The sequence below is a fragment of the Hyperolius riggenbachi genome, chromosome 11 (genome assembly GCF_040937935.1).
Source record: "Hyperolius riggenbachi isolate aHypRig1 chromosome 11, aHypRig1.pri, whole genome shotgun sequence".
Classification (NCBI taxonomy): Eukaryota; Metazoa; Chordata; class Amphibia; order Anura; family Hyperoliidae; genus Hyperolius; species Hyperolius riggenbachi.
The window spans coordinates 87731919-87853814 of NC_090656.1; the positions used below are offsets into that span (position 1 = coordinate 87731919).

The 121896-nt window shown below is 45.2% G+C and overlaps 1 protein-coding gene and 1 long non-coding RNA gene across 3 annotated transcripts; one reads left to right on the plus strand and one right to left on the minus strand.

The window, feature by feature from the left end:
- Positions 1-36048: 36048 nt before the first annotated feature.
- LOC137537737 (fatty acid desaturase 2-like) lies at positions 36049-116896 on the minus strand. The gene is made up of 13 exons (XM_068259675.1): positions 116793-116896; positions 116411-116675; positions 94915-95025; positions 87765-87962; positions 83880-83981; positions 75917-76042; positions 73990-74050; positions 72166-72242; positions 59800-59897; positions 54350-54446; positions 50480-50559; positions 47537-47662; positions 36049-44203 (listed from the first exon to the last, which is right to left on the minus strand). The coding sequence occupies exons 2-13, from the start codon at positions 116618-116620 to the stop codon at positions 44152-44154; spliced, it is 1338 nt and encodes a 445-aa protein (XP_068115776.1). The 5' UTR covers positions 116621-116675; positions 116793-116896; the 3' UTR covers positions 36049-44151.
- Positions 49991-101725, plus strand: LOC137537739 (uncharacterized). Of its 2 annotated transcripts, none has more exons than XR_011024667.1 (3): positions 49991-50077; positions 75845-76070; positions 101192-101725. It is a non-coding gene; the product is annotated as an uncharacterized lncRNA (long non-coding RNA). The 2 variants fall into 2 exon arrangements; XR_011024666.1 differs by lacking the exon at positions 101192-101725 and adding an exon at positions 94612-94919.
- Positions 116897-121896: the final 5000 nt, after the last annotated feature.

Below are 121896 nucleotides of genomic sequence, written 5' to 3' on the forward strand. Positions count from 1 at the left end.
GTAGGCGGGCGATTGGGTGCCCGCAAGGGGCAGATTAGGGTCTGATCTGATAGGTAACAGTGACAGGTGGTGATAGGGAGTGATTGATGGGTGATTGATGGGTAATTAGTGGGTGTTTAGAGGAGAGAATAGATGGAAACACTGCGCTTGGGTGGTGATCTGATGTCGGATCTGCGGGCGATCTATTGGTGTGGGTGGGTGATCAGATTGCCCGCAAGGGGCAGGTTAGGGGCTGATTGTTGGGTGGCAGTGACAGGGGGTGATTGATGGGTGATAGGTGATTGGCAGGTGATTGACAGGTGATCAGTGGGTTATTACAGGGAAGGACAGATGTAATTAATGCACTGGCGAATTGATAAGGGGGGGGGTCTGAGGGCAATCTGAGCGTGTGGGCGGGTGATTGGGTGCCCGCAAGGGGCAGATTAGGGTCTGATCTGATAGGTAACAGTGACAGGTGGTGATAGGGGGTGATTGATGGGTAATTAGTGGGTGTTTAGAGAAGATAACAGATGTAAACGATACATTTGGGAGGTAATCTGACGGCGGGTTTGCGGGCGATCTAATGGTGTGGGTGGGTGATCAGATTGCCCGCAAGGGGCAGGTTAGGGGCTGATTGATGGGTGGCAGTGACAGGGGGTGATAGGGGGTGATTGATGGGTGATAGGTGATTGGCAGGTGATTGACAGGTGATCAGTGGGTTATTACAGGGAAGAACAGATGTAATTAATGCACTGGTGAATTGATAAGGGGGGGGTCAGACGGCAATCTGAGCGTGTGGGCGGGTGATTGGGTGCCCGCAAGGGGCAGATTAGGGTCTGATCTGATAGGTAAAAGTGACAAGTGGTGATAGGGGGTGATTGATGGGTGATTGATGGGTAATTAGTGGGTGTTTAGAGGAGAGAATAGATGTAAACAATGGATTTGGGAGGTGATCTGATGTCGGATCTGTGGGCGATCTATTGGTGTGGGGGGGTGATCAGATTGCCCGCAAGGGGCAGGTTAGGGGCTGATTGATGGGTGGCAGTGACAGGGGGTGATTGACGGGTGATTGACGGGTGATTGACGGGTGATTGACAGGTGATTGACAGGTGATTGACAGGTGATCAGGAGGATAGATGCATACAGTAAACAGGGGGGGGTGGTCTGGAGGGGGGGTCTGGGGAGAATCTGAGGGGTGGGGGGTGATCAGGAGGGGGCAGGGAGCAGGGGGGGGGATAAAAAAAAAAAATAGCGTTGACAGATAGTGACAGGGAGTGATTGATGGGTGATTAGGGGGGTGATTGGGTGCAAACAGGGGTCTGGGGGGTGGGCAGGGGGGGGGGGTCTGATGGGTGCTGTGGGCGATCTGGGGCAGGGGGGGGAGAAATCAGTGTGCTTGGGTGCAGACTAGGGTGGCTGCAGCCTGCCCTGGTGGTCCCTCGGACACTGGGACCACCAGGGCAGGAGGCAGCCTGTATAATACACTCTGTAAACATTACAAAGTGTATTATACACTTTGTATGCGGCGATCGCGGGGTTAACATCCCGCCGGCGCTTCCGTATAGCCGGCGGGATGTTGCGGCGAGCGAGCGGTGACAGGCGCCGGCGGAGGATCGCGTCACGGATGACGCGATCGCTCCGCCCATGCCCTTAAATGGACCGCCGCCTCTGTGGGTGAGCCGGTCCTTAAGGGCTCCACTTCCCGGCCGCCGCTGTGCGTTAGGCGGTCGGGAAGTGGTTAAAAATGTCAGATAAAAAACAATAGTATGCTTCCAATAAATAACATGCGGGTATGCAAAAAGGTGGGGAGGCGCGCGGCTCTATATTCCGTGCGTTAGCCCTAAGATATCCACCCAGACTCTCACCCCAACCGCACCCACCACTGATAGTATGAAGATCCGTGCGTCAAACAGTCACCACGTCCGGTGACGCCACACGTAGCACCGCTCCATAGCTCCGCCGGTGTCACCGGATGTCACACATAGCCCAGCAATTTAGCAAGTCGACACAGACGCAGCCTGGCCACGCGCTCCCCTGTAGCGCTCCCTTTGCCAAACCGCGTATGCACAGTTCCCCCCAACTGGCTGAATCACTGGGCTGCCTAGCAGAGGATTCAGGTGGACTGATGTGCCTGAAGGGGGCTGGGGAAGCCTGAGGCATGTATATATTTTCTAGATAGTCTGGGAGGAGGGGAACTGCCACTTCCTCCCCACCCATAATAGGCATTCCTCGGAGTCGAATATTATGGCAGTGTAGTGCGGGGACCACAGGGGGTATGTCACTGCACCGCACATAAAACATTAAAAGCATGTAAACCAACACTCAATTCAGAAGTACTTTAAGATAGGAAGTGGAAAAGCCTGAGATTTTGCCATGCTACATGTTTATACAGTATGTCTCCATATTTAGTTATCTTGGGACATATCTACCAAACGTGGTCAAAAGACCCAACTTCTTTTTTACTTCTCTACCAAGCCTCTTGACAAGAGGGAAAGATAGTATGAAGATTTTCTGGTGTTTTGTACCAACTTGTGAGAATTTTAGTACCCATTTCTTGAAATATTCACTGAGCATTTGTGTGTTAAAACAAAATCATTCTCCCTATCAATGGGCTAGTCCATAATGGTTTGGGATGATTCCGTATACCACTTTTAGTAAGTGCTTATAGGGAACCTTAACTGAGAGGGATATGGAAGTTTCCTTTTAAACAATACCAGTTGCTTGGCAGTCCTGCTGATCTCTTTAGATGCAGTAGTGACTGAATCACACACCTGAAACAAGCATGCAGCTAATCCAGTCTGACTTCAGTCAGAGCACCTGATCTGCATGCTTATTGAGGGGCTGTGGCTAAAAGTATTAGAGACACAGGATCAGCAGGAGAGTCAGGTAACTGGTATTATTTCAAAAAGAAAAATCCATATCCTCCTCAGTTTAGTTTCCCTTTATATAGATGATATGCCACACTATGCTTATGGGGCTGTACACACTCTGCCCCTGCCAAGAATCCAGCTTGTGTACAGCAGCCGACCTCCCCGGGCCAACAATCTGCCAGGTGGATCAATTCAGCTGAGCTTCCTGCACACTGCAAAACCAATTTGCGATTCCGATTCTGATTTTCCCTGAATGCAGAAAAGACAAAGCATGCAGTAATGACTAAAAATCGGAAATCGGAATCGCATTTAAAAAAAAGATAAAAAATCGGAATCGCATGCAGTGTGCAGGGGGCCTAACAGCTAGCTTTGTTCTCACTGCTCACCCTGCCCACCACGTGACGTCACATCTGCGCTGCTCCATCGGCCCTCCTCCCCCGCATTGCAACAGAACACATAGTTGGCCTGCAGGCCAGCTAAGCATCTGTACAGTCTTGGTCCAGTGATGACGACCGAGGGATTCTGGTCAACATCCATCTAGTTCTAGTGTCTACAGGCCTTAAAGTGTACCTAAGACTAGGAGGCATAAAAGTTTTATACATACCTGGGGCTTCCTCCAGCCCCCTCCGCGCAGATCGCTCCCTCGTCGCGGTCTAAAGCCTCCTAGATTCTCCTGTAGCAGCCCCATTTTCCGAGGCCAGTCGGCGCAGGCACACTGCTGCCAAGCGCGCTCCCCCGTCTTGCTCCTGCGGCTGGGAGCATTCTACACCTGCGGCGACGGGAGCAGGGGCAGGCATGCGCGGCCAGGCCAGGCCATGCATATGCAGTACGCCTGACTGCCGGCGATGAACGGAGCTGCTACAGGAGAATCTAGGAGGTTTTCCTAGACCGCGGCGAGGGAGCGATCTGAGCGGAGGGGGCTGGAGGAACCCCCAAGTATGTATAAAACTTTTATGCCCCCTTGTCTCAGGTTCACTTTAATGCTCAGTTTTGCCTCCATCGCTCATCCGTAGTGGTCTCTTACGCCCCCAGCAAACAAGGAAATACTCAATATATTTTTGGTATTATTTCTTTACCTCTCAGTACTTTTTCAGTTCTTAGGGGCTGAAAAGTAATTTTGTAGGAAGGATGGAAAATTATCTTGGAGAAACGTCAGGTGAATGAGTGCTCATGCCTCTCTCCCAGCCATATACACCAGCAAAACATTAAAGTGGACCCAAATTAAAAATACAAGATTTCAGAAATGAAATCTGTTTTCTAAATTATAATAATAAATAGCAGCCTTTTTTCCCAGAACGTCCTCCTGACAGCACCCCTCCTATGAGACTTGTCTCCCTCCCAAACTTTGGACAGGAAGCTAGAAGATACAAATTTGCATAACAGGCAGGCAGGAGTAGTATATAAAGATGTTACTCACAAAAGGTATTCAGTTGTTTTTACTGTCCCGGACGGGACGCTTTGAGAGGTCTCCAGGTGCTACTACGTCAGGCGGCGAGTGCAGCGTGCAGCGCGGGCATAGTAAGGCTGAGCAGGGGACTCAGCTGGTCCAGCGCACAGCGTGGAGGAGGCTTCTCCTAGAGATGCGGAAGCTTTATGGCGGCAGGAGCGCGAAACCGGAAGTTCCGGGTGGAAGTGACGTCATGCGCATGCGTCCCGCATGACGAGTCAGCTGACGGCATAGCGGCAGGGGCCGCGGCGGTGTTAAGATTGACTTCAGCTGCAGGTAATTAACAGGGGTATATATATGTGAATGTTAGCCACGATCACCATTGCTGTCGGTGATCATGGAGGACGCTGTAGGCCCTTCTCCTCTGACTTCTGCGGAGTCTGGCGCTATCCCCTCTCTGCCTAAAGCCCCAAAAGGTGATAAAGACAAAGACAAGGCTGTGTCTCAGCAAGGTCAAGGGGGACAATCTTCTGGTAGAACTGAGAAACGCTGTGTTATGTGCAACTCTCGCTTCTATTCTTCCTCTACGAAGAAACTGTGCCAGTCTTGTAGAGAGAAAGTGGTAAAGGAGGAATCCCCAGTGGTATTTAAGGACTTGATGGGATGGATGCGGTCTGAGCAGGTCAGCGATATTACAAGACGAATGGTCTCTGAATCCAGAAGTATTTGTTCAGATCAGTCAGGCATGGGGCACCCCTGCAGTAGACTTATTCGCAAGGAGACAAAATTCAAAGTGTCTAAAGTTTTGCTCCCTGTATCCAAAGGACAATCCGTGGGAAATAGACGCTTTCTCGATAGAGTGGCGGTTGAACCTGATGTATGCATTTCCCCCAATACCTCTGATATCAAGGGTTCTGAACAAGATTATGCAGGACAGAGCACAAGTAATTCTCATAGTACCTTTCTGGCCGAAAAGACCGTGGTTTGCTCTGTTACAGAATTTAGCGATGTGTCAACCAATAATGTTACCAGTCAGAACAGATTTGTTGTCGCAGGGCCCAGTTCTTCACCCGGACTTCAAGCGTCTTCACCTTTCAGCATGGAGATTGAGTGGGGAATCCTGAAATCAAAGGGGTTTTCGGATAAACTTTCTGAGACGTTAATACAATCCCGCAAGAAGGTGACGAGGCAGATTTATCAGAAGACATGGAAAATTTACTGTGAATGGTGTACAAGGAAAGAGAAGGATTCTAGACTTTCCGCCTCAGCTCTGGAATTTCTTCAGGATGGATTTCAGATGGGGTTAAGTTCCAGCACTCTTAAAGTTCAGACAGCAGCTTTGAGTGTATATTTAGAGAGAAGATTAGCTCAGGAGGAGTTTTTTCTTCGTTTTTTTCAGGGAATTAAACGTCTCAGGCCTGTGGTGATATCTAAGGTGCCCCCTTGGGACTTGAATGTGGTGTTACAGAGTCTTTGTGAACATCCCTTTGAGCCTCTGGATCAGATTCCAGATAAATTTCTGACGTTGAAAACGGCCTTTCTTCTGGCAATCACCACAGCCAGGAGAGTCAGCGAACTTCAGGCCTTATCCATTAAGCCACCTTATTGTACCATCTCGGAGGATAGGATTACTCTACGTCCAGACTTTGCATTCCTTCCTAAAGTGACTTCAAAGTTTCATCGATCTCAGGAGATCTTTCTGCCATCATTCTGTGATAAACCAACTAATGAAAAGGAGAGGAAGCTTCATTGTTTGGATGTTAGAAGGTGTATCCTTCATTATCTTGAAAGGACTGCATCTTGGAGAAGATCAGATGCCTTGTTGGTGCTGTTTGCGGGGAAATTCAAGGGGAGGCAAGCCTCTAAGACATCAATTGCAAGATGGATCAGACAAACTATCACCGCGGCTTATCAGACTCAAGGGAGGCCTTTACCGACCTCAATTAAAGCTCACTCCACAAGAAGTGTATCAACATCTTGGGCAGAGAGGGCAGGCGCCTCGATAGAGCAGATTTGCAGAGCGGCCACCTGGTCCAGCCAAAATACGTTTGTCAAACATTATAGACTAAACTTATTAGCCAATACTGATCTAGCATTCGGAAGAAAGGTGTTGCAGGCAGTAGTCCCTCCCTAACTAATGTTCTTGTTTATCGTCTCATAGGAGGGGTGCTGTCAGGAGGACGTTCTGGGAAAGCCAAGCTTACCTCGGGTAATGTCTTTTCCAGTAGTCCGAGTGACAGCACCCCTCCGGCCCACCCTAATAAAGGGCATAATTAAATTAATCGTTTCAGCAGCATTTGGTGTCCGTGTCTTTTTTTATAACTGAATACCTTTTGTGAGTAACATCTTTATATACTACTCCTGCCTGCCTGTTATGCAAATTTGTATCTTCTAGCTTCCTGTCCAAAGTTTGGGAGGGAGACAAGTCTCATAGGAGGGGTGCTGTCACTCGGACTACTGGAAAAGACATTACCCGAGGTAAGCTTGGCTTTATAGCTGCATGATGACAAATATAAAATATTTTACATTTATTGGAGGAACTGTGACGTATGCGCAGTCACCCACCAATTCCTGTTCCCTTTATCATGCCATTCAGCCTCAGACCCTGAGGGAATCTGAAGGCAATAACCTTTTGGGATTGGTTGGTGAGTCCAAACACAGTCCAATTTCGATTGTTTATACAATCGATACAATCTGGGCTCTCATATAGAGGCCAGGTCACTGCCACCAATCCGCAATAAAGGGTTCGGATGCGCTAAGTCTAACTCTAACTAAATCCTGTAGGAAAAAGGGTTAATACACAACCTTTCTAGAGATAGAAAAAGAACAATATTAATATCAACACTGTTATGGTAACGTGTCTCTCTCTAAGGAGAGGTGAATCCTTGTTGCAGAGATTTTTCAGAACAGCACTTAGACATTTTTTAATCGTTTATTTAAAGAAATAATGCAGAACTAAATATAGCAAATGAAACAAATCGATACAGAGATAATAAAGATTAAATGGGAAAATAGCTATTGATAATCTGAGCAGTTTGTCAAGTTACCGTATGTCCTTTTGCAGTAATAAGTCCAACAGACGATATGAAGTCCAATTCTGGAAAGTTCTGTGGAATGGATATAAGTCCTTTGATAACATAGCCAATCCGTGATGCTATGGATGGCTGCAGCAGGACTCTCTCCCAGCCTGAGTGTCCAGTCATTTTTAACCCTTTCTCTGCCAGAGGGTGTGGATCCCCTCCAGCATTGAATAGAGCGCATATGCAAGCGGCTGGCAGCAGCAGATACATGCCTTCCGTGCGCTCCAGCGCTGATGGTTCTCTCTCTAGTGTCTGACGCGACTTCCTATTATACAGGAAGTCGCGTCAGAAGCTAGAGAGAGGAGCATCTGTGGAGCGCACGGAAGGTATGTATCTGCCGCCGCTGCCTGCCGCCTGCATATAATGTTTATTCAAAGCTGGAGGGGAGCGCAGAGGTGAGGGAGGGGGGGGGGGGGCGTCCCTCCTCCCCACCAAGCTCTCCCCTCATGTTGTGAGCCCTCCAGCACCCCAAAAACTGAGCAGACCCGGGGGGAGGGGCGGCCTAACCTGGGGGGTGCCACCTGTCACTCACTACCTAACCTGGGAGTCCCTGTCACTCACTACCTAACTGTGGGTCCCTGTCACTCACTACCTAACCTGGGGGTCCCTGTCACTCACTACCTAACTGGGGGTCCCTGTCACTCACTACCTAACCTGGGGGTCCCTGTCACTCACTACCTAACTGGGGGTCCTTGTCACTCCCAACCTAAATTGGGGGGTGCCTGTCACTACCTAACTGGGGGGCGCCTGCCACTCACTACCTAACCTGGGGGTCCCTGTCACTCACTACCTAACCTGGGGGTCCCTGTCACTCACTACCTAACTGGGGGTCCCTGTCACTCACTACCTAACCTGGGGGGCACCTGTCACTCCACTACCTAACCTGGCGGGCGCCTGTCACTCACTACCTAACTGGCAGTCCCTGTCACTCACTACCTAACCTGGCGGGCGCCTGCCACTCACTACCTAACTGGGGGTCCCTGTCACTTACAACCTAACCTGGGGGGTGCCTGTCACTCACTACCTAACTGGGGGTCCCTGTCGCTCACTACCTAACCTGGGGGTCCCTGTCACTCACTACCTAACCTGGGGGTCCCTGTCACTCACTACCTAACCTGGGGGTCCCTGTCACTCACAACCTAACCTGGGGAGCGCCTGTCACTCACTATCTAACTGGGGGTCCCTGTCACTCACAACCTAACCTGGGGGGGACGCCTGTCACTCACTACCTAACCTGGGGGTCCCTGTCACTCACAACCTAACCTGGGGGGTGCCTGTCACTCACTACCTAACCTGGCGGGCACCTGTCACTCACTACCTAACTGGGGGTCCCTGTCACATACAACCTAACCTGGGGGGTGCCTGTCACACACTACCTAACTGGGGGTCCCTGTCACTCACTACCTAACTGGGGGTCCCTGTCACTCACTACCTAACCTGGGGGTCCCTGTCACTCACAACCTAACCTGGGGGCTCCTGTCACTCACTATCTAACTGGCGGTCCCTGTCACTCACAACCTAACCTGGGGGGGATGCCTGTCACTCACTACCTAACCTGGGGGTCCCTGTCACTCACTACCTAACCTGGGGGTCCCTGTCACTCACTACCTAACCTGGGGGTCCCTGTCACTCACTACCTAACCTGGGGGTCCCTGTCACTCACTACCTAACCTGGGGGTCCTTGTCACTCACTACCTAATCTGGGGGTCCCTGTCACTACCTAACCTGGGGGTCCCTGTGTGACGTATGCGCAGTCACCCAACGATTCCTGTTCCCTTTGCTGAAGTTTACCATAAAGCCTCAGACCCTGAGGGAATCCTGAAGACAGTCAGAACTGCAGGCAAAGTAAACTTTTGGATTGGTTGGTGAGTCCACACACAGTCCAATTTTTATTGTATATACAATCGATACAATCTGTGCTCTCATATAGAGTCCAGGTCGCTGCCACCAATTCGCAATAAAAGCGTGCGAATGCGCTAATTCTAACTCTAGCTAAATCCTGTAGGAAAAAGGGTTAATTAGACAACCTTTCTAGAGATAGCAAAACTAACAATATTTAATAGCAAAACAGTTATGGTAACATGTCTCTCTGAAGATGTGAATTCTTTTGGCGGAGATTTGTTTCAGAACAGCACTTAGACGAACGATTTTTAAATCGTTTATTTAAAGAAATAATGCAAAACAAAATATAGCAATAGAAACAAATTGATACAGAAATAATAAGTGTTCAATATGAAAATAGCTGATTACAGTCTGAGCAGTTTGTCAAGTTACCGTGTCCTTGGCAGTAAGTCCCACAGAGATATGTACTCCAATTCTGGAAAGTTCTGTGGAATAGGTATTACTCCTTTTATCATCCAGCCCAAATCCGTGATGGTACAGGATGGCGGGGCTCTCTCTCCTTCCAGGCTCAGTGTCAGTCGGTTTTAACTCTTTCTCTGCCAGAGGGGGTGGATGGTAACAAGAAAGGTTTCCACCCTTAACAATCTGACCTCAGGCTGCTGAGATCCGCCCCTATTGTCTGAGGGACAGAATTGGCAGTTTCTCCAAGTATGCCATAACTCAGCGGATATCTGACATAAATATATAAACCCCAACATTTTACATTGCGTCAGCATGCGCTGAACCAATCGATATCAAACTCGCTGGGGGTGCCACCTTCCTTGCCTATGTAATTATTACCCCAGGCTGTGAGATGACTAGGAGATCGATTAACGTCTCAGGAGGTGGGCTGCGCTGGTCGCATGGCGCACTGTAAGTTGTGGACCGCTGGGCCCAAACGGTTACGCAATATCCATCGAATTATGGACTAATATGAAGTGAGATATCAAAAGCTCATTAAGCCAGGGGCATGTCTCTGGGTATTTTCCGGACAGGCAGGAATGTGAATGGGTCCTAATGAGTTTACGACCCAGATCTGTTCCTCTCCTTATCTCTAAAACTAGGATAGGAGACTTCCTGGAGAATCTTTATTGCCCCCCTTTTAGATAACCTTTTTCCTGTGTGAATGGTCTGGTTTTAGGGTGAATGGCTTCTCTCAGTAAGGACAACACAAACATTCACATCCCCAATTGCAGGGGTTGTGAGATGGAAAAACACTGAGTTTCTAAAAGCCAGGCATATGGATTAAAGGGGTACTCCAGAACCAATTTTGTGAGCATTTACCTGCGCTTGCCGCAATGGCGTTCGCGGGATCATGACACCCTGTCACTACCTAACTTGGGGGGCGCCTGCCACTCACTACCTAACCTGGGGGTCCCTGTCACTCACTACCTAAACTGGGGGCTCCTGTCACTGCATACACTGGGGGGTCCCAGTCACTACCTGAACTGGGGGTTCCTGTCACTACCTGAACTGGGGGGCACCTGTCACTACTTACACTGGGGGCCCCTGTCACTGCCTGACTGAACTGGGGGGCTCCTGTCACTGCCTGAACTGGGGGGCTCCTGTCACTGCCTGAACTGGGGGGCTCCTGTCACTGCCTGAAATGGGGGTCTCCTGTCACTACCTGAACTGGGGGGTCTCCTGTCACTACCTGAACTGGGGCGCTCCTGTCGCTACCTAAACTGGAGGACTCCTGGCGCTACCTTAACTAGGGGACACCGGTCACTACCTAAACTATCCAGGTCAGCCAGCCCAGCATCTCCACCAGCCAACCAGCCCAGAATCACTGTCAAAAGGCAGCAGCATCACCGTCAGTCAGGCCAGCATTTACTTCAACCAGCCAAGCACAGTCCAGCATCACTGCCAGCCAGCCCGGCTACAGCATCACCGCCAACCCGGCCACAGCATCGGCCACAGCATCACGCCAGCCAACCCGGCCACAGCATCACTGCCAGGCCTTTCAGCCCACACATCATCCCCAATCCAGCCAAAAACAGTATTGCCAAGCACAGCAGCCAGTACAGGAGAATTCAGAAGCCAGGTGAGAGGTGTCTACCATATTAAGGGGGCATTATGCCTATTTATGTGAAATGCTGTCTATTTATGTGTTTATGTGCCTCATGACTGCTGAATTTGTCTTGTTTGGGGCCTCATGATTGCTGAATTTGTCTTGTTGGGGGCCTCATAATTGCTGAATTTGTCATGTTGGGGGCCTCATGATTGCTGAATTTGTCTTGATAGGGGCCTCATGATTGCTGAATTTATCTTGTTGGGGGCCCCATGATTGCTGAATTTGTCATGTTGGGGGCCTCATGATTGCTGAATTTGTCTTGATAGGGGCCTCATGATTGCTGAATTTGTCTTATTGGGGGTCACATGATTGCTAACTGCGAGACTATGGGAAAAGCTGGATCATCATCATATGAGACAGTAGCATTAAACCTACTTTTTTAGCTTTTTAAAACAGAAAATAAAACTGGGAGGTTCTAAAAAAAATATATATATATTTTTCAGGAATAGGATGGATGAGATTGTTTATCCTCACAGTTTATTTTCAACTTGGATTTTCCATAATGTTCATGTATGAGTTAAAGGACTTACGAGGCCAAAATCCTTAATAAAGTGAAGTACCTGGAAGATGTTTAAATGCACGGAGGACGCAATCCGCGCCCTCCGTGTAGTTCCGCCGGGTCCCCTTCCTGAAAGCGCTCCCCTCATGCCGATCGCGACCCCACAGGCCGGGTCGGGCTCTCATGGCCGCCGAAGCTGGCCACTCGGGGCAATGCGGACTGCGCAGCTATAGGGCCAACCCCTCCGATCCACGCTACAGTGCGTGGTTCGGAGGGGTTGGACCCTAGAGCTGCACAGCCGCACTTGGGGCAATGCGGACTGCTCAGCTGCGGCCAGCTCCGGCGGCCATATTAGGAGCGGCATGAGAGCCTGACCCGGCCTGTGGGGTCGCGATCGGCACGGGGGGCGCTTTCAGGAAGGGGACACGGTGGAACTGCACGGAGGGCGCGGACGGCGTCCTCCGTGCATTTAAACATCTTCCAGGTACTTCACTTTTTTTAAGGATTTTGGCCTTGTAAGTCCTTTAAAACGTTTGTACAGTATTTAGTTTAAATTGCTGTTGCCACAAGGGGGCCCAGTGATTTCTAGTTAAGCCCCTGACTACTACCTAAACTGGGGACACCTATAGACCTATAGACCTGGCTACTTATACTGTACTTAGAGGGGTGTGGGAATGTTGGGGTAGAGGGTCCTGGAGGAATGTTTGGGTGGGAGGTCCGAGGTCCGTGGGGTTGGAAGGTCGTGAGGGGGTGAAATTTTTTTGCTATGGGGCTCAGTCATTTCTAGCTACGCCCCTGGTGTGGATGGTAACAAGAGAGGTTTCCCCACCCTTAGCAATCTGACCTCAGGCTGCTGAAGTCCGCCCCTATTGTCTGAGGGACCAAATTGGCCTTTTCTCCAATTATGCCATAACTCAGCGGATATCTGACATATCATTTAAAAACCAACATTTTACATTCCGTCATCATGCGCCGAACCAATTGATATCAAACACCTTTCCTGACTAGGGAGAAGATATCTCAGGCTGTGAGGCATCTATGTGATCGATTGGCTCTGGTTTGGGGCTCTCAGGAAACCTAAACACTCACTCACATCCCCCAGTGCAGGGGTGGTGAGATGGAAGAGCACTGAGTTTCTAAAAGCCAGGCTAATGAATTAAAGGGGCTCTCCAGATCATATTTTGTGCGCATTTTTGTATTATTGCGCAGATGGTGTGGTTCTGCTGGTAAACACGACCATCACAGGAATCCGGCAAACTGGTGGAGTAAGTGGTGTCCGGCAAAGGAGGAATTGCTAATGGCTGCCACCTGTATAACCCTAGTTATGAAAAGAGAAGGGTGAAAAGCATACACTGAAATGCTCATAGGCTTGAGGGAGTGTTTATTTATCTTTGTATGTTTCAGAGTGGTGCAACTAAATATTTTGAATTAAAAAAATGTTTAGTTTGGGTCTGCTTTAAGTGAATGTAGCAGTGGTGGAACCCTAACACTGGTGTGGAATCAAGTGCTTATGGACATGACTTGGTTGGCTGCTTTGTGCAGAGATCCAGAGGTTTGAGGTTTGGAGTTGGCCCGGACCTAAGAGTGTTTCGTTGAACTTTGGAGGCGTTGCCTGCTGTAGCATTGTGTGACACAGGTCAATGTCATCATGACACAAAAGCCCTTCTGGCACTGCTACCTGCTACATGAACACAACCAGCTTCATCTACTAGCAAACCTTCTGGGTTGTGCACTAGGAAAGTGTAATGGAAAAAAATTAGAGTGGGAGAAACAAGAGAGAGAGAGATAGAGAGAGAGATAGACAAGTAGAAGAAGAGAGAAAGGTGTGGTGGAAGATAGAAGAGAGGGAGGAATCAGCACAGAGGATAATCAGTGAGAAAGGAGAGGGGTGAGATGTAGCAGTGAGACAGAGGAGTAAGATGGTGGAGCAAGGATGATGGCTGGAAAACAAAAGAGAAGAAAAGACACTAGACAGTAAATACAGTGGCAAGATATAGACGGAAAAGAGAAGGGCAAGATAGATGAGAAAGAGAGAGTAAAGATCGGGAGAGGGGGCAACGTCAGTGATATAGAGAGGATTGGGGGATGGGGGGAACACACTGTTAAGATAAATAATCAAGAGACAAAGGCCCATATGCAATTCACTTTTTCACCTGCGTTTTCTTCTGGGTGATATTTTTAAACTTGTCTGTAAAATACCGTTTAAAGGGAACCAGAGACGCCAGACATAGAAAAATAAAAAAAGATTTCATACATACCTGGGGCTTCTTCCAGCCCCATAAGCCTGTATCGCTCCCACACCGCCATCCTCCACTTCGGGTCCCGTCACTTCCGGCGGACGCGGCCAATTGTCCGCATGATCAGGGGATCCCTCCATATCCTTACGCATGCAGCTGCGCAGTATGCAGTCGCACGTGTAAGGGTATGCTGGGAGCCCCTGTGATGCGGACAATTGGCCGCGTGCTGACGCCAACTGGCCGACTGGCTGAAACTACGGGACCCGGAACCGGCTGATACAGGAAGCGGAGGACGGCGGCGTGGGAGCGATCCGTGCGTATGGGGCTGGAGGAAGCCCCAGGTATGTATAAAATCTTTCTTCTGGCGTCTCTGGTTCCCTTTAAACTACCAGCAAGCAAACAAATACTCAAAATAACTTTGATAGTACTTTTTACCTATTGTTTTGATACTTTTTCCATTGCAGCCTGCTAAAAAGTTATTTTATATTGAAAATGAAAAATTATCTCCTGGGAGAAAACTAAGGTGAAACACTGAATTGCATATGGGCCAAAGAGAGAGGCACGAGATAGGAACATATGCTTTTTTACACAGTGGCTCGGAATGCACGTGCTAACTGCCGAGTGAACATGCGCAAGCCGTCCTGCACGCACTTTGTAAAAGTGTGATTTCCTGAACAGCAGTTTAACTGCCAAAATAGTAAGATGCCAGCCAGCCTCCCTACTCACTTGCACACTATTTTGTCAGTTAGACTTTGTAACTGCTGTTCAGAAAATGCTGTTGAAAACAAAGAAAACCCTGAGAATCCCCCATGAGGAGATGGACTGTCCCAAAACCTGTCGGTTCTGTCAGATTTTAACTGCCTACTTTTTCGCGATAGTGGTCCTTTAAGGAACATATCAACTGTCGCACAAAAGGGCGGTCTATGCTTTGAAATGTGCATGCATTCTAGTCTAGGCTAGACGAAAAAATGCAATAGCCAGATCCAGCATCATCATCTCTCAAGGATATATAAGGTTAGTGATGAGAGATGCAAAGGCAGGCAAGAAACTTACATCAGTGGCAGGACATTTCTTGAAAGTGCATAGGGGCTCAGTTAGGAGCCTGGAAATATGTGATTGGGAAAGGTTCAAACCAGACCCTAGGGGAGGTAATATGGAGAAAGTACAACTGTAGAGAGTCAAAAATAATATTTCAGCTACAACCTATGTCGCCAAATGGTTTAAATGAGGATCTGAATCTTACTGGTTTTCTGGATTAATTGGTAATATGGTGTTGTCCTTTTTTCTTACAGTTAAGATACCTTCATGTGTAGATCAAAATAATCATTTACAGATGACATATGCATTGTTATACAGTCTCTATTAGACATACTTGGACATTATGTATGTCAGACCCTATTTTAAACATCATCTTGCACTCTGTAATGTAACCATTGAACTGACTTTGGATTTCTTGCTCTTTACTTTTTGCATTATGAATAAGGACTTTTTGCTCTTCTCTTGGACTGGAATGGAACAGGATGACTTTCCTGGATTCAAGTAGATTGAGAGATTGCATAATGGACAGTTGGATCATGAAGCAGTAGGTGCAGCATATAAATGGTATTAAATAGAATTACAAGCATGTATCCCTTTATTTGAAACACTATGCTCATTTACTAGCTGTGATCGGTAGCAACAGTTCCCTTACTTCCTGGTTGTGGTTAATGCGGTGGAATGTATAACCACTTATAACAATATGGCTCTGTGATTGGCCTTCAGCACAATGGGCATGAAGCAGGACGCAGATGCCGGCGACACACTGTCCGATCCATTTATAGTCGCAGGATGCCATCTCTTGAGAAAGTGGATGTAGAACCCCATGATATTTGTGGCGCACTCCTCGGGACCTCCGTCAGGCATTTGGAGACAGGACTTGGCACTCCATTTCCAACGTACCCGATGTAGTATCACTACCGTCTGCACACTATTGCACTTCTGTGCAGTACGACAGTATGCTACTTCATTTGAGATGCACTTTAGGAAATTAGGGGTTTAAAGGGGAACTGAAGCGAGGGATATGGAGGCTGCCATGTTTATTTCCTTTTAAGCAATACCAGTTGCCTGGCAGCCCTGCTGATCCTCTGCCTCTAATACTATTAGCCATAGCCCCTGAACAAGCATGCAGCAGATCAGGTGTTTCAGACTTTAAAGTCAGATCTGACAAGACTAGCTGCATGCTTGTTTCTGGTGTTATTCGGATACTACTGCAGAGAAATAGACCAGCAGGGCTGCCAGGCAACTGGTATTGATTAAAAGGAAATAAATATGGCAGCCTCCGTATACCTCTTACTTCAGTTCCCCTTTAAGTGGCAATAATCCACATGATGTATGCTTTTTTTGCCCCATTTGACATTGTAGATAGAATTTTTTTTGTACAGGTTGTTGCATTGTTGCATGGAGCACTTTGTTGATATATAGGTTTTTCCTTCCTACTGTATGAACTTGGGTTTAGCAATCGAAATGGTTCTTACAGAACTGTGTGTGAAGTTGATTATATATATATATGATTGCCAAAGAGAAGATTATTATTAGAGTTTTAAAGGAAACCTGAAATGATAAAAAAAAAAAAGTTTCACTTACCTGGGGCTTCTGCCAGCCCCCTGCAGCCGCCCTGTGCCCGCACCCGCCGTCTTAGAACGAGCCTCCGGTCCCCCGGTGTGGCTTAGTTTCTTTACTGCCGACTTACAGGTCGATGGTCACACGCTTTCTCGTTCCTCTTTCGCACTCCCATCGCTGGGAGTGTCCTGTGCAGACGCAGTAGAGATTTTCTCATATATTGTACATATTGTACTAGTCTATTAGGCCTGTTTAAAAAACAGATGCTAGATTGACAGACATTGCACGTGATCGCCTGCGCCTGTCTGCGCCTGTCTGCGCCTACGTACGCCAACGCTAGCACACGTACACGCGCTGCTCATGTGCACCTACACACTCATATCCGCCCGTGTGCACATGTCCACTTGCGGCTCCGCGCCTGCGCACTCGACACCTGACATGGATGCAGCCCATGGATACAGATCCTAGGGCTTTTATTAGGATATATATGTATAAAACAACATTTGAGGTGGCATGTGATGTAACACATGCAAAGAAGCAACTGACCAATGAGATGTGCACCGTCAATGACAAACACAGTGCGTGTCAATCTAGCAACGCACTGCATGCGCTGCCTTGTAACCACTGAATCCCTTGCATCACATCACCACTGATGTAGTGTGAACAGATCAATTACTTTGAATCCCAATATGTTACAGTGTGCAAGACAGTGTCAGCTACAACCTAACATGACATATTAGCTTGAATGTCCCCTAATCCAAAAGTTCAAGTTGCATTACCAATGTTTTCCCACAAGATGTCACTGATGCTTTATATTAAGCGCAATAGCACAGCATCTTTCTGTGAGTCCCTGGCCAATCATTTTATAGAAGATATAAAATAAACCAGTGCTTTTTTTGGTTTTATTACAATTAAATGTGTATTTGAAATTTGTATAGCTTTTACTTGGAATTGAAAGTTTGCTAAAGCCAAATTCTAGGTACAAGTGTTTTCCTGGTCCTGTGTATCCAGCCAGTTGCAGTTTACACATATCACTTTTTAACCTTTTAGCAGCCAAATAAAGTGAAACTTTATTTGGCTGCAGGGTCACATTTTTCCTGCTGCTGGGGAAGTGTGCCATCCCCAGTCTGACAGGGTATGCAGAGCGGCGCAGGGAGCTTATATAGTTACCTGTTCCGGTCGCTGGACTGGCTTCTTCTCTTCCTCCACACGTGGCAATACACTCCCGACATCCTCTTCTAACTTCTAATAACGTGATTGTTTTAGAGAGAACTATAGTCTTTCAAAAAATACTATAGCACAATCTTTGCAGTACAAAAATGTAGACAAAATTTTATTGGCACAATACAAAATTCAAAAATATTAGTTTAAAAACGTTTTCATTAATGTAAGTAGTCTTCATGAGCAACAACAGAGGAAACTTTCATGAAACCAATAAATATCATGGTCTGGCTTGACGTGATGAGAAATGAACATTTAGGTTAGGCAACGACACACGTTCGATTCTGGCTTTTTTTTAAAGCCCTTCATCAGGCCACCATATATGCAAAGATTGTTCTAATAGGCCCAGTCTGTAGCAAAAGCCAGTACTAAACTAAAAAGGGAGGCATCGGCACCTACCAGACGCACATATCACTATCCCTTTGGCCAGAACACGACAGCCAGTGGCGTAACAATAGGGGGTGCAGAGGTTGCGACCGCACTGGGGCATTTGGGCCAGAGGGGCCCTACCTCAACCACAGTATTAGCTCTCTATTGGTCCTGTGTTGGTGGTAGATGCTTTAAATAGTTGTAATCATTAACAAACTGTTTTCCATACGGTTCTTGCACCTCTGACACTGTGGTTGTCCTTGGCAGGTTTTGGTGCCACGCATTAATTGTTATGTATAGAGTGCTTGGGGGGGCCCAATGTAAAACTTGCACCAGGGCCCATAGCTCCTTAGCTACGCCACTAACGACAGCCACGTGCAGACCCTTGAAGCCCTCCCTTTTGGCATCTCCTCTTCAGTGACTGCAGGCAATCTGTAATGCAGTAGAAGGATAGACTTGACATGATGCGGGAGAGACTTATGGGCAGTGTGTTTCTTACTCTGGATTGCTGAGTGACATGCCAAGGACAGTGCTATCATTTCCCACAATGCACTGCCATGGGCCTGGGGGCCAGGTCAGTACAGAGGAAGTGTGAATTCAGAAATCAGTTACCATAGGGATCTTGAGAGGCAGGTAAAACAGCCGTTACTACTCCTGTGTGGTGACACAGCTTGTTGATGTCTTCTGAACAGACACATTTCACAGGTATAATTCCGGGCATACACGGCTGCGATTATGCACCGGATAGAGCCGCTGGCTCGATGCCGGCGCATCCCCGCTCGTCCGCGCATGCGGTGCAAGAAGGGGATGGAACACAGTGTGTTAATGATCACTGCTATTCTAATCATCTATAGAAGTCAATATTATCAGCATAGGATCAATAAACAGCTAATACTGTGGTTGAGGGTGGGTCCTTCGGGGCCCCTCTAGCACAAGGGCCCCGATGCGGTTGCTACCTCTGCACCCCCTATTGCTACGCCCCTGGCAGGAAAGCTGGCAAAGGCCAGGACACATTGATTTATACTGCAGATATCCTCCTTGTATGTCTTTCTCTTTTGTATCAATATTATATTCAAAAATACCCCTACTGTATGGCTGTGCTTGGAGTCATTTACCTCCTTTTTGCTGGTCATGTGACCAGAATTTAAAATAGGATTTTTCACTGCAGGAATGGTTTGTATAGTGCTGTAACAGAACTGTGCCTGGAGTTGGGATTTGAAGGCAACTATTGTTCACTCCTGCGTCCTTCAAGGCTTCTAGGCAGTGGCATAGGCTACACAGGTAATCTATTCACTCCATGTAAAGCAGGTACTTTGAGGGCTCGTTTCCACTAGTGCGGTGCGTAATCGCCTGCATTCCACTGCGGACGAAAACGCATGCGGGTGCGATTCTGCATGCGTTTTTGCCGAGATTTCGCATGCGATTCCGCATAGGTAAGGTATATGCGAATTTAACCATGTCACTGCCTGTGTAAATTAACATTAATACCTATGCGAAATCGCATGCGATTTCGCGGCAAAAAACGCATGGTCACCCCGCATGCGATTTCCCTATTAGATACATTAGCGGCGATTCGCGCACATTCCTTCTGCACGCGAAATCTGAAGGCTCTGCCGTGCAGATTTCTGCCGCACCAAAAAACGCTCCCGCAGCCGCACAAGTGGAAACGGCCCCATCCACTTACATTGCCTATGCGAATCCGCGTGCAGTGCCCGCATGCGGATTCACTATAGTGGAAACGAGCCCTGACAGTCAGGCAACTCAACAGAGCACGTCTGAAGATATCACCAGCACACCACAGTTTATAGCACACCTTTTATTGTGCCAGTCTCCACAATATTCCAACAATTGTTTTGGGGGCCATGTAGGGTCCCCCTTTATCAAGGCTTGTGGTTACCCCATGCCCTGCTGGGCTGGTGATAGCTTCAGACGTACTTTGAGTGTGGTACTGACTATACCACTTCACCAAGCACCCCTTGACTTAATGTCAGATGGTGTGCCTGCTTCATCCTGGAATACAACTCAACAGAGCAGGCTGTGGGTGCATAGGGAAGTTGTTTACAGTATAGAACAGTTTATCTGTACAACATAATGTAGGTAAATGCAGAAAAATATGGACAGTGGTGGTTTGGTTTCCATGCAGTCGTGGATGGACAATTCCCTTTGACACAGCGATGGAGAGAGATTAGGCTGATAAACGGCACTTTGCAGATTGGACTTTAATACACATCACACCACATTCTGGCCATGAAGCTGTCCTCATCTCGCTGCTGCTTGACAACTGAGGACAAAGTTCCAGGATATCACTGACTTTAACTTGTCCCTAACTCTGCAGGGCAGAGTGTTCCTCACTGTGAACACAACCTGATATGCAGCATTACGTGTGGGATCATAGCTGCTGTTAGTTTATAACACTTGTGCACACAAGACAAGATTTTATCAAAGGTTTTATAGGCTGTATCCTGGGGAAGTGGAATTCTGCATATGGGAGAATGGGAAAAGCAGCAGCACGTAGGCTGCACATGGACAAGGGGATGGGGATGTGCTGCATACAGAGCCGGGACAAGGTCCTCCAGCACCCAAGGCTGAGACACCAAAGTGCGCCCCTCCATCCCTGCCACCCGAGCCATCAAACACTGATTGCTATTAGACTAAGAGGTGCCACAGGGCCCACAACCTCCCCAACACCTTAATATCTAGTTATCTGGCTTGCAGTCACTGTCATGTATCCCCTTTTCTTATTTCTTTCTGCTTCAAACACAATTAGGAATGAGAGCTGAATGAATTCTGCGCCCCCTCCTACACTGCGCCCTGAGGCTGGAGCCTCTCCAGCCTATGCCTCGGCCCGGCCCTGGCTGCATATGATAGGCTGCACATGAAAGTAGGGGATATCCTGCTGCATATAGGGACTGCACAGGAAAGAAAGGATTCGGCACATGATAAAAAAGATCCTGCATATGGGTGGTTGGTGGTGCAAGTGTGTGTGTGTTTAAGGGGGGAGGGGTGCACATTTATTATGGAGATATTGTACATGAAAGGGAGGATGCTACTTATGGAGAGCTGTATCACCAATGGTTCATGCTCCATAATTTAAGAAAACTGATATTAGTCATATACTGCATCTTTAGCTAACAGAACAGTTACTGTTGCTCTTTCATTCAGTAATTATGTGCTGCTTGGAATGATTTTCCCTTTTCATAGAAGCATGAGAGTTATCAGCTGGCACAAGTTGAATTCCTCGTTATCTACTCTGATATTGATTGCCACTACGTTCTGCTGGCATCCCAGAAGAATTAAGGTGAATAACCAGTAAAAGGTGGCTTTTACACCTGATATTAAACTGCCAGGGAGCATTTGGAAAGGCCGTTTTGTAGGAACATACTGTGCAAGAGACATTCTCAATCAATTGACAGACCGTTCTACTTAACTATGTTTTTTTTTTTTTTTTTTTTTTTGTAAATTAATTATTGTTATTTTTAGGCCAGTTTTACATTTTTTGTATTGCGGTGGGGATGCCATACCCCTGCCGCATCCCTCTGCCACCGGAAAGTGCGCCGACAGGATCATATGCATAGCGCTGCTCCCCGCTCAGTGATGTACTCCCTGCTGGGATGGAAGTACGTCACTGGGATTCCCTGGAATTCTCGTCAGTCCACGCATGCATATTGCACCACGCTCCATTGTTTACATAATGCGCGTCGCTCATAAGCTACCATTACCCAAGCAACGTGTGGTAAGCAAATCATCTTTTATTGTGTAATGTCCATCTGTAGGTATGCTTCTCTTTTCCCCTGCAGCCTTACTAGATACACAGAGCAGCATCCTTGATATCAACGGACTGCCAGATTGTTCTTTTATCTCTGAATGTAGACGATAAGGCCTTCTGTGTGCAAGCCATAAAGATAGAAAGCTGTGCAGTATGGCTCTTGCAGATTGAACTGGAGAATACATTGTCATGCAAGATGTCAGATTCCAAAATGCTGAATGGGGAAGAAGTGGATTAGGGATTTTATAGAGATTACATTTCTGAGTCAAGGTGGCCACACATGTTACAATTTTTCAGTTCGATTTTACCCCAGTTCGATTAAAATGATCTATAGTATTTTTTTCCGATTAAAATTGATAGGAAAGGTTGGAAAAATCAGATACATTTTTCATAATTGCAATACAAACTGTAATTCGGAATTCCGTAAGCGAAATTTTGGCTTTTGTAATTTTGCATTTGGGTGTAAATTCATGTTTAATGCTAAATTTCGTAATTTCATGTTTTGTATAGAAACAAAGTTATTTTAGTTTTGAAAATGGACGTAATTTTGTTTCTAATAGTAATTATGCACATTTATGTAATGACTAAACTCCGGAAAGTCACTCATTGATTGCAATTACTGATAATGCAAAAGTCCCTGCACATGCGGTCACTTTAAATGTATCAGGAGGCTCTATCTACAGCCACTTCTAAGACTCTTTGTCAAGGTGCACTTAGTGGTCATGCATGCTGAGACACTTAGTTTTGGGCCTTGCAATATCTGATAATGCAAAGGTACCTGCAAGTGCTGTCACTTTAAATGTATAAGGAGGCTCTGGACTGGAACACAATCTGGAAAATAGATACATTTCCGAAATTCTGATTTGTTTATATTACGTAAACGATCATAATTATGAAAAACGATCGTAATTACAAAATTCCCCATAAACACGAAATTTCACGTAATTTTGGGAAATTCAGGAAATTTCGATTACGGCCATAATTGTAATTCCATGAATTATGCAAAATTTCGCGAAATCGTAATTTGGTCATTACGCTTATCACTAGTGGTGCATTGTGGGTAACCACAAATGTTCACTTATTGCTGAATTATTGCAAGTTTCCTTCTGTTTTAAACAGGCAAATTACACCAAGCATTGCTTATTAGTAGGAGGGCTTTTCAGTCTCCTTTAGGCCCCTATACATTCCTAGCGGTTTGGGTCACCTTGAGCTGCTTGGTTACTCTGTCATTCAAGAATATAGAAACCGTATTTGTTAAAGGGACACATCAGATAAAACCAGGGGCGTCGCTAGCCCTATGTTGGGGTGGCACGTGCACCCAATCTGTCCTGGGGTGCCACGGATCTCAGCGGCTCCCTCCCTCCAGCCGCCACCGCCGCCGCATCACTCAGACCTCAGGATCAGGCGGCGAGCCGGCGACCAATCGTGCGGGCGCTAGGACCCAGCGCCCGCACTGATATGCGGAAGTGACATCACTTCCGCATATCGAGCGGGTGCGTCCGGCGCCCGCTGGTACTGGTCGGGTCGCCGCTGATCCTGAGGTCTGCTGCGAGGTAAGGGGGGGGAGCGGCGGCGGCTAGAGGGGGGCCTCCCTGTCACTCACTCACTCCCTAAAGGGGCTCCCTGGCACTCACTCACTCCCTAAAGGGGCTCCCTGGCACTCACTCACTACCTAAAGGGCCTCCCTGTCACTCACTCACTTCCTAAAGGGGCTCCCTGGCACTGACTCACTCCCTAAAGGGGCTCCCTGGCACTCACTCACTCCCTAAAGGGGCTCCCTGGCACTCACTCCCTAAAGGGGCTCCCTGGCACTCACTCACTCCCTAAAGGGGCTCCCTGGCACTCACTCACTGCCTAAAGGGGCTCCCTGGCACTAACTCACTCCCTAAAGGGGCTCCCTGGCACTCACTCACTACCTAAAGGGCCTCCCTGTCACTCACTCCCTAAAGGGGCTCCCTGGCACTCACTCACTGCCTAAAGGGGCTCCCTGGCACTCACTCACTGCCTAAAGGGGCTCCCTGGCACTCACTCACTGCCTAAAGGGGCTCCCTGGCACTCACTCACTGCCTAAAGGGGCTCCCTGGCACTCACTCACTGCCTAAAGGGGCTCCCTGGCACTCACTCACTCCCTAAAGGGGCTCCCTGGCACTCACTCACTCCCTAAAGGGGCTCCCTGTCACTCACTCACTCCCTAAAGGGGCTCCCTGTCACTCACTCACTGCCTAAAGGGGCTCCCTGTCACTCACTCACTCCCTAAAGGGGCTCCCTGTCACTCACTCACTCCCTAAAGGGGCTCCCTGTCACTCACTCACTCCCTAAAGGAGCTCCCTGTCACTCACTCACTCCCTAAAGGGGCTCCCTGGCACTCACTCACTGCCTAAAGGGGCTCCCTGGCACTCACTCACACCCTAAAGGGGCTCCCTGGCACTCACTCACTACCTAAAGGGGCTCCCTGGCACTCACTCACTCACTCCCTAAAGGGGCTCCCTGGCACTCACTACCTAAAGGGGCTCCCTGGCACTCACTACCTAAAGGGGCTCCCTGTCTCTCACTACCTAACTGGAGGCGCCTGTCACTCACTAGCTAACCTGGGGGTCCCTGTCACTCACTACCTTGGGGGCTACCATATTAAGGGGGCATTCTGCCTATTTATGTGAAATGCTGTCTATTTATGTGCCTCATGACTGCAGAATTTGTCTTGTTGGGAGCCTTATGATTTGTTGGGGGCCTCAAGATTGCTGAATTTGTCTTGTTGGGGGCCTCATGATTTGTTGGGGGCCTCATGATGCCTGAATTTGTCTTGTTGGGGGCCTCATGATTTGTTGGGGGCCTCATGATTGCTGAATTTGTCTTGTTGGGGTCACATGATTGCTAACTGCGAGACTATGGGAAAAGCTGAATTCTTATCATATGAGACAATAGCATTAAACTTACTTTTTTTTAACTTTTTAAAACAGAAAATAAAACTGGGAGGTTCTAAAAAATTGAATACATTTTTCAGGAGTAGGATGGATGAAATTGTTTATCTTCACAGTTGATTTTCAACTTGGATTTTCCATAATGTTCATGTATGAGTTAAAACGTTTGTACAGTATTTAGTTTAAATTGCTGTTGCCACTTTGCGATAGATAAGTGACTTTTGGGTTGCAGTTTGGGCACTCGACCTCCAAAAGGTTCGCCACCACTGTCATAATCTAATGTCCCACCATTGCTAGGTTCATGTAAATTTGTCTCCACCCGTTACCACACCTATATTCTGGTCCATGGCCCACCCATTTTTCGGTGCGGCGCGATAAGCACGCCGCACAACGTGATCCTCCTATTTTTGGCACGCAAGCTGCAGTGTGCTGAATTCTGCTGCCTACAGTATGTACAGTATACGCTGTTCTCTAGTGCCTGCACTGTGTGCTGATTTACCTCCAGTGTGTGCAGTGTAAGGTATTACTCTGTGCCTTTACTGATTGTAAACCAGCTATATTGTATGCTGATCTCTGCTACTTTCAGTATGTACAGTATTAGCTGTAAAGCCTGGTACACACATACAATTTTGATTAGCCAATTTTAGCTCTGTTCATAAAATTCATTGTCTGTTGGCCCACTTACTGCACGGGGGGTGGTAAAATTGGGGGTCAGTGATTGACCAATGAAAATTGTATGTGCATATACATCTTTGATCTATGCCTATACTGATTGTAAATTATCTAAATAAAGGACAGGGGGCTCCATCCAATATTTCGATGGGCAGGCCCGTTATCTGTAGCTTACACCGCTGCTAAGTTCATGTACATTTGGCCCCACCCATGGCCACGCCCACTCACCTCATGGCCACGCCCATTTTTTGCCGTGGCGCGCGCCATATACCTCCCCGCCTGGTGCCCACAGGTGCCCCCGATCTCCAAGGACCCTAGAAACGCCCCTGGATAAAACATTTTTGTTCACTGTAATAAATGTAATGTTGTTGATTAAAATAAATGAGGAACAGATTTGGTAATGTAAGGTTAATTTTCTAAGGCTGTTTGTGTTGTGTGCCTTTATGCATAGCAGTGATAGCACAGAGCACCCAATACACATTTATAAATGAAAAATTATTTATTATTACATCTAATTTATATCTTTTACTAGCTGTTGACCCGGTGTTGCCCGGGTATGTATTTGGCTGGTGTTGGATTCACCCACTTTTTCTAACCCTAACACACAAACACTCAATGACCAAGTTTGTGAGCTTTGGGGTCTTTGGCATCAATAATTGGTATATTCCCATAGAAATTAAACATATCAGATAGGCTGTTTATGACTCCACCCCTTTAATGGATTTGGACCCCAGTCACCCAATGACCAACTGTAGCAGGTTTGAAACATCTGCCATTACCAGTGTAAAAATGGCAGCAATTTATATATTCCACTTGAAAATCAACAGTTGAATGTTGATTGGCTATTATAGGCCCCACCCACTTCCCTGAATATTTATCAGTCACCCAGTGACCATTTAGGCAGAGTTTGATAACCCTGCCATTAACACTGTAAGAATGACTGCAGTTTATATTTTCCCAGTGAAATTTGTTTTTGGCTCTGCCCACTTTTTGTAACCTTGACACACAGTATCTCAATGACCAAGTTTGTGAGCTTTGCGGTCCTTGACATCAATAATTTGTATTTTCCCAGTGAAATGAAACAAATGTGATTGGCTGTTTTTGGCTCCACCTCCTTTTCTGAATTTGAATCCCAGTCACCCAATGACCAGCTGTAACAGGTTTTAGGCTTGTGCCATTATCAGTGCAAGAATGGCAGCAATTTTAATATTCCCCTTGAAAATTAACAGGTGAATTTTAAATGGATTTTTAGGCTCCACCCACTTTTCTGAATAATCCCAGTCACCCAGTAACCAACTGTGCAAAGTTTGAGAACCCTGCCATTAACGGTGTAAGAATGGCTGCAGTTTACATTTTCCCAGGGAATCTGTTTTTGACTCCACCCACTTTTTGTAACCTTGACACACAGTCACTCAATGACCAAGTTTTGAGCTTTCGGGTTCCTGGCATCAAAATTGTGTGAATGGAAACAGCTTATCCAGCAAAGAAATCTGATTTGCTATTTGTGGCTCCACCCCTTTAGTGAATTTGAACCCCAGTCACTTAAAGACCAAATAGCCTCTGCCATTAACTGTGTAAGAATGGCAGCAGTTTCAGTATTCCCCTTGAAAATCAATAAGTTAATTTTGATTGGCTGTTGTAAGCTCCACCTACTTTTCTGAATAGTAATCCCAGTCACCCAGTGACCAACTGTGTCAAATTTGAGAACCCTGCCATTAACAGTGTAAAAATGGCTGCAGTTTATATTTACCATGTAAAAAGTTGTTGTTGGCTCCATCCACTATTTCTAACCTTGACATACAGTCACTCAATGACCAAGTTTATGAGCTCTGGGGTCCTTGGAATCAATTAATTGCATTTTCCCATTGAGATTAAACAAATCTGATTTGCTGCTTGTGGCCTGCCCTCTTTTCAGAATTTAAACCCCAGTATCCCAGTGACTGTTAGTTATGCACGCCTGATCATGATTTATAGGTGACAAATGCGCTGATCAGATTGCTTTAACATGCAGCCATATGCACAGATAATAGGGGGGATATGGAGGAACTATGGGGAGATAGGAGAACCCTGGATAATGAATGAGATATACTACATGATGGACAGGTAGGACACACCCTGCTGGGCGACGCCCAGGGGAGAGAGGAAATGCTCAGTATATAAGACTGTGAGTTAAGGGCGGCATTCAGCTCTGATAGGGGCTATATATGCTGACAGTTATGTGGGGCAGGGGCACTGTATATGTTTGATGCACAGCACTGTATATATGTATTCACTCCGGACGAAGGCGTTTAGCCGAAACATGTCGAGTTATTTGTAATTTTGTACACTGTTTGCATGGTGTGATCCCCTACTGTCCATTATACCTGTGTTTGGTGCAAGAGGGTGTGATCAGCAGGTCCTATTTGTGCATGTACTAGCTGTGCATAGGTGCTGGAGAGGAGAGCCTTTTCCTCTCCATGACACATGCACATAGATGTACAATCTTTATCTACCTGAAAGTGATCCATCCCAGTGATATGATACATATGTGACACATTAGTGTCAAACACCAACGCAGCTGTTTATGTTTTATAAATGCTGTACCTTTGATATACCTGATTTTAATAGAACTAATAAAAGTTATGTTTTAGTGCGCTAGGGGCCTAACCCTGTTCAGGGAACACGTATCCTTGACATTCAGTCACTCAATGCTCAAGTTTAGGAGCTTTGGGGTCCTTGGTATCAATCATTTGTATATTCCCATTAAAATTAAACAAATCTGATTGGCTGTTTGTGGCTCCGCCCCTTTCTGAATTTGAACCCCAGTCACCCAATGACTAACTGTAGCAGGTTTGAGGCATCTGCTATTAACAGTGTAAGAATGGCAGCAATTTCCATATTCCCCTTGAAAATCAACAGGTGAATTTTGATTGGCTGTTGTAGGCTCCACCCATTTTCCTGAATATTAATCCCAGTCAGCCGGTGGCCAACTGTGCAAAGTTTGAGAAGCCTGCCATTAACAGTGTAAGAATGGCTGCAGTTTATATTTTCCAGTGAAATTTCATTTTGGCTCCACCCACTTTTTGTAACCTTGACACACAGTCACTCAATGACCAAGTTTGTGAGCTTTCAGGTTCCTGGCTTTAAAAATGTGTGAAATGAAGCCGTTTATCCACCAAGAAAATCTCACTGGCTGTTTGTAGCCCCGCCCCTTTAGTGAATTTGAACCCCAGTCACCCAATGACTGACTGTAGCAAGTATGAAGCCTCTGCCATCAACAGTGTAAGAATGGCAGCAGTTTAAATATTCCCCTACATAATCAGTAGGTGAATTTTGATTGGCTGTTGTAGGCTCCACCCACTTTCCTGAATATTAATCCTAGTCACCAAGTGACCAAGTGTGCCAAGTTTGAGAACCCTGCAATTAACAGTGTAAGAATGGCTGCAGTTCACATTTTCCCATTTAAAATGAATACATTTGATTGGCTGTTTTATGCTCCGCCCACTTTTCCTGGATTTGTAACCTCGGTCACCAAGTGACCACCTGTGCCAAGTGTGGTGACTCTGGCTTGATTACTGTGAGAATGGCAGCCTTTTCCATTTTTTCCATTGACTTGCATGGGTGAAATCTGATTTGCTGTTTGTAGCTCCGCCCAGGTGTGCAGCAGGGACGCAAGACCCCCAGAACATATCATCCCATGTAGTAAGAGATCTGTATACCAAGTTTTGTTCAAATCGGTCAAGCCGTTTGAGTGATCGCGGCACATACATACACACACACACATACATCCGATTTTATATATATATAGATGTGTTGATTTGTAGTACTTGGTTGAATGTTTTACTATAATTATTTGTAAAGTTCTGGTTCTTCCTTGGCCTGCTCTGGTTTAGTAGGATATGAATGGGTTAAACAAAGAGGGAGGATCTGTAGAATGTATAAGGGTGAGCAAACGTTCATCCCCAAAGCCCCTGACGAGTACTGTCATATGAAACACATAGGTAAGGGATACAAGCGGAGGAAGGCGGAGCATGAAAGGTGGGTAGCTGAGCGCTGATCCAGAGTGGTGCATGGTGGAGAGCATGGACTAAAACTCTATGCCTTATATTAAGCCACATATTTGTAATTGTTTAAACATTTAGAAGTCTTTTAAATAAAGAGTGTCACACTATGGAAAGCAATATTTTGTTTTAAGGTGAAATCCTCTTGATGAGTGACATATAAGTAGCCCGAGAGGAGGGTGGATCTAATTAAAGCATTCATAGACCCCTGTAACAAGGCTGTAAACCCCCACTGTGAAGACGTTTTGGGTATATGTTTTGAAAGATAAGTAAGGAGCTAGTGAGGCAGGAGGTGGGCAAGAACCCCTCAATGTGCAATTACACTTCTTCAGTTTTGGACCTGTGGGGAAGTAGCGGTTACCTCTTGTGTGTGGACACAAGTGAATTTGGAATATAATATATATGGTGGATTCACTGCTATTAAAACGGAAATTAACTTATCTGTATGCTTTTGGGATATGGAAGGAAATCAGTGTCCAGAAACCCACAAATGCACTGCAAGAACATACAAACTCCATGCAGACAGTAGGATTTGAGCCAGGAACCCAGCGCTGCAAGGTGAGAGTGATAACCACTATTATTTTATGAATAAACTGTCTATATAATAACCTTTTCATCCCAACAAGTCAGTTTCATCTTATGCTTGTTATCTATAAATAGCAAGAACAGTCTGGCGTCTCCCTCATGCAGCTATAACGTAATGCAACAGTAGCCATATTTAGCATCCTTATCATCCCTGGGCTTCTTCCTGTTTCCATGGTTACGGCTGTTGATGAGACAGCGGCTCTGTGTGCTCCCACAGATAGCTCTGACAAGTGAGTGGGTTGATCATGCTTTCTGTACTCTTTACAGAATTCTCAAGGGGCCTAGGTCTCTACTGACTTGGAGGATGTTTTGCAGTAACAATGAAAGATGATGTTATAAAAAGGAAATGTATGCTTTGTGTTTTATTATTTAGTATTATTATTAGCTTCTGCTGTACTGGATACAAAATAAACTGTGTTGAAAAATTAACCTTTGATAAAGGACGTTAAAGTACTTCCACTTCCCCAAAGAAAAAAACAGTCCTTATGAAATAATTCTCTTTGGAATGATTACTCCAGGTGTTATATATGCAAAACAAAGATCAGAGAGGGGTCCTTTCATCCATCCCGTGGAATGAATTTATGAATGATATAAATGCAGCATAGCAGTTGAAGTAATGCAGTGAGTTGCACTTACTGCTTTGTGCAGACTTACGAGCCAATGAGACTGATTCAAAGAGATATAAACTTTTAAACAGAAACTCTGACCAAGAATTGAACTTTATCCCAATCAGTAGCTGATACCCCCTTTTACATGAAAAATCTATTCCTTTTCGTAAACAGACCATCAGGGGCGCCGTATGACTGATATTGCGGTGAAACCCCTCCCACAAGAAATTCTGAGGACAGTGGTACTCTTGGCAGTTTCCTGTCTGTGAACTTTGTTGCATTGTGGGAAATAGCTGTTTACAGCTGTTTCCAACTACAAAAAAAGCATGCAGCAGCTACATCACCTGCCAACAGTAAAAATGTCACCATGTAATAAATGTCAGAATGTAAATCAGGGATTTAAAAGATTTTACAATGTGCAAACACCAACTAAATCATTTATTCATAATTATTGTAAAAATGAAGCACTTATTTATTACATTATTTTCACTGGAGTTCCTCTTTAAGTATCTTTTACTCCAAGTCTAGTTCTGTTGCCATGGTTTCCAGTAAGTTATAGCAGCTGTCAGCTGAAGTTGAAAGATATTATATAGTGACACTCAGTTACCAAATTACTTGTTTGGTGATGATATATAGTATAGATGTTTGTGTGCGAGTAATGTTCACACATGCCCAATAGAATGCAGTGCTTGTGCTCCTAGGCATGTACAGATCTTACTCGCACATGCCCAGTCTGGATACGCTCGTTTGTGGCCGGGCGCTTAGCCAGAAGATGTAGGTGGACCCACGGATTCACATTTGCATTCTGAGCAGGGCCGGGCCGAGGCATAGGCTGGAGAGGCTCCAGCCTCAGGGCGCAGTGTAGGAGGAGGCGCACAATTCATTCAGCTGTCATTCCTAATTGTGTTTGAAGCAGAAAGAAATAAGAAAAGGGGATACATAGCAGTGACTGCAAGCCAGATAACTAGAGATTAAGGTGTTGGGGAGGTTGTGGGCCCTGTGGTGCCTCTTAGTCTAATAGCAATCAGGGTGTGATGGCTGAGGTGGGAGGGATGGAGGGGCGCACTTTGGTGTCTCAGCCTTGGGTGCTGGAGGACCTTGTCCCGCCTCTGATTCTGAGTTTACAGCTCTGCTCTGGGACCAGTATTTGAGTATGTCCAACTTGATACCTTTGACCACAATGTGTTTCACTACCTCATTTTTCCTGTGTGTGTACATTAATGTGATGATACTAACAGCAGAAAAATATACTGTGCTCCAATGGAATTCACTCTCTAAACCAAAAAGGGGATTGCAGCAAAATTAGCAGGTCACTCCACCTCATATATACCAGTATTTTCAATAAATTCACTGCACTTTCAATACCCTATAAGATCAAAATAAAATCGCACATAGTGCAAAGTATTGTCTAAAAACACTATAACTTGCACCCCGTGCTAGCACTCCTGGGGGTAGTGCCTCCACCAAATGAGGGAAACTGTATCACTCTCCCTTCGTGAATGCACTTACCAGAAGCGCATCTTGAATGTCAGCATATCACAATCATCCGGTAGTCAGCCAAGGAGGACCCGATTGTAAAAGTAACATCCGTCTTTATGCAATACTAATGCAGGCTAACAGCAGGTACCTACGCTCTGCACCATGGATATAATGGAGCAGCACGCCACCACACTGTCCTTCCTGCTCGTAGTCTCGTGATGTCAGCGCGCATTCCCTCGACTCCGCCCGGGCACCAAAATCTTTAGCTAATTACTAATCTCCATCAGCCCCTCCCTCATACCCAATAATGATGTGCACCTAACCTTACCAATTTCTCTTTCAAATGCACAACACTCTACAAACTAACTATGTAACTTACCACAACTTTTCCTCATTAAAAAGACATTTTTTTTCCTGTCTTTTTTGTTGCAATGGAAAACTGACAGTGGAGTCTGTCTGCAATGGATCTGTTGCGGTATGCGGGAAGCCAACTTGGGACCTGCACAGATGGGTTTTGCATAGAAGCCTACGGAGGAAACATAGATGGAAACACATCTGCTCCAGACTCCACCCAGACAACGCAGTATCGCACTGCACTGTTTCTGCAGGCTGTTGGTGGGAACCGATCCTGAGTCCTGTAAGCAGTTTTATCAGTCATGTCAGACTGACCATGCTTGAAAGATTAATGAAACAGTAAGCCCCTAGTTATTCTATTCCCCGCAGTAGGAAGTCCATTGGTGAGCTATAAGTTGCTGTGCTGATCTTTGAAGATGATTGCTCAATAAAAATATTATACAGTTTTGGCATTAATGCTATATATTATTACTTAAAGAGAAACTCCGAACAAGAATTGAACTTTATACCAATCAGTAGCTGATACCCCCCCCTTTACATGATAAATCTATTCCTTTTCACAAACAGACCATCAGGGGGCGCTGTATGACTGATATAGTGATGAAACTTCTCCCAAAAGAAACTCTGAGGTCCGTGGTACTCCTGGCACTTTCCTGTCTGTGAACCTTGTTCCATTGTGAGAAATAGCTGTTTATAGCTGTTTCCAACTGGCAAAAAAGCATGCAGCAGCTACATCACCTGCCAACAGTAAAAATGTCACCATGTAATAAATGTCAGAATGTAAATCAGGGATTTAAAAGATTTTACAACGGGCAAACACTGACTAAATCATTTATACATAATTATTGTAAAAATAAAGCACTTTTTTATTACATTATTTTCACTGGAGTTCCTCTTTAAAGGAACCCTAAAGCAAAAAAAAAGAAAAAGCCAATTTAACTTACCTGGGCCTTCCACCGGCCCCCTGCAGCCGTCCTGTGCCTACGCCGGGACAAACCAATCAAATCTCATCCTGCGCATGCACAAGATGCTACCAGCAAAGGGAGCGGGATCCAGGATCCACAGCCAGGGCCGTGCAGGCACAGTGGCCATCGACTGGCTCAGTTGCCAGAAACTAAAGTAGGTCGCTGCGGGGGACCAGAGGATCGATTTGTCCCGGCGCAGGCACAGGGCGGCTGTGGTAAGTGAACAGGTAAGGCCCCAGGTAAGTGAAACAGGCCTTTTTTTTTTTTTGCTTTAGGTTTCCTTTAACATTGTTTAACTGGGAGGCCCTCTGAGTGGCGTGGCGTACTACATCTGTTATAACTAACCGCTGTCACATAATATATGTACCAGTATGTCCTCTATACTTATGTGCTTCAGAGAGGTTTATTATGTTTTCTTAACACTTTTGGACTATGTCTATTTTTATAATTGAGTAGCTTTAATGCTAAAAATTTGGGATCTGTGGATCATGTTTTCGATCCTGCACTAAGATTATGAGGGATGTTCTCATTATTTAGATTTTGATTGAAAGCTCGCAAGGGCAGGGCTCTCTCACCCTTTTGTGTCTTGAAATGTGCTATATAGTTTAATCTTCATGTTATATTAGTCACTGTTATTACTATATCTACTAATTCTGTATTATGTACCAATGTTGGTATTTTGTGTATGCCATTGTCTGTATTGTTACGTACCCCATGTTTGTTTCTTTAGCATTATACACACCTTCAATTTTAATTGGTCAATGATTGGCCAAATGTACTACCTCCATGTAGTATGAAAGCTAGCAGAGTTTGAATACTATGAACAGTTAATCTCTCATACTACATGCAGGTGGTAAAATTGGTCAGTGATTAGACAAATCTCTACAGCACCACAGAATGGGCTCTATTCAAAAAGCATTCCCGCATGCGGTAATGCTCAAAACAGCTGACTTTACCGAGCACTTAGCAAAATGTCAATTCATAAAAGCTGTTACCGCATGAAAAGCTGACATTCCTGAGCAGAGCGGGAAATTACCGCCTTGTGCGGTGATTATCTCAACACATGTCACTAAATATCAATTCAAAAAGATTAGAGCAGGCGGTATTGGGACGGAGAATACCGTCTGTTTAGAAAAGGTGATAAGAGAGCAATACCAGTAAAGTTAATGGGGACAGATCTCCCAGGCAGCAGAAGTGAGAGCAGTACGAAAAAGACTTTCCAGAATACCCCAGGCTGTGTTTTTTAACCTCTTGGGTACCTGTTTTCAGATATATTTCACATCAGAAAGCCTGCATGTAACATTTCTTGAAGTTCTTCTAAGCTGTGACAATTAAGATTGTTTAGAACAGGGGTCTCAAACTCGCGGCCCGCGGGTCATTTGCGGCCCTCGATACAATATTTTGTGGCCCGTGCTGGCAAATGCTTCCTTATAGTTCGCTTCAGTGCTCCCAAGTAATCCGCCGCATCCCCGCCGCTAAATGAGGAATGCAGAGCCCCCAAATCGCCCGGGGGACAATCCGCCGGCATTTCCTGGAAGGGGCAGAACTTTCAGCTTCAGCTCTGCCCCTCCTGACGTCAATCGCCACACGGATCGCCGCCTCCCCCCGCCCCTCTCTGTGAAGGAAGAGTGAGAGGGGCGGGCAGAGGCGGCGATGCGCCACGATTGACATCAGGAGGGGCAGAGCTGAAGCTGAAAGCTCTGCCCCTTCCAGGAATTGCCGGTGGATTGCCCCTTGGGCGATTTGGGGGCTCTGCAGCCCTCGTTTTGCGGCGGGGACACGGCGGATTACTTGTAATGGGAGCACTGAAGCGAACTATAAGGTAAAATAGGCAAAATAGTTTGCTTCGGTGTGAATTTGATTTTGAAACAAAAATCAATGCATGGGACGGTGGTGGTGGGGTACGATGGGGGGGGGGGGGGGGGTGCGGTAGCTGATGATTCCCTTATGCGGCCCAGCCTCATCCTGACTTTGCCTCCTGCGGCCCCCAGGTAAAATTAGTTTGAGACCCCTGATGTAGAAAGACTAATAGACAGATTCAGTGCAGATTCAGGGCAAGGAGAGGCAGTTTACAAAAAATGCACATCTAAAGGGAAGTTGGGGCTGCCTCTTTTATTGTAAAGCTGTCTCTGCACAGAGAAAATGTATCAACTCAGGCAGCTTCTCATGTTACACCAGCCTAGTTCGGGAAATCCCAGAACTTCTATTGCAACTGTAAACATGTTTATGAATTAGCATACAGAAGTCTAAAATACCGAATGCGGTATTTTCCCTCCAAGATTTTTTTTTACCCCAAAGCCTTTTATGAATAGAGCCCAATAAGTTGGTGCTTTATAAACCAATAATGATAATAATCGAAGGACTGTTGAATTATGCCAATCATAGTTTACACCTCTCACAACCATCTGCTGTCTGTAGCCAGAATCAGACATTAGAACAGACATAAGAAAAGACACAGACACCATATGAATTTGTCTGAAAATGTTTATATTTTAAGTCAGAAATGACCATCTCTATTTCTTACACTCAAGAGTCAACAAATATATCCATTTACTAGAGAACAGTCATCTCTAGAACTAAGATTGCTCTAAATTTTCCTGGGAATTAACAAACAGAATAATTTACATTCGTTTTTCTCACTACTATTGAGAAAACATCCAGAGATCATAAAGTCAATAAGACTTATACCTATAAAAATGTTAAGAGAAAAGAAATATATTACTGAACTCTGGGCTAAAGTGAGTCATGGTTATTCCTCCCCTGCCCATTTCTCCTCAGTATTTCAATAAAAATATGCCTCAATGCCTTTGAGATCTTGAACTTTCAGTCATAGGATCAATCTGGTGCTGCTTACACACCTGTGACCCAGCGCTTTGCAGCAGCACCAGCCAGTGTGGGCAAAGCCTCACCTCTTCTGCCTTGGCAGGATGTAAAGTACCACAATAATACATAAGCAGTAACATAGCCCCTCCTCCAGAGATAGGAACATGTTCACTGTAACTGTTATTTCCCTGTTAAAATAAAAGGTACTTGTTTGTTTTTGTTTTGTTTTTTTACCATAAATGAACAGAGTTAAGAGGAATAACATTGTCTCATTTTAAAAGAATCAGTTGTTCAGCTGTAAAAAACAAACAACAAAAAAAAACACACACAAAAAAAAAATCACTCCAGATCTAGTTACAAAATGTCAGTATAAATGCATTTTTCCTAGCTAAAACGAGAAATGTTTGTGTTTGGACCACTTTATTAGTTTTATTTGATGTTTTACTTAGCACTCTGCCTAGGACAGCACATAGGCGATTTCTAGAATGCCCCCTAATGCAATGACTTTCATTTCTAGTACAGTGATATTCCACAAGGGGCTTGATTCACAAAGCGGTGCTAACCTACTTAGCACGTCTAAAGTCTTTAGACGCGCTAACCAGGGTGCTAAGTAGGTTAGCACCGGATTTCTCAATCAGATCGCGCGCTAACTTTGCGCGCGCAAAGTTTTACGCGCGCAAAATTTTACGCGCGCTAAGTCCCATAGGCTTTAATGGGCACTTCGTGCGGAGCGCCCTGCGCAGTACGCGTGTAAAGTTTTACGCGCATAAAGTTTTGCGCGTGTAAAGTTTTATGCGCGAAATGCTTGTTTAGACGTGCTAAGGGGGTTTTCACAGGCGTGCTAACAGTTAGCACCGCTTTGTGAATCAAGCCCAAGATGTTATTGACTTTCATTTCTAGTACAGTGATATTCCACAAGATGTTACAGTGATCACTAAGCTGCTTCTAGCATTTGAATAATCACCAATGTACATGGTGACAAATATGTGATTGTGATTGCTAGACTATTGCCTGTCGCAGCATGGATTCCGTTGCCTCAGTCTGATGCAGGAATCTATAGCAAGCAATCAGAAATTGTGTTATCCCAAATGCTAAAAAATCCATCCAGAGATTTCTGCTATAAATAAACACTCTCATCTGCAGACAGACTGAAGCACGGTTTTAGTAATCAGTTTTATTTCCAGCATTCCATGTTATGATTATGTACATACAGTATTACCAGAGCAGGATCGTCCACAAGGCCACCTAGGCAAGTGCCTTAGGGGCCTAGTGGTTGCCAAGGGGCACGAATTCCAGCCTCTCTGGCCCATCTCTCACCTCAGCTTACTAAAAGGATCATAAAGGGCAGCCACAGTTACTTCCTTGCCTTGGGCCCCTTTTTCTATTAATCCTTCTCTGAGTATAACTCATTTCCTGCTCCTAATAATTATTGACACTTTAACACCTACCGTATATTCCGGCGTATAAGACGACTAGGCGTATAAGACGACCCCCCAACGTTTCCAGTTAAAATATAGAGTTTGGGATATACTCGCCGTATAAGACGACCCCTCTTCCAACGCACACCAATAAAAAAAAAATCATATACTGGTGCTATGTATGAACAGATACTGGTGCTGTACTGTATGTGGTTCCCAGTATATAACAGTATATAGGCGATTGACTGGTTGGATTGGTCAGCTCTCCTTGTCTACCTGTTTATCAGAGCGGTATGGAAGAATAGATTGCGCTGTGCCTATAAAACACGCTTCTTTCACCCTTCTGGCCCACCCTTGTATCCTATTTACCTCCTTCTCTGCCTCTCAGATCTCACGCGTGTGCCTACACCGCTTCACTACAGTTCTCAGCAGTGAGATCTGAGAGGCGGTAACAGGATAGGGTGTATCACCCGGCATCAATGACACCTGGTGTATAAGACGACCCCCAACTTTTCTGAAGATTTTCAAGGGTTAAAAAGTAGTCTTATACGCAGGAATATACAGTATGTATTATGCTTGTGCATTCACACATGATTCAGTAGACACAAAGGCTAGGGATGGTCAATAAGGTGCAAATAATTTTGAGTTGATGCAGGATTATGCAAATTTTGAATGCAAATTTAAGCAGCTTGAAAATGGACCAATCAAATTTTACCTCAGCAGGATTTGATTGGTTCATTTTCAATCTGTATAAATGCTGCATCAACTCGAAATTATTTGCATGTCATTGACCACCCCTTTCACAGACCCAACCTCTGTTTACTGAGCACAGAAGAAAGCTTGGTACAATGAGCTGAGGAGTGCACTTATTTATGCGAATCCAACTGCTGTTCATTTTTACTGTAGATTTCTTTCCATTTTAAAAAAAAGTATTCAAGGACAGAAATAGGTCCGGATTATGTTGATAGTATTGCATATTTTGCCTGTGTTAAATATTTATCCTTGAATCTTGCTTTTTTTGCTCCCTCTCATTTAGTGACCATTAACTCATGTAACTAGGCACAAATAAAAATACAGGTTACTTTGGTGCCCAGTTTCAAAGCCGGGTGCGTCATAGTCATTCAGGGATCGGACGATCGCCAGATCTTGAATTACACCTCCCTCCGAGTTGCTACAACTCAGAGGCGGAATAGTATTTAGCACTGCCGGGGATTTGAGCAGCAGCAGCCGTCATTTGGCTCACCCTGCGCCCACCCCACTGACGACACCATGATATGTGCATACAAATAAGTCTTCCCAAACAGAAGTGATGTCAGGGTGCTAGGTGGGGAGTTGGGAAATGTCCCAAACACTTTTATACCAATAGAGTTTTGTACCATGATAGCCGCTGGTAAAAACAGGAATATGCTGTTCCTCTTATTGCCTAACATAGAAGTTTATTACAGTACGTTTTCGAGGCAGGCCCAAGTCTCTTCATCAGGCATGGTATAATCCCAAAACTGAATGTATCATGTTTAATACACAAAATACTCAGATAGCTGATGGTGACCCAGAACCATTAGGAAAGTATAAAGGGCAAAAGAGACCAAAAAGCCCTCTTACTAAAAACAATGCTGAATATAAATTTGCCTTCTTAAAACAGGAGGTATTTGGGATAATTCAGCTTTAATTGGGCAATGGTGGTTTCCCATGATGCATCATTCCCGAATATGCAAATCATGTCTTTATTCCCCTGAAAGCCAGGCAGACATCCAGAACTGCTGGTGTATAGTGAGCCTAGAGAGCCATATCAGTCCATGCCATGCACTGACGAGGACCAGAAAGTCCGAAAGACTGATACATGTGAGATTTATAAGCTATAGGCTCACTATACATCAGCAAATACCTTCTGATTTAACAAGACCACTATATATATATATATATATATATGTATGTATGTATGTATGTATGTATGTATGTATGTATATAATTAAAACTTGTCCATAGGTATCCATATGTAATGCAAGTGTGCATTAAGCCTATCACATCTTATGTCTCTCTGTTAAGGATTTCTAAGCAGAGAGGAGTTCATAAAGCTTTCTATGGGAATACGTAGTGCTCAGGTACTCACAAGTGAGCCATAGCTAGAAACACACCACTGGGAGCTCACACTGAGAGCAATCCTTGCCGTGTGTTAAAGTGATAGGGAGTAATCAGGTGCAATAAGCTACTTAATTAGTCTATATTTTGATGTTATTTCATGGCCACACTGGACCAATATGCTGTACAATATTATTTCAGTGCCTTGTTTCTGCTGACAAACTTGAATTGTCCAGCTGCACTCAATTAGAATTTCAATGAGCTGATATGAATGTACAATGTAGTATCTAAGAGCAGATAGTGAAGGCAAGCTCATCCAGACTGGGCATGCATGGTGTAGGCGAGCTCATCCAGACTAGGCATGCACGATGTAGGCGAGCTCATCCAGACTGGGCACACATGGTGTAGGCGAGCTCATCCATACTGGGCATGCATGGTGTAGGCGAGCTCATCCAGACTGGGCATGCATGGTGTAGGCGAGCTCATCCAGACTGGGCATGCACAATGTAGGCGAGCTCATCCAGACTGGGCACACATGGTGTAGGCGAGCTCATCCATACTGGGCATGCACGCAGTAGGCGAGCTTATCCATACTGGGCATGCGCACAGAACAAACACTCATTATTTTAGGCATGCATGGACCTCAACAGCGGGGAACACTATGGAAGAATCTAAATATGTAAAGAGTGTCCCTACACGCTATCGGTCAGCTGCAGGACCATCCAGAAGCTTTTCCATATTGAGGTTCTTTTTTTACACTTCAGGTGTACTTTAACACTAGCACAGCATTGTTTTGTTACTACTTTAGGCATTAAATGACTTATACCACCTGAGTGTTATGTTTTCTAATGGGTGCAGTTAGCTAGCATCAGTGTTTAGTGCTCAGGGAATGCTGCAGGAGTGAGTATGAGGAAGAGCTGCCTTAGAGAAATGCATATTGTGTGCACTGCACAGGAAACGAGTGCACAGGTAGCCGACATATGATTGATCTATACATCTCAATAAGCACACAGCAACACCATCAGGAAGCACCCAAAAGACTTGAAGGGCTCAGGAGCCATTGGTTATGCGCCATTGGATTAAATTGTAGATAAGTGTTGTGATGTGTCTGGCAGTGACAAAACTGGATTTTTTTTTAGCTGAGAGTCTTTATCTTATTTTTAAAAATAAAAAAACAATAATAAAGAGAAAAGGAAAACAAAAAATAAAGTCACAAATCCTATCTAACAGCACCATATGATGAAAGGCAAATACCCCTATAGGAGAGGCAGCAAACAAGGGCCCATTGTATAGATAGAGAACTTTCTGCTGTGTGTACCTAACAGCGGAACTTACATTCATGAGAGGCATTCTCTGTTCACCAGGACCCCAGAGGGTCACCCATGGCCATTGGCCACACACATTAAGATGTGATTGTACAACCAAATGACATATCTGATAAAATGATCACATTTACACAGATTGTAAACACAAGAATGGGAGAGCTGGCAAACTTTAATTGGACTGTAATAAATCTACAAGAAATTATAATCTTTTTTAACTAATATCTTGTGATCATTTTATAAAATATTCACATAGAACAATTACACCTATCTATCCATGTATGGCCAGCAAAGGACATGCCAGATGACTCACATGTGACAAAGGGGTCATGTGACATGTGACAAAGGGGTCATGATTGTCACAGCCCAAAGCAGATCAATAAGAGAATTACCCACAGACCACATGATCAGATTGACAGTATGAAGTTTACCCAAAAGGGTCAGTATTGACATTTCAGTTAAAGTGAACTAATGATACCCATGGTTCCATTACTTTGTGAGACAATGACCTGGAACATTTACAGTATACAGACAGCTATAGTCTAGGCAAAAGAAATGTACCAGGAAAACTCTACCTTTTGCAATGTCTGCTTTATAAGTAACATTAAAATACAATAATGTAGAACAATGCGTAAAATAAAAGCACCAACAAGGGTAAAATACTCTCAAACAAGTTTAAAAAGGCAGGTAGTGTTGAACTTACCTCCCAAAAGAAAACACAAATGGTTTATTTGCAATAGAGACTAAGCACAGTGACTTCCTTTTTCCTGGAAGAAGAGGGTTTAACCTCCGAAACGTGTTGCTATTTTTGCTGGTGCCTCTGTTTTACCCATTGTTCTGCATTATTTTCTGCCCATCCCTAAAGGAGTGCTAAACCCTCCCCCTTCCAGAGACTACAGGGAGTGACTTCTTAAGCCATTTTTTTTAACATGCAAATTTTATTTTGTACTATTTTTCAGTTATTGGGCCTGATGCACTAACTTTCGGTAAATAACCATACTAATAAAGTACTAACGCCAGAGGAGCAATTAGCGCAACTCGAATTACCTGCGCACAGCAAATTTAACGAAAGTTAGAGCATCAGGCCTAGTGTTTCTTCACGCAGACAGTGACGTTGTTAAGTGAATAATTTGGCTAGTTCTCATGTTGGCCATACATGCGGCACAATGATTCCATCGTCTTTGAGCAATCTTACCAAAACGGAGGGACAATTAAATAGAATGTATTGAACAGGACATCACACTACACAGATAATGGTAAAACTGCCCAATGCACGTGGAAAGAGCATGATTCATACCTGCTCAATCCTATAGCAACATCAGCAGCAGCTGTCAAGCCTAAGCATCCCATCATTCATCATTATTCATATCCACTTGTGGTCCCTCACATCTGTTTAACACCTACTTCAGCCAACTCCTAAACTGCCATTTAATCTATCACTTACTGTATTGTCCTCATTCAATAAACTTTTCTCCGGAGCTTTCTGTCAGAGAAGTTTTTACCCTACTTATCTACAAAATACAGCAGCTAGCCAGTGAAAAAGTACTAATAAATAAATAATTATGAGTGGGTCAGCTCTAAACCTCTACCAACTGGTTTCGTACTATTTCCTTATGGGGGATTCTCAAAGTTTCAATTATTCTGTTCAAAGCACTTGTAAGGACCTACACAATGGTGCACTATGCACATTATTAGAGACTGCTTTCTCCCAAGAAAGGTCCTCAGCCTAAGATTAATGATATGTACTGTAAGGGACAGCTACACAGGAAAAAGGTAATTTACAGTGTAATTTATTATTGGAAAGATGTACCTCTTATATGTTTGAGTACATTAACAATTTTTTGGGGGCGTAGTGGCCCTTTAATCGACCAGAGACCAGCACAGACTTGTATCGATTCACCTTGTGGTCGATTTGGCAGTGGGGGGCTATGCACAGCTGCATAACGACTGGAAGCATACTTGCTGTACATAGTGGTCCTTTAAATTAACCCAGAACTACTTGAAGTGGACCTGAACTCTTGCACAGGACAGAAGGAAAACACAGAAATTGCACCCTGTATTTATTGAAAGAGTTTAGCCTCCCTAATCCCCCCTCATCTGTGACTAGTCATCACTGTAATTTGATCTCTCAACTCTGTCAGCTGACTGCCGAGACAGACCAGCTAATTTATAAACATATTGTGTTAACAATATGTCTGCTTCCATGAAAGCAGGAAGTAGACACACTGCAGATTTATTGCAGGATTTGTATCAGCTGTAACAAAGAAATGTTTCTTTCTTATTATACTGTTGTTTATCTTTTAGAGCAGAGAGGAAGTTCTGAGTTCAGGTCCACTTTAATGTCCGTACCGCTTTGCTTGCTCAGATTTGAAAAGGTATTTTATTGATAAGGTGCAAAAACATCTCCTGTGAGAAAAGTTTGTATTCCCAAAATGTAATCGTTTTGTCTCATCCCCATTACCCTTTCCTTTTACTCCATGTCTAATTGCTTTTCTTCACCTCTCTTTCTTTTAACGGCTCATACCATAAACCCCAACAGCCTCTTTGCACTGGATTCTGTCACTGAAAAAACCCATCACAATTTTACAGTAGTCATTTATTTACAATCGCTGTGATGCATAAAACAAGGAGGTGTCACAATGCCTTGTTTCTGCCGTCTCTTCGGGTGGCTGAGTCCTTTTCTGTTAAGGCTGAAATGTATTACAAAATATCACTGAATTCCATCAGTGCCAGGAAGACTTGCAGGACCCGATACTGCAAAGTGCTGAAGGTCTTCCAGGCACTGCAGGCATGATAAGACGCAGAGAAAGTTCCCTGACCTTACACTTGAGGCAGTTTATTACAATCCTACAGATAACAAGGATAGATGTGAATTGTGCTATTATAAGTTCAGATTTTCTCCCATGCAGGGTCCATCCAGACCTGGGTCATTTGTGGAGGTAGGCATCTAACCAGAGGTCGCCTGACTTTCTTAAGGATCTGGTGAGAGACAAGAAGAGGTGTCATATAAAAGTCACAGAACAATCAAAGGCATGCTATAAAGTCATAATTCATCATTGCATTGGACTTATAATAGTTTACAACTCATGATATAATAGTTTACAACTCATGAAGCTCTAGTTCAGGCTCCTGTTGGCAATCCTTTCATTCCATTTTCTTGATCATCAAGTCCCCCCCCCCCACAGTACTTACTTATTTTCCGGGGTGTTGGGGAAGGACTTGAGTCATTGAGAGAATGCTGCTGCGGGGGAATCCGTCTGGGTCTCAACCTCAGCGCACTAGAGCGAGGAGGCGATCCGGCATCAACAAGGGGTGGGTTCTGTGCCAGCCCCGTGTGCTGTTGCTCTGCTCCATTGCATGCGTGCCAGCATATATCAAAATTACGCAGCGTAGCATGGTACTAAAGGAAATTACACAGTCAGACTTACTCCAACACTTTGATCCACATAGGCTGACGCCATGCTGGGCTAGATCCGCCAACAGTGCCCATAACGACCATTACGTGGCGTAGGTCCGACACTTTCATCTAAAGAGTAAAGGGGGCAACAGCGCCCCTAGTGGCAGCCATGTTTTCCTTTTGAATTGAACCTATACTGAAACAGTACAGACTGTCCAATAACTCTGTAACCATGGCAACAATACTCTGTATATGTAATAAACAATGGAGAAGCAGCTGTGGGGAAGAGCGCTACCAACGCAGCTGCCTCCAGCTCTCTGCCCAGCAAGGTATCCGTGCCTCGGGCGTCTAGCAAGCCGAGGACGGGTCTGTCAGCCGCACATAGGGTTGCATTGTCGCGTGCGCGCGCGCACAGACAGGACCTTTATGCGGGGAGGAGGCGCGTCAGCTGACCGGCCGGTCGGCTGGCGTCAGAGGAGACGCTCGCCGCTCCTCATTGGCTGATAGGAGGGGGCGTGCCAAAGGGGTCTCCTCTGCTTCATAAGCTTAGCTAAATCATTTGCAACTTGTCTGCTGTTGCGAATACTTTGTGTTAGCGCTCAGACCTTAGATAGTTCCGGTGTGCTTTGATCCAGGAGGAAACCGGGGATTTCACACAAGATAGGAATTATTTGATAGCGATTAAGTTACTTCTTTACTGTATTATTTGTGTATGTCTCTGGCTCGTTCTGACTACTCTTCCGCTCAGTGATTCTGTACCTTTGCCCATCTGATCTTGCTGCCGACTCTGCCTGTTTATATCTTCCTGTCTCTGTCTGCTGATTTTGTACTGCATCTGTCTGTCTGTCTGTCTGTTGCCAACTCGATTAGTCTGACCACTCTACTCTCACCAGAGGGCCCTTGACTCTGGTGAGGGGCGCTGTACTGTTAGTACCCACCAGCTCCTCTGGTGAGGTTTAGTTAAATCTATCAGTACTACTGTTGCACCAATCACCATACTTGCTATTAGCTATCTGTTCAGCTGTCTGGTATATCTGTATTATTGGTGATTCTGCAGATCACCATATAATCAGATGTATATCTGTATTATAGGTGATACTGCAGATCACCTGATAATCAGAACTCTGTTCCTGCTGACACATATCGTTACAGTATGGAGTACAGACTGTTGAAATAACTCCCGCCTTGCTACACAAGAAATACATTACACACAGCAGATGCCATTATTATTTATCTATGTAAATCTTTGGATTGGCAATACATACGGCACACCTGCCAGTATGTTTCTTTAAATTTAGCACACAGAAATAATATTTTCTATTAATGCTGAAAATACATAGAATTGAACTGAGTAAATTACAGTGTTTTTCCAAATAACAGTAGAATTTCCTTTTAAAGGAGTTATCAGGGAAAAAAACAACAAATGAACTTGCGGCTTTCTCCAGCCCCTTGCAGCCGACTGTCCCACGCTGTCACCTCCGCCCCCCGCCGCTGTCCCGATCTCGCTGCACGGTGCAGACGCCGTCCACGGGGCCGGCCTTACTGCGCCTGTGCAAATAGCCGCTGTCAATCATGGCCACGTGGTCCGTGCCTGCGCAGTTCACCGCGGACCACGTGGCTAGGTGAGTAAAGCTCATTTGTTGTTTTTTTTCCCTGATAACTCCTTTAAAGTAGTCTGAAACTCTGACATAAAATTCAATAAAAATGTGTTTTCCTACTTTTTACTACCCATACAGTTACCATATTTGCTTTTGTGCACAAGTAATATTGTCCATTTATAAATTACAAGTTCCCAAAGTACAGTTTATCTGCTCTTAAAGCTGCCATTTCATTTTATTCAGGCTGCTTTTTATTATATATTAAAATCTTCCAAAGAGCTCTTCTGAACTGTGTGCATGCTTGAAGCAGAGAGAGCTTGTTTACAGTTGTAATGCACAATGTGGAATGTAAACAAAAGATAATGGTATCTCCTCTCTGGATGAGGATCATAAGCTGAAGGGGCTTTCCACTGCAAGACAAGGTGCTGTGTTTAACTAAATGCTCTTCTGCTACACATTTTTTTGTGCTAGTAGGTGTAAGGGCCTGTACACACTGAAAAACGCAAGCAAAATCGCAAGCGCATGCGTTTTTAAAGTGCATGTAGTTTTAAAAACGCATGCACTTTTGCCTGCGTTTTTTGTGCGTTTGCGTTTTTCTTGTAATTGCTGATTGGCTAAAGAATCCTTTGTTTTTTTTCTAGTTTACATTTCAACAGGAATCAGGAGATTGCAGAGTCTTCTGGGATATTGACTTCTGAAAAACGCAGGCAAAAACGCAAGCGCATGCGTTTTTAATGCGTTCTCATGCGCTGCACTTAAAAAAGCGCAGCAGGCACTGCGATTGCGTTTTTCTAAAAACGCATCGCACCAGTGTGTACAAGTCATCACGATTTTCATTATTTTTCAAAAGACCTTGCGATTTTAAAAACGCATGCGTTTTTAAAAACGCAGCGCAAGCGCAGCAGTGTGTACAGGCCCTAAGGGCCCTTTTCCACTATGAAATGCGATCGCGATTCCGATCGCGATCGTGTTTCAATTTCCACCATGCGATTGCGATTGAGCTACTATACTCATTATAGTACAGCTCAATCGCATACAAAACGCGGCAGGACGACGATTGCGCTTTGACCAAAATCGCAATCGGATCGCACTAATGGAAATTGCTGCTGCAGTTTCCATTAGTTTAATGTACCTTGCGATTTGCGATCAGAATCAAATTGCAAATCGCAGGCTAGTGGAAAAAGGCCCTAAGGCTGTAAGGAATCTTTTAGAGCCAAGAAGAAATGCTGAGTTTAAGACCAAGCTTGAAGAAACATGCTGGATTGGTGGCAATGACTGAGAAGTGAATGGACTATGAAACAGAAGAAAGATTCTGACCCAACAACATCCACGAAGGCTTTGAACAGAGGTTTCTCCTCATAGGTCACGTCGTACTTATTACACAGGGAGCGCACAAGAGGGGCGATCTTGTAATAGTTGTGGCGAGGCATTGTGGGAAATAGACTGCAAAACAGAAAGAGAAAACACAATATAAATCACTATTTCAAAGAACATTATTTTACATACAACACTAAACGGAAAAGGCATAATTTGTCATCATGGTATTAAAGCTATCTTCAAAATCATGCATTAAAAAAATGACGTTAGGCATTAGTGATGAAGAGTGTAAAAGAGTATTTAAACCAAGACTCACCGTTTCCAAGATTAAGGCTTCTTGCACACCAAGACGTTGTGTTAGGTGCCACGTTAAGGTCGCATAACGTGCACCTAACACAACGTATGGTGCTGCAAAAGCCGACGGTAGAGTGAGCCGCGTTCGGCGGCTCGATTCCTATAATGTCTCCCAAAGTGGCGCTGATTGGCCAGCGGGACCACGTGATGCGGAGCGAGACACTCCGCATCACGTGGTCCCGCCGGCCAATCAGCTGCCGCCAGTGCAGTGAATATTAAGTAGCCATGTGCGCGGCTACTGTAGCTGGCTCTCCCCGCCTCCTCTCCGCCCCCCACTGCGCATGTGCAAACAGTCTAACGCGGCTATAGCCGCTCCAACGCCGTAGCATGCTGCACTTTGCACCGAACGTGCAGCATTACATGTAACGCAACGTGGGCTGTGTGAACAGCCCACTTGTGTTACATTGCTGTGCGTTGGGGGAGCGTTACAGGCGCACTAACGTGCGCCTGTAACGTCTTGGTGTGTAAGCAGCCTAAAGGAACATATATAAAAATATCATCTAACAGTTTATTTAGCATAGTGTTCACATGTTACCTACAATATATATGAACAGAATAACAAGGAGCACCAACTAATGATCAACCAATACAAACTAGCCATGGGCTCCATTCACAATGCATTACCACATTCGGTAATACAGAAAACAGCTGATTTTATAGAACAGTTAGTAATGCGTCAAAAGTAAAATTACCGACTAGTGAGGTAAATTACCAATTTGCGCAGTAAATACCTAAATTATTGTCAATTTACAAAGTTTAGGGCATTGGGCAAAACAAGAAAGAAGTTTGGTATATAAGCACTTCAGTTTCTGAGGTTTTACCCCGTGGTTCCTGGCATTTCAGCTGTCGCTATTGATACAGCAATAATTTTTATAACACTTATGCCATTATATATATATATATATATATATATATATATATATATATATATATATATTATTGTTTTTGAATTAACAGCAGCCATCAGCAGATCTTAAAGTGGTCCGAAACGATTTATTATTAATATTATTTAGTATTTATATAGCGCCGACATCTTCCGCAGCGCTGTATAGAGTATATATAGTCTTGTCACTAACTGTCCCTCAAAGAAGCTCACAATCTAGTCCCTACCATAGTCATAGGTCTGTGTATTGTATGTATTGTAGTCTAGGGACAATTTCAGGGGGGAAGCCAATTAACTTATCTGTATGTTTTGGGGACGTGGGAGGAAACCAGAGTGCCCGGGGGAAACCCACGCAGACACGGGGAGAATATACAAACTCCTTGCAGATGTTGACCTGGGTGGGATTCGAACTGGGGATCCGGCGATGCAAGGCGAGAGCGCTAACCACTATGTCACCGATGACAAAACATTCAATAAAAAATTACAAGTTTCCAAAGTGTAGTTTATCTTGCCCTGAAAGCTGCCATTGCATTTTATTCCAGCTGCTTTTGATTATATATTAAAATCTTCTAGTGAGCTGTTCTGAGCTGTGTGTGTGCCTGAAGCACAGAGAGCTTCTCAAAGAGTGTTTTCAGTTATTTACACATAAATTTAACAACATTGGAATGTAAACAAAGATACTGTTATCTCCAGTCTGGATGTGGATTTCAAGCTGAATAGCCTTACATGGCAGGATGAGGTGCTGTTTAACTGTTTCAATGATGTTCTACTACAATTTTTTTTCTGGGATAGTAGCTTTAAAGCTGTAAGTATGTTTTAGAGCAAAGTAGAAATGCTGACTTTCAGACCAGTTTAAGGCCAAGTATAGGTGATTCAAGGAGTTAATTGGCTTAGGAGAGGTTAACATTTCAATGCAGAAAAAAATATATATTTTAATGTAACACTGTCACTTTAATAAACTTAAAATGAAAACCTTCTTAAACTTTTTTTTTCTACAACTTTACTGATTGCTTCACTTGTAAAATGTGTGCATAAGCATGTAGGAACACATGCAGGTGCATAAACGCACGGAGGCAGCAATTAGTGCAGGGTGTGAGTCTCATGCCCAGGGACCTGCAGGAGTACTAAACTAGACGAGAAACATCCAAAAACCACAAGTGGTTAAGACCAGCCAGCAGCCGTTGGTAACTGGCAAACAGGTATGTGGTAAAACTGACAGGCAAAGGAGACAGCCAATAGTAGCAGCCACCCTATCCTAATACTCACTCTATTGGAGACGATACACTGCCGGGCAGGACATCAAAGTAAGCAGCCTGATAAGCATGCTTTTCTCTCTCTTATCCTCGACTCATGTGTGCTCCCCACTGTTCTTTCCAGCCCCCACCACATGCGTGCTCCACACACCCTTTTCAATCCCCTCCTAATATATATATCAGCATCCAGCACTCTGGGACCGCACCACACTGTTACTTAACAAATAGTTTGGCAATTATCGATAGATTATTGCATGTGGGAAAAAAGATATGGTATTTCACCAACGGAAAACTGACTGCTGACCAGCCCTTTGTGAATGGAGGCCCATATCAGTCCTACTAGTGTCCTATAACATTTCTCTAATGTCAGTGAGTGCTGGATGCTTATTGTTTAGATCCTTGTGCATTGCTATATTCAGGGACTGGAGATGCGTATAACATATTTATACTCACTGATGTTCAATTTGAAAGTTGAGATGCCCACTGAACCAGTCATTGAAGAAGGATGGCTCTATATTGCATGTTGCTGCCAGCTGTAGAGAGAGAGACACAATTAAAAGGAAGTTGTTTAATTTTTTATATTCTGAGCCAAAAATATATTATTTTAAATTTTCTTTATTTATAAAACAAATGAAAATAATATGTCATGTTTACCATCTGTAACTAGATGGAGTTAAGTTCCAAAACACAGAAATAACTTTGAATACACTTCTTACAAGGTTGTCATGACTTTAGCTCCAAGGTAACCTGAAGCGAGAGGTTCATGGAGGCTGCCATATTTATTTCCCTTTAAAAAATACCAGTTGCCTGTCTGTCTTGCTAATCATACTGGCATCAGTAGTGCTTCTTCAGGGTCTATGGTTGAAAGCATTAGAGGAAGAGGATCAGCAGGGCAGCCAGGCAACTGGTATTGCTTAAAAGGAAATAAATATGTCAGCCTCTCACTTCAGATTATTTGTAACTCTCAGAGAAAGCATAGACCTGCTTACTCTCTTGGTTTACTCTGTGTTACACAGGATGCCTCCAGGCATACGGCCAGTGCTGGCTCCACATGGTTTTCAGATAGTGCAGCATGGCTGCCCCCTGTTATCTCCCAACTCTTACATTTAGAGGTGAATATGGATAAGGCACTGAATTTCACATAACGTCACCGAAAATTGACTGAAATAAATTGCTGGCAGAAATTGACCCAGTTGATAGACCTATGCAGCATTGAAGTAGATCCATAGTGTGCTGAAAATTCATCTATTTCACGACACGTATAATCAAATAACTTTATTCTAAATCACACTAAAAGGAGAATAAACATTCCAGTAACTGCCATTATTTAAATGATTGTTATATTCTCATGGTCATATTTAACAGTTCTTACCATCAAGAATATAGCCGATTTTCTCTTTATTACTGGGAAGCAGAACTAGGATATACTACCGGTATATATTACAGTATACTATTATTGTTTAGTTGCCAATAAGATTGGTACAATGCTTTTAAATGTACAGTGGATCAACTTGTTTGTTCCCCTTTAAAATGTTGTTTAGAATACGGACTATTTTATTACATAAGTATCATAAATAGATGTCTTTTTAACATCCTCTGGAACAATTTTAGTGCCCACTATCTCTCCATTGGCGTGAATTCCTCAAGCATTACCGCATTCGGCAATGCTGAAAACAGCTGATTTTACCGAGTACTTAAAAATGTCAATTCATCAAGGCTGTTACCGCATGGAAAGCTGAAATTACTGACCAGAGAGGTAAATTACCGACTTGTGTGGTAAGCACCTCAACGAATGTCAGTAAATGTCAATTCATCAAGGTTACAGCATGTGGTAAAACACAGTTTCATTACCGGCAGTTCTCCTCTGGAATCCGTGAGAGCGGGACTCACAGAAGCAGAGACAGATTACCTATGACTGACAGGAGCAGAAGCCAATAGAAACAGCCCGTCTCCTGCAAGTCTGGATGATTGGATTTTGATAGGACTCGCAGGCTTCTTAGGCCGGTCTAGCTTTTCTACCCCCACAGGCAGTGAGCAGAGAGAGATTGTAACAAAACAGATTTCCCCTGCCACCCTTCAGCAATTTAACCTCTTAGGTTCCTGTTTGAAGATGCAGAGGAGGTAGTGGGAAATCACATAAGCAGGGCATGTTTAAAGTCTTCTGGAAGTTCTTCTAAACTGTGGCAATTAAAAAAAATGTTAAGAAAGACTAATGGAGACTAATAGACAGATTTAGAACAATCAGAGGCAATAAAACAAATATGTGCATTCTAAAGGAATGTCTCTTATTATTGGAATGCTGTCTATGTAACAACATGGACAACTCACACTCTTCTGCTGTTACCGACAATGGGCTTCGGTAAATTACCGAACTTCTACTGTACCTGTGAAAATATTGATGAATTAACAAGAATGCTGTATTTTCCCGACTTGTTTTTTTTATTGAACAGCCTTTGATGAATTGATGACGTTTTGTCTTTGTTATGAAATAAAGGCCTATACATAATTCATTTTTTTCCTAAGTTATCTCCTAGGAGATAATATTCATACAGGTAGTCCCCGACTTACGAACGCCCCGCCGATACGAACTGCATGGATTCTGTGTTTCCATGGGTACAAGTCAAAAAAAATTTCAAATTGGACTTGTAGTTTTTGAGAAAATCGATTTTGAAAAATTCAAAGAAAAAATGGCTTTTAAACTTGTGTAAGCAGGTACAGAGGGCAGAGGTGACATAGAGGGGGACACTGGAGGCACTGGAGGCACAGAGGAGTTACAGGGGACAGAGATGGCACAGGGTTCCAACTTAAAAACAGGTTTAGGTTAAGAACGAACCTACAGTCCCTTTTTCGTTCGTTAACCGGGAACTACCTGTATAATTTTTCAGTATTTTACAATTGAAACAGTACCCAAAAGTTGGTAAAAAAAGAAGTACTATCAAAATTATTTTGAGTATTTTCTTTCTTGCTAGTGGTTTAAAAGGCATTTTATGACAAGATGTAAAAATATTTCCTAGGAGAGGAGAAAAATTAAATTGCATATGGGCCCACAGACCATTATTAAATTCACTTAATCTCCAAATTTTACCCTAGGAGATAATTTTTCATCTACTGTTTAAAATAACTTCAGCACTCTGCAATTATAAAAACAAAGTACCAAAAAGTAGGTGAAGACGTGCTGTCAAAATAATTAGGAGTATTTTCTGGCTTGCTGTTGGCTTAAAGGGCTTTTTTATTGATAAGGGCCCATCTGCAATTAACCTTTTCTCCTGAGTTTTCTCCTAAGTGATATTTTTAAACTTGTCAATAAAATGCCTTTTAAACAACCAGCAAGAAAATACTCAAAATAATGTATATGGTACTTTTTAATTGTAAAGTGCTGAAAAATTATTATAAATATAAGACGAAAAAAATTATCTCCCAGGAGAAATAGTCAATTGAGTAAAGGCCATAGTATCATGCAATACAACTTAGAGAGTTTGCATGGGTATACAAAATCTGTTATGCATAAAACATAGCTTTCAATGCGTCTTTAAAAAAGTAGAAAAAAAAATCTTCAACAGGGTTCTATTATACAGATAATGCTGGCATGGCAGGTGGTAAAATCACTTTTGAGAAAGAACGCCCAATTTATATCTGCAAATGTTGCTGTAGGAATAAATGTCAGTGTAAGCAGTTTTATCGATGACTGTAAAGGTATTACAGCACTGTATGCTGAATGCATGTTCTTAGGGCTGGATTTACCATAAGGCACTGTAGGCACGTGCCTACAGGCGCCTGATGATGGAAAGGCGGCTCACTCCCCTCCCCAGGTGCTTGCCTCCTGCCTTACCTATGCAAGAGTTCCAAGTGGAGTGAAAATGAGAGGTTACTCAGCCAGGTCTCGGTTTTCCAGTGACCAGATCTCCCTTCAGTGCGGGGGCACCTCTAGCTACCTAATACTTGGGGGCAACTCTGGCTACTTAATACTGAGAATAGCTCTGACTACCTAATACTAAGGGGCACCTGTAGCTACCTATGATGAGCAAGGGAAGTAAGGAAGAAGTGACAGCTGGGACAGCCAGCACACTAGTGGTTTGGTTTGGCTGGGGTTTGTAGGCTCATGGAAGGCGAAGTCTAGGGTGCCAGGACTTCTGTGCCTATAGACTCATGTGATGTAAATCCGGGCCTGCATGTTCTGGTGTGAGGGGTTATTTAAAGTCATGACACAAAGAGCTAATGACAGACTCCGTGACCGCTGGAACATGTCTATTTATAAACCTTACAAAGGATTAAAGTTCATTAGAGGTCATTAGTCAGTAAGCTGCTATGACACTGATCTCCTACCTGACTGCCCAGCCAGCCTCTGTACTTCTCATGGTCAATCTCCATTGGGATATGATTCATCTGCGTGACCCACACAAACCAGTGCGACTCAAAGAACCTGGAGAGAACACAGGAGAGCGCTCATTAGGCAATGACTTCTATTTCGCTTCGTTCTTTGAAATAGCTTTTTCAAACACAGAGCAGGACAGAACAAGTCCTTCCTATCAAGGGATTATATAAAGGCTCTTTCACACTATAGGGTGTATTCTTTAAACGCCAGTAAATCATGTTTGCAGGCAACGCAGATAAAGAACGGAACATGCATTAGGCCTCTTGCACACTACATGCGATTCCGGTTTGTGATTTTGCCGCAATTTTACATGCAATTACGATTTGCGATTTTTAAACGGTACTGTATGCTGCGCTTTTTTCTGCGTTTTTCTTTTTGTTTTGATAGCATCCAGGGAAAATTGGAATCGCAAATCGGATTTGCAGTGTGCAGGGGGCCTTACACGGCATTAATTGCATAACATACGTTACTGGCTAATTCAGGCTAACATTAAACATTACATGGAAGAAACAGAACATCTGATATTCCTTCTGGTGTAATATCCCACTTCTGCACAAATTGCTCTATGCTGCTCATTCACTGTAATGAATGGGGCTCACGTGACAGCAGACAGCACTGAAGATGGTTGTGTGGTGAGGTACAATGCGCAGTCACGTGCTTTCTCTGCATACATGCAAAAAGGGTGCATGGAAATGTGGGCATTCAGAAATAGCATATAGTAGAATATCTGTAACTTTACCGATATTCTACTCTTTTGCAGTGCTAATGATAGTGAAATATCGGTAAATGATACCTCCGCCTCTCTGATGCCTAACCTTAAAGCACCACGGCAGCAAAAAAAATTAAGCAGTAAAAATTTGATAGATCCGTCAGGTTTGGGACTAATACATGTCATCATGGGGGATTGTTAGGGATTTATTTGTTTTCAAAAGCAGTCCCCGAACAACAGTTGCTAAGTCCAGCTGCTGAAATAGTGTGCAAGTGAGTAAGGAGGCTGTCTGGTATCTTACTATTTTGGCAGTTAGATTTAGCAACTGCCATCCAGAAAATGGTTTTGAAAACAAAGAAAAGCCTGAGAATCTCCCATGAGGAGATGGACTTGCCCAAACTCTGTGGGTTCTGTTAGATAGTAACTGCTTACTTTTTTTGGTACTTATGTATTATCCCATCGGCAGAGTTTGGCAGCTTCTTGTAAAAGTTCGCTGCTCTACCACAATCTAAGCTTTTATGGAAAGTTGAAAGCCCCGGCTTTCCTTTGCACCAGGTCCTGAGTCTGAGTGATGCTTTGTTCCAAAGTTAAAGGGTTTTGAAGGAGGGGTGTCCCCTGCACTTGGCTGCAGAAAGTGTGAAGTACCGGACGAACCCGACATTAATGATCAGCAGCTCACCCGGGAGATAGTGTTCTTTTTTTCGCAGCATGAATCTGTGTTTTCAAAACTTGTGTCAAGTGCCCTGGGGGTCTCATTACAGAAGAAGAAAAAGCAGCCCCGCTATGCACCCTTATCTCCTATCTCAGAGTGTGATACTGCCTGAGGCTGGAGACTACACTCCACTGTGCTCTCTGCAGCCAAAAGCAAACCCCCCTAACTTGGGAACGAAGCATTACACTGTCTCGGGACCTGCTGCAAAGGAAAGCCGGGGTTTTTCAGATTTCAAAAAATGGTTAGCAAATAGAACTTTTACAAGAAGCTGCCAAACTCTGCAGATGGGATAATACGCTAAGTACCCTTTTTTTTTTTTTTTTTGCTATAGTGGTCCTTTAACCACATCCCCATGCACGCCTAAACTTACCCAACCCCCCCATGCCTAACTGCCCCACCCACGCCTAACCTTACCCGCCCATATAAATATCGGTAATGTGCAGAAATTTGGCGGCAGAGGCATGTACATCCGCTATTTGTAGCCGCATTTTGCATAGTGGGCGGCACCTGCTTCTGCACTGCTCGGGCGCTCAAATTTCATGCTTCCGTTTCTCTAGTGTTAATGAGCCCTCAGAGGTAGTGTGTAGCAGAACTCATGGAGAAGCATGTGATCAGTTTGATCTATTGATAAACTTGCAGTTCTGATTTCTGTTCTGCCCACAACTGTGTGCAATAGCAGGAAGTGATCACGGGAAATCAAGAGGGTTACAAATCACCTGACGAAACGGATCACATGCTTTTCCACGGGTTCTGCTACAACAGCAACACCACTTAGAAACTGCTCAGCCTGATTATGGAAAACACTGACAACAGTGAATCAAACACTAAAATACCACAGGCAGCAGATGATACTAGGATGCACAAAACATGATCATACTCCTATCGCTACTTCAGAGTAATTATTGCTGTGCACACAAGGCCGGGTTCATCATTTTTATGCCCCTAGGCCAACTTGCTTGTTGCTCCCCCTCCATGTGCAACAGCAGCCCTCCCATTCCATGTGCAGCCCCCTCTTCCATGTATAACATCCATGTATAGCAGTCCCCCTCCCATTCCATGTGCAGCCCCCTCTTCCATGTATAACATCCATGTATAGCAGTCCCCCTCCCATTCCATGTGCAGCCCCCTCTTCCATGTAACACATCCATGTATAGCAGCCCTCCCATTCCATGTGCAGCCTCTTCTTCAATGTGTAACATCCATGTATAGCAGCCCCCTCCCATTCCATGTGCAGCCCCCTCTTCCATGTATAACATCCTTGAATAGCAGTCCTACCATTCCATGTGCAGCCCGCTCTTCCATGTAACACATCCATGTATAGCAGCCCTCCCATTTCATGTGCAGCTTCTTCTTCCATGCATAACACCCATGTACAGCAGTCTCCCTACAATTTCATGTGTAGCCCCCTCTTTCATGTATAACATCCATGTATAGCAGCCCTCCCATTCCATGTGCAGCCCCCTCTTCCATGTGTAACACCCATGTACAGCAGACCCCTCCCATTTCATGTGCAGCCCCCTCTTCCATGTATAACATCCATGTACAGCAGCCCCCCTCCCATTCCATGTGCAGCCCCCTCTTCCATGTATAACATCCATGTATAGCAGCCCTACCATTCCATGTGCAGCCCCCTCTTCCATGTGTAACACCCATGTACAGCAGACCCCTCCCATTCCATGTGCAGCCCCCTCTTCCATGTATAACATCCATGTATAGCAGCCCCCTCCCATTCCATGTGCAGCCCCCTCTTCCATGTATAACATCCATGTATAGCAGCCCTACCATTCCATGTGCAGCCCCCTCTTCCATGTATAACATCCATGTATAGCAGCCCCCTCCCATTCCATGTGCAGCTCCCTCTTCCATGTATAACATCCATGTACAGCAGCCCCCTCCCATTCCATGTGCAGCCCCCTCTTCCATGTATAACATCCATGTATAGCAGCCCTCCCATTCCATGTGCAGCTCCCTCTTCCATGTATAACATCCATGTACAGCAGCCCTCCCATTCCATGTGCAGCCCCCTCTTCCATGTAACACATCCATGTACAGCAGTCCCCTCCCATCCCATGTGCAGCTTCCTCTTCCATGTAACACATCCATGTACAGCAGACCCCTCCCATTTCATGTGCAGCCCCCTCTTCCATGTATAACATCCTTGAATAGCAGCCCTACCATTCCATGTGCAGCCCCCTCTTTCGTGTATAACATCCATGTATAGCAGCCCCCTCCCATTCCATGTGCAGCTCCCTCTTCCATGTAAAACATCCATGTACAGCTGTCCCCTCCCATCCCATGTGCAGCTTCCTCTTCCATGTATAACATCCTTGTATAGCAGCTCTCCCATTCCATGTGCAGCCCCCTCTTCCATGTATAACATCCATGTATAGCAGCCCCCCCCATTCCATGTGCAGCCCCCTCTTCCATGTATAGCAGCCCTACCATTTCATGTGCAGCCCCCTCTTCCATGTATAACATCCATGTATAGCAGCCCCCTCCCATTCCATGTGCAGCTCCCTCTTCCATGTATAACATCCATGTACAGCAGCCCCCTCCCATTCCATGTGCAGCCCCCTCTTCCATGTAACACATCCATGTACAGCAGACCCCTCCCATTTCATGTGCAGCCCCCTCTTCCATGTAACACATCCATGTACAGCAGACCCCTCCCATTCCATGTGCAGCCCCCTCTTCCATGTAACACATCCATGTACAGCAGTCCCCTCCCATCCCATGTGCAGCTTCCTCTTCCATGTAACACATCCATGTACAGCAGACCCCTCCAATTTCATGTGCAGCCCCCTCTTCCATGTATAACATCCATGTACAGCAGCCCCTTCCCATCCCATGTGCAGCCCCCTCTTCCATGTAACACATCCATGTACAGCAGTCCCCTCCCATCCCATGTGCAGCTTCCTCTTCCATGTATAACATCCTTGTATAGCAGCTCTCCCATTCCATGTGCAGCCCCCTCTTCCATGCATAACATCCATGTATAGCAGCCCCATCCCATTCCATGTGCAGCCCCCTCTTCCATGTATAACAGCCCTACCATTCCATGTGCAGCCCCCTCTTCCATGTATAACATCCATGTATAGCAGCCCTACCATTCCTTGTGCAGCCCCTGTGTATAACATCCATGTATAGCAGTCCCTCTCCTTCATCTACAGGTCCCTTCCATATTCAGCGACCCCTTTTCTATATCCAGTCTTCACCTTAGGCAGCAGTTACCCAAGGCCCATTTTTCTTTTTTGTTTAATAACAATAGACATATCACTTTCAGTGAGACTACTATAGTCTGTCTGTTCATATAATATAGAACGGTTAACTGAAATTCTGCTTGAGACCTCTTTCACACGAGCAGGGTTAACCTGCATGCGTTACCCTATTTTACCACAAGGGGCTGCAAAAACAATGAAAATCTATAGAGACTTTCACACTTATTGCATTCTGTTGGGGTGCACCGGAAGTATCGGAGCCAACGCAAGGGCAACAGCGTGCTACCACAAGCACTGCACTTAATACACGGTGCTTGGGGTAATGTAGGTCTATAGGCAATGCACGTAGTGTAAACGTTGGAGTGGAGTGCGCTGCGGCGCGCATGCATGGACCAACGGTAATTCCAATGGTGTACTTCCTGCCATTCACGGAGTATGTCACTGAGTGGGGGACGGCTCTATGCATATGACCCTGTCAGCGCACTCTGCCATAGGCTCACAATTGTCATTTTTTGTATTGCGATGGGATCATCTGATCACACCACAATGCAAAAAATAGGTGTAAAACCGGCCTTAAGATTTGTGACCACTATAAGGTCTAGAGAGGCTCAGTAGAACACTACTAAATCCAACTTGTATTCAAATTTACGAACTACTGTATATGCAGCTTGGAACTGGGTCAATCTCACTTCCTGTTGATTCTGATTGGCCCAATTTCAAGTACACACTGTCCAATGTCGGAAGTCAGATAAAACTGCTTACCTGACTGTGAAGAGGAGTGCTACAGATCCAAAGAATCCAAAGAAAGGAACAAACATGATGAGAAACCGGGTGTAGTAAGATAATGACCACACCAGATCCTGTAATGTGAAGATAGGATAACAGGAAAAATGAACAGAGTAAATACATTCTATATGATCACAAGATCAGTAAACTAATTATGTTAAGATAAATGTTATTAAAGTGGAATAAAACTCTGACATAACATTCAATACGAATGGGTTTTCCTACTTTTTATTACCCATAGTTACCATATTTGCTTCTTGTGCACATGCAATATTGTCTGTTTACAAATGACAAGTTCCCAAAGTACAGTTTATCCGCTCTCAAAGCTGCCATTGCAGTTTATTCATATATTTTAATATATAAATACAGCAGCTATCTAGTGAAAATTTCTCATATGTCTCTGTGTCAGTCAGGATCTCTCCTGTAGCTTGTTCTGTCGCTTGCAGTGGAGCTGCAACTGGGCAGTTCTGACTTGTCTGCTTGCATTCGGTTCCGCATTCGCAGTAAGTCTTATTGTCATTTGCAATCACTCTGCAGTTCAGAGCAGTTCAGGATGCTGTCAGGATTCCTTCTATGGTTTGCTGCAGTTGAACTGCAGCCAAATATCTTGGGATTTCCTGCATGCATGTTGTTGCATAGTACTGCAGGCATTTGTTATGATAGTCTTTCAGCTAGCAAATGGTAATCAAGCAAGCTCAGGATTGAATGATTACCATTCAGCTGTGTGGAAATTTGCATACTTGCATTGATTGGCTGATGCCGGCATAAAAATCTGCCTCCCATTTCAGACTCCACTCGACATAGCGTTCAGCTCTCTGAGTTGTCGTTGGGTCTATGCTGTGAAAGTTGTTATTGTAAAAATGTATAATGCCTTGTTCTGTATTTTCATGTCTGCTGGACGTTTGTTGACCTGCGGGGGTCAGTGAAGTCCTTCTGATCCTGATAGTTTGGATTCTGCCAGCACCACGTTTGTGACTGGTAGTATTCCTTCTTGCCTTGTTCTTGAGGACGAACTATAGCAGCGGTTGCCATTAGTTTCGCTCCTACCTGTTAGTCTTGTCTATCTCAGTGTGAATGCTGCCGTCACTGAAACCGTGACTAGATTGGCTGAGCATTCTGTCTGTCTGTCTGTTGTCTGTCTTGTTAATTGTCATTACTTGTGCTTTAGCTAATGAGTTATTTGAGAGCTACATTTCATATATTGCGCTCAGCACGATATATATGTACTCTAGTCAGTCAGTATTGTATTATTTGAAATATTGTATATTGTATTGTGTATCGACCTTTGCCTGCCTCTCGACTACGAATCTACCTAATAATTTCAATTCGACTGACATCTCAATTAACGTGTATGACCCAAGCCTGTTACCGACTACGTCTGTTGTGTATTGTATTACTTAGCATCTAGCCCAGTGGTGGCTAACCTATGGCACGCGTGCCGGAAGTTGCACTCTGAGCCCTCTCTGTGGGCACGCACGTTGCCTGCCACCACTGCTGTATTAAAGTTTTTTTGTTTTGTTTTTTCTGCTTTATGAAACAAAATTTTCCCCTTACTTCCATCCCATCCGGAAACTTTTAATCTTTTACAGCCCAGAGAGGCAGGCAGGTGAAAATAGTTCACCTGCCTCCTCACTGCGCATTCATCTCACCCGACAATTAACTCATAGTTCCGGCTGAACAGAAGCAGAGATGCTCTATTGAACTAGTCCAGCCGCTCCGCCCCCTTCACTCACGCTGCTGAGGAGAGGACTGTGTATCTCCCTTCAAGATCTTTATGAAGTCCTGGCTCCGGAGATGTTTAGGAGGAGAAAGAGAACCTGTCAAAAGTTTTTGGCTGCAGAGTGAGTGATTCACTGCTTTATGATGTTCCCCAGGGCCGGACCATCAACCAGGCACCTAAAGCAGCCGATTGGGGCCCCATCGGTGTCTAAAGGGCCCCTCTCTGAGCCTCATATGCTGTGGGCTGGCTGGCTGCGCGCTGTGTAATGTGTGCATCAGTGCATGAATGTCCCCATGATGTCCCCCTGCGCTGCGCTGCCTGGTACAATTACCGGTGTCCCGACTCCCGTGCCCTCCCGTTCGCTCTCTGCTGTGCCTACAAACACTGAGGCTGGCTGGCTGGCTGAGCGTCGCCGTTACCATGGCAATCAGACGCTCTCCAGTCCAGTCCTCAGCGAGAGAGAGCGAATCAGCATGCGCCGGCGTCCCCTGTTGTTCCGTCCTCTGTCCTGACGTCATTGCACCTCGCTCTCCCCCTCCCTCCTCGCTAAGTCAGAGCGGCTAAGTGCAGGCTGAGGCAGGTCCAGCCTCCAGGTCAGTGAGAAGAGCCTGGACTCTGGAGATCATGTGGAAATTAATATAGATCATTATTTACATGTCTATATATATATATATATATATATATATATATATGTGTGTTATATATATATATATATATGTGTATATATATATATATATATATATATATATATATATATATATATATATATACTGTACATATATAATATAAGGTGCGCTGGCACTGATAGTGCATGAATATTAACACCTACAGTTCCCTTTACGGATTAAATATTTTTATTGTACACAATTACAGGATAAAATGAATCTGTGGTATATCACAATTTAAAGACTATTCCTTATATCAATTACAAGCCACACCACTCCTCCACACTCACAAGCATACACGAGTGGTCTGGTTCCCTTTAAAAAAGCAGAAAAGTTGTTGCATATGCATGAACTCAAGTGATTAAAACTGGTAAAAGGGTTGTAGAAAAATATCTATACATATACATCTATATCAACAAGATTGGAGTCCTAAATGGTAGTCACGTTAGCCTGAAACACTCGGAGGGACAAGTACATTCCTATCCGTGTTGTCCGTGCTGCGGGATCCGCACACCGCAGTGTGAGTGTGAGTGTTTCAGGCTAACGTGACTACCATTTAGGACTCCATCTTGTTGATATAGATGTATATGTATAGATATTTTTCTACAACCCTTTTACTAGTTTTAATCACTTGAGTTCATGCATATGCAACAACTTTTCTGCTTTTTTAAAGGGAACCAGACGAGTCGTGTATGCGTGTGACTGTGTGTGTGTGTGTGGGGGGGGGGGGGGGGGGGGGGGGGAGAGAGAGCATGAGAGAGGGGGGCCCAAATCTGCCACTTTGCTTAGGGCCCCATTTGGCCTTAATCCGGCTCTGATGTTCCCTGATAGTCTGTACCTGAAAAAAAAAGTCTGACGGCATGCTTTTCTCTCTCTCTCTCTCTCTCTCTTTTTTTTAACTCTCTCTCTCTTCTTGTCTTCTTATCACTATTTTCCTCCCCTCTCTCTCATTACCCCCACTGTCTCTCACTGAACTCCCTCTCTCACAACCCTGCTGCTCTCTCTCACTACCCCCCCCCCCCCCTCCTGCGTAGCAGTACTAGCTTCCTGTCCAGAAGCAGCAGCATGCAACTACTACCAACACTTCCTTTGCCCCCTCCCCCCTCCCCCCCCCTCTCCCTCCTGCATAGCAGCAGTACTACCTTCCTGTCCAGCTATCTACCCTTCCTATGCCCGCCCAGCAACAGCATATACCTACAGTACCTTCCCTTCCTACCTACCATTCGCCCGCCCACCCAGCAGCATGTATCTAGCCTCCCTCCTGCCTGCTGCAGCTACTTACTGTACCCTACATATGCCTGCCCAGCCATAGCTACCTACCATCAATACAGCCCACCCAAGTGCAGCTACCTAACCTCAGTCCCTCCCACCCAAATCGTAACTATCTACCTTTCCATACAGCCCTCCCAGCTACAGCTACCTATTCTCCCTACTGCGTTGCTGCTGCAGCTACCTACCTACCACCCAGCTACAGCTACCTTAGCTGCTTACACTCCCTCCTGTCCTGCAGAAGATACCTAATCCCCCTACCTGCCTACCTACCCTCCCTCCTTACTTACACTTTTTTTTCCCAAGCCGCAACTACTTAACATGCCCACCTATCCTCCTGCCCAGCTGCAACTACTTTATCTACCTCCCTTCTGTCATACAGCAGCTACCTAATCTCTCTACCTACCCTCACTTCCAGTTGCAGCTACCTAACCTTCCTACCTACGCCCACCCCCCCCCCCTTAACCTCCCAACCTATCCTCCTGCCCAACAGCAGCTACCTTATCTTCCTACCTTAACTCCCTCCTTTTCTAGAGCAGCTACCTAATCTTTTTACCTACCTTCCTCCCACCAGTGGCAGCAACCTAACCTCTCTCCCTACCAGTGCAGTTTCTAGGCTAAAATGCACCCAGGGCGAGGGTGTAAAAATTGCGCCCCCCCCCCGGAGCAAGGTATAAGTGCCCGCAGTATAAGTTAGCCAGGTCTAGTTTCACTTAGTATAGGTCCCCTCAGTATAGGTAGCCAAGAATAGGTACCCCAATATAGGTAGCCAGGCATAGGTGAGCCAGTATAGTTGCCCCCGCTATAGGTTAGCCAGGTAGGTGCCTCCAGTATAGGTAGCCAGTATAGTTGCCCCCAGTATAGGTTAGATAGGCAGGCGCCCCCGGTATAAGTTAGATAGGTAGGTGCCCCAGTACAGGTTAGCTAGGTGGGTGCCTCTAATATAGGTAGCCAGAATAGTTGCCCCCAGCATAGGTTAGATAGATAGGTAGGTGCCCCCAGTATAGGTCATTTAGGTAGGTCTCTTCAATATAGGTAGCCAGTATAGTTGTCACCTGTATAGGCTAGCTAGGTAGGTAGGTGCCCCCAATACAGGTTAGATAAGTGCCCCCAGTATAGGTTAGATAAGTAGCTGCCCCCCCAGTATAGGTTAGATAGGTAGCTGCCCCCCAGTATAGGTTAGATAGGTAGGTGCCCCTCAGTATACGTTAGATAGGTAGGTGCCCCCCAGTATAGGTTAGATTAGGTAGCTGCCCCCCCCCCCCCTTCCAGTAGGCTAGATTAGACAGGTGCCCCCCAGTATAGGTTAGATAGGTAGCTGCCCCCCAGCATAGGTTAGATTAGGTAGGTGCCCCCCAGTATAGGTTAGATAGGTAGCTGCCCCCCAGTGTAGGTTAGATAGGTAGCTGCCCCCCAGTGTAGGTTAGATAGGTAGCTGCCCCCCAGTGTAGGTTTAATTAGGTAGGTGCCCCCCAGTATAGGTTAGATAGGTAGTTGCCCCCCAGTGTAGGTTAGATTAGGTAAGTGCCCCCCAGTATAGGTTAGATTAGGTAGCTGCCCCCCAGCGTAGGTTAGATTAGGTAGGTGCCCCCCAGGATAGGTAGCTGCCCCCCAGTGTTGGTTAGATAGGTAGCTGCCCCCCAGTGTAGGTTAGATTAGGTAGGTCCCCCCCAGTATAGGTTAGATAGGTAGCTGCCCCCCAGTGTAGGTTAGATTAGGTAGGTGCCCCCCAGGATAGGTTAGATAGGTAGCTGCCCCCCAGCGTAGGTTAGATTAGGTAGGTGCCCCCCAGGATAGGTTAGATAGGTAGCTGCCCCCCAGCGTAGGTTAGGCCGCCCTCCGTCCTCCCCCCTCAGATGTATAGTGAGCAGCAGCAGCCAGGGAGGGAGAGCTGTATACCACATACCTCCCTGGCTACAAGCGCTGCTCTCTCGTCGCCGGTCTTCTCCCATCTGCCTACACGCGTACACATACGCTGCTTCCGGCTAAACAGGAAGCAGCGTGTGTATAAGCATGTATGCAGAGAGGAGAAGACCGGCGGCGACAGAGCAGCGCTTGGAGCCAGGGAGGTGAGTTGTATACAGCGCTCTTTCCCAGGCTGCTGCTCACTATACATCTGAGGGGGGAGCACGGAGGGCGGCCCGGGAGAGGGAGGGAGAGGTCGGGTTGCCCTCCCCGCGGCTACGGTGCTTCCCCCCTCCATTACAGCGCCCCCCTCCAAACAGCGCCCCGGGCGGTGGCACGCCCCGCACGGGGCTAGAAACGGGCATGCTCCCTACTAATCCACACTAGTCGCAGGGCAACACAGTATTCTGGGTGAGGGACAGTAAATATGGTCTAAACATTGCCATTTATTCCATTTTACCCCCTGCCCCTTACGGCGAGCAGGACAAGAGGGAGGCATTATGCAAATACACTGTAGCCAGTAGCAGGGCGAGTACTTATAATTTCTGCATAATGGAAGTACTGTGAGGAGGCGTTTGCTGTGCACAGCCTCTACAAGTGAGGAGGAAAGTCATTCTTGCACTAATAACAGCTGGGCGCTCTGGGGAGAACACTGAGGGGGTGGGGGGTAATTGTGGCAGTTTTTATACGAGGGTCATTTCTGCTTTTCATACGTGGTGGTGATTGCTGAATTTTAAATGTAGTGTGGCCTTTAAAGTATGAGCTGTATTTTTTTTAAACTAAAATTACAGGATTCTGTGTATATAGCCGTGTTGGCACTCTGTGATAAATAAGTGGATTTTAGGTCGCAGTTTGGGCACTCGGCCTCGAAAAGGTTTGCCATCACTGATCTAGCCTGATAGGCGTCCCAGAGCTGCAGTTGCTCTGGGCAATCTTGCTCCCTTGTTCATTACTCCTGTGTCCATCTGTGGAGCCTCTTCCATTATCTACTTAGCTTTGTTGCGCTGGGTGGTCAAAGTATGCCCCCCCAGCATTACACTCTGCTTGTCAGTTCCTAGCAGTTACTTCTGCACATGGCTGGCTGTGTAACTAATTGTAACAAAGACAAGACGGGAGGAGCGCTTCGTAGTGTGATACCTTTTAATTAGAATAATAAATGTGCAATAAAAAAATGTGAGCAGGCATTTGGCTTGGCATATAGCCCAGAAGAAAAACGTCCCCTCACAGAAACAACCTGAGGCTGCAGTGGCCAGGGGCAGCGGGGGTCCAGATGGAAGGTGGAAGCCAGGTATCTCCCGTGGGGTGACTGTGTGCAGGTAACGTCAAGACGCGTTTCGGCGTGTCCACGCCTTCGTCAGTTAACGTACCTGCATGCACACTGGACTCATATTTATAGCTAGAGTGAAGGGAATGACTTCCCAGGGTAAATTGGGGTTAACGAGGGTGAGAGGGTGAGGGGCGGGGTTTAGCCCACAAACACACAAGACCATGTGGATGGGCCTATCAAAGGATTAAAAACTTTTGACTGCACCTGATCAGTGGAGCCCTAATGTGGGCGGCGCTAGTCTACTTTAGGGGACCCAGCGCAAATCCCCATAAACAATTGGAACTGAGCTGAAAACGGAACGAATTTCCGCTTTCAGCTTGTTTAAAACCCCACAAGTTATATATGTATGGAAAGCTAAGATTCTCCTCTAACGAATTCTGGCACTTTCGGTGAGAAAAAAGCTTAAACTCACCGTGCAGGAAGCGCCGAAAGTCCGCAATCATGGCTCCGTCGGCCATTTTAGCTGTCTGCTGCTGCTGTTTGTCTCCCTCCTCATTGGAGGGATTGTTAGCTGGGGGCGTGCCAGGAAGAAAAAGTGAACTCCACACGCCACCTAGTGGCTGTGGAATACAAGTAATTCTTGTATTGAAAACTGTCATTGTAATTTAAAACTTGCAAAAATACAAGAAATGGATTTAATGAAATAATAAAAAAAATAATGAAAATAATTAAGGTGTGCGTGCAATCTCCACTATCCATGTGGACATAGAGTAGGAATAAAAAGTTGTCCGAGCGAAGCGAGGACCGAGCCCGTAGCCCAGCGAGCGAAGCGAGAGGGCAAGGGGACAGTGACTCCACTAAAGCAGGTGTGCGTGCAATCTCCACTATCCATGTGGACATAGAGTAGGAATAAAAAGTTGTCCGAGCGAAGCGAGGACCGAGCCCGCAGCCCAGCGAGCGAAGCGAGCGGGCAAGGGGACAGTGACTCCACTAAAGCAGATGTGCGTGCAATCTCCACTATCCATGTGGACATAGAGTAGGAATAAAAAGTTGTCCGAGCGAAGCGAGGACCGAGCCCGCAGCCCAGCGAGCGAAGCGAGCGGGCAAGGGGACAGTGACTCCACTAAAGCAGATGTGCGTGCAATCTCCACTATCCATGTGGACATAGAGTAGGAATAAAAAGTTGTCCGAGCGAAGCGAGGACCGAGCCTGCAGCCCAGCGAGCGAAGCGAGCGGGCAAGGGGACAGTGACTCCACTAAAGCAGGTGTGCGTGCAATCTCCACTATCCATGTGGACATAGAGTAGGAATAAAAAGTTGTCCGAGCGAAGCGAGGACCGAGCCCGTAGCCCAGCGAGCGAAGCGAGCGGGCAAGGGGACAGTGACTCCACTAAAGCAGGTGTGCGTATAAATAACATTATTTTAATAATAATGTATTAATGTATTATAATACATTATTATTCCCATACCCAAGTTCAGAGCAACTTATGTTTTAACACTCAGCCACTGAGTGGCGTGTGGAGTTCACTTTTTCTTCCTGGCACGCCCCCAGCTAACAATCCCTCCAATGAGGAGGGAGACAAACAGCAGCAGCAGACAGCTAAAATAGCCGACGGAGCCACGATTGCGGACTTTCGGCGCTTCCTGCACGGTGAGTTTAAGCTTTTTCTCACCGAAAGTGCCAGAATTCGTTAGAGGAGAATCTTAGCTTTCCATACATATATAACTTGTGGGGTTTTAAACAAGCTGAAAGCGGAAATTCGTTCCGTTTTCAGCTCAGTTCCAATTGTCTATGGGGATTTGCGCTGGGTCCCCTAAAGTAGACTAGCTCCATGTGGGCTGCCAGGTTGTGGCAAAGCTTGAAAATTGTAATAAAATGTGTAAAATGGCACAAAAGTGCCTAGGCGCAACAGAGGAGGCACGCAGACAGCGTGTCTGTGTTGCAGCGCTGTGTGTTGTCATAGGAACCGCCGTCCCATGGCAAGGGTAGAGGAAGTTACATGCCGTGATGGTGGGGGGCGTGGCCAGCGGCGCTCCCGTCCAGAATCGGAACCCCGGTGTTGTGTCTGATTACGCTGCCTGTGGATTTGCGCTGCCCCGCATGCGCAGTAGGAGACTGTGCGGTCACATTTCCTATAGAATGATGCTGCTGGAGGTAAAATACTAAATATCTCCGCTGCCACACCTCTTACACTCCCCAAATTTTCAGGGTAGAGAGGGGACCCACCGAATGACCTCTATGCCAAATTGCAGCCCCCGAGACCCGCTGGTTCCCGAGATAGATTTCTCTAATCTATCTCCTGATTCAGCGGGGCTCAGGGGCTGCAATTTGGCATAGAGGTCGTTCGGAGGGCCCCCTCCCTACCCTGAAAATTTGGGGAGTGTAAGAGGTGTGGGAGCGGAGATATTTCGTATTTTATCTCCAGCAGCATCATTAACTTCACACTGAGCATGCGTGCTACTCAGTGTGGAAGGGAGCTTCCGGGCAGCGCAATCAGACATTACACCGGCTTCCCAAGTTGTCCTGGCAACCCCTTCGTGTGAACACGTAGGGTAGGCGGAGCCGGGGAGGAGGCCAGGCAGGATGGACCAACAGCGCTGGTGATTTGCGCTGTATGGACTAACCTATGTATGATCCCTGGCATGAAGAGGAGCCGGAGGAGTTCGGCTGGGGCGCGCTTGCCACTGCATATCAAATCATACAATGGGGGCATGTTGTTAACATATTGCAAAGGACACAATTGTAAAAGATTAATCAAATTAAAATAAATTAAAAATGCGTTAAAAAGAATAAAAATGAAACACATTGAACACCTAATGTAAAATACATGCAATTGGCTAATGGGCTATAAACAGACAAATACAAATGAATAAAAAGGTGCAAATGCTGCCCCTTTATACGACACTGCCACAAACATATACAGATGGATCAGCATACCATCCAGGTGAAACCAGGAGTTCATAAATTGCGGTACTTCCCATGCAATCTATCTACTATCCTGCGATTGTCCAAAATATTATATCAGTCGGACCACACGGCCATTGCAAGAACGCTTTGGGGAGCACAGACGAGGCATTGAAGATGGACTACAGAACCATAATGTCCCTCGCCACTTCCTTGAAAATCACGACCAGTCCACCGAACATCTGACAGTTATGGGCCTGGAGGCTATCGCATCAGATCTACCAATGGGCCTCAGATATAGGAAACTGTGTGAAAAAAAGGCCTACTGGATCTTCAAACTGAACACTTTGTCCCCAGTTGGATTAAATGAGGAGGTTGAGACAGCCAGCTTTATATGACCGTCCCAGAGCTTTCCATGAACCTTTCTTTGAACTTCTCTAACAGCATGCCCATGCACACATATACACACATACCTTTGGCTCACATTCCACACCACATACCCAGCCCTTTCACCCCCGCCCTAACCCCCCCCCAACACTCCCCCTCCTTCCCCCTCCCCCCCTGTCCTTACACCACCGCCCTTTTGTTCTTTGACCATCTAGTTCTGAACCAGGGATTCCCGCCACCTGGGCACTGCTATTCCGTTCGGTCACTCCAGGTACACCCACAGCGCCATTCCTTTTTGTCACCCTTGGGGTGCTGTAAGGAGGTCCCCAACACACATTTACATGCGTGCACACAGGTATACACACATGGTCGTGTGTGTGTATAATTGCACGCAGACATACCTTTACATCCCAGATCCCCCACACATGGCCCGCAGAGTAAACCCATTCCTCGTGGGATTTTTCATTATGCTCATAATTCATTTTTATTATTCTCTACCAATCATCATTCATTTACACCCTTTTTATTCATTTTTATCCATTTGTATTTGTCTGTTTATAGCCCATTAGCCAATTGCATGTATTTTACATTAGGTGTTCAATGTGTTTCATTTTTTATTCTTTTTAACGCATTTTTAATTTATTTTAATTTGATTCATTTTTACCATTGTGTCCTTTGCAATATGTTAACAACATGCCCCCATTGTATGATTTAATATGCAGTGGCAAGCGCGCCCCAGCCGAACTCCTCCGGCTCCTCTTCATGCCAGGGATCATACATAGGTTAGTCCATACAGCGCATATCATCAGCGCTGTTGGCCGCGTCTCCTAGGAGACACAATTCAATAGGTCCATCCTGCCTGGCCTCCTCCCCGGCTCCGCCTCCTCTCTCCGTGTTCACACGAAGGGGTTGCCAGGACAACTGGGGAAGCCGGGGGTTCCGATTCTGGACGGGAGCGCCGCTGGCCACGCCCCCCACCATCACGGCATGTCACTTCCTCTACCCTTGCCATGGGACGGCGGTTCCTATGACAACACACAGCGCTGCAACACAGACACGCTGTCTGCGTGCCTACTCTGTTGCGCCTAGGCACTTTTGTGCCATTTTACACATTTTATTACAATTTTCAAGCTTTGCCACAACCTGACAGCCCACATTAGGGCTCCACCAATCAGGTGCAGACAAAGTTTTTAATCCTTTGATAGGCCCATACACATGGCCTTGTGTGTTTGTGGGCTAAACCCCACCCCTCACCCTCTCACCCTCGTTAACCCCAATTTACCCTGGGAAGTCATACACTTGACTCTAGCTATAAATATGAGTCCATTGTGCATGCAGGTACATTAACTGACGAAGGCGTGGACACGCCGAAACGCGTCTTGACGTTACCTGCACACAGTCACCCCACAGGAGATACCTGGGGGGGGTGGAAGCTTTAGTTTGCCACAGGGCCCCTTAAACCGGCCCTGACCACATTGATGTCCCCTGATGGCAAGAGTTCCCCGATCCATCTTCCTGCTGGCGGGTACACGTGACGGCACACAATGGGCGCAAACGAGAGTTCAAGCAATCGCGGTACTTTGCGCAGGAGTCTTCGGGGATCTTAAAGATCCAATCCACCATGACAGTCGTTGTTGCCGCGCATTGCCAAATGTTTGCGTAATTGCGTGCCTGTACCTACATTGCCAGATCGCGGAAATGATAGCTTAATGCTTAAATAATCACTGGTCATCAGAAAATCACCAGAAAAATCACGTAGTGGTTACAGGCTTTAAGGCAGGGAACACAATTGTTAGATTTGTGCGCATGTTTCTGTGCACGGCAAAAAGCGCACTGCCACATTGCCCATTATAGTCAATGGCCTAAATAGAAATGGCAAGAAGTTCACGTTTTCTCTTGCGATTTTAAATCAGACAGCTTCCTGCTTTTTTTTTGCACGACATGCGCATTTCTAATTACACTATACTTCAATGTATACAGAAAATCACAAACGAATTTGTATGTAAGTGGATCCCATACACATTGCATTCGATACCATGGAAGTTAATGCTATGTAATGTTATACAATCAAAACATTGAAATAATAAAGATACAACAGATATTCTCCAACCAATGATTGCTGTACATACTGTATGTGTAATGTATTCACTTTGTTATATGGTCACATAATTTACTCAACACATATTGTTCTATGTAGAAGGACTGAAGAAAAGTCAGATACTTACCACCCAATCTTTGCGGGTTATCATTGTCTTCATAATCTGAACAGTGAAATACAGGGGAATCAGGAGTGGTGGGCCAACTGCAGGAAATATAAATAAAGTTACTCACATAAACACACATTGCAATTATGTGTTTAGTTAGTACGTCTCCTGATAGTTCTCTGTTCTAGAACACTGATTAACTAACACTAAGCATGTGTATATGAACTTTAGAGCTCTTCCGCAAACAAATGCTAACGGAAAGCTCTGCTCACAAATATGATTCCACGCACACTTTCTGTTTGCTGCAGCCCTCTGCTGTATAAATTCCCCTATTTCACTGGAGAGTCTCTGTGTAATGGCCCATACTCACGGGCTACAATTGTCGCAGCAACACGCGGTGCGCGCGTGTTGCGGCGACAGGTCGTCCGTGAGTATGAGGCGCAACACGGGCGCGCACCCCGAACCGTCGCTGCTGTCATTCGCCCCGCGATAGTTGCCGCCACAACTTCTTCGCAACTGTCGCTAGTCCGCGTTAGTATGCGGACTAGCGACAGCAACATAATAGAAAAACCACGCCGCTTCCGGCGAGAGGGAGGAACGTCGGCGACAGCTTCCGTCGCACAGCTGATCCCTCTTCCGCGTGTGTACGCGGAGGGACCTGGCGACGAGCTGTCGCCGGCCTGTCGCGCACACGCTCACGTGTGCTGGCGACAGGCCACAAATGTAGCCCGTGAGTATGGGCCATAAGTGTCTGTGAAGTTGACAGAAACACTTGACTGATGTACCCTGCTGTACCCCATCCCCCCACAAAACATCTGGCAGGGGAGCAGCAGAGGTAGGGAAAATCTACAACTGTCTGCAGCAGGCGTCCGATTACACTCAGAAATGTCAGCTCTGCAGGTGCCGTTAGCCCCCATGAATCAGATTTTGCAGATCTGGCCAGCAAGGTGATGGAAGATTGTACACGCTTAAAAAAAATGTTAATTAGGGATTTAGACTACAGAAGAGATGGGGACAAGTGAAATAACGTTTAATTTGGGTTTTCTTTACAGTACTAGTGTTCTAATACTTAAAGTGGACCTGAACTCTTGCACAGCACACAATGAAAAGTCTTTATTTTACATAAACTTGCTGAAGAAATTCATTTCTCTGTGTTTTGTGTTTAGGCAAATAAACCTGTCTAAACAGTTTTTTATCAGCAACTGTGAATAGACTGCAGGAGAGCTCTGCCTTGACAGCTCTCCATATAGTAAACACGGAGGCGTAACCCTTTGCTTTCTGCAAAAGTGAAAACAAGTAGAACTTCGCTTTTTTTAGGATTTAATATACTGAAGATTTTTTCCTCATAAAGGTTATAACGCTGTGGCTAATCTTTTAGAGCATAGAGTAAAGGTAGCCATACATCTAGTGATGATGGGCAGAAGGGACCAAGAGACAAATCCCTCTTTAATCGAATCTGATTAGAGAGAGATCTTCCGGCTGTTCATAAACCGGAGGCGGATTCCCGATCGTTTTCTCAATGAAATCAATCCAGAATAAGCCTTGTGACGCCGCATTCACTGCCTCGCCGGCCCACGCTGTTCCTCCTAATGTCTAATGTGCCAAGCCCCCCCCCCCCCCCCCCCCCGGTGCCTAGTGCAGTACACTTTACCCGTCCGTGTCCACCACTGGCTCTGGGCTCCATCCATACATGCGCCCCATATGGTTGCCGGAGTAACATACGGGCGTGTGCGATGGAGGTAGGAGCCAGTGGTGGACATGGACAGTTAATGTATACTGCATTGTCAAGAAGGAATCTAATCTAAGAATATGAGAAATGGTTATGTAACCTGAATGTATACTCACTCAGGAAGAAGTACTGATGTTGATGATTGTATGGCAGATACTTCAGCTTCTTCTTTCCATACTGGGTGGAAGCAAAAGTGAGAGAGCACGTTTACTCAAGAGACCAATAACATTATGATCAGTAATGTCTTAGACGTACTGAAAAAGTATGAAATAGTAGGTGAAAAAGTACTGTCAAAATGATTTTGAGTATATGACTCACAAGCAACCAGAAACCCACCTATCTGGTAAATGACAGCTGGATAGGAAGAAATGTATTTACAATGCATCTTACTGTACAGAAATGTATTTATTATGTATGTGAACATTTGTATTTAAAATTTGACGGTGCTTTGTCATACTGGTCCTGTACAGGCATCCCTATTGCCAGAGGCGTAGCTAGGGCTTTCAGCGCCCGGGGACAAAGACTATTAATGCGCCCTCTAAGGGGAGAAGTATGCGTGCCCCACCAAAAAGGGGCGTGACCATGCAACAGAATGTGGGTGTGGTAATGGGTGGGGCCAAATATATATGACCTTCGCAGTGGTGTAAAAGGTCTGCCAGGGAAGTTTAAGCTCTGTCATAGTGTTTCCACCCAAAATACATGTAATCTGACAGCATTTCACCAAAAATACATGTAATTAGGCAGAGGTTCCTCCAGAATACAGATAATATGACAATGGTTCCCCCAAAATAGACGTAATCTGGTAGCAGTGGTTACCCCAACATACATATAATCTGGCAGCTGTTCCCCAAAATAGGTACCCCTAGTATAGGTAACCAGGTCTATAGGTGTCCCCAGTGGCAGTAAACCAGGCCCATATGTGTCCCCAGAATAGGTAACCAGGTGTACATGTTCCCCCAGTATATAATTAGCCAGGTGTATATGTGCCCAGTATATGTAGCCAGAGGTATATGTGCCCAGTATATGTAGCCAGCGGTATATGTCCCCAGTATATGTAGCCAGGTGTATATGTGCCCAGTATATGTAGCCAGGGGTATTGTAATCCCCAAAATAGGTAGCCAGGGGTATATGTGCCCAGTATATGTAGCCAGTGGTATATGTGCCCAGTATATGTAGCCAGGGGTATTGTAATCCCCAAAATAGGTAGCCAGGGGTATATGTGCCCAGTATATGTAGCCAGGGGTATATGTGCCCAGTATATGTAGCCAGTGGTATAGGTGTCCCCAGTATATGTAGCCAGGGGTATTGTAATCCCCAAAATAGGTAGCCAAGGGTATATTAATCACCAGAATAGGTAGCCAGGTGTCCCCCCCCAGCGGGAGCCCAGAGAAGAGGGAGAGCAGTGGGGAAGAGCGGACGCCCCCCCCCTTACCTCACCTTGGGTTTCCCCTCGTTCTCGGTCCACCCTCCAAATATGAGCGGCGGGCCACAGAACACTTACTCTATTCCCGGAGGAGTATATCGATCTGTGCTCTACTACTCTGATCTAGACTAGACCAGAGTAGTGGAGCACAGAACTTTCTATGCACCATGTACAGGGTAAGTGTTCTGTCACCCGCCCCTCATATCTAGAGAGGGGAGCCAGAGAGAGGGGGAACCCCAAGGTTAGGGAAGTGGGGATGTCTGCCCTTCCCCACCGCTGCCTGTGCCCACTGCTCTCCCTCTTCTCTGCACTTCCGCTATAAATAAATAAATATATCTAAAAAAAATACCTCAGGTCACAGCTGGGCGCCCTTAGGGACCCAGCGCCCGGGGGCACATGACCTACCCTGCCCACCCCTAGCTACGCCCCTGCCTATTGCTCATCTTAGCAGGTTAGGCTGTATGAGTTCTCCCGGCTGTCCGGGAACTCTTCCTTAACACTGCAAATCATTGTTTGACTAAATATTCCTTTTGAAATCCTTGTTGTAGGTTCTGTTTCCTGAGAGTCATGATCATATAGCAGACAGTATCCTAAGGCACAGACTGAATAAAGGCACCTACCTCCACCGGCTGTGTGTCCCCCAGCACAAATATGTGGACCATATTCACATCAGGGTCCTTGCTGAATATATTGGGCTTGGCGTGGTGCTGGAAATGCCGATGATTCCACCAGTTGGCTGATGCCCCCTGTACAGTGAAGGAAGGAGGGACTCAGGTAAGATAAAATATCAATGCACTGCACTCACTGAAGGCTTTGCTTGCTACCACTAACATTCTGCTTCAGTGGGTCATATAAACACCAATAATCTCCTGACTCTTTAAAAAAAATCCGTCGCGCACGCGCCTGTCTGCCTCAAACGCTGCCTCCTCTCTCCCTTCCTCGCCATGAGCACAGTAGGCAGTTGTAATACGCAGAGCCGTCTCACCCACCAGGCAGCTATAAATTCCTGCCTAGAGCGGCAGGAGGAGCCAGGAGCGCTGCTGAGAGTTGAGAAAATAAATGCCTCTCAGCCCACTAAGGTTTCAGTTTACACAGCAGCAGCTAACAGCAGCACTTGACTGGACTGATAACTGGATTCACTGATTGATTAATTCAGTTCCTTCAGCTCAATGATTCAAAGAACCACAGTACTGAGTCAGTGAGAGAAGGCTCGGAGTACAGCATCAGCTTCTGAGTCCTGACTCTTCACTCTGATTCACTGATTCATTCAGTTCCTCTCTCTCTGCTACTAGTAACTGAGTGGATGTAGAGACTGAGCATAGCAGGATTAGCAGCCAGGCATGGACTGCCCCCCCCAGGCTTTTATTCAGTGATTTAGTGATGGTCTGCTGTATTCAGGTTTGTTGTTGTACAGCAATGTGAAACAATAGGCTAGCTGAGAAAAGTGCAATTAGAGGACAGGCAAGCTGGTAAATATACACAGCATGATGCAGAACTTGGCTGGAGGGTCCCTGGGAAAACATCTGTATTGTCTCTCCCCATTGTTATAATGACTGCATGTGCAGATAAGGTGTTAAACAGGTTGAAAAGTTTTGACAGTCCCTAGACTCCAGGAGGACTCCTTTCTGACTTGTGTGGGAGACTGGCAGGGACAGCAGTCCTATTACCGGCAACTAGTCTCTGTGTAATTTGGGACTGCAATACAGATTTTACAGTAGGAGAACAGAGGCGCCAGCAGAAAAAAAATGGATAAAACCTTTAAAATTTGCTTGGAGGAAGCGGTGGACTTACCTCCATAAAGCATACACGAAAGACTGTCTGAAAAGTAGCAATCACATTTATTTTATGGTACCCCAAAAGTGCAACGCGTTTCGCAGGCCGAGCCCGCTTCATCAGGCAATAAAGTGGGGACAAAACAGAATTCCAGCAGTAGCAGGTGTAGCGCCTCAGTGGTTTTCGGGGGTCTGGGGTTCACCACAGGGGTGGGGGGTATGGGGCTGGGGGGCAATCACGGGGGGGGGGGGGGGGGTGTTACAGGATTTCTCGCCTGGTGTGACAAAATGGCTAGAGATGCCCCTGGTAATACGCGTGCGCAGCACTGCGTCCACATCCTATTACAACTGCCTTTGAGTATATACAATTATGGATATTCCTAACTTGTTCTATAAAACCATTCCATCATAGCACTTTTCATGTATAGTATATACCCCTCAGCTATTTATCAGCAATACCTGGTAGAAGTTAGTGAGGCTCCAAGTACACGTTAGCAGTCACAGGGCTTGATTCACTAAGACAAACAGCATGCCTTATCAGAGTTAACACACCTTATCAGAGTAGCACAGCGAGCTCTACAAACTTATGCCTGCTAATTGGCAATGACGAGAGCTCCACTCTTCCTTCCCTGAGCCCCTGCGGGTCCAATCACTTTAAAGGACATTATCCCTGCACTTTGATTGGCCCAATAGGCTGCCTGTCAAGTTTCCTGTCAAGTGACAGGCAGCCTATTGGGCCAATCAAAATGCGGAGATAATGTCCTTTAAAGTGATTGGATCCGCGGGGGCTCAGGGCAGTACGAGTGGAGCTCTCATCATTGCCAATTAGCAGGCATAAGTTCGTAGCGCTCGCTATGCTACTCTGATAAGGCATGTTAACTCCTATAAGGTGTGTTAACTCTGATAAGGCTTGTTAACTCTGTTAACTCTGATAAGGCATGCTACTTGTCTTAGTGAATTAAGTCCACAGTGTAGTGTGGTCACATGTTAGCAGGATCAGTGTGGCCCTAGGCATGTCAGATGTCACTGTGTGATTACAGTTACCTGTCAGCAGCCATAGTGTGGTCAAAGTCACATGTTAGCAGTATGAGTATAGCCCAAGGCAAGTCCGTAGTCACTGTATGATTACAGTTACTTGTCAGAAGTTACAGTGTGGTCCCAGTCACATCAGCAATAACAATGTGGTCTCAATCACAAGTACGCACTCACAATGAGGTCACATGTAAGCAGTAACTATGAGGTCCAAGTCACATGTACGCAGTCACAGTGTGGACAATGCAGTACCTGTCAACAGTTACAGCGTAGTCACATGTCAGAAGAAACAGTGTGGTCACATTATCTGTCATATAAAGAATACCAGCTTTTTCACCGACCTCGTCTGGCTTGCGGATCTTTTTCGTTTGCAGTTCTAGTCACATGTCAACCGTAGCAGTGCAGCTTATGACATGTCAACAGTCACAGTTACATGTCACCGCTACCATTCTGCTTCTGTAGCTTATACAGTACAAACATTATAAATATTCATCTGTTCTACAAAACCTTTCCACCACAGAACTTTTCATTTCTATACCTATCACCTATTTATCAACAACACCTGGTAGAAGCTAGTGAGGTCCCAAGTACCTGTCAGCAGCCATAGTAAGGTCTCGGTCACATATTAGCAGCATCAGTGTGGCCCAAGGCATGTCAGAAGACACTGTGTGACTATGAGTTTTCTACACCTGTAAAATAACGTTTCCCTGCAGCCGTGGTGACAGCCCACTGTTTGGAGAATGTTCCCACTTCATATTTTTTTATTTTCACCTTATTTCCCTCTTTAAAGTACACCTGGCCTGGTCTTGATATACTTTTAAATTATTTTATTATTATTGAGCGCGCTCAAGATGGCAGCCTCTCCTTTTACCTGCTCCACACCTTGTCTCGGCTTTGGGAAGCATTAATCACATATATGCACAGAAGGAACAAAAATACGTACAGATTCTGCACCATGAACTCTCTGGCTACAACTGGATCCTTCTGGGAAACGTGGAAGTTTATGGATGGCTAAGTTACAAGCTGGATTGTACTCACCATGAAAGTCATGTGTAGCTGACCTTGGTTTTGGAGTCCTGCATGGGATTGGGAAGCTGACAATCCACACAAACAAACAAAAGCCTTCTCTACTCCTACAAGGACACACAATGGAATAAGATTTCTCCACCTGGATACTCATGAGGTCCGCAGCTTCAAACAAGCAAACACATCAAAAAGCATGTCCATGCAACACAGCAAGCAGATCTCCTACCTTCCCAAGTCCTCTTCCCAAGGTAAGGGAATTCATCCTCCTTCCTCAAACAGCAGTAATATCCTTCAGCTGGCAATCCGTTTTTGCAGACTGTACAAATACTTGAAATGCATTCAGAGGCTGAAATTATATTGACTCCATTGCCTTTCTAAGTAAACCTTAGTAGGCCCCATGCTTCCGCATATCAATGGACTTTTCACACCTCTCCTATTAGATTCACAAGGCCAGCATTTGCTTTTGTCTACCCCCCACTGCTAAACAACAACAATCAAAGGAAGAGCTTACTTAACCCATTCCTTCACAAAGAGCAATGTTAATCTATACAGCCAGCTTCTTACTATCTCTCAGGCCATTGAGAGCTGCATCTCACATTGGGAAAAAACAAGCTAATTTGCTGCAATCTCTAGGGATTTTAAATAAAACGCACAGAGGTAAAAAAGGCGGCCAGGCCCATAAAAAGTGCCACACTCAGACTCAGTCCAACTTCAGGGACCCAGGTCCATTCAAGGGAAAGAACTTTCCAGCGATCTCCAGTGATGTTTACTGGAAATCAGAGGCTGAAAGTAGCAGAAGTTACCATGTCCCTAGTCAGAGATGCAGTAACACCCCGGCAGTGAACCCAGTCGCCATTGCTAAGCCCCATGCAGTCACGGCATTGCTCTGCAATGCCCGCTCTATAAACAATAAGACAGCCATTATTGCGGACCTTATTCAGACATGCGATTTTTCATGCATCACAGAAACCTGGATTGATGCCAATGCGGGCCCCACATTGGAAGCAACCATCCCATACAATTACTCAGTCCTAAGTGAGGGAAGACGAGACCGCAGAGGAGGGGGTGTAGCAATTTGTGGCAAAACAACTCTGCAGCTCAGAGCCCTGAATGTTGGCTCAACAAAGTCCTTTGAATGTATAGGTGCCCAGATCTCAGCTGGTAAAGGCTTCAAAATTTTAGTGGTTTATCGTCCCCCCGGAGATGCTGACCCTTTCCTACAGGAATTCCCAGAACTTCTGGCCATGCTGACTCTGTCTTATCCGAGATGGATCATCCTTGGTGACTTCAACGTCCGGGCTGATAACACTCAATCACAAGATGCAAATGAACTAATAAATCTCATGGGTGGACTAGGCTTCACACAAGTTGTAAAATCAGCTACCCACAGAGGAGGGCATACGCTAGACTTACTGTTCCACCTTGGAATGGACATTAGTAACATAACAGTAACCCCAGTGGTGTGGTCAGACCATCACATAATACAGTTTACTATTGAACATCACCCTATCAAGCAGCTCCCTAAAGAAACAATCAAAACCCGTCCCCTGAGTAAATTAACACCGGAGAGGATAACTGCCAACCTGGATTTTACAAATCTGCTCCACAGTCAAATGGACCCAAACACTCTAGTAACCCAGTACAACACCACGATATATGAAACACTTGACAGTATTGCCCCATGGCGCACCAAATCAGCAACCAAAAAGCAGAAAGCTAATTGGTTTGACAAAACCATCATGGATCTAAAAAAGAAAGGGCGCAGACTAGAAAGACAGTGGCGTAAATAAGGGTCTGAGGAGCACAAATCTAGCCTAGTTCAACACCTCAGACAATACTAACAAGCAATAACCAAGAAAAAATCAGACTTTATCTCGCACAAAATATCTACAGCCAACAACAGAGCTGCTCAACTCTTCCACACAGTGGAATCACTCTGCAATCCTTCCTGCCTAAAAGCCCCAACCACATACTCCAGGGAAAGGTGTGAAGAATTCTCTGCCTTCTTCACAAACAAGGTGTCTACCATCCGTGCCAGCATTACACCAACTACATCAATTGACCACTGGACGTTGCATATGCCTACTACCGTACCACCATGGCAAGTCTTTGACACTCTGAGTGTAGAAGATTTTGGAATTCTCATTCAAAGTCTCCGCCCCACTACCTGCGACCTGGATCCTGGCCCAACTGGATCCTTAATGCAGTGCCCAGAGCTGATCAGGCCAGCACTTCACAAAATCACTCAGTGCTCCTTGCAAAGTGGTCTTTTCCCAGAAGAACTAAAGAAAGCAATCATAAAACCCCTCCTGAAGAAACCATCACTAGATCCTGATTCTGTAACCAACTACAGACCTGTGGCAAACTTACCATTCCTATCAAAAGTTATCGAGAAAGCAGTCGCCAACCAGCTAGAAGCCAGGCTTACAGATAACAACATCTTTGATACTTTTCAGTCAGGATTCAGGAAAAGGCACAGCACTGAAACAGCATTAGTCCGAGTAATGAATGATCTACTTACTGCAAGGGACAAGGGTGATTGCTCAGTTCTGATTCTTCTTGACTTGTCAGCAGCATTTGATACTGTGGATCATGAAATTCTTATCCAGCGACTGAAGAATTACTGTGGCCTAAGGGGTACTGTTCTTAGATGGTTTCAGACCTTCCTATCTGGCAGGACACAGCAAGTATGTCTGGGCACACACTACTCTAATCCAGTGCCACTTGCCTATGGAGTTCCACAGGGTTCTGTACTATCACCATTACTCTTTGCAGCCTACATGCTCCCACTGGGCAAAATAATCCAGAACTATGGCCTAGGATACCATTGTTATGCAGATGACACACAACTGTATCTGTCCTTCAAGCCTGGCACCCAAGACCCATCAGCATCCATAAATGCGTGTCTAGTGGATTTACAAAATTGGATGAACACCAGCTGGCTGAGGCTGAACTCTGACAAAACAGAGGTGTTGGTGGTAGGTGGTCCACACATGATGGATAAAGTTCAAAACGCTCACCACCTCAAACTAGCAATTGGGGGAGATACTGTACAGTATAAAGACTCTGTGCGAAACCTTGGGGTGATCCTGGATGGAAATCTAAAACTCAGACAGCAGGTATCAGCTGTCGTCAAGTCTTCCTTCTTCCATCTAAGAAATATAGCGAAAATCAAACACCTTATCCCAGCTGAAGACCTACCTGCCCTGGTTCATGCATTTGTATCCTCCCGCCTAGACTACTGCAACGCCCTGTTCATCGGATCTACAGATAAGGCTCTGCGCCCCTTACAGCTAGTACAGAATGCTGCAGCCAGACTCCTAGCCAATGCCCCCCGCAGCTCACACATCACCCCAGTACTGCAAACTCTTCACTGGTTGCCAGTAAAATGGAGAATCAATTTTAAGATCTGCCTGCTGACATTCAAGGCTCTACACCACATGGGACCCAAATACATAGCGGATCTATTGGAACTTTATGCCCCTTTACGCACCCTCCGCTCTGCCAACAAGATGAAGCTGGTTATTCCCAGGATACACTTAACATTTGGTGCTCGGGCCTTTTCCTACGCAGCCCCTACTCTATGGAACTCACTTCCACAATCAGTACGAGAGGCTCCTTCTCTGGACAGCTTTAAAAAAAGGCTAAAAACTCACCTCTTTTCCCGAGCCTTTGAGACTGCATAATGCAGGGTCGCAGCGCTTTGAGTCCCCAGGGAGAAAAGTGCTATATAAATATTATTGTTATTGTTATTGTTACTGTGTGACTTTTTCACAGCACACAGTACCATCCTGCCCCCTCTAGCGCCCCCCTGTGGCCCGTTCTAACAACAATAATCAGGGAGGAAGTGACAGTTCTTCCGTACACAACTCTGCCCCCTCCACCTGCCGCTTTCGTTCCATGTGTTTTTCACTGCACATAGCATGCAGGGGAGCTGCGCTGTGTGTGGGCTCATGTTATTGAGGTCGGAAGAATATCCAACTTCAATTATCACAAGTCCGCACACAGCGCAGCTCCCCTGCGCGCTGTGTGCATTGAAACACATGTGGCACTAAAGCGGTAGGTGAAGGGGCGGAGTAATGTACGCACAGCGAGGAGGAAGACCTCAGTCGAAGACTTTGACTGAGCAGAACGGGGGTTAGAGGGGGCACAGGAGGGGGAAGGCTGGTGCTGTGTGCTAGTCGCAGCACCAGCAATAAAGCAATACTAAAAGTTTAAGAGGCGGGGGAAGAGGGTAACGGGTACTTTAACCTCCTTAGAGGTAATCCTGAGTCAGGCTCGGAATGGAAATCCGCAGCTCGGAGCGGTAGTCCCGAGCTGGATCCATGGGAGATGCATAATGTACAGGGCTTGCCCAGATCTATCTAGTGGTATGATTTTTAGCGTCTAAAGGCGTGTGAAAAATTGCACCGCTTTCAGATACTAAAACCTGGAAATAATTATAACTCAAGGGAGGTTAATGAGTGCTTCATTCATGTAGCTAGAGTTAATCAGGTTTGCAGGCAAATCGAATTGTCAAATTCCTGCTCACAGCCGATGTGCGGCCAAATTTAATTATAACTTCCTGCAACACACTTGTGAGCTGGACAGCCAACCAGATTGCAAAGAAAAGGAGGTTGGCTGCTAATGTTTACTGAAGTTCTGCAATAAATACACAGTTATACTTATGCTTTCAAAAGTGAATTACTACATTTAATCTAGGTCCTAAGCTGTACTGCCATTACAGTTCTAAATATCTACAAGATCACAATACCTTCAAGTGGCCAATGACAAACTTGTGGCCAATATGATTCCATTTGGACTTCCTAAAGACAGATAGGTGACCAAAGTCATGTTGCAGCCATCCTGCCTGGGCCTGCAGGAAATAAGACATTTGCAGTATAAATACAGAATGCCAAGAATATGGCATATATCCCCTTAACCTGTAACACAGCAAATTCTGCTATAAGCTCTTTTTTTTTAAATCTCTAGAAACACATTAAAGCAATATAATACAAATTATGCATGCAAATTCATGCAGCTTGAAAATTTACCAAATGAATCCCACCAAGATGCAATTCCGTTCATTTTCAAGTAGCATAAATTTGCATAAACCTGTATCAACTCTTTTTGCATCTGATTGACCATCTCTAGTGGCCACTACTTTACCAGTCCTGGATACTGTTTCACAAAGAATTGCTGGAGGCAGGGAACACACTTAGCAGAAACGCTAGCAATGTGTAAAACACAGCATTTATGTGTTTAATATTAGTCAATAGGCCGCATTAAAAAAAAGCATGTTTATGCGTTTTGTAATACGCGTTTATAAAAATGCTGGTTTTGTTGCATATTTTTCAAAAACGCATCAAAAACAAACATAATAAAAGTCAATGGTGTTGCAGAGGTATTGAGTTTTAGTGCATTTTGAATGCTTTTTATATGCATAAAAAAAAAAGAAGAAAAAAAAACACGTTTTATAATGTATTTCCACTTCCTGTTGACTTCTTAGAGATTTGCATAAAATGCATTAAAAAATGCATGCAAAACGCATACAAAATGCATATGCTCATTTGCGAACCACAAACATTAAAACGCACGCAAAACGCAAGAAAAAGACGTGTGAAAAAAACCGCAAACACACCAAAAACGCACTGAAAACGCACATGACAGGAAACGCAACCTTTCACGCACTGACAAGTGTGCACCCAGCCTCAGCCATCTGGTTCATCTTCCTTACTAATATGTATTATTAGGTGTTATGTTACTGGTCTGTGAAAAAGTGCCAGAGGAAATTGTGAAGCAGCAGCAGTAGTTATGTTACTGTCATGTTTAAGTGGCTTTTTTTTTTTTACAGTTCTTGTTAGGATTTTTTTCCCTTAAAGAGAACCCGAGGTGGGGTTCTGACAATGAAATCCGCATACAGAGGCTGGGTCTGCCTGTATTGCCCAGCCTCTGCTGCTATTTCAATCCCCCCTAAGCCCCCCCTGCGCTCTGGGATCACCCATAAATCACAGCCGCGCTGCCGACACTCAGCGTGTCACAGCGGGCTGTGTTTACCTCTGCACTGTCAGTCTGCTGCTCCCCTGCCTCTTGCATAGCTCCAGTCCCCGCCCGCGTCCCTTCCCTCCCCGCTGATTGGAGGGAAGGGACGTGGGTGGGGACCGGAGCTATGCAGGAGGCGGGGGAAGGCCCGAAACTGACAATACAGAGGTAAACACAGCCAGCACAGCGCGGCTGTGATTTATGGGGGATTGCAAAGCGCAGGGGGAACTTAAGGGGGGATTGAAATAGCAACAGAGACTGGGCAGTATAGGCAGACCCAGCCTCTGTATGTGGATTGCATTGTCAGAACCCCGCCTCGGGTTCTCTTTAAAAAATTATTCAAAAAGGATGGGAGGCACCACAATACCATACAGTTGACACATATAGTAATGCATTATTTTGGATACCCAATTGTACTTAAATGATCCTGTCTTCAGCATCAGAAACACTTCCTATGTGTATATATTGCTGTACATTGGTATGTAACACCTCCCTCCCAGTGTTGTTTAGCCAGTGCTATTTAGTTATGCAAACTGCTCCTCCCAGTGCACTCTGGGAGTCCAGGGCCCATATGCAATTCACTTTTTCTAAGCTTTCTCCCAGGAGATCATTTTTCACCTTCTGTTTAAAATAAATTTTAGCACTTGAAAAGATACCAAAAAGTAGGTGAAAAAGTACTGTCAAAATTATTCTGTGTATTTTCTTGCTTGCCGGTTTCTTAAAATGCATTTTATTGCGAAGGTGTAAAAATATCACCTAGGAGAAAACTTAGGAGAACACGTGACTTGCATATGGCACCAGGGCCCACATGCAATTCTCTTTTTCTCCTGAGTTATCTCGTAGGTGATCATTTTCATCTACTCTTCAAATCACCTTATTGATAAAAGTGACAAGCAACTTTCACTTTACAGGACATTGACAGTTATCTGTGATCCCAAGCTTTCAGTGGTGATCATCAAATAAAGTTGCTAATTGCCATTTTTAGGAAGGGGCTGTCACTTTCTAGATCAAAAAATAGTGTTCACTTTAAAGGTGTTGAACACCATTGGCTTCAATGGAGCAGAGTGTTATACAAAATGTTTTTCACCCCTTTCTGAGGTAGGTCACCATTTTTAAAAGCTACAGATCCATGGCTACCTGATGTCTTCTGCTGTCCTTGGCCTCAAGAAAGGTGTGGAGCCGACTGTGCTTGGAAAAGGCAATCCAGATCACATCTAACAATATCATAAAAATCAGATCATCACTCTATAAATCAGCAGATCTTAACTGCTTGCCGACCGCGTCACGCCAATGGGCGTGGCCGCGGCGGCAGCCCCAGGACCAGCTAACGCCGATTGGCGTAAAACCCTGGGGCAGCAGTTTGCAGCAGCGCTGTACTGGGGACAGCCTTGTGGCACGGCTGTCCTCCTGGGGGACAAGAGAGGGATCGGCTCTCATAGGCAGAAGCCTATGACAGCCGATCGCCGTGATTGGCCGGCTGGGGGGAGGGAGGGGATTTGGTAAAAAAAAATAAAAATTAAATGGCAAGAAATATTTAAAAAAAATATATATTTATTAAAAAATAAATAAACACAGGGGGGGGGGGGGGGGGGGGATCAGACCTCACCAACAGAGAGCTCTGTTGGTGAGGAGAAAAGGGAGGGGGGGGGGGAATCACTTGTGTGCAGAGTTGTACGGCCCTGCAGCTGGGCCTTAAAGTTGCAATGGCCAATTAAGAAGGAAATAGCTTGGTCACTAGGGGGGTTTAACACCTTGGTCCTCAAGAGGTTAAAGGGTCAATCTGATTTTTACAACTAGAGAAAACAAAAGTGCTAAAAAGAATATGAGATCAGACACCATTAAACAGGCCTCTTAGCCCCGTATTCAAGTCACTATTCCTTCTAATTTTCTTCCTAGGAGATAATTTTCCATCTTCTGTTTGAAGTAACTTTTCAGCACCCTGCAATTGAAAAAGTACCAAAAAGTAGATGAAAAAGTATTGCCAAAATTATTGAGAGTATATTCTTGCTTGCTGGTGGCGGTAAGGCATGAAAATATCACCTAGGAGTAAACTTAGACGAAAAAGTACATTGAATAAGGACCTTAGCTACAGAAAGTTGAACGTTGTGGTGCTGTTGTTCATTTCAACCAATGAAAGTCTTGTTGTAATTTTATTTAACCTCCTTGACTGTAACCCGGCTCAGGGTGGTAAAAAGAAGCCAGGAATGGTAGTCCCGAGACTCGGGGTTGCCGCCAGGAGGTATTTGGGAGACAGTGCTGTGTGTGGGTTTTTCTAACTCACCTCCTAAGAGGCTTTTTGAACGCTCTGGTAAGATCGCCGTTGGTCATCATGAAGACAGGCGGCAATCTCATTATAGGAGGTGAGTCTGTGCAGGGCTGCTGCAGATCTCACTGCGGTATTAATTTTTTTTAATGTTTTTTGGTTCTAAAAGTTTGTGAAAAAATTGCACTGCTTTTAGACCCTAAAATCTGGAAATAATCACACTGCGAGGGAGGGTAACTCCACTACTGTTTGGTCTCTCTACCATATTTTATACAACAAGTTCATTTTACACCTGCAAGTCAATTAAAATTATATACATGGATAAAGCAACTGCTTGTAATAAAGTGAACTAACCTGAGAAATAGTGAGCAACATAACGGTGATGATGGTCGGTATCCATCCATTGCCAAGGTAGTGAAGGGTAGCCCAGGCTAGGGCCTCCAGGACAATGATATGCGACAGGTACAAGGCGAAAAATACCTTACTGCTATCGAAAAGCCCCATATCTTCTGCTGTCTTACGCAGCTTCTGAAAGTCTTCTACCTGCTCCATCTGTATGTACAGGTTCAGAAAAGATGAAAAGATGAACATTTTGCAATAAACTTTGGAAAGTCCTCAGAGCAGATATGCCAATCACAGATTCTTGTCACTTGTAGTTAAATAATAAAAATTGGCTCCCATCCTTCTCCATGTAATTTTGGTCCCATGACCTCTGCTTGAATACTATGCGCTGCTCTTCAAACCAAAATCCAGGCATACGTGTCAGTTACCTTTTAGCTAAAGCACACTTTTTGTGCAATAACATTTTCTAGATAAGCTAGCAGCCTGAAAATTCAATGTTCAATTGAGCATGCCTTAAAATCCTGTGCAGAACAGACTAAGCTTATTGGAGAAAGCAGCTACTGACACTGGCTGCAGATCGAAATAACATTGAAGACTTGTGCAGTACCTGCCTATGTCCCTAGCATTGATGATGAAAGTGTAATGTTCTTTCAAGTCACTGTTGTGAGGTAACACACACAGTAAGTTTTGATCACAGTATTTGAAGTATTTAGCTTCATTACAGGCACTGTCTACATGGTAACATCTTTTTAAAATACCAGTAACTGAATTTGTTTGTCCATTCAGTTTAGATACCGAATATTAGACAAGACACAGAGCATTTATATCTTGCTTTTCTCCTGGTGGACTCAAAGCGCCAGAGCTGCATACACTAGGGTGTGCTCACTTGCAGGTGTTGGTTCTGCTACTGTATAGATAAACAAAAGTTTAAAAATCACCTTTTGAGTGCCTCCTTTATTCCTTAATTGTTCATTCACTAGACAGTAGCAGTGTTAGAGAGTCTTGCCCAAAGTCTCCTTACTGAATAGGCAATATGTTAGGAGTATATAAAGCAACTGATTTTGGATAGACAACCAAATCCGTTACTTTCCATAGAAATATTTTAGCACAAATTTTAATCGTATAATTAGTTCAGTTTTAAAATAACGTATGTACAGACTTTAGAATCTAAAATATAAATAAAAGTTGATCCCTGTTTTACTGCAAAACCTGTCAGATTGTTGCTGCCTATAGTAAGCGACAGCAACATAGGAGAAAAGTAAAAACAATAGAGAAATCGATAGCCCACTATAGTGTAGTATTTTCATCCAATATGGTAAAAAGAAAATAAGATAAGATATACTCACAAAGGTATGTTGCTGACAGGCAACCACTTTAAAGGCATTAGGGGAATTGACCAGTCCTCTGGGGGTAGATTAATATGTCGCTTTCTGTAGGCAGGAAGAACGGGGGTAGTCCCCTCCACCAAAGGTGGACTAGTGACACTTGTATCAGGAACACAGAGACGCCAAAAGGATAAAACAATGTTCAAATTAAAAATAGGAGAAGAGATACTCACCTCCTCATAGAATATTCAACAAGATTAACATTTCAAAAGTATTTTAATAATGTACTCCAATAAATGTGATGCGTTTCATGGGACGCAGCCCAATTCCTTAGGCAGTGGAACAGGAGCAGCTCAGGCAGTGGGACAGGAGCAGCTGATCCGTTATCTAAGGGAGCGTGGCGGCCATGCTCCCTTAGATAACGGATCAGCTGCTCCTGTTCCACTGCCTGAGGAATTGGACTATGTCCCATGAAACGCATCGCATTTATTGGAGTACATTACTAAAATACTTTTGAAACGTTTATCTTTTTCTTCTTCTATGGGGAGGTGAGTACCTCTTCCCCTATTGTTTATTCAAACATTGTTTTATCCTTTTGGCGCCTCTGTGTTTCTGATACAAATAGGAGAAAACTAATTCATAGTGCATTTACCGTAATTTTTCTGAGTGAAATATACTTCTTATCTGTATATCCATCTATTTAAAATGTTAACATTTTTCGCTATAGTGGTCCTTTAACACTGTTACTGGCAAGTGAGAGTGATCATAACAGAGCACATGTCACAGGGTGCTGCTGTAGTTTTCTGCAAACAGTTGCCCCATGTTGGCTATGGTGGCCCCGATGTCTGACCTGGCAGCAGCATACATTTTTATAAAAGCTGAAGGAGACAACAATAAGCCTTGGCTGCAAGGTGAAACATTCCAATGAGGCTGATAACAAAGACTTGTCTGGCTCTACCAGCCTTTATATGCCCAGCACATAGCTAAGAGCAGCTCTAGTCCCATTTGTTAGAAGCAGCGCAGTTCTCCAGCAGATATAGAAAGCATGCCCTGCATGGCAATGAATGGACACAGATATTTGTACCCGCTGATAAAGAACAATCTGTAGTACAATTATCATAGATTTGCAGTTCCGGCTCGTGTTTCTGTGGAGGTCAGGGAGCGAGACAGCCCGGGAATGATATTAATAATACAGGAACCCAGATAGCTATTTATCCACCCACGCACAATGACCACACATCAATAATGGAGATGGCAGATTATGTTACTCAGCAAATAACATGCCCAGCTAACTTCTTACAATTCACCCTTATTGTCTAGAATGGGCCAACTGTCACTCAGCGGGTCTATTTAAAGCAAACCTGTCCCAAACCTCAGCAACAAAGACTGAGCAGATGATGAAAAATACATAGTCAGAGATTTTCTTTAGTGAAAACTGCATGTCAATTTAATCAACAGTTCCAGTGATACGCAGCCCTCAAAAGTCAAAGAGAAGGACAGCAACCTGAGCGTCTGAGTTTTCCAAATGGTCCAAGGCCATTACATTAAAGAGGAACTCTAACCAAGGAATGAACTTCACCCCAATCAGTAGCTGATACCCCCTTTCCCAAGAGAAAGTTTTACCTTTTCTCAAATAGATCATCAGGGGGGTCTGTATGGCTGATATTTTGGTGAAACCCCTCCCACAGTGTGATGTCGTGACTATGGTCCTGACCGTTTCCTGTCTGTGAACATTGTTGCATTGTGGAAATAACAGCTGTTTACAACTGCCAAGCAACCAGTATCTCCATCTGTGCATATGCTTATCTATAAAAAAAAAAACAACCTTTTAGCCTATCGCAATGTTAGTGGGAGTGGTTATAAATAATAGCAGTTGGTGCTGCCTAGTTTTTTTTCTTGTCTGCCAGTAGTAAAGATGATGATGTGTAGGCTCATTGTGAATCAAACCACATGAACAAATTGCATGATGAATATCAATCATTTCTTGACCTCTCTTCTATTGTTAACTTTTCACTTTGCTATGTATCGATTTATTTTTTTACCCTTTTCGCTAAAGTTCCTCTTTAAAGAGACGCTGAAGCGAAAAAAAAAATGATATGATTTGTATGTGTAGTACAGATAAGAAATAAAATATTGGGAGCAGAGACATAAGTCTAATATGATTTCCAATACGGGAGGAGTTAAGACACTCTAGTTGTTATCTATGCAAAACAAGCCATTCAGCTCCACAACTTTCAAAGTCGCAGAGAGCTCTGTTATCTGAAGTTTATTATCTCAGCTGCCAGGCTTTTCTTTTGCAGAGAACAGTTCAGGACAGTTCAAAAGTTCACTGAGCTGCTCTGTAAAATCATTTAGAATGCTGAGTAGTGGAGAAACTGCAAATAAATAAAAATAGAGAATGGTGCAATGTTTTAAAAAACACTATATAACTGAAAATAAAAATATGAGGATATTTTCTTTGCTTCTAATATTCTAGTAATTATCCGTACTACACAATCAATTTATTATATCATAATTTTTTTTTTCTCTTCAGTGTCTCTTTAAAGCCCAACTTTACCCCAAACTATTATTTAGTTTTAGATAAAGTGGGGAAAAGATTGAGGCCCAACTTCATCTTTCTTTTTCAAATGCATTCAACTTGTATAGACAGTATATTTTTTTATAGAAAAATACTTATGTAGGTTGCTACAAAACATTTTTGTTTTGCAATATTAAAAACACATCTCCAGCTCCTCAATGCTGACAGCCAGATGCCATCTCATGTGCTCTCCGCCACCCACAAACTTGGCTCCCTCAACTCACTTGGAAAGAAAAAGTATAGGAGGATGGAAGGAGGATGTATTAGAACTAAATGAAACGCACCCCATCCTGCTGTTTCATGCTGAAATGGTGGTGAAAGGCTGTATTTTTTTTTTAAAAAGACCACAAAGGCCTGGGCCTTGGGTGGCAGCTGGCTAAGGGGCGGCTGGACATGGAGGCGGGATTGCTGCATATGAAAAAAAATTGCTGCAAATTCAGTACTAAAGTTGTAAATAAAGAGCAACACTGGAATGGGGAGCTGCTGCCCAAGCAATCTGTAAAAAACTGAAGGGGCTGCTGTACATGAAGGTTAGTACTGGAAGAGGGGGCAGCACAAGGATTAGGAGGGGGATGCCACACATGGAAGGAGAGCCTCAAGAAAGGTGGCCTAAGGAAGGAAAAAGTATAAATCCGGCCTTGGTATTCCAAACCACATGGTACCGAGTTCCATCACCAACACTTCCAGGCTGTTGGTGATGAGGGCCTGGGGGCCTGTGATCCCCGCCATAAGCAGTTGCAAATATGAATACAAAACTTTTTTTTTTACAAAAATGTTAGCATATTTTTTTTTTCTGAAATATACGCACAATATATACATTTAATGAAAAGAAAAATCAACTAGGGCTAAAAAGCAGACCTGTATTGGTGCACACTACCAGGCAAAAGTTTAAACGTGGCCACTAATGATACAATTTGCCTAAGGATCGATTACAAATGATTCTTCTTATGAACAATCAAAAAATGATCGTTTGGGGCCACTAATGAACAAAAAATCTCCTAACCAATTGATCATATTGAGGGGATCGAACCTCAATTCGGATTGATTTCATTAATCTGATCGGATTGGTTAGGAGATTTTTGTCCATTAATGGTCCTAAACGATCATTTACATTTGTTCATAAGAAGACTCGTTCGTAATTGATCGCTCTGCAAATTGTATCATTAGTAGCCACTTTTAGAACACCCCAATGTTTCCAGTTTCTTATTAATATTCAAGCAGATCAAATCCAATGAATTGCTTGCCATCATACAAAGGTAAGTGGTAAACTGAGAGAGGTTAAAATAGATAAAGTTACTCCAAACTGGAAAATAATGTGCATATCTCGGTTATACAAAATAGCCATTTGCAGGGAACAAAAAATGAACTGAGGGATACAGGCGGCATAGTGTACTGGTTAGGGGCTCTGCCTTTGCCATGGGAGACCAGGGTTTGAATTCTGGCTTGGATCAGTACCTATTCAGTGAGGAATCCTAGGGCAAGACACCATAACACTGCAGGGTGGCCTCTTAAGCGTGTCCTTAGTGGCTGCAGCTCTCGAACGCTTTTGAGTCTGACAATAGAAAAGCGCTATACAAATGATAGGTTTATCATTTCCTTTGAAACCTGCTAAGCCTCTACCTTTAATACTTTCAGCGTTTCTGGCTGAAGCCTGACTGGATCAGCTGGGTGCTTGTTTCAGGTGTGTAATTCAGATACTACTGAAGCCAAATAGATCTGCAGAACTGCCATTGTTGAAAATGAAATAAATATGGCAGCCTCCATATCCCTCTAAGTTCAGGTGTCCTTTAACAACTTACTAAGACAACTAAACCCCATCAAGCTGCTTTGGGATGAACTGAACAGAAGAGTGGAAAAGCAACTTAAACTGCCACATATTTATAGAAACTTCTGCAAGAGTTGAAAGACATTTCTGAAGAATATTTGATTTCCATTGTAGAAAGAATGCCACAAGAGTAATCACCAGCAGTTACGGTACATCTACCAAAGATTGATAGTCAAAAGATTAGAATACATTTTGGTTTATAAATGGATTCCATCATTTCATTTTTAACATCAATTCTTTACTTGTTCTATGACTTCTTTTCATAATGCTAGAAGATATTAAAGGGAACCTGAGATGGCCCCAGTGCGTTTATTTATACTTACCTGGGGCTTCTGCCAGCCCCATGAGGTTCGTGGCCCCCAGCGCCGTCCTCTCCGTTCACTAAATATCCTTATCAGTAATCCGGCGGCCGTGCTCTTCTGCGCATGCCCTGCCGCACACGCACACCCCTGTCAGGCTCCTGTGCATGGGAGCATTCTGCACAGGCGCAGTAGTGTTGCACAGGCGCATAACTCTCCCAGGTATGGGAGTGGGGCCCGCATGCAGCTAGGCCTCGCATGCGCAGAGGCTCACAACTGACGGTGATGGAACTAATTACCGACAAGGATATCTAGTGAACGGAGGGGCTGGGGAGGACAGCAAGGGAGGCCTCGGACTTCATGGAGCTGGAGGAAGCCCGAGGTAAGTATAACTAAGGTACAGTGAACCATCTCAGGTACACTTTAAACATATTGAATTTCAATAAGGCACTGGAAAAAGTGGGTTGTTCTAAAACTTTTGACGGGTAGTGTACTTGCAATAATGTTCTTCCTCTAGGCTCCGCCTTCTTGTCATCTGAGCGCCACTGCCACACAAGTGCCCATTTAAGAATGTCACTCAGCCCCATCCAATCCCTGCTATGGAACTGGGCTTCCTTCCTTTTACAATGCTGCAGATGGGAAATAGCTGCACTACCTCTCATTGGGGCAGATTTATGAAAACCAGTGCAAGGAAAATTGTTGTATATCAAAAGCCAAAGTGTTGCAGTTGTTCATAGTGACCCATTTAATCATTTTACCTGGGCATCTGTTCCTCTTGTGAACCAGAATTGCTTTAATTTTCCTTTAATTGGTTTTGATCTGGCCTTTTCAGGACTCTGAAGGGGGTGTGGCTAAGCTACTCAACTCTATTCCTATTGGAAAGCCAGTTGAGAGGGACATAAATAGCGCACGAGGACGCCTCGCCATCAGCAGAGGGGGACCAACAATAGCACTTGACTACATTCTTCAGGAGGCAGGTCAAGGTATTCAGACATTGTAGGAGTGTGTGGGAAAAGACAAGTGGGGATGAAACGTTCTTTCCTGGAGAAATGCAGTTATTTTTTTTCCTCATGCAACAACATTCAATGGGGGATTTGTGCTTCTTTAAGCTGTAAAAATGTTATTATAAACTTACACTTTTACCACGGTCTTGACTGGGCTCATTTTCTGCCAGTTCTCCAACATACAGCGGCTTGAGAAATTTCCTTACAAAATTCAGATCTGGGTGAAATGCTTGAAAGGCTTCCTGTGTGAGAGAGACAATGATCAGGGCATGACTAAATATTAATCATTTCATAACTGTACAACAGGTTACCATAGCACGTTAACTCTTATTTTCTTCATCTAAATACCTGAAGAGTTGTGGCAGCCAATAATATTCCCCCTTTAATATCCTCACACCATCTTCAGAGGATACAAGGAAGAATCTGATTGGCTGATGTGGTCTAAAGACCCTTTCCTGAAATTGCTAGAAACGGTAAGTTTCAGTGTCATTCAGACTCAACAAGGCCTCTCCAATTCCCATAAGATTGAATTTATAAACAGAGCTAATTAATAGAAACTGGCTAAAAGATGATCAGAAAAAAAAAACAGAGAGAGAAGTTGCCACAGCAACAGACAGTTAAATGACCGTGTTTTTCGTCTTTCTATAAACACAGTTAACAAAACAACCTGAACTTAGTAACTGTAGGTACACATCCCACCTATACGCTACACAAGCAAACAAAGGAAAGGCCAGGAAAGGTTATGTGGATACTTCATGCTTAAGCAAACAAAGACATCCAGAACATCTATATATAACTGGGGGTTGCAGAGGTGACACAGAAAGTGACCATATAGGTATGCCATTAAACTTTAGCAGAAAAATATATATAAATATGTATGCATGCACAAAACTTAAAGGGAACCCGAGGTGTGTTTGAAGAATGTTATCTGCATACAGAGGCTGGATCTGCCTATACAGCCCAGCCTCTGTTGGTATTCCAAACTCCCCTAAGGTCCCCCTGCACTCTGCAATCAGACATAGATCACAGCCGCATTGGGCGTACTGTGTTTACATCTGTAGTGTCAGTCTCGGCTGCTCTCCCGCCTCCTGCAGAGCTCTGGTCCCTGCCCCCGTCCCTTCCCTCCAATCAGCGGGGAGGGAAGGGACGCAGGCGGGGACCGGAGTTCTGCAGGAGGCGGGGAGAGCAGCAGACTGACACTATAGAGATAAACACAGCCCACACTGCGACACGCTGTGTATCGACAGCGAGGCTGTGATTTATGAGGGATTGCAGAGTGCAGGGGGACCTTAGGGGGGTTTGGGATAGCAACAGAGGCTGGGCTGTATAGGCAGATCCAGCCTCTGTATGCAGATAACATTCTTCAAACCCACCTCGGGTTCTCTTTTACATTGCATATTTATAAGTACTTTTGTCCTGACCAGGGTTGCTCATCACTATTCGCGAATTCGAATTTACCCGTGATCACGTGTTGTTTTTCATGAATCCAGACTCGAATTCGAAGATCAATACCGATCCCAAATTCAAATGTATACGGATAGTGACGCTCGAATTCGGCCGTGATCACGAATCCAGATTGCGGTATCCAGGGGATGAGGTCATCCGGTCAATCAGAAGGCCCCCAGCCGAGGCCCTAGCAACCAATCAGAGGAGGGGAACCTGGCCCTCTCCTCCTCTATATAAGGCGGCGGCCATCTTAAGGAGCCCGTCCTTGCTTGTGAATGCGGTACTGAGAGCATTTCCAGTGCCGCTGTTCGTCAGAGCAAGTGCTTTTCAACTGTTTAACACAGCGTTTTTACTATTTTACACCTCCTGAACACATTTATTGTACTGATTTATTGATAGTTAGTGATTTGACTGTTATAGTTCAGTCAGCTAGTGTAGTGTACTGTATACTGTGCTAGGCTAGTGTTAGGTCTGTGTGCAGGCTAGGGCCTGTTAGCCTAGGTAGCCTTAGCCTACTAGCTTAAGTAAGTTAGGGATTATAGTTAGTTGTTGTGTACTACTAGTTTAGTTAATTTGTACTGCTAGTCTGTGAGTTTATTTAGTGACGCAGCTTCAGTACTGTGTAATAGTTACTTTACAGGCCAGCATCTGTTGTGATCTGTGACTGCATCTGTCTGACCCTACTGATTGCATCTGTATGTGACGGACTTTTATTGTCACTGTCTGCCACACTAGTTATCGACTACTGTCTGTACACTTGGGGATTATAGTTAGTAGTAGTTGTGTTACCTACGTACTAGTTTACTTAATTTGTACTGCTAGTCTGTCAGTTTATTTAGTGCCACAGCTTCACTACTGTGTAATAGTTACTTTACAGGCCAGCATCTGTTTTGATCTGTGACTGCATCTGCCTGACCCTAATAATTGCATCCATGTGTGACAGACTTTGATTGTCACTGTCTGTCACACTAGTTAGTTATCGACTACTGTAGACTACACTACTAGTAGTAGTAGTACTACTACTATTAAAAAAAAAATCCTTTCATTTTTTTTGTCACTCACCACCAACCCAGACTATTTAATAAAGTTTACAGTCTTTCCCGCCCTTTATATATATATTTTGTTTGTTTGTTTTTCTTAGTGTATTTATATATTATTGCACAATGACTGGCAGAGGTAGAGGGCGAGGCACCACCAGGAGAGGCAGCGCCATTGCTGCAGCCACTGCCAGCACCAGCAGGTGTGTGACTGGTCCGCCGCCAGCCACTGACCGCAGAGTTGTGGAGGAGGGAGCAGAAGCGCAACAGCAGTGTGTTGCGCCCATCTTTAAAACGGGTCGTCGCCCTCGGCCCATTGTGGAGAGTCAGGCACAGGCTGTCGTGGAAATGATGGCGGAGCAGCAAGCCACCATTTCCAGCCAGACCTCCAGCACCAGCGAGACCAGTGCCACCACTACCAGCACTCCGGTCCGCAGCAGGACTCCACCACCGATTGAGGTCACGTCGACCCCAGCGACCAGCCTGCCCTCACTTAGCTCGCTCTTCACCCCAGGGACCGCGAGCGTTTTGAGGGATGCTGTGGAACAGTTTGAGGAGGAGATGACGGGGGCATGCAAGGAGGAGGAGGAGGAGTATGAGGTGGAGGAGTTTGTTGTTGGCGCACAACAACCAAAATTTCATGAGGAGGAGGAGGGGCCTGATGAAGGGGATGTTGGGGCAGAAGATTTGGTTAGGCGATAAGAGGAGATGTTTGGGGATGATGATGATGATGATGATGAGGTGGGGGACCGTCCCAATCTGCCACCACCACAGTTGGGTGAAGGCAGCTCGTCATCGGAGGAGGAGGCGTCTCAGGCACAGAGGCGCGGCAGCAGCATGGCGGACGGCACAAGGCGTGGAAGGCAGGAGCCACAGCCTGCTGCTTCAGCCGCTACCACCCGCACCAAACCTCCTCCAAGCAAAGGGGAAAAAAAACAGCCTTCCCGGTCCAAAGGCAAAAAACCTCCTCAGCCCTCAAGCAAGAAGGGCAAGTTAAAATCCCAAGTCTGGCGATACTTCACTGTGTGCGATGACGATGAGACCCATGCCATTTGCCACAGTTGCGGTGTCAGCCTGAGCAGAGGTCGTGATCTGAACAAGTTGGGTACCTCGTGCCTGCAGACCCACTTGCAGAGCAAACATTTCGAGGCCTACACTGAGTTTGTGAGGCTGAGGGACAGTGGCGCAGGCAGTGGTCAGAGCCAGACAGCCACTGCACAGCCTTCAGCAGCAAAAGCAGCATCCCACCCTCCTGCTCATCCAGCATCAGGAGCACAGGAGCACAGAAACACACTGCCTGCTCCCCCCCTGGGCAGCCAGTCCTCTGTGGCCTCATCTGCTCCCTCCACAGTCGCCTCCTCTTCCTCCCGTGCAGGCAAACGCCACCAGACCCTGCTCAGCGAGTCGTTCCCCAGTGTGACCAAAGTTCTGCCTCCCACCAACAGGCACATCCGGGTGCTGAACGGGTTGCTTGCCCGGGCCATATGCTCCCAGCTCCTGCCATACTCCTTTGTGCAGGAGGGGAGTGACATGAGAGCGCTCCTACAGTATGGGACTCTGGAGTGGCAAATCTCAAGCCGCCACTACTTCTCCCGCACGGCGATCCTAGCACTGCACCGCTTTGCTATGGCGAACGTGGGATGTTCACTCGATCATGAGGTGAGTGAGCGGATCCATGTCACCATGGATTCATGGAGCAGCCGTTTTTGGGGCAGACTGCTACCTGTCCTTCAAGGCCCACTGGGTCATCCTGGTGGAATGCTCCAGCGAGGAAGCAGCAGGTCCATCCTCGGTTGCATCAGCGGCACCAGTAGCCCACTATGTGGTGCCACCACGTGGGGTCAGGGGAGAAACAGCAGCTCCCGCCGCCAAGCGACCCCGCCTCAAAAGCAGCGTGAAGGCCAGCCACTGCCAAACGCTGCTGGAGATGGTCAATCTGGGGAAAAACAGCTTGACTGCAGCCAATGTGCTCCGCTACCTGAGGGAGCAGGAGAAGACGTGGCTGACCCTCAGAGGCCTCAGCGTCGGATTGGTGGTGTCCGACAATGCGGCCAACCTGCTGGCTGCCATCACCAGGGGACACTTCACCCAAGTCCCCTGCTCGGCCCACATCCTGAACCTGGTGGTGCAAAAGTTCCTGCGCACCTACCAGAAGAAGCAAATCTGGCCGACATGCAGCAGCACGAGGGCCTGCCACAACACCGGCTTGTCATCGATGTGCCAACTGGCTAGAACTCCACCCTGGCGATGTTGGAGCGGCTGGTTGAGCAGAGAAGAGCTGTCAACCACTACATCGTTGAGGCCACTCTCGCCGGTACCACCAAACTCCAGCTCCTCTCAAATGCACAGTGGGGCAAATGCAGCAGGTCTGCTTGGTGTTGGCTCCCTTCCTGCAGGGAACCAACCTGGTGAGCCAGGAACGAGCATCCCTCTGCCAGTGGATCCCCTTTGTTTGTCTGCTGGACAGGGCACTGTGTGATCTGCTGGATGTGGGAGAGGAGGCCCTGATCCAGCTGGAACAGCAGCCGCCTGCGCAGTCCACCTCTGCTCAGGATTTTGAGTTGTTAGAGGAGGAGGGGGAGTTGGAGGTCCTGGACATTGCTGTGGAGGGGGAACAGCGGAGCGGAGCGCAGCTGCAGTGGTGCGAGGGTGGAGAGCGGAGGAAGAGGCTCGGGGGCCAGAGGAGGAGGACAGCGTTGTGGTCACTGACCCTGATGTCTCTGCTGGACAGACCACCCGGTTCCCCATGGCAGCGCACATGCTGCGGTGCCTGCGCACAGACCCCAGGGTGAAGCAGATGCAAGCTCGGGAGGACGCCTGCATCAGCATGATCCTGGACCCACGGCTGAAGGGGAAGGTGGGTCAGTTCCTGCCTGCTGGAGACACTGAGCAGCGAACAAGGGAGTTGCAGCAGATCCTTGTTCGTCGATTGGAGGAAACCTTCCCCCTGCCTTCCACCCCCTCTGTCCCTGTCCAGCCAGTACAGCAGCTGGTGCCTGCAGCCAGTAGCAGCAGCAGCAGCATCAGGCGCCCAGGAGACGTGCTGTCCTTGACTAAGGCACTCTACATGATGGTAGAGCAGCCGAGAGAGGAGGTGCGAGCAGCAGCATCCTCCTCTCAAAGTCACAGCCAGCGCCTGGCCCGGATGGTGGCCTACTACATGGGGTCCTTCAGCGGGCTTGACACCGGCGAGGAGCCTGTGGACCCCTTGGAGTACTGGGTCGAGCGCTTGCAGATCTGGAGTAAGCTGGCGCAGTGCGCCCTTGCCCCTCGTCCAGCGTGCTGTCCGAGAGGTGCTTCAGTGCGGCCGGCGGCGTGGTCACAGAGAAGCACTCTCGTCTGTCCCCAGAGTCCGTGGACAGACTCACATTTTTGAAGATCAACCAGACCTGGATTGAAGGCACGTTCCAGGCACCTGTTGTCGGTGAGAGGAAGACATGAGGTGCCTGGGAATTCTTTTTTCACAACATCAAACTTCAGTCCCCTGCTAATGTGGCCTGGTTTTTCTGTAGGTGCTGTGGTACCACCGCTAGGTGCCATGGCCCGTTAAATTGCCTGCTGCCAAACGTCACTCTTCCTCCTTCTGCTGTATTTAACCTCCTGCTGTCTTTGTTCCCACCACCAGGGTTCACATAATTATGCACTGCTGCCATGCGCCACTAGCTATTACGCCACTACAATAGCTACATTTTTTTGTGGAAATAAAATTCTGAGGTGTCTGGGTTGAAAACTGTGCTGTCCCAGTTGTGTATTGGACACAATGTCGGCTTCATGACTGCTATCTGGAACCTCCTGCTGTATGGTGTTTATTACAGCCGTGGTACCAACGCTAGGTACCATAGCCTGTTACATTGCCTGCTGCCACACGTCACTCCTCTTGCTGCTGCTGTATTTAACCTCCTGATGTCTGTGTTCCCACTGCCAGGGTCCACAGAATTATGCGCTGCTGCCATACGCCACTAGCTATTACGCCACAAATTTAGCTATGCTGTTGAAGACAAAATTTTAAAACAATTATGTAAAGGAAAAAACATTAAGTTGGGTACAAGAGGAAGAATATGAACAAAATAAATTAAGAAGAAGAGGATGGTGAAGAAGAAGTAGAAGAAGAAGAAGAACAACAACCAGGTGAAGAAGAAGGACCAGGTGAAGAAGAAGAAGAACCAGGTGAAGAAGAAGAAGAACAACCAGGTGAAGAAGAAGAAGAACCAGGTGAAGAAGAAGAAGAACAACCAGATGATGAGGAATAAGATGAAGAAGAACCAGGTGAAGAAGAAGAAGAAGAACCAGATGATGATGATGAAGAAGAAGAACCAGATGATGATGATGATGATGATGAAGAAGAACCAGGTGAAGGAGAAGATGAAAAACTAAGTGAAGATGAACCAGAAGAAGAAGAAGAGGAACCAGGTGAAGAAGAAGAAGAACCAGGTGCCAGTGAAGAAGAAGACAATGAAGATGATGGTTGGTGAGAAAGAAGATGGTGAAAAAGAAAAAGAAGACGGTGAAGAAAAAGTTGGAGAGAAGAAAAAGAAGAAGGTGAAGACAGTGAATAAGTATAAACAAACAAATACAGAAAAAAAAGTTTTCCATCAATGTTTTTATTTTTTTATTTTAATTACACCTCCACACAGGGTCGGATTGGGCCACAGTAGTACAGTTTTTTCCCTCGGTGGGCCTACCTCCAGGTCTTTGGTGGGCCCCCCCTCCTTGTCTGACAGAGCTCCAATTGCTGCCTGCAGCACAAAAATTCTCTTCTCAGTGCTGTAATAACTCATCCTGAGAACTGTGGCGTAGTTAAGGAGCTGTGGGCCCTACTGCAAGTTTTACATTGGGCCCCCCCAAGCACTCTATACATAACAATTGATACGACGCACCAAAACCTGCCAATGGCAACTACAGTGCCAGAGGTGCAAGAAGGGGATGGGAAATAGCTTGTTAATGATTACCACTGTTCAAAGTATCTATAGAAGTGATTATTATGAGCACAGGACCAATAGAAAGCTAATATTGTAGTTGAGGGAGGGCCCTCTGGGGCCCCTTTGGCCCGAGGGCCCCGATGCGGTCGCAACCTCTGCAGTCGCAACCTCTGCAAATTACATTACTTTATATTGAAGGAGGGGACTCTATGCAAAGTTTTTCTGGGCAGCAGTGTCTCTGAATTACAATGCTGTTAAGATCATGTACATTTGGCCCTGTCCATAATACATCATGACCACCTTCCGGTGCATGGTCATGCCCTTTTTTTCACCGCAATCATGGGACGTGTGGGCCCCAGGTTGAAATTTCTTTGGTGGGCCCCCAGTGTCCCAGTCCGACGCTGCCTCCACATATATGTGGTTGCCCTTTAAAAAAAACAAGATGCTTTAAGGCCATTCGAAATCGTGATCACAACTCGTTATCCGAATTCAATTTGTGATCACGGCTCGAATTCAAATCGAATTCTATGGTTGTAATCACGGCTGAATCCAGATTTGACCCGGACCCGGATTCGAATGTACTCGAAACGAATTTGGGTACATTCGAGCAACCCTGGTCCTGACTACTAAGAAAAAAATTCAATTGAATAGTTACACAGTTTATTTGGCTGAAAAGAGAGACCAGTTGAGAAAGTCAAAAACCCTTAAAGTGTACCTGAGGTGACATGTGACATGATGAGATAAATGTGTATGTACAGTGCACAACATATTAACAACCAGGCTGTGTTTCTTTTATTTATTTTGCTGCATTAAAGAGTTCATTTTTGAGACATGAAGGTGACAGCTTCTGTCTTGTGGGTACCTTGTCGGGAATATAGTAAACATCACGGATAAGCAAATTAAAGCCATAAAAGTTTTCCTTGCAGAATACAACTTCTGAGGGCAGGGCAGAGATAGAAAAATGTCAATAGTTCATGTATTTTAACTCTGGAACTCTTAGTAGACTGTCATTGAACAGAGACAATGAAACATTCAGTCCACTATGTAAATGTTTAAATATAAAATAAAACCATGGGTTATCTAAAAAAGTAATTTTTAGAACAAATTCTAGGAGTAGGAGGACAGATCCAATTGTTTATCTCATCAGTTTATTTTCACCTCAGGTTCATGTTGTGGGCCAATTACCGTACTTTAAAATGCTACAAGATAAAATCCCTCAACATTCTTTATATCTCCATTTTGACTGTTCCGGATGGACTGTTCTGGTTCCGGACGGACGTAGTGCGTATCTACATCCAGCAGGTGGTGCTGCGGCTCTGACTGGACATAGACTCAACGTTGCAATGAATCGCGTGTCCCCACAGATCTCGCCGCTCTGTATCCGCTGCAATTCGCTCGCTCTGCCGTCTTTAAGCAGGTCAGGAGCCACTTTAATTGTCTCCTGACCGCATAATCATGGAGAGCCAATCACATTGGCTCCCATTGATAGACAGCGTCAGGAGCCAAAGAAAGTGTCTCCTGACCGGCTATCAGCACTCTGCTGTCATAGAGACGGCAGAGAGAGGAGCCTGCGGTGATGGGGCAGCGTCATGACCGGTGAGAGCGGCGGGTTTGTGCGGCGATTCGTCGGGAGGCGGCGTTTTACCGTAACAGCAGTCTCTGGTACTTAAGGGGGCAGGGACTGCTGGTACGGAAGTGGTTAATGTAGGTTGTTCTCTGTATTTCTTTTAGGAAAACATGCAACTCTTTTATTTAATGTTTTATCTAAAATTCCTGCCACAGCTGAAGATTAAACTGTTTTCTTGCAACCTTACAGAGAAACTGTAGTGAAAACATAATTAATACAACTGATTATTTTTTTTACAATATTCATTCATAAATTATTCAGTCAGTGTTTGCCATTGTAAAATCTTTCCTCATCCTGTGGTGGCAACACCTTTTAGTCCTGTCAGGTGCTGCTCTGCTGATAGTTTGGTTACTGAGAGTTCTGAAGCCAGTACAAAATATACCTGGTCTCCCAGAATGCTCGGGGGGGGGGGGATTTTGCATAGTTAATCAGCCTAGGCTAATCATCACTAATAGGGCAAGCAACATGTTAGGGAAAAAACAAAACAAAATTAGTGAGCTGGATAAAAGATCACACCTCTCCTAAAAATAAAAATACTTACCTACCTTCTCCACAGAAACTGAGGCAATTGGTTTCAACCTGTTATCATTTTGGTTACACAATTTTGGAAAAGGGGCTCCCCTGTGTGAATAAAATAAGATTAAAAACAAAGTAAAACCGAACAAAATGAGGTGGCTTACCTTACCTCAATGACGAGATCTTTGTATAGACAAAGACATTTTTACTTAGCACAGGCAACGCATTTCACTGGTCTAAATCTGCTTCCTCAGGCCAAAAACAGTGCCAATTTTCAAATAGCCGATCAACTAAGGGAGCCTCTCTAATGCTGATCGGCTATTTGCAAGTTGGCACTGTTATTGGCCTGAGGAAGCGGGCTTAGACCCGTGAAACGCTTTGCCTGTGCTAAACAAAAATGTCTTTGTCTATACAAAGATCTCATCAGTGAGGTAAGCCACCACATTTTGTTCAGTTTTACTTTGTTTTTAGTCTAATTTTATTCACACTGGGGTGCCACTTTTTCCCAAATTGTTCTTCAAATACCCCAACATACCCTTTTAGAGGGGTCCAGACAGACCAAACATTGTTCAAACCGTAGTGATAACCTGTCACTATTACCAAGGAGAGCGACCACACCCAGGTCCGGCTGGGCCACCCTGAGTAGAGTCGGGTTTGTTGTCTCCACCTGCTTCCTGTGGTGGGTTGACCATCTGCAACCCGCCTTTGTGAGTAGCACATTTACCTTACCTGTTGATATCCCCTTTATGAAAACTTATTCCGCCATTGGGCTCCCATTTTTTTGTCTCCTGTGTCTTTTTCTCCAGGCCACTCTACATATCATTTTGATTAGTTCAGCATACGCCATCTATTACTGGCGCACCCCAGTGCTCGGTAGTGCACATGAAGGCAAGCACTCTAACATTGAATGGCAGCTATTGTCAAAAAAACTCTCAGGGAGAAAGTTGTGGACAGACACAAGACACAAAAAATCTCAAAGACTGTAAAAATCCCTAGAAGCACAGTTAACTACTGAGACCCTTCTTGGATCATGTTGTCCCTCATATCTGAATAGAAGATTGTGGAGCGAATGGGTAAGGTCATTGTTTGCAATGCATATGGCAACAATATCCCAAGTGCTCCACAAGTATGCCTTCTGTGGGGTGATTTTCAAGAAACACCACATAAAGTACTGATTAGGCTCTTCCAAAATGCTCCTTGCAGATCCCAAAGCCAAATGGAATAAGGAGTTCTGGTCACCTGTTCATCACCATCGTATGAACAATATGCCTACAGAAAGTATGAATGTACGGTAGTAGCATCTAGTTGTTGGGGTATTTCTCTGCAGCAAGGCGAAGACAGGACAGAATGAGAAATAAATGGAACAAAATACTGTGAAATTTTGGAGCAACACCTACTGCTATCTGATAGAAAGTTGTCAGAGGAAAGAGGGTTCACCTTCCTATATGCCAATGACTCAAAGCACACAGCAAGATTGACCACACAGTGTCTGAAGCAGAAAGGGTAATGTATTAGCTTTGCCTAGTCAAAGCCTTGACTTAAACTCTAATGAAAATCTATGGGGTGACTTGGACATTGCAGTCCAGCAATGGACATCATGCAATTTTAATGAACAACAGTGTCCATAAAGAGAGGGCAAATACTGCATAATTTAGATGTACAAAGTTGGAAGAATAATGTCTCAACAGATTTGAGGCTGTAATTGAAGCAAAATACACCACTAACATAGAAAGAAAAAGACTGTTATGAAGGTACCCGGTATATATAAAACTCTTAAAAACAGTGTAAAATGGAGAGGCGGTGTTTTTTTGTATAAAACTGGTTTTATTGAATTGTTTTGTTTAATAAAAAATGAACATACATAACATCAATACATCCCCATTCTCCGGTGTACGGTCCATTTGCCCTCCACAGACAACCAACCGGTTCCTGCATAGGAGATCCGGAAAAAGTGAGCGGGGACAGTTATCTTCCCGTGGACTCTGACGATGGCTGCAAGTATTTGCATCCGACCTTTGTGAGTATATTCCTAAACCTCCAAAATGTAAATCCTACCATCAGTGATATCGCACCATTGGGCTCCGGGTCTTTCTTGATTTTTGAGATGATCCTTGTATTCCTGTTCTCAGAAATATCATCTCTCGTATTACTAACAGAGAGGTCCTTAATTCAAATCAGTGATACTGTTTATTTTATTTTATTCTTAATGGACCACTCTAGCAAAAAAAAAAAAAAGAAAGCAGTTGAAATTGGACAGAACCAACAGGTTTTGAACTAGTCTCCTCATGGGGATTCTCAGGATTTTCTTTGTTTTCAAAAGCATTTCCTGAACAGAACTTTAACTGCCAAAATAGTGAGATGTCAGCCAGCATCCCTATTCACTTGCACACTATTTTGGCAGTTACACTTAGCAACTGTCATTCAGGAAAGGCTTTTGAACACAAAGAAAACCCTGAAAATACTCAGTAAGGAGATGGACTGGTCCAAAGCCTGTTGGTTCTGTCAGATTTTAACTGCTTACTTTGTCGCTGGCGTGGTCCTTTAACTGTTGCTATTTCATCTTTCATTTGGATGTTATAAGTTGCATAATCATTGAAATGAGCATTCAGTTTATAAATGGTTAGACTTTGGTACAATTCCTTGTATATGTTATAGTACGTTATGCAACATAAAACTATTTCATTCATCTAATAGGCTGAACTCAAATCCACCCCATGAAAGGCTTTTCTGCCATCTACTGACCGCCAGTTGCCTGCACAGCTGTGAACTACAGTAACCTCGCCTGTGCATTTCTGTACATCCCGGCGTCAGTGGGCCAGAAGGCCGGCTTCCAGTTGGAGCACTCCTCCCATCAGACTCCTCCTACAGGCAGGCAAGGCCAGCTGTCTGTAGCAGGCTAGAGAGTGCTCACAATCGCTCTAGCACTGAGCCTTGTCACTTGCATCCTCAAAGCACAGTGATATATGAGAGAAGGAGGCCCCTGCAGATTCACACTGACACTATGTTTTACTTGTACATACAGAATCATACCACAGGCGTCGCACGTTCCAGCATATTGGCGCAGCACTCACAGTGGTAATCTAAACCACAATACAACGTACAATGAGATTCAAACACGTAACTGAATAAGCCATGCTGATGACATGTGGTTACATAAATGAGTCAGTGTGCTTATAACTCTTTTCCCAGTGGCATAGCAACAGGGGGTGCAGAGGTAGCAACCTCACCGGGGCCCTTGGGCCAGAGGGGCCACAAGGGATTCACCCTCAACCACAGAATTAGCTCTTTATTGGTCCTGTGCTAATAATAGTCAGAAGTACAGGCCTTCATTTGATAAAGTCTCATATAGACATAAGACGTTTATCACCCCAAGACAACAGCTCATGATTGCTTTGGGTGACAGTGGGCCCAGTGATTTCTGCCCAGACAAGCAAACTCAGCTCCAGCCAGTTTGCACAGTCACTGCTGTGGAGGAATAACACAGATCCAACTCAGCTGAATCATAATCCGCTACAGTGGATAGAGAGAACTCATGAAGACTATCACCTAAAATAATCATGAACACTAACTTTATATGATAAAAGTAAAATATCTATACAGGGCAGTGGCGACGCTACAGAGTGATGAGCCCCAGTGTGACCTGTACACTGGGCCACCTCTGGGGAAAAGAGATTGGTTGCAAGCAACTTCTGCATCTTTCATTGCTATCATACTGGTACAAGACTAAGAGAACAGACCTAGAGAACCGAGCATTGTGCACGCACGCACGCATGCGCGCGCGCACACACACACACACACACACACACACACACACACACACACACACTATTCTTCTTTTCACAGTAGCCAATCAAATTAAGCCCTACAGTGAAAATAGCAGCAGGGATGCATGAAACACAGAATACAGATAAGCTGCTGTGGGACTCATTTGAAAAGTTGAGTGGTCGCTTTCCCAGCAGTTTTCCTCTTAAAGAGAATCTGTACTCTAAAATTCTAGCAACAAAAAGCATACCATTCTATTCATTATGTTCTCCTGGACCCCTCTGTGCTGTTTCTGCCACTCCCTGCTGCAATCCTGGCTTGTAATTGCCAGTTTTACGCAGTGTTTACAAACAAACTAACCAGCTTGTGATAGGCTCACATAAGCAGAGTGTGTGAGTCGTACAGAGCCTGCAGGGGGCTTGGAGAGGGTGTGTATAGCTTCTATCCAATCACAAGCAGCCCTGCACATTCCAGTCTGAGTGCCTCAGCCCGACAGAGCCGACAGAGGAGAGAAGTTTAGATCATGTAACAGAGATAATACAGTCACTGTGAAAGTAGGAAAGGCTGCAGTAAGCCAGACCACATTAGAAGAGGCATAGGAACTTATAGGATAGAAGAAATAAGGATGAAAATTTTGTTACAGAGTCTCTTTAAAGTGGTCTGAAAGCCAGCATTTCTAATTTGCTCTAAAAGATTCATCACAGCTTGAAAGCTACTATCCCAGAAAAAAATTCTAGCAGAACACCACTGAAATGGTTAAACAAAGCATTTTATCCTGCTATTCAGTTTCAAATCCGCATCCAAACTGGAGATAACAGTATCTTTTTTACTTGTTAAACACAAATGTATCAACACTGGAATGCAAACCAACACTCTATGAGAAGCTGCCTCTGCTTCAGGTGCACACAGTGTTCAGAATAGTTCATTAGAAGATTGTAATATATAGTAAAAAGCAGTTAATAATAATACAAAATAATAAAATGCAATGTCAGCTTTCAGGGCAAGATAAACTACACTTTGGAAACTCGTTATAAAGACAATATTACTTGTGCACAAAAGCAAATATGATAACTGTATGAGTAATAAAAAGTAGGAAAACACATTTTTATTGCATGTTATGTCAGAGTTTCAGACCACTTGAAAGAGGCCCTGTAGTGACATATAGACAAATGCAGCAAATCACCTTCAGAAACACTTGCAGAACTATTAGAATCATATCTATATAGGCATTTCTTTTTTGTGTTTTCTGTAATTTGGTTCTTATGCTACTGTATGACTTTGATCATTTTTGGAAAAACTCAATAAAAATATAATATATCAAAAAAAGAAACACTTGCAGTATCTATATATTGCTATATATAATGAATGTAGCTATGCCCTCACAGTGATGTTTCGCCAAGGCTGATTTGCTATGCAGAATTTTCAACCCCCCTCCGAGCACTTGGGAGACCAGGTATATTTTGTACTGGCTTCGGAACGCACAGTAACTAAACATTCCACAGAGATCACCTGACAGCAGTATAGATGTTGCCATTGGTGGTACTAACACCAGCATGTTGCACATTTAGGCCAACCCATTGTACATAGGTAATGCGAGCACCGCTATGATCCTATGCATTACCCTAGTAAAGCTTGCATTACCAACGTGCTGTACTCTACTGGCATTAGTACTGGTAGTGTTGTCTTGCACTGCCCGCACATAGCAGTTTTACCGGGGCTATGTGGATATCTCTTACTTACCAATGCAACAATTAAACCTATGTGTATTTAGCTTTCTGTTTGTTGAGTTGGTTGCACTAAGCTAATGCTAATATATCCCTAGGCTCTGAACACACAGTAGCCTTTCCCCTGGGGGTACTGTGATTGCAATCACTGTGTACTTGAACTTGTAATAGTCAGTCTACAGCATTACAGTTAGTTTGGTGATAAGCCCAAATAAGTCTTTTACTTAAAGGACTGCTATAGCGAAAAAAAAGGTAAGCAGTTAACAGCTAACTAAACCGACAGGTTTTGGACTAGTCCATCTGCTCATGTGGGATTCTCAGGGTTTTCTTTGTTTTCAGAAGCATTTCCTGAATGGCAGTTTAATTTCCAAAACAGTATGATACCAGCCAGCCTTGTTACTTGCTTGCACACTATTTTGGGTACTATTCCGTTAGCCGGGCACAACCACCAGGTGGCGTTAATTACTATACCCCCTCCAGGCCGCCATGGATGGTAGGGAAAGATGTAACTCTGGTGGAGTTTTATCGCCACCTAGTGGATGCGCCCGGCTAACGGAAAAGAACCCTATTTTGGCAATTGGACAGAATCAGAATCAGAATCAATTTTATTTCGCCAAGTAAGTTTGCACCTACAAGGAATTTGTCTTGGCAGTTGCTTAACAAACACAAACAAAAACAATACAAGGACAGACCGTGTGTATATTACAAGTCAAGGACAGAGCAACTGCCATACTTTTGAAAACAAAGAAAACACCAAGAATCCTTAAAGGGACACTGAGGAGTGAATTTAAGTGACACTGAATAGTGTCACTTAAATTCCGCGCATACACAAATCTGTCACGCCGGCCACTGTGATGACGAGTAACGGCCAGCGTGATGACGAGCTCCGTAACGAACCAGGAAGAGCCGGCCGTCACCCGACCCGGGTATCGCCGGTAACCAGGGCCGGCGGAGGCGCACGGAGAAGAGCCAGGAGGACGCCGGGGAACCTTGCGGCCTGCGGTGGGCTGGAGGAAGCCCCAGGTAAGTGCAGTCTTTTAAATTCGGACACTCCTCAGTGTCCCTTTAATGAGGAGATGGACTAGTCCAAAATCGGTTAGTTCTGTCAGTATTCAACTGCTTATTTTTTTCGCTGTTGGACCACTTTAAAGCAAACCTGTGAGATTTTAACAAGAGGCGTCCCCCATTCTCCTCCATCAGGCTGTTCCAGCAATGACAACCGCACTGCGTTTGTGCAGTAACATGGACCTGCTTGGGTTTGTCCAGGTCCAACAAGTGGTTTTGTGGAGGGGGCGGTGCTAGTCCAGCCCGGCGGAAAAGGATGGGGAAGCCTCAGGATCACCCAAATTCTTCCCTTTATTGAGTTAAGTATCCAATATGGGCACCTTTTTCTACCCTACAGGTTTTCTTTAAAGAGGCACTATGTTGAAAAATTGTAAAATTTTAAATATGTGCAAACATATACAAATAAGAAGTACGTTTTTTTTCAGAGTAAAATGAGCCATAAATTACTTTTCTCCTATGTTGCTGTCACATACAGTAAGTAGTAGAAATCTCACAGCGACAGGTTTTGGACTAGTCCATCTCTTCACGGGGGATTCACAGGGATTTATTTATTTTCAAAAGCACTTAGTGAATGGCAGTTGCTCTGTCCAACTGCCAAAAAACTGTTTAGCGAGCAGGGAAGCTGGCCAGCATCATTGTTTCAAACCTTTTTAGGGAATATTATTACAAAGAATAAAAGCCTTGCTGAGAATCCCCTATGAAGAGAAGGACTAGTCCAAAACATGTTGCTTCTGTCAGATTTCTACTACCTACTGTAAGTGACAGCAACATAGGAGAAAAGTAATTTATGGCTCATTTTACTCTGGAAAAAAACGTACTTCTTATGTGTATGTTTGCACATATTTTAAATTTTAACATTTTTCACCTTTTTAATTAAAAGCATAAATTGATGTTTTAAAAGGAATTACAAACAAATACTGAATACTTCTAGCAAACATACATACACACTTCAGATGATGTAATTCAGAATAAAGGGTCCCCAACACCAACTCACAAAGGGGTACATGCGGTATCAATGCTGAGGAACACTGATCCACTGACACAAAAACCTTCGTATCTAGGTCTGTCTGCAACACGATCCTCCATTGATGCGAACTTCCCGGGGAGTCACGTCAGCAATGGCGCTGAGCACATGAATCATTTTACTGTAAGGAGCCACACTTGCCAGCCGTCATCACTAATTACACCGCCCACCCTTCTGTCTTCAGCATCTTTTAGTCATAGTGTGTAATTTATCCTCCTAAAATAAACCAGATTTGATTCTGGATCTGGACAAGGCATGGAAGTGCCACAACCGTTCCCAATTCAGCATCATGATACAGCTGTCCATTCATTACAGATAACTTGCAAACACTGCAGATAGTGGAATGTGAAATCACCTTATTGTAGTCACTGGGGTAGCTTGAGAAGCTTTTTATGCATCTGGAGCCACAGGTTTAATAGGTGGATGTAGCTGCGCTGTTACAGCAGCTTCTATAAATGACACAGCGCAATGTATTCACAGCATCTGCCATTTACATTCTTATAGCATAAAAAGTTCATATTTTTGTTGTATTTTGTTATGCTATGAAAACAGATGATTGATCACGCTAGACTTTTTATATTCCTGAACAGGTTGTTTGGCCCTATGATGGTGGACAATAATAGCCAAAAGCAAGGTTAGTGTCAGGGGCGTAACTAGAAATCACTGGGTCCCCTGCAAATCTTTGGATGTGGCCCCCTCCCCCTCGCACACATGGTGTACAGAAAACGCGTGCAGAAGACCGACAGACGAGTGTGCTCCCAGCCTCAGCTTATTACACTCACTCTGTCCATCTGTGATGGAGCAGAACTGTCTCTGCAGACTTTTCCAGCATCACTATAGTACAAAGCACTTTGGAGGGCTAGAGAGGTTTGGGGCTGGGGGCTGGATACAAGACCCTGCTGCACACTGCATATGGACTGTCTACAAATCTTTGTCTGCAAAACTTTGTATGATTCCTTATCAGTGGCTGAGCAGAGGCAGTCATTAGAACAATTGTGCAGACAACAGAATGCTGTTTCTCTTCATGCCCTTAGTTGTCAGTGTCTCAGGACAGGGAAAAGAAACTTCTCCCCCCATAGGGCCCCCTGCTGCTTCTGGGCTCCCCTGCAGCTGCATCCCTTTCAGGGTCTATTGTTACGCCCCTGGTTAGTGTGATGGTAGGGTCAGGGATCATCATAACAGGATTAGGGGTAATGTAGTGCTGGGCAGCATCAGGTAGAAAGCCAGGGTGACAGCGATAGACCGTATTCTGTGATGGAAATTTAATAATTTGCACAGAGTATAAAAATGTAATATCCAGGGTTGGATTTCTGGAAAGGCCAGAAAAGTCCAGGCCTTGCGCGGCTCCAGCACAAGGGGGCACCGGGACATGAAATAGGGGTTGCTACATTTGAAAGAGAAGGCTGCAAATGGGAATCAACACATGAAAACTGAAGCTGCAGTCCAAGGGAGCTGTATATGACGGTCTGCAGTACATGGATTATGCAGAATAGAGGCGCCAAAAGGATAAAAGGAAGCTAAATGAGCTTAAAAAAACAAATTCTTGGTAAATAGAGGAGGTAGTGGTGGACTTACCTCCTCCAAGTAGCCACACAACGACTGTAGTAAAGACAGTCAATATATTTTATTTATGAACTCCAAATATGCAACGCGTTTCGCAGGTTTGATCCCGCTTCATCAGGCAATAACAACGGAGCAATAGCATATGTGGTCAGTAGAAGAGCCAGGCACCTCTGTGCAGTACATGGATGTTACACATAGACAAGGGCGCTGCACATAGAAGGGGCACCTAGACTTGACCTAGGGGCAGAAAAAGTATAAATCCGGCCTTGGTAATATGACCTGAGTACATGCACCATGAGATGACAGCACACGCAAGAAGACTCAAATTATAAAGTGTTCAAAGTCAGACTCCACTTTGTCTTGCACCTGCTTGTATCCCTGAGGATTGATCATAGTAGTTTAAAGTTGATTGCTAATAAATAGTACTAGAAACCTGCCCAGATAACTGGTGAGTGGGACAGGTTCAGTAAACATCATCCACCTCCACCCCTCTCATTTGATCAGCAGTGGTCAGCTAAAAGCGTTGGCAAAGGAACAGGGGTTGCAGAGGTTGCAAGTGCAACTTCACATATGCTCCAGAGGGCCTGTGTGGGACCCTGGATCACTCAGACACAGATTACGGTTAAATGTGGCTGTAGGCAAGCTACAACCTTGGGCCCACCCTCGATGGCCTCCTGTCTTTTTCAGTGAAATTTGTTGGGGCCCACCAGCCACCTTCTCTGACCTCTCTCCACTTCATCTTACCAAAAAGACCACAAGGGGATCCCAGATCTATTACTTTGCCTAGGGCCCCCATTACATCTTAATCCATCTCTGCCCAAGAGGCATATATTGAAGCACAGTGTGAAACACCATAAAAAGTTGCTTTTATTTATGCTTTATTTTCTTCTGTATACTGTATACTGTTTGGTTGCTACAAAAAATATTTTTGAATACTTGTTCAATTAAGAAACATACTATCAACACTCCAACTGGAATCCTGAACATAACAGGCTCCTCCCTATATTAAAGGGAAGGTCCAAGCAAAAAAAAAAAAATGAGATTCACTTACCTGGGGCTTCTACCAGCCCCATGCAGCCATCCTGTGCCCTCGTAGTCACTCACTGCTACTCCAATCCCCCGCTGGCAGCTTTCTGACCTCGGAGGTCAGGGCCAAATTGCGTACATTTTTACACATTCCCGCTAGTGCAGGAACATTAACACATACATTTTTACGCGTTAGTGGTGAAACGCGTAAATTTTTGTTCCTGCACTAGCTGGAATGCGTAAAAATGTATGCAATGTGGCCCTGACCTCCGAGGTCAGAAAGCTGCCAGCGGGGAGCTGGAGCAGCAGTGAGTGACTACGAGGGCACAGGATGGCTACATGGGGCTGGTAGAAGCCCCAGGTAAGTGAATCTCATTTTTTTTTTTTTGCTTGAACCTTCCCTTTAAGTCCCTCCCATTTCAGAGACGACTTCCTTAAGAATTCTGGGATTATTGGCAGGTATACCATTGGGGGATGTTGTAATCTCATAAATTGGATGATAACGATAGTAACAAAAACCATAGCAACAACAAAAACAACAACACTACTGAGTCTTTACACTTTAAGGAAGCATACTTCCAATGCACGCAACTTATCTTATAACGTATCATGTTCCTTTTATATTTTATACACCTTCAGCTTCATATTTTCACTGCTATGCTCAGAACACAACTTTGTAGATTATCCACTATTAAAATAAATGATTAGTGCTCTTTAATCAGCAAATGCTGATATATGATATCAGCTATTAGAGGGGGTAAATTATTTTCAAGGAGTCAGTCCAGACCTGCAGGTTTACACTGAAATACTTGTACCATTTACAAAGCAGGCAAAGCACACAAATAAACCATGAGCTAATATGGCTGTGCCATTTACGTTTATATCAAACTATACAGTAAAATCTTCTTACATCAAGTAAGTCACACCAATACATAAAAATAACAACAGGCGCTCTTCATCAATAGACACGGCAATTTTGGGTGATTTACAAATCATCAACTCAGAAATAAGCTTATTCAATGGGGTTTAATGCATAAACTTGTCTTCCCAAACACCAATCCACTGAAAACCGGTTGCATAGTCACTCCACAGCCATGTTATATGTAGAAATATCTGACAGCAAGGGCCAAATACAAACATGCAAATACAGGTAAACTCATCTTTTCTACTGTACAGCCAATTCTATTTGCACAAAGTCCTACAGTATAATAAGCTGTAGGCATCTACTGTATAGTACCAACAAGCTACACACAGAGCTTGCTAGGTATACCTATTCCAGTAGGAAGTAGTGTGATTGCTTCTAGCTTAAGAATAGCAATGCATGAATGGAGGAATAATAGTATAGTATGTATGTAGATACACCTGACCAACTATTGTGTCTCACTACAATCGCTGCATTCTCATGTTACTCCATGCTGCAAACATATTTTATTTGCACCATGTTGTTCTGCATATTAAACATAAACTGAATCTAACATTTGAATGACTCCACTCTGATTGCTGTGTTTAGAAAATGATAAAGCAAAGGCAACATTCACACTTAAAAAATCGTCGACAAATTGAGAATTCGCAAAAACGTGTTTGTCGCACAAATGCGTTCATGGTTTCACACTCGCAGGAAAAATATACATTTTGCAGTATAAATTCGCACATCACATGCAAATTCTCATTGACTTTCTTTACCAGCTCTGAAAAAAACGTGCACGGAAAAACGCATAGGAATGCGAATGGAGTCGGAAAAACGCATGTTTTTAGCATAGTGTGAATCCTGCCTTTATGAGCACATTTACCTACTTGGATTTTTATAGGACAGCAATGACACATCAGTGTACTATAATACAGTTTATTCAGGCAGTCAGCAGATGGTCTCCTCTCCAGGATTGCTAGCTCTGCGGCTCAGCCCATGGCAGACACTCACCGAGGCATCCTCGCCTGCGAAGTGTCCGATGACCCTCATGCCCCCGGGATGCCGCTTCACCCACGCGCTGATGTTGTACACTTTGCGGTCTATCACCAGCCACTTGTCGCTCTTGGTGTTGTGTTTCTGGATCTCCTCCCAGCTGTAGCGGGGCTCCGGCTTCACGCAGCCATTGCTGCACCCCTCGCCGTTCTGGCCCCCCTTGCCCATGGTCCTTATTGGGGGGCACTCAGTGCCAACCTTCCCTGCCCGGCTCCTCTTCTCTCTGCAAAGCAATCAGCACAGCATGATTAATCAGCGATCTGCATGTGTATAGCTGTGTTATACTCTATACGTGTGATCTGTCATCCCCCCTCCCTCCACCTGCTGCTGCAGAACTTACACGGGAGGCAGCTGCCTGCTCAGTCCCTCTGCACCTCCACATGTAGCCGGCTAATGCATTTCCCCACCTCTCCCTCCTCCCCGAGCATCCTCCTCTCTCCTCCTCTCACGTTCAGGGTTTCCAGGGCAATCAGCAGAGAGAGAGGACCAATCAGTGTCCGGGGACCAGGGACAGCCTCCTCCTCATTGGCCCTGCAGGATCTTTCGAAGCTGGAGGACGTGAGGGAATTATCCTGAGCTGGGAGGGGAGCCAGAAAACACCCCCGACAGTCCGAGAGGGATCAGAGGGAGGGAGGGGGGTCTGACATGGCAAAGAGAGACTGACGATGTACCGGGGTGACAGAGACCAGAGAGCCGAACAGGGGCGGGGGAGGGGTGTCATGGGCAGAGGGGGGCACAGGTAGGACATATGGTGGAGGGTAAGAGGGGAGCACAGGTAGGTCATATGGTGGAGGGTAAGAGGGGGGCACAGGTAGGTTACATGGTGTGCAGAGGGAGACACGGGTAGGTTATATGGGGGCTAGAGGGGTGCAGGTAGGTTAGATGGTGGTTAGATGGGGGCACAGGTAGGTTATTTAATGTTAGAGGGTGGGCACAGGTAGGCTATTTAATGTTAGAGGGTGGGCACAAGTAGGTTATATAGTGGTTAGAAGGGGGGGCACAGGTAGGTTATGTAGTGGTTAGAGGGGCACAGGTAGGGTATATGGTGGTTAGAATGGGGAAGGGGGGGGGGCACAGGTTGGCTATGTAGTGGTTAGAGGGGCACAGGTAAGTTATTTGGTGGATAGAGGAGGTTACAGGTAGGTTATATAGCGGTTGGGGGGTGCACATGTAGGTTATATGGTGATCAGAGAGGGGCACAGGTAGGTTATATGGTGGTTAGAGGGGGCACAGGTAGGTTATATGGTGATCATAGAGGGGCACAGGTAGGTTATATGGTGGTTAGAGGGGGCACAGGTAGGTTATATGGTGGTTAGAGGGGGCACAGGTAGGGTATATAGAGCTTGGGGGTGCACAGGTAGGTTATATAGTGATCAGAGAGGGGCACAGGTAGGTTATGAAAGGGGATGAGAATATTTGACGGTTACAGAGATCAGAAGGGAGACTGGCATAGAAAGAGGGGGGGAATCATTGGAGGGGTGTGTGACAATTCAGACAGCTGAAGTGGTGGTTAATGTTGCAGTAAAGGACTCAGGATAAAAGAGGGGTGGGGTGGGGTCGGGGTTAGAGAGCGGAGTGATGGCATATGCCAATATGTCAGGCTGTGAGAAGCAGGGTGGGACTATGGGGGTGGGCTCGTAGGAGGAAAGTTGAGGTAAGAGATAAGGTGAGGTTACGTGGAGACCAATAGTGATGTATGGGGTAGAGAATAAACACAGGGGGATTCCACTCATGGAAATAACATCTGTATTCATCAGTCTGCTGCTGAGTTGGTCACAAAACAATTACTATGTACGGTACAGAGGAGTAATTACAGAGGTTCAAGCGAGGAGGGATCCTGGCACAAATGTACTGTTGGAGGGAGACGTATGCAGAGTATGAGACAGCTTCCCACTAGCGCCAGCAGTTCCTTTTAGAAGATAGGGGGCGGCAGAGCGATGGAAAAGAGCCCTGATCCAGCTGAGGATGTGTGTCCCAGGTTAATCCAGGAGATACGATTATCGGGGAGTTCAGTCAGCCAGGGTCAGTCACAGAGCTGATGTGCTGTCATTGTTGGTCATTTACTGAGATTGTAGCCAGGCAAATCTATAATAAAGGCTGATTAGAGTGGCAGCACAGCATCTGAAGGCTGTCACTTGCCCTTTTTACAAGTCAATAAATTTGTAACACTGCTGTAAGCACTTATCAGTCATTAATTACTAGTGTAGTTCAATTAGAGCCTTACCTAATAGCTTTCTAAACTAGTTGATATATAGGCTTTTAAATCAGACATGATATAATGCTTCCCAACACAAAGTACAGAAAAACCAAGTCTGATCTATGAAGAAAAATATCAAGGATCTATTTCATAAAAGCTGTGGTGTGCCCATAGATATTAATATTAGCTAGCTACGTGTTCCGCTCACATAGTAGTATTGGGTATCCAGGTGTAACCCCCGGACAGTAGAAATGAGTAGCCAAGTGTCTCCTTCCTAGATAGTAGTGTTAGCTAGCCAGGTCCTTTCCCCCCAGATAGTAGATCCCAGGTGTGCCCATATATTAGGTAGCTATTGGTTGACCCCAGTTAGTAATATTAGGTTGCCAGGAGTACCCCGCGAATAGTAATATCAGGTATCCAGGTGTGTGTTCCAGATAGTCGTATGTGGGACCCAGGTGTTGTCCCCTCCCTCCCGTCATAGTGGAATAAAGTAGTTAGGTGGCCAGCTGTACCCCTCAGGTAGTATTGTTAGGAAGAGAGGTGGATCCCACAGATAGTCGCATTAGGCAGCCATGTGTTGTCCGCAGATATTAGTGTGAGGTAGCCAGGTGTGTCCCCCAGATACAGGTGATACTCGGAAAATGAGGATATGATGCAAAAGTCCATTTATTTAAAAGGTTAAACTAATATATGAAATAGACTTGTTACATGCAAAGCGAGATATTTCAAGCCTTTATTTGTTATAATTTTGATGTTATGGTTTGCAGCTTATGAAAGCCCTAACATCAAAATCTCAAACCATTAGAATATTGTGAAAATGTTCAATATTTTAGTTTACAAGGTTTTTTTATTAAGGGTAAAAATGCTCAAACTGTCCGACTCTAATCGGCTAATTAATCCAAAACGCCTGCAAAGGGTTCCTATTTTATATATTATTTTTACCTTTTAAAGGGAACCAGAGAGGAACTTAAAGGGACACTGTAGGGGGGTCAGGGGAAAATGAGTTGAAGTTACCCGGGGCTTCTAATGGTCCCCAACAAACATTCTGTGGCCGCGCAGCCACTTCCCAATGCGCCGACCCCGCCACTGGTTCACTTCTGGAATTTCAGACTTTAAAGTCTGAAAAAAACTGCGCCTGCGTTGCCGTGTCCTCACTCACGCTGATGGCACCAGGAGCATACTGCGCAGGCCCAGTATGGTCTGTGCCTGTGCCATGCGCTCCTGGTGACATCACGGGAAGCGAGGACACGGCAACGCAGGCGCAGTGGTTTTCAGACTTTAAAGTCTGAAAATCCAGAAGTGAACCGGAGGTGGGGCCGGAGCATCGGTGAGTGGCTGCACAGGCACAGGATGCCTGTGGGGGACCATTAGAAGCCCCGGGTAACTTCAACTCATTTTCCCCCGACCCCCCTACAGTATCCCTTTAATAAAAAAAAAAAGAAGAAGCTTTTATACATACCTGGGGCTTCTTCCAGCCCTATAAGCCTGGATCGCTCCCACACCGCCATCCTCCGCTTCCTGGATCGGCGGTACCGGGTCCCGTCACATCCGGCGGACGCTGCCAATTGTCCGCATCGCAAGGGCTCCCTCCATACCCGTACACATGAGGCTGCGCAATAGGCAGCCTCACGCGTACGTACATGGAGGGAGCTCCGTGTGATGCAGACTATTGGCCGCGTCAGCCGGGCGACTGGCCGACTGGCTGCCATGACGGGACCCGGTACCGGCGGATCCAGGCAGCAGAGGACGCCGGCGTGGGAGCGATCCGTGCGTATGGGGCTGGAGGAAGCCCCAGGTATGTATAAAATCTTTTTTTCTGGGGCCTCTGGTTCCCTTTAAGTTGAATTACTAAAATAAATGGACTTTTCCACAATATTCAATTTTTTTGAGTTTCACCTGTAGTATTAGGTAGGCAAGTGTGTCCTTTAATGGGTCTCTAGGTGTGCTCCCCCCCCCCCATGTAGTTGTACTGGGTACTCAGGTGTGTTCCTAAATAGTAGTACTAGTTACTAGTACTGTAAGGTGTGCCCTTATATAGGAGTTTTGGGTAGCCATACCTTGTCGTGTTGTCCCCCAGATAATAGCATTACATATCCAAGTAATATACCCCTAGATAGTAGTATTAGGTAGCCAGGCGTGTGCCCAGATATTAGTACTAGGTATTCAAGTGTTCCAATAGATATTAGTATTAGGTGGCCAGATTTGCCCTCCCCCCCCCCCACCCCCCGATAGTAGTATTCGGTAGCTGGGTGTGCACCTATGTAGGCACATTAGGCAGGTATGCCCTCAGGATAGTAGTGTTGAGTAGCCAGGTGTGTCCCCAGATAGTAGTATTAGGTAGTCAGGCGTGTTCCCTAGATAGCTCCTCCTGCTGTCCTTTACCCTCCCTCCCCCTACCTTCCTCTTATGCAGAATTCCTATTGCTCCATTATTGCTCCATTATGGTAACCCATGTAGTCTTGGGGTATAGCACACAGCATGAGTCATCAGAAGAGGGGTGTAAACAGTAATCACATGGAAGCAAGATAAGTTGAGCTGCACAGGTTCAATGTAATTTTGGTTTGGCTATATGAAACCTTTAATCCCTCCAAATGGCCCTCTTGCAGCTCCACAAATGGCATTTAAAGAATCCCTGAATTGGGGAAAATAAAATTGATATAAAAAGGATATCTTAGCGGAAGCAGGCATATGTAGGATGCTCTCCTCATACCCACTGCTACACCCATTCTCCTCCGCCCCCCCACGATGTCACAAATTTGTAGTCAGGCAGCTCCTGCGCACTGCTTACTGACCCTCTCGACCAGGAAGTAGCATCAGGGTGCTATATTAAAATGTAACGGAGAGGTTAGGAGGAGACCGGGGGGGAGGATTTGCGGTGGGCATGAGGAGGGGATTTTACACATGCCTGCTCCCACCATTTTTAAATTTGTCAGAGCACTAAGGTATCCTTTAAGCCCATGGTGGGCTAGATTAACGAATCCTTAGCCTTTTGATGTTGCATGTTGTCTTTGGGTGCCTCCTGTTCCTTGTCCTTAGTCCTCTTCATATTCATCTGGATCCCTCCATTGAATATCCTCCCAGAAGTTTCCTCCAGCGGTGATGAACTATTCAAAACTGCGCATGCACAGCAAAGGATTTATACTTACCTAGGGCCTCCTCTAGCCCCCTGTAGTCCATCTTCTCCCTTGCCATCATCCTGGTTCCCTCTTTTGTGCCACTGTCAGCCCTGGTAAACTCCCTGACTAAG

What these genes read in the sequence shown, in the direction of transcription:
- LOC137537737 (XM_068259675.1), bottom strand. Translation starts at nt 116,620, where the DNA reads ATGGGCAAGGGGGGCCAGAACGGCGAGGGGTGCAGCAATGGCTGCGTG. An exon ending in GAGGCTGGCTGGGCAGTCAG is followed by an intron (nt 50,560 to 54,349) that starts GTAGGAGATCAG and finishes CTCTCTCTACAG; the next exon opens with CTGGCAGCAACATGCAATAT. An exon ending in GCCTTCGTGGATGTTGTTGG is followed by an intron (nt 44,204 to 47,536) that starts GTCAGAATCTTT and finishes GTCTCTCACCAG; the next exon opens with ATCCTTAAGAAAGTCAGGCG.